The sequence below is a fragment of the Anabrus simplex genome, chromosome 10 (genome assembly GCF_040414725.1).
Source record: "Anabrus simplex isolate iqAnaSimp1 chromosome 10, ASM4041472v1, whole genome shotgun sequence".
NCBI lineage: Eukaryota > Metazoa > Arthropoda > Insecta > Orthoptera > Tettigoniidae > Anabrus > Anabrus simplex.
In genome coordinates this window covers 42,466,528-42,610,706 of record NC_090274.1, presented here as the reverse complement: position 1 = coordinate 42,610,706, position 144,179 = coordinate 42,466,528, and the positions used below count along the sequence as shown (strand labels likewise).

At 39.4% G+C, this 144,179-nt stretch overlaps 1 protein-coding gene, 2 long non-coding RNA genes and 1 other non-coding gene across 4 annotated transcripts; 3 read left to right on the top strand and 1 right to left on the bottom strand.

Moving 5' to 3' along the window:
* The first annotated feature begins 23,959 nt into the window (after nucleotides 1-23,959).
* LOC136882500 (U5 spliceosomal RNA) lies at nucleotides 23,960-24,077 on the top strand. The gene has a single exon (XR_010861202.1). It is a non-coding gene; the product is annotated as a U5 spliceosomal RNA (small nuclear RNA).
* Nucleotides 24,078-46,214: 22,137 nt separating this feature from the next.
* Nucleotides 46,215-92,412, top strand: LOC136881969 (uncharacterized). The gene is made up of 4 exons (XR_010861059.2): nucleotides 46,215-46,250; nucleotides 55,491-55,563; nucleotides 67,248-67,320; nucleotides 92,237-92,412. It is a non-coding gene; the product is annotated as an uncharacterized lncRNA (long non-coding RNA).
* A 1,175-nt stretch (nucleotides 92,413-93,587) lies between these two features.
* On the bottom strand, nucleotides 93,588-142,325 carry LOC137502436 (uncharacterized). Its single transcript, XR_011018801.1, has 3 exons — nucleotides 142,231-142,325; nucleotides 113,043-113,244; nucleotides 93,588-93,861 (listed from the first exon to the last, which is right to left on the bottom strand). It is a non-coding gene; the product is annotated as an uncharacterized lncRNA (long non-coding RNA).
* Nucleotides 142,326-142,554: 229 nt separating this feature from the next.
* Nucleotides 142,555-143,909, top strand: Pfdn1 (prefoldin 1). Its single transcript, XM_067155047.2, has one exon. It carries the CDS (start codon nucleotides 142,876-142,878, stop codon nucleotides 143,248-143,250), a length of 375 nt encoding a protein of 124 aa, XP_067011148.1. The 5' UTR covers nucleotides 142,555-142,875; the 3' UTR covers nucleotides 143,251-143,909.
* Nucleotides 143,910-144,179: the final 270 nt, after the last annotated feature.

Below are 144,179 nucleotides of genomic sequence, written 5' to 3'. Positions count from 1 at the left end.
GACAAATAATTATTCTACGATTAACAGTGAATCCAACATCAACGAACAAGTTTCTTTCGCGTGATATCATGAGGAAAGTGCTAATAAATTAAATCCAATTTTACCCAGATATCTCTCCGGCTCATATTGATGATGTACATATTTTATATGTTGTATGTGTTTATATGTTCAACCATTTACTAATTATCTTATATACACAAACTATATTTTGATGTGTAAGTGCCCGCCAGTATGTAATGTCCTGTACAATTCCTATGTATGAGCCTGCAGGCTCGTTGGAATTAATTGAAATAAATGAATGAATGAATGAATGATTACCCAACAGAAGACCGAAGGTTCACTGCCATTGTCCTGATTCTGCTGAATCAACTGTAGGCCTTACTGTACGTCAAGCTCTGCCGTCGCCTGCATGTGTATTATTAAAATTCAGTCTTCCCCGGATACATAAATTATAGCATCTTGATCAGCAACGACCAGATGTCTTCAGGGAGACTTGAAAGAAGGCGTTTGTTTTCCTCATAAGGTTAAGGGTCCTACCCACACTGTAGATTTACTGAAGGAAAGGCAGAGAAGGATCATACAACATAATTCCTCTAATAAAACATCTTTGTTCCGAATTAACACATATAATGTCCAACTCGTTGGCTGAATGTTCAGCGTACTGGCCTTCGGTTCAGAAGGTCCTGGGTGGTTAATTCCAATGGCTCGGGGGCCGGGTATTTGTGCTGTCCCCAACATCACTGCAACTCACACACCACACATAACACTATCCTCCAATACAACAACACGCAGTTACTTACACATGGCAGATGCCGCCCACCCTCATCGGAGGGTCTTCCTTACAAGCGCTGCACTCGGCTAGAACACGAAATTAATTAACACATATACTTAAAAATCATTCAACCTCTAATTTCATGAATGAAGTGGGGTAACTGTGAGGTAGAATTATCCTCGTTAGGCCTACTTTGTTCTTTAGAGGCGGTAACTGCCGCTTTAGCGCCGGCGGGATGTGAGTGGGGGGGGGGTTAAGGATTGCTAGGAGTATTTATCAGCCCTATTTTGTCCAACACTACGAATCAACAGTGGCGTATTTGCGCATGGGTTCTAGGTTGACATACTCATGCCAAAAGTTTTGATATATAATTTAGCTTTTAAATACGTACGTCTTAAGTTATTATAATTATGCCACCAAACTTCAAATAGCCAAGCTACATCCGTTCTCCTTTAGAGGGGAATAATAAACAGCTGGTTCTTGTTTTAAGCAACGTGACAATAATATTAGTTGTGTATCGTAGTCTAAAGGCTTGAGTTTAGAATACGACTCCAACAATATGACACGTTTTCAGTATTTCTGGAGCAAGATGATCCAACAAAGATTGTATTGCAGGTACCGTAAATTTAATCTGTAAGAGACACCAACGCTTTCTAGAATAATTGGATTCCGGAGGGAGACTTCCAATATTCAGTTAAATTAGATACTTATATTAGTGACATAGATGTGGGGGAGTTCGGGAGAGAACCCAAACAATTGTAATCTGAATGTAACCGCACGTAACGACAACCGAATATGTAAAACAATGATATACAATTATATATTTTTATTGGTTTATGATATATTTTATCATTAAGTAGGTAGTTCTTAAGCTTTACGTCGCACCGACGCAGATAGGTCTCATGGCGACGATGGGATAGGAAAGGGAGGGAAGAGGCCGTAGCTTTAATTAAGGTACCGTACGGTACATCCCGATCGTTTACCTGGTGTAAAAATGGGAAAGCACGGGAAACAGTCTTCAGGGCTGGCAACAGTGGAGTTCGAACCCACTTTTCCCGACTGCAATCTCACAACTGCGCGACTCTAACCCCGTGGTCAACTCAGGGGCGTAGCCAGGGGGGGGTTACTGGGGGTTAGAACCCCCCCCCCATTGAACTTTCACAAAAAGAAAATAAATAGAAACTGACAGTAAACAATAAACTTCTTTTATGTGATCAAGATAAACTCCCTGCAATCTACTGCTTGTTGAGAGTGTTTGCCACCCTACCTGTCACCACTGCAGCCAGTGAGATCATTTTCAACATTAAGACGCCTTAAAACCTACCTCAGAAATACCACAAGTGAAAGTCGACTCAACGGGTTGGCTCCCTTGAACATTCACAGAGACATAGTTGTAAAACCAACAGATGTGTTAAATTTATTTTCTAGGAAGCCTCGAAAATTAGATTTTAGATTGTAAACTGAACTTTCATTATGTTATATCTTAATTCTGTAACTGTAACCCCCCCCCATTGGCCGATCCTGGCTACGCTACTGGGTCAACTCGCTCTGTAAACAAGTAATACATATCGGTAGTGAACTTGGCATTTTCCCAAGCAACCACTACATGTTGCCCTGATGTTATGTTTCTTGTGCGGTTTCTTACCGGTGCCGTTTTAGTCTGAAAGAAATGTGACACTTCCCGTTTTCAGCCCTCTTCCGTGGGCCTATCCCAGCCGGTGGGAGTCAAGGTTGGGTAGGAGTTTATAAAGTCAACTACGATGTCACAGTCAAGTAAAATGAATCGTGGTTAAGTCATTCGTAATAAGGCTTGCAATACAATTGCAAATGTAAGAACAGTGTGAAGAAGAGGTTAGATTAAAACAGATTAATGTTTAGGACCAGTTGTGCAATTGACCAAAATAACATATTTTGCTCTGGAGAGAATAACAACGTTCGAATTTAAAATATTCCATGTCAACATTTTAGTTAGCCTACTTTTAGGTTAGGAGCTCCCCTCCCTCCAACAGACACACACAAAATATGTGAGATCTAGCTACGTTGTTGGAGTCATATTGTAAACTACAGTACACAACTAATCTATTGTCAAATTGCTTAAAACAAGAACCGACCGTTTATCATTTCCCTCTAAAAGAGAACGGGTGTAGCGTACATTCGATAAACCTTAAAAGTTCGCGAAGTAGGCCTACCGGTATCATACTTTATCATGCAGATAGTAATTCAGTGAAATAGGCCTATTGACCTCGGAGTGTTCAGGGCAAATATTTAAACGACAGCAATGAGAAGTGACATAGTTACAGTCACAAGGAATAACTAATTCCAATTATTATTATTATTATTATTATTATTATTATTATTATTATTATTATTATTATTATTATTATTATTATTATTATTATTAATTTCTTCCTGAAGTAAAATTGAATTAAAGCCACGGTCACTTTCCTCGCTTCCTATCCCATCGGCGCCATAAGACGTTTGCGACGAAGAACCCATAGCAAAAATAATTTTCTCACTTTATGACAGCTGTCCTGTAGTTTTTTTTTTTTTTTTTAATATAAAAATGATGTATGGTAGACACAGTTAGTGTATAGCAGTCTGTAGCTAACTGAGTTTCACTTCAGTTGCAGTGTTTACAATTGCAATAACAGAATTGTTTGTTTGCTGTATCTAAGACATTTGATTCCTTCTGCCAGGTCCATGTAGGTTACTGTATTTACTGGCTTCTTCTTGTATTTTAATTTTCATGTTTAATTTTCCATGAGCAGTTTATCTTAGAGTGAGGTCAAGTAGACCTCTTAGCAGCTATTATCCTGTTAGTGATGACAGAGGAATTTAAATATTTTATAACATTGATTTTCGGTTATAGATTGTAGTTGGAATTTATAATATGGTTCTGTATCTGCAGTTAGTTTCCCTCTGTGGGTGGGGTCGGTAGAATAACATTCACGGTATCCCCTGCCTGTCGTAAGAGGCGAATAAAAGTGGCCCTGAGGGCTCTTAACTTGGGATCTGGGTTGGGACCACGGGGCCCTTAGTTGAGTTTTGGCATTGCTTCCACTTACTTGTACCGGACTCCTCCTTTCATATCCTATCCGACATCCCTTGGTCAACTCTTGCTCTTTTCCGACCCCGAAGGTAGTATCTGAGGTCTAGGGAGTCTTTCATTTCCATGCCCTTCGAGACCCTTGTCTTTCTTTGGCCGATACCTTCAGTTTCACCCTGTAGGACCTCTTCCATTTTTTACCCTCTGATTAGTCTTAGCGGGGAATGGTTGCCCAAATGTACTTCCTCATGAAATAATAATCACCACCAGCACCACCGTCTGTAGTCTGTAATTAGTCCACACTGCTTTCATAGTTCTTGGCACAGCATCTAAGCTATACTGCCATGTCCTTGCGCAATACATACTAATAGTCCTGTATTGGGTATGTGGTCAATAGTTGAAGTTTTACTGTGGCACTTTCGAAATGTATTATTATTATTATTATTATTATTATTATTATTATTATTATTATTATTATTATTATTATTACTCAAATAATCACGTTATCATGTTCTACTAAAATGCGATTTAACTTTTTAAAATGCTATTTGTTCGGGGCGTCGACCTTCTTGCACCATGTGATATGAACTTGCGTGTAATTGGAATGGAGGAAGTGTAGAATGTTGAATGTGAGGAAAGGAACGGAGGAAAGGAACGTTAAGGACGACACAAACACCCAGTCCCCAGGCCGGATATTAATCATTTACAATCAAAAAACCCCGACCCAGCCGAGAATCGAACCCGGGACCGCCTGTCACCTGGTGGCCCCGACTTCGATTCCCGACCGGGTCAGGGGTTTTTAATTTAATGATTAATATCCTTGGCCTGGGGACTGGGTTTTTGTGTCGTCCTTAACGTTCCTTTCCTCACAGACAACGTTCCACACTTCCGCCATTCCAGTAACACGCAAGTTCATACAATATGGTGCCAGTAGAGGCAAAAGATCCACAAGGGTCGACGCCCCGAACAAATACCGGTATTTAAAAGGGGGGGGGGGGGGGGAGACGAGACGCTCGACTGTGTGGTCTGTTTCGAGCTGTCAGTGGAGAGTAGGAGGCGAATAAACTTGAGCAGAAATTTTAAAAGCAGGAAAGATCACAATGTGAAGATAAAGTTGGAATTCAGGAGGACAAATTAGGGCTAATATTCATTTATAAGACAAGGAATAAGGGATTGGAATAAATTATCAAGGAAAATGTTTGATAAATATCCAAGTTCATTGAAAATATTTAAGAAATAGCTAGGTAAACAATGAATAGGGAATCTGCCACTTCGGCGACAGCCCTAAATGCAGATCATTGATTGACTGATTGACTGATTTTTTCACAAGTTGCTTTATGTCGCACTGACACAGATAGGTCTTATGGCGACGATGGGATTGGAAAGGTCTAGGAATGGGAGGGAAGCAGCCGTGGTCTTAATAAAGGCACAGCCTCAGCATTTGCCTGGTGTAAAAATGGGAAACCACGGAAAACCATCTTCAGGCCTGCTGACAGTAGGGTTCGAACCCACTATCTCCCGATTGATTGATTGTTTGATGAGAATAATGCGAATTAATCTAAAATTCTGACGTATTTACTCAGGGAGTATTGTTCCTGTTTGATATGCATCATATTGTTTCAAAATTAAAACTTTGAGGGACTGATGATCTCATTGTTGTGTTGTTTCTGCTTTTCTGCGCTTTCATTCAGCATATTATAAGTTCTATCCTTCCGTCGGCAGACCTGAAAATAGTTTTCCTTTCCCCATGATTTTCATTGATAGAGGGATCGCTCACGAGTCTCTTCTCAAAATGAGTCTCTGTGGCTCTAGCCCAGCGACCATAGATAAGCTAGAGAAAGTTGAGTCACGACAAGTTTCGGTGTTGCGTCACATAAGCGCATGCTCGCCGTCATTTAGAGGTCAATGGAAAGAGAATGACGGAGAGAAGGCAGCAGCTGATAAAACGCTATCGGAGAGGTTTATTACGAAATTAATCACAACAATAAATAACCATACGTGAGTGTTTGACTGTTGCCACGTCCATTACATCGTAATGATAACATTCCACATAATCACATCGATCGCTAACCCTGGATCAATGTTCGAGTACCATCCTCTGGATTCCGATACCATAGGTTCAAACTCGGTAGAGGTAGTCAGATATTTTATATTCTTCAATGGAATAACCATATTACTCACGTTTAATAAACGTTCCCTCCACCGCTTCCGTGCCTTACGTATCCTAACTGGTCGTACGTGGAGTCTCAGACCTCTCCGAGTCCTCCAAGTTTATAAATCCTTCATCCTCCCGAACGTCACCTACGGTTCATTGACCTGGCTCCCAGCTGACAGCCGACTGTACATGCAGTTACGTAAACTGGACAGACATGCTACCACCTCCCGCTCGATACACCGTCTGCTAATTTCCTTCCTCTCTATTCTTTTCCTAGTATTTTAACCCACCTTAAAACGGGTCACACAATCCATAATTCCACTGTGCTAGAAGCTCTTGCCCTCTCCCCTCTCGCTACTAAAATTTTAAATAATAATCGCATTCATGGAACCTATCACCTCTTTTCCCCTCCCATTATGTAGCTTCCCCTTCTGTCACCAAGGCTCCCATCTCCTATTGTGTCACTTTTCATTCATTTAATGCTTATGATGTTCCTGGCTGTACCGGGCGAGTTGGCCATGCTGTTAGGGCCGCGCGGCTGTGAGCTTGCATCTGGGAGATAGTGGGTTCGAGCCCCACTGTCGGCAGCCCTGAAGATGGTTTTCCGTGGTTTCCCATTATCACACCAGGCAAATGCTGGGGCTGTACCTTAATTAAGGCCACGTCCGCTTCCTTCTCCCTCATAGATCTTTCCTATCCATCGTCGCCATAAGACCTATCCGTATTCGATGCGACGTAAAAAAAAATGTTCCTGGCTGCAGTGGTGCACTGCCTTCAGCTGTTAACTTAGTTTCTAAGGCACTAGCGTGCATCTCTTTCACATTCCTATTCAATTTCCATTGCGTCATCCATCGTCATTTTGTGCATTACTGGTAGCGGTAACACATTTTTCATCTCACTCAGATGTTTTCCGTTCTTTCATCTTATTCATATTATAATTATGTCCGACTCGTTGACTGAACGATCAGCGTACTGGCCTTCGGTGCAGAGGGTCCCGAGTTCGATTCCCGGCTGGGCCGGGGATTTTAATCTTAATTGGTTAATTCCTATGGCACGGGGGCTGGGTGTATGTGTTATCTTCATCATCATTTCATCCTCATCACGACGCGCAGGTCGCCTACGGGAGTCAAATAGAAAGACTTGCACCTGGAGAGCCGACCCCGTCCTGAGATATCTCGGCACTAAAAAACCATACGACATTTAATTTTCATTAGTATTATGTTATCCTACGTAATCTTCTTATTCTTATTGTTCTTCATTTCATCACTATTTTGATCTTACTATTATTATTATTATTATTATTATTATTATTATTATTATTATTATTATTATTATTATTTCTTCGTTATGCCCGTTTACAGAGCGCGTTGGAACTTGTTAGCTTGATGATGGTTTTCCTTTCTTCTTCTCCTCCTCCCAAAATATCTTCATGAACTCGCTATGCTGTTTCTTACGTTCTTCCGTCCATTGTTTCCCTGTGGTTCTTTTAGCGTTTTCCTTGAACGTGTGCTTTGCAACCAGATTCCCAAAAGCCTTGCGATCCCTGATTATATCTTCTGTGATGTTCATTTCTTTTAAGTCCTGCTTTATTTCCTCAAACCAGCTTATTTTGACCTTCTTTGAATTAATTATACCAAGCAGTTTGGTTTTTTTTTCATATCTAGTGTCGTCCATTCTACAGATGTGGCCATAGAATTCCAATCGTCTCCTGCGTACGGTATTGGTGAACTTGTCGATAGCTTTGTACAAATCTACAGTTTTCCTTTTGATCCATATACCATTTATATGAACGGCGCCATATATTTTCCTCAGAATTTTTCGTTCTTGTTTTTCAATTTCATCAATTTTAGAGTGGCCTCCTAGAGATGTGGTTTTTGAGGCATACAAGGCTTCCGGAAGAACAACAGTCTTGTAATGCCGAAGTTTTGCGTTTCGTGACATCACTCTTTTATTGTAGTGGTTCCATGTTATTCGGTATGTTTTCAGGAGTTTGGTGGCTCTTTCTAAATTAGCTTTCCTGTCCAATCCGGATGGTACAATGATTTCTCCTAGATATTTGAAGGAAGGGACCTGTGTGATTATTCCATCATTTGTATGTAGTGGGGATCTTTGGATATTCTGGTGTCCATTAGCCATGATATGAGTCTTCTCATACGATATTTGGAGGCCTGTCTTTGATGCTATCTCATGCAACTTCTCTATGGCATACCTGGTTTCTTCAATAGTCTTGGTAAAGATAGCTAGATCATCAGCAAAAGTAAGGCACTTCACGTTAATTCTTTGTCCCCGAGTACCAATGTTTATACCTTCGAATTATTTTCCCCATTCCCTGATGACTTTGTCTAACACTGAGTTAAAAAGGAATGGGGAGAGGCCATCTCATTATTATTATTATTATTATTATTATTATTATTATTATTATTATTATTATTATTATTATTATTATTATTATTATTATTATTATTATTAATCTGTTTACTCTCCAGGGTCGGTTTTTCCCTCGGACTCAGCGAGGGATCCCACCTCTACCGCCTCAAGGGCAGTGTCCTGGAGCTTCAGACTCTGGGTCGGTGATACAACTGGGGAGGATGACCAGTACCTCGCCCAATCTGCATCACATGCTATGCGGAACAGTGGCCTTGTGGGGGGGGGGATGGGAAGTTTGGAAGGGATAGACAAGGAAGAGGGAAGGAAGCGGCCGTGGCCTTAAGTTATGTACCATCCCGGCATTTGCCTGGAGGAGAAGTGAGAAAGCACACCGAAAACCACTTCCAGGATGGCTGAGGAGGGAATCGAACCCCCCTCTACTCAGTTGACCTCCCGAGGCTGAGTGGACCACTCTTCAAATATCGTGACAGAGCCGGGAATCGAACCCGGGCTAATCACGCTAACCACTACACCACAGAGGCGGACATTATTATTTTATGCACTTCACTACGTATGTATCTTAGTTAAGGATGTTATTTACTATATTTTGCAACCCAGTATAATTCTGTTGCGTTAACACAGTGCCCAAGGACTTGGCACGAGAACATTTTTCGTTGCTTACCCGCCAGCTCGTGTGCGTGTACCTATCGTTTGTATTTCTAGTGCCTATTCAATACTCTAACTGTTACACTCCCTTAAGCAAATTGGACTATTCACGTCAAGAATATAATCATGTCTTTTACTGTTTGTAATTTCCTGTACTCCTGTATATATATATTTGCTCAATAAATTGGGGATAGCGGGGGTTGATAACGGCGGGTGTGATGCGGCCATGCTCCGGGGCCCGTCTTGGGTGGTCTCGGTTCCCTCTGCACCAACCCCACTCCTCTCTTACTCCTGCATGTACGTACGACACATACAGTGGCTCAAAAAAGTATTGGTCTGTCAAGATATGCTACATTGAGGACGAGGAATTGAATGGAATGATGATAAAAAATGACATATACTAGAATCCTTACTTATTTATCATCTTGCGTAACATGTGCGTTGTAAAAAACATACTTTTTCCATGTCCATAAAACTGAAAAACCATAACTTAAAACAATCATTTTCACTTACCACCAAAAAAGTATTGGTCTGAATTAACATAACGCAGTTTCTTGATCCTTCGTGAACGTTCCACTACTTGGTAGGTCTACCTTTTCTCTTTATAATCTCATCTAAACTATTTGGTATGTTATGTTTTCTTTGGTATGTTATTCCATTCGGTGTGTAAGGCTTCTTTCAGGCCAGCTTTGTTTGATATTGCATGCTTTCTCACGTTCTGCTCCAAATAGTGCCACAATTCTCGATGGGGTTGATGTTGGGAGATTGTGGTGGATTTTCCATCCAACGCGGAGTATTATATAACAGCCATAGCTTCGTGTTCAGGGCTGCGTGTTTCGGGTCGTTTCTTGCGTAAACGTATACTTTGCTGAGAGTCCCATTTCTTGTACACTTTATAGAAGATGTGTCTTGAGATTGTTCATGTATGTGATCCATAGTCCCTTCAATAATGGCTAATTCACCTTCACCATTCGCACTCATGCAACCCCACACCATCAGGGAGCCACCTCCATGTTTCACCGTAGCTGTCAGATTCTTTTATTCAAGTTCAGAATTCGTTTTCCTCCACACAGTCACTCGTCTGTCTGACCTGAAGAGGGTAAATATACTCTCATCGGTAAAAACGACCGTCTACCAATCCTCATAGCTGTAATTCCTGTGCTCTTTAGCGTACGCAAATCTCTTCTTCCTGTTAGCCTTACTGCTGTACGGTTTTCTATGGGCTGTTCGGCCCACATATCCTTTTTCGCGTAGCACATTTCGGGTGGTTTCAGATGACGCTTGCACTTCTACGTCTTCTTGTAACGCAGTTGCTATCTTCAGCGCACTTATTTGAAGATTTTAGTCCATTTCACGCACAATTTGCCGTTAGTCTTGCACTGATAACTTCGAGGGGCGGCCACTTCTTGGTCTATTTTCTATTCTCTTTGTTCTTTTGTATTTTTACACAATATTTTTAACAGTTGTAACAACTCTTCCAATAATTTCACTAATGAAAGATATGCCTTTTTTTTTAAATTAGTTGCACTACAATCCTCTTTTCTTCCACGCTTGTTGCTTTCATTTTCTTTCACATTGCTAACAGAACGCGGAAACAATGTTGAATATTACCTTCCAACGTGTCAGTACAGACATAATGAGCCCGAGTTGCGGCAGACAGCACGATGCCACGATGATATTGTTTAGGAGACCAATACTTCTTTGGCGTGTAATGACGCACGCCGTTGTATTCCTGGTCCATTTGTAAACGGCGTGAATCTCCTTGACTCCATCCGACTCGTTGGCTGAACGGTCAGCGTACTGGCCTTCGGTTCAGAGGGTCCCGGGTTCGATTCCCGGCCGGGTCGGGGATTTTAACCTTAATTGGTTAACTCCAACGGCACGGGGGCTGGGTGTATGTGTTATCTTCATCATCATTTCATCCTCATCACGACGCGCAGGTCGCCTACGGGAGTCAAATAGAAAGACCTGCACCTGGCGAGCCGAACCCGTCCTGGGATATCCCGGCACTAAAAGCCATACGACATTTCATTTTTCCTTGACTCCATATTCAGCCTACTGATGTACTTGACTGTCCTACATATCTAAATACGTGTAATTCCATTATATGTATCATTATTTGTACTATATTGTTCCGTTCATACCACGACTATGGACAGACCAATACTTTTTTGAGCCACTGTACATCAAACAAAACAGTTCCGCAACATTAAACTCAATTCTCTAGGCCTAAGAGCTACTAGTTTAGCTGTGGCCCACCCACCTCATTAGCAGGTGGGAATGAAATAACTCCTTGATTAATTGATTCGGATATTTTAAGGGCAGAATAAAGTCCATTCTGCACTCTATGTCGTTCGACGTCGGCATGTTAAAGAATGTTGGTGACATATTTAGTGTTTACAGCAGTGGCGCCGACTATTGGGGGGGGGGGGGGGGAGGAGGCAAGGCGTTCTCTGCCCCCCCCCCCAAAGACGATCTTAGGGGCCAGAATGCCATTTTTCTCCCCCCCCCCCCAAAAAAAAAAATTCTCCTCCTAGATGTTAAGTCCCCTTGAAACGTGAAGTTTGGTAATCTTCCGAGGCTGCTTAGGCGTTAAATCTGGAGAAGGTGGTAGATGGTTTTATATCAAGAATAACGCGGGCAATCCTTCAGAGAACAACATTTCCCCATGGAAACTGTTCAGGCGGTTCATCTGGTGGTTAGAGCTTTTCACATTTCGTATCATGAAATGCATACCATACAGTAATAAGACATTTATTAAGAAAATATATTTGTGAAGCAAGTTCTAATTTGTTTACTTGTGATTACATCTTATAGCTTCATACAGAAAACATTCCTTCAAAATATTTACTGTATTTATGAATCAAGTTCTATTTTTCTGTTTACTTGTGAATATTATTGAAAACTCTGTACATAAGGCACGTTCAAATATGTTTTTGAGAAACAAATTCTATTACTTTTTTTTTTGTTTGTTTGTTTGTGAATATTGTTATTATATAGGAATGTTTATATCACCGCAAGAGATTGACTCGGCGCGCCTGGTTTACAGTGAGCTCAACAATCAGAAGTAACTCTTGTACTATGTCCTACCATCATATCTATCGAAGAAAAAACAATCATTTCACTTCCATGTTTGTAGTAATGTATTCAAAATGTAAATGTAACTCTTGTAATATGTTCTACCATACAGGGGTAATTCTTCCGATTGCCAGATATCTGTAATGATTTGAGTGAGTTCCTTGAGGGAGTTAGGTCCAAGATTTTTCAGAAGTTCCGCAATGATGCCATAGTCTCCGGAGGTCCTATTGTTTTTAAGTTTGATGGTGTGGCCGTGGATTTCCTCCTCTGTCGGTGGTTGCGAGTCTGGAAAGTATGCCTTGGGGGTTCTTGGGGGAATCTTGTCAGGGGCTCTGGGCAGTTGAGGAGATCAGCGAAGTAAAGTGCTAGTTCCTGACAATTTTCCTGATTACTGAGTGCAAGTTTTCCATCTGATCTTTTGAAAGTCAGGTTTTGAGGAACATACCCACGGACTTGTCCTCCGAATTCCCTGTAGAAATCTCGTACGTTGTAATTACGAAAGTTATCTTCAATCGAGTCCAGTTGTTGCTTCAAGTGTTTTCTCTTGACCTGCCTGATGATTTTGGCTACTCGTTTTCTAGTTTCATTGAAATATGTTTGGTTTTCTGATGATTTCTTGCTGTTGTATTTCTAGAATGCTTCTTTTCGTTCCTTCAATGCACGTTCACATTCAGAATTCCACCAAGGGTGTTTTAGTATTCTTTTTCAGGGGAATTTGCTCTCGAGCTTTCTGGATGATTTTGTTGCGGAATTCCTCCCAGGTGCCTGCATGTTACCTTTCCCACACTTCTTGCAGATTAGTGTTTCCAATCTGTGTCGTGTCAAACTTCGGCCTCTTGTGGTGAATTTTCTTCGGGGTGAATTTTACCTTTATTCTCACTAGGTAGTGATCGGAATCGACGTTTGCTCCTCGGCGTACCTGTACATCGTGTACTTCTCTCTGCATGGGATGAGAGATCGCAATGTGATCGATTTGAAATTCACCGATCCCTGGAATGGGAGACATCCAGGTCTTCTGTTTCCGTGGTGATTTTCTCAGAGAAGTTGACATGATTTTAACAATTTTGTTGACACAGTTCAATCACCCTCAGCCCGTTTTTGTTAGTGAATTTGTGAGCAGGGAATGTGCCAACAGTTTTCTGGTGTTCTTTTTCTTTATCAATTTGTGCGTTAAAGTCGTCCAGAAAAATTTTTGTATCCTCTTTTGGAATCTTCGTCATGATTTTCTCAAGTTTAGCCCAGAATGCATCAGTTTTTTGCGGTTCTTTTTTATTGTCCGCATTAGTGCGTCCATGTACATTCACTATTGTATATTTCTTGTTAGCGCATTGGATTCGCATTGTCATGAGCCGGTTGCTTATGGGAGTGACTTCTTTTATTGAGTCTACTATACTTTTATGTACCATGAAAGCCATTCCTAGTAAGGGAGTTCCCTTACCAACTCTCCGGTCCATTTTACTCTTGAAGATCCGGTAGTTTCCATAATCAGTTGTGTCCTCATCAGTGAATTTCGTTTCCTGTAGGGCAAGTATCTAGATTTTCTGCTGATCTAGTTCTGTTACAAGATTGTGCAGTTTACCAGGCTGGATTAAGGTATTTACCTGTATGGCTATTTGGCTGCAATAAATATATTATTATTAAGGTATTTACATTGAGCATGCCAATGTATGTGAAGGTTTTGGATGTTAGTTTGCCAGAGAACTCCGACTTTCTCTGTGTTCGTGATTGCCTGGGTTCCCCAGAATCCGAATACCCAGTCGCCGTCTCATGACGGGTGGATTGGTTACCATCTGGGGTAATGCTGATTTTACTCTCACGAATCATCATAGCTTGTAATCAAAGATTGGTCCACTGTTTCCACTGGGAAATTATGACTAGGGATTGCTAGTTCCTGGAACGTAACTATACAGCCGCACCTACTAGGTAAACCGACGTTGACCACTTTGCCGCTCGATCCGAGTCAGACGCGAAGTGGATTTTATTTTTGGTTCTTTCGCCCTCTCAGCCATTGAGACATATGTCCTCTTCTGCCATCGAAGCCGTTGACCACATTTCTAGTTTCTTCAGTTGATCCGCGAGTGCTCATTTGACTACGTCTTATTCACACTTGTCCTGTATATCTACAGGCAACTTCCCATATTAGCGCCGTGTCGGGGTTGAGGGCCCCATCTCTGTGTCTCACGCAGGGTTATGCTTAGTTCGTACTCAGTTCGGAACTAAACCCCCACATGAGCTGACCAGGTAATAATATATTATGCTGTCCAATACATATGCGTCACATTGTCAGTCTTTTAAAGATGGCTGACAATAGTGGCCGGCAGTGTGACCTTGGCAACGCTGATAGTAAAAAGAACATTGCATATCTTATTCGTGGTTTCTATGGAATTGATGGAAAATAAACAAAATGAGTGCATTTACGTCAAAAGATGTTAATTAGATATATGAAGTGACCTCTAGATTAGTATGGAGTAATTGTAGTATTTACCAAGATGGCGGACATTCACGACATGAAATTCATATTAAATATTAATCAAAAACCATGTTATACAACAACAAAATCACAAGATAACACTAAATCACTTTTGACACCACAAGTAGAACCACTATTATTCCTCGGAAGCCACAAAAGTTCAGTTCTTCTGTATAAGCCGACATATGACGCAGCACCATTACCGTTGCCTACGACCATTACACATGATCTTACCCACTGGGCACGGTATTCTTATTCTCATTCTTCTTCTTCTTCTTCTTCTTCTTCTTCTTCTTCTTCTTCTTATTATTATTATTATTATTATTATTATTATTATTATTATTATTATTAGGGGCGCCAGGTTTTGAAAATTAGTGGGGGTGCTCTAACTCACAGTCCAAAAACGGGGAGTGAGGAACAGCTCGGAAAATGTCAAAATTTAACTCTCATGAAGATGCGGTCTTAGATGTTTTTGAATGAGCAATACTTGTTGGAAAACATAGACTGTTGTTTCATTAGGAGCTTTTCAATTACAATAATGAATGCGTACAAACAAAAATCCACATAAATTAACATAAAAAAGGTGAGTTTTAATAATGAAAAAGTAAGATATTTTGCATATTAGATATACGGTATATATGAATTAAAAGGTTGGAAGATAAATAAATACAATTTGTGTCTCTAAAATTTTAAAGTAAAACAGTTAAGTTTTCTGTTAGAATGATATCAAAATGAGTTAAAAGTAAATTGCCTCAAATTTGGCGCTGAAGGTTAGTATAATAATAAAAAAGAGACTGAAAGTCTATAGTCTTTAGTTCAACATTTAACATCTTTGCGGAATTTCTACACAGTTTCAGGTTCAAGTTATTTTGTACTAGTAAATATACCCGTGCTTAGCTACGGTATTCTAGCGTGTATACGGAGTTCTACGTAAATTACTTTACACGCAGACCGGGCGAGTTGGCCGTGCGGTTAGAGGCGCAGGTTAGAGCTTAAATCCGGGAGATAGTGGGTTCGAATCCTACCGTCGGCAGCCCTGAAGATGGTTTTCCGTGGTTTCCCATTTTCACACGAGGCAAATGCTGGGGCTGTATCTTAATTAAGTCCACAACCGCTTCCTTCCAACTCCTAGGCCTTTCCTATCCCATCGTCGCCATAAGACCTATCTGTGTTGGTGCGACGTAAAGCCACTTGTTTTACACGCAGTGAGTAAGGTTATATAATTGCATGTCTCTCAGTGCTGTCAGAGAAACAAAACGGGGAGGACCGCATATGTTGTTTCCGAAATAAGGTGCATGTTGGAGAAATTTTGATGATATTGGCAGGCTCACATGCCAATTGCCATTCACAATAGAGATGGATAGTTTTCATTATAATGACAGCCCCCCTTTCCTAATGCCACTCAAGATCGAGTTAGAGATACTTGATTATAATCAAGAAATGCAGCACTATCTAATGTATAAAAGAATTGAGATACGACAATAAGTCATAGGATCAAAGTCGAAGATCTCACCAAATTGAGCAGCGATTGTGTAATCTGCTTTGTGAAACGACTGACCGTTTAGAATGCAGTTACCACGAAACGAAGGTCTGCACCCCTTTCCTAATGCCACTCAAGATCGAGTTAGAGAAATTTGATTATAATCAAGAAATGCAGCGCTATCTAATGTATAAAAGAATTGAGATACGACAATAAGTCATAGGATCAAAGTCGAAGATCTCACCAAATTGAGCAGCGATTGTGTAATCTGCTTTGTGAAACGACTGACCGTTTAGAATGCAGTTACCACGAAACGAAGGTCTGCACCGTCATTGAAATTGCCTCCATATTTCGATATTTTCCGGGGCCTGAAAGTAATACATTTCAACTGCTTGGAATTTTTCTTCAAAGGAAAGAATATCCAGAAAATCAATAGTTTTCGGGAAAATGGAAGAAAACTGTTGTGGTTTCCCTATAAAACACCAGTCTATTAAGTGATTTTTATATCGTATGCGTACCTAAACCTTCCCCTGGATGAGTATACTCTGTATGTGAAGACTGGTCGAGATCGATCCAGCCGTTTCGCCGTAATGGTGGAGCAGACGGACAGACAGACACGAAAGCTAAAAACCACTGATACGGGCTTTAGTTGACCTAAATCGGGTAAATATCTGAAAAATTGGCAAACAAACGAAATTACAGACAGCGGACCACCTACAACATTATTTTATATAGATTTCTTGATTATGGACTTGCATGATTGCGTTGTCGTTCGACTTTCCATGCGTCGTGGTACTGCCCAGGTAGTGTTTAATCTTTTCAGGACGAAAAAAAAAGAGAACGTTGTGATATACATGTAAAAACGGGGTTAGTTAAAGAGATCTTTAGAAACTTAACTACCTCTGGAATCATTTAAACTTAATGAAGTTGTGGATGAATGAGATCTAATTAATAAAATATACATATACCTCACTTGTGATTGAGAATAAAATAAACAAAAATGTATTTGTGGGCTCATCAGCCCCGCCGTTGATAATACACGAGACAAAAATATTAAAAGAACTACAACGAAAAATTAAGATTCCCTCTTTTCTTCCTTTCTTTCACTTTTGTTATTATATTATTTTCATCTTTCTTCTCCCTGCTTGTGGAGGGTGGGCGGAGGGTGTGCTGAACACCCCACAACAATTTAGGACGGTGCCCGAGCACCATGGCACCCCAGAAGTCGGCGCTTTTATTATTATTATTATTATTATTATTATTATTATTATTATTATTATTATTATTATTATTATTATTATTATTATTATTATTACTTCACTGTGCCTGGTATTCAAACTCATACTCTGGCCCCAGCTGTTCATTAGCCACCACTGTGAATCATTCAGCTAAATTTGAATCCCACTACGATAAGAGACTACAATCCTTTACTCATGCTGAACATTCTTCTGTTATCTCGTCCAGTACATACTTCTGTAGTGGGTGCAGTGCACACATTCATTCACAGCGATAGCATTCCGAAAGTGAAGAAAAGGCTCACTGTACTGCAAAGAACGCATGCAGTATCTATAGCAGACTGGGAGAAGGAAAACACAGACGCTGATTCATATTTTCTACTCTGGACCATGACCTCTAACACCACAGCTGCTATCTCATTTCCTCTTTGGTAAGACATAGGAATGTCAACGCAAATATTCTAATGGACAGTTTTATAGTTCAGTAATTCTCTCTATCTACAGTACATATCCTTTTTAGGTAAGGGCAATCCGTGGAATGTCAGCGCAAATATTCTAACGGGCAGTTTCATAGTTCGGTGCTTATTTCCACTTTCAATCAATCAATCAATCAATCAATCAATCAATCAATCAATCAATCAATCAATCAATCAATGTGCATTTAGGGCAGTCGTCCAGGCGTAAGATTCCCTACCTGTTGTTTTCCTAGCCTTTTCTTAAATGATTGCAAAGACGTTGGAAATGCATTGAAGTAAGTTATACCAATCCCTAACTCTCCTTCCTATAAACGAATATTTGCCCCAATTTGTCCTCTTGAATTCCAGCTTTACCTTCATATTGTGAGCTTTCCTAAAGACACCACTCAAACGTATTCGTATACTGATGTCATTCCACGCCATCTCTCCACTAACAGAACGGAACATACCACTTAATCGAGCAGCTCGTCTCCTTTCTCCCAAGTCTTCCCAGCTCACACTTTGCAACATTTTTGTAACGCTACTCTTTTTTCATAAATCGACCAAAACAAGTCGAGCTGCTTTTCTTTGGATTTTTTCCAGTTCCTGAATAACGTATTCCTGGTGAGGGTCCCATACTGTAGTTGGTGTCTTACCAGAGTCTTATATGCCCTCTCCTTTACATTCTTGCTACAACCCCTAAAATACCCTTAAAACCATGTGCACAGATCTGTACCCTTTATTTACAACCTATATTTATGTGCTGAACTCAATGAAGATATTTCCTTATATTAACACCTAGGTATTCATCCAGCGGGAATAAGAATTATTTATAGCCTAGACTGTAGCACCTTATTCCCAGACTTTACATACTGATTTTCATTAAATTCTGTTCACCCAATTTCTCATTGTTCGGCGTTGATATGGCCTTAGCAACACAAATGGAAATTCACGAATATCTCCCTTATCATAGCCGATAAGGTAAAATGTATAAGACAGAAATGATCGTAAATTTAATTCTATACAACTTTAGTTATGTAGTGTCCGGCTCCATGGCTAAATGGTTAACGTGCTGGCCTTTAGGTCACAGGGGACCCGGGTTCATTTCCCGGCAGGGTCGGGAATTTTAACCATCATTGGTTAATTTCGCTGGCTGGAGGGCTGGGTGTATGTGTCGTTTTCATCATCATTTCATCCTCATCACGATGCGCAGGTCGCCTGCGGGAGTCAAATCACAAGACCTACACCTGGCGAACCGAACGTGTCCTCGGACACTTCCAGCACTAAAAGCCATACACCATTTCATTTCAGTTATGCAGTATTTATCGATAGGACCATTAATGACATAAATATTTTAGAATTAAATTTTAGGCCTTCCGCTAAACTACCACTTCACTCGGTGTGAATAAAATTATTTATAGCCTAGATTGTAGTGCATCATTGACCGACTTTACATACCGATTTTCATTCAATTCTCTTCAATCATTTTGCCGTGATGGCCGTACATACAAACATACAGACAGGAATGACGGAAAATTAAAAAATGTCCTTATTGCTGTGGACACGGCCAATACAGAAATATCATTATTTTTAAATTCTGCGCAATCTACAGACAAAACTCTTACTTTATGGTCTGTTTGTTTGTTTGTCCAACCCTTGTCGGGGTCAGGTATGAGGTGAGATGAATCTGTCGTGGCGGGTTTTAATGGCCGGATGCCCTTCCTTACTTCAACCTCATCAGAGGAATTATGAGATGAAATGAATGACGTGATATATGATAGTAGGGAGAGGGTGAAACCCGGTGCCGGCACATAGCCTACTCCTGTCGATAGGAGCGCGCAGCTGTGAGCTCGCATCCGGGAGATAGTGGGTTCGAACCCCACTGTCGGCAGCCCTCAAGATGGTTTTCCGTGGTTTCCCCATTTTCACACCAGGCAAATGCTGGGGCTGTACATTAATTAAGGTCACGGCCGCTTCCTTCCCATTCCTAGGCCTTTCCTGTCCCATCGTCGCCATAAGACAAATAGCAAAAAGAAAACAACTCCTGTCGAATAGCACCAAGGGGTCTGCTCAAGGATTAACGACCCCATCCGACGGACGAATCACCATCAACAGCGTCATATGCGATCACTCCATATGAGCACTGTGGAGAGGTTTGGAATTTAATCTGGGCTTTTGGCACGCAATCTAGTGATTAGAAATTGTATACCACCACCTCCCCTGTCATGCCGGCCAACATTGTGATGGAGAATATTTTTCAACCAACGGGACTCGAACCGGCTAACCACGGTGTCAGACCGTTTATACTTCTGCGCCTTAACGATCACGGCCACTGGGAATATTATATAAATTATCCGCTTGGTTGTGCGATTTCAGCCTTTGTCATAGAGAACAAAAATTCTGTTATGAGACTTGGACTGGAAGACGGAGATACATCCCCTCAGGAACTATCAACGAGGATCTGTCTGTTAGGTCATCAGCCCGGAGGTTGTTTGGATCGCCAAATAGCGCCATCAAAGGTAATGCTGTTATAGGCAGAGGCGTAACTGATGGGGGTCCAACTACACGAAACAAATTTTTGACATTTTTATTTCAGTAGCATATAAAATGCATGTTATGCATTCGGGAGATAGTGAGTTCGAACCCCACTGTCAGCAGCTCTGAAGGTGTTTTTTCCGTGGTTTCCAAATTCAACACCAGGCAAATGCTGGGGATATACCTTAATCAAGGCCATGGTCTCTTCCTTCCTATTTTTAGTCATTTCCTTCCCCATCGTAGCCATAAGACCTACCTGTATCGGTGTGACGTAAAGCAAAATTGTAAAAAAAAAAAAAAAAAAAAAAAGAAGTCTTTCTTTGACTGATACCTTCATTTTTCGAAATTCGGACCCCTTGTACTTTTCCCCCAGATTAGTGTTAATAGACGAGGGTTACCCATAAGCATCAAGAAGAAGAAGAACATCTATGAGTACCGGCTTGTAGTCTTCTGTAGTCAATATTTGCTCTTTCAAGCTCTTGAAAGGTTTGTCATGTTGAATGAAAATACAGTACTTAGTTGAGTAATCCAAATTATAAAACTTCACCTAGAATAAACATAAAAAATTAATGGGGGTAGCGCAAACCTGCAACCTTATGGAGAAACCGCCCCTGTATTCTAAACATAAATAAATGACTCTCAACTCGTAGTTAGCTTGGAACTGGAAGTTTTAGAATGATGGTGATTGAAACTGCAACATTGCTGCTTCCCATCATAGAAAATAATTATATCGGTAGAACCGACCACAAGTATAAAATTAGAAGGAATTTTAGCAGAAGCGACTGGGGTAAATTTTCATTCATTGGGAAGGGTGTGAAGGAGTGGAACAGTTTACCAGGGGTAGTGTTTGATCCTTTTCCAAAATCTGTACAGGTATTCAAGAAGAGAATAAACAGCAACAGGGAAAATAAATGAAATGTTAGAGGGCATTCGACCAGTGCAGGCTATTGCAAATAAAAAATGTGTGTTAAAAAAAATAATTCCATCCCCTGGTCCATGGAGTTTGGACAGCCAAAGTAGGGGACTGCCTGTAGGGGTGAAGTACAGTGGGGACTTCGAGGGCCCTGGGACCGCTACGGTAGCTGTGAAGGCCCTTCAGGAACTCTGAAAAGTGGTGGCAAAAGGGGGCTCTGGTTAAGACGCAGCAGGTTGTTATGCTACTTAGGTTCCAAAATGGGTTAAAAAAAAAAAAAAAGTAAATAAATGCAATGTAAATTTTAATCTTATACCAGTTGCATAGTATTATTTGAAGTAATTCCACATACTGTATAGGAGTTGACTATGTTTGTAAGTATAGGAGATATTATAAGTAGAATTTTGTAAACAATATAAATTTATTAAGGATGATCTGTTTGTTTAATAGAAAAAAATTGTTAGCATAAATTGTATATTATTGTATTCTAGAAACATTTTTTTTCTTCTCTTGTTAATTTAACATTTAGTGCTTGACAATAATGTATTTTAGTGTACCATTTGCCACCGAGGTAGACACCTCATTTGCAAATAAAGAGATTTTGATTTGATTTGATTTGATTTTATATCAAAACCCATAAGTTCCGATAATTACAGATTTCTCATTTCATAAATGCGTATTTTTTATAAGTATACTTTGTTTTCTGTACTGCCTTTACAAATAATCCTAGTCCATTATAAAAATGGATTTAGTACTTTTTTCCATAATCTAGTACCTTTTTAGGAGAAAATTCAGTACGAACATTTTTTGCCTGGTGGCAACCCTGCAGGACACATTATTTCACCTGTACAAAACGAATACTGTGGAGCAGTAGGGTCCTGTAGTTAGTGTTTTAAGTCACCTAATATAATGAATGATAAAGTTTCTTTCTCAGGTGATGTTAAGCTGTGTAGAGTAGCAATTAAGTTACAGGAATGTGAGCGAAATTGTCTTGACATTGTTGTGAGATGGACACCAGACAACGGTATGATAGTAACGGGAGGGAAAGTCAGGTCATTTCACCTAAACGAGAAGTCCTCTCAGTTTCAATTACTCTGTTGATGGGGAGAAAGTATTTCACAAGGATCACTGTAAGACCTAGGGGTTAAAAGAAGTAAAAGATCTTCATTGCGGTAATCACAGCAATAAGGTTGTAAATGAAGGCTATGGATCTCTTTATGTGGTTCGAAGGAATTTAGGGGTTGTAGTAAGGATGTAAAGGAGAGAGTGTATAAGTCTGGTAAAAAAAAAAAAAAAAAAATTGCAGTATGGTTCCAGTGTATGGGGTGTATTTGAGACTGTTGGGTCACACGTTTCTTTATTTTTTCCCGTGAATCGTACGCAACTACTGTTTTCGTAAGGGGCTCCCACTTATTCGAGAATACTATACTACAAAAATGTTTTCATTCCTCCCCTGAAGGGGGAGGCAGGCCTCTTAGACGGTGACGCCGTCTTTCAGGCCGGGAGATTTATTACGGTGGAGGAGATGCTCGGAGAAGGTGAGGGGGTTGGCGGCCATGGCCTATAATAGGAACTGTCCTGCATACGCCTTAGTGCAGGAGAATGGAAAACCTCGGTAAACCATTCTCCGGACAGCCGACGGTTGGGGCAAGCCATGACGTCCAGCGCGGTCCTGTCTCCCGAACGCAGAGGCGCAGATCCGTGGCCACCCCTCCTCTGCTCGGTAGGCCGGTTAGATGGTGGTGGTGATTGTTGTTTTAAGAGGAAGTACAAATAGACAACCATCCCTTATATAACATTAATCAGAGAGAAAGAATGGAAGGGAACCGACACTTCGAAAAATGAAGGTATCGACCAAAGAAAGATAAGGGACACGAAGGGCGTGAAAATGAAAGACTGCCTAGGCCTCGAGTGCTCTAATACCGTCGGGGTCGGAAAAGAACAAGAGTTGACCAAGGGTGGTCGGATAGGATAGTTGAAAGTGAGGAGCCTGACACAAGTAAGTGGAAGTAATGCCAGGACCCAGCTGAGGAGCTGAGGGAGCGGTGGTCGCCATCCTACGGACAGAATTTAAGAGCCCATGGGGCCCCTTATAGTTGCCTCTTACGACAGACAGGTGATGCCGTGGGTGTTATTCTATCCGATTCCAACGGAACAGCAATAGCGTCGTAATTATATAACATAATACCTCGCATCCGAATTAATGTAGATGTGACATCTCTAAAAATTATCCTACGAAAATTTCGAAGCGTTCTCACTTCTCAAGTTTAAAACATAAATAAACCAATGATGGCTTAAATATAGACCTCTCTTTCATTGGCAATTTTTCAGTCGTTATTTTGTTTTCTAAAATAAACTGCACATAACTCCAAAGACGAATTCCTACTCAGGCGTTGCCTGACTGAGGCAAGCGCTGAAGCTGAAACAAATATGACAAACAGAAAATGCACACTAGTGTGATAGCAGCCACGTGATAGCGCCAGATGTTTCATTCAGTACGGATAGATAGCAGCACAGAGTTGAAGTGCGACCTCTACTGGGATATATTAAACGACTCGAAAATAGTTCTTCAGGAGAAACATGTTTCTCTTCGAATTAAGAACGGTTTTGTAAAAGAACACAATATTGTGTCAATGTGTTTGGAGACGCGAATTATTTTCTAAGCAGTAGTGTTACCTTTCAAACCGTATACTGAGCAGTTTTTCTTTTAAAGATAATAACACTTCATTCTACTCGCAAATATCCAGCATTTCAGAATATTTAAATAGCTAAGCAACAACTATGTCGGTACTCTGGTCTCCCTTCAAATCGCATAAATCTTTCGCCTTTTACTAAAGATTTCCGTGGAGGGGGACACTTGATGAGTCTATAACCAATTTTTGTGACGGCTTAACCATAGTGTTAAGCCAACAAACCAATGCAAACAAAATTCCAAAACTAAGCCTCTCCTATCTAATTTCGCCTCTAGGTAGCAAATATGTGCATCCAGTATTTGCTTCACTGCTGGTGTCAATGGTGTCCATTCTTGTGATAATTTCTTTCGGTTCGGGGCAAAAGTGCTCTTCACATAAACAACTAGAGTGATGTTTTTAGCTACTCCAACTTGTTTATTGATAACCCATGCAGTTAAATAGAACAAAATAGTGGTGATTATTGTTTTAAGAGGAAGTACAACTGGACATCAAGCCGGCCGTTATTACCACTAATCAGTCCGGCTCCATGGTTAGCGTGCTGGCCCTTGGTCACAGGGGTCCCGGGTTCGATTCCCGGCATGGCAGGGAATTTTAACCATCATTGATTAATTTCGCTGGCATGGGGGCTGGGTGAAGGTGTCGTCCTCATCACGACGCGCAGGTCGCCTACGAACATGTCCCCGGACACTCCTGACACTGAAAGTCATACGCCATTTCATTTACCACCTAGCGACATTGGATGGAAGTTCATCTGCTGGATATATAATTAACAGCTTTAAATTTGAAAATAAAAAACCGCCATTTCTTTCAGTATAGCTGTGAGCTTTGTTATGTACGTAAAAGGTAAGGAGCTTATTGATTTCATTGTGTAAACATTCGTTTCAGGGTGTGTTTGTATTATTGTGCGTTTTTATCAGTTAATGGTATTTTGCCAGATCATGAATTCGGTGCAGTCATTAATGTCTGGGCCGTTTCCGCAACGGACTGCCGAAGAAAAATCCGAGGTGAAATGAGTGGGTAGGCTCAAGCGGCGTTTATTTTCGGAAACAGATACAATACCGGAATTAGGCCACCTCAAAGTGTTTCATTTCAATATGGTAAAAGAGTTCTTAAATGAGAAAAATGTTACTGGGTTGTAGTAATATTCCTGAAAATAGAAATGTAAAATGTCTGTTTTATTTTTAATAATAAAAAGTATTGTTGATGTACCTGAATTTGATAATTAGCCTGTAATCATATTATATTAATGGTAAAAATTGTGCACCACTGAACTTTTAAACCACCAGCCGTCACTGTTAGAATATGGACAGTATGAATATCCTCACGCATTTCTGTTCAAAATTCGCACCACACACGCGCTCGCGTGCGTTCTCTTAATCCTTCGAAAACATTGCCAAAGCGATAAACTGTTTGAAATATGAAGATTTTGGGCAGACGATTGTTTTAGTTTCTACTTTATTAGAAGGAGCCCATTCAACATACAGGATTGGAGTTAGTTTCTCAATTTGGTTTTATTAATAGTCCAGTAAAAGCAGAAAAAAAAAAAACGTTTTGTTGGAGCAGAAGAATGTGGTAAACAAAATTAGTCAGATTTGGAAAGATGTGCCTACAGGATTTTTCATTTCGAAAACAGAATTCCAAAATTTCATAAATTCTTCGTTTTCTTCCAGCGATTCTGCGGACTTGTTATGTTAATAAGGAAGCCATATTCTCCAGTGGCGACTCAGTTAAGTGTCTCGGTCTTCTGTCAAACACACAAGTTCAATAGAAATATTGTTTAATGGTGTGTTTTTTTATGGGTATGTTCTAGTGTAATATTTATATTGAGCTTGTGTGTTCGACAGTTTGAAAAGATTTTTAAGTTTCTGTGGACTTGGCTAACCGCCATTTCTTATCTAACTTCAGAAACACTTCCTGTATTTATATTCAGGAAATACATAGCCAATGGTATTATACTGATGAAAGTGCAATCTCTTTTGCAATTTTCTAGGTTCGGCATGGACAGATTTCTTAAAATGGGATCACGAAAATCCACCATCTCAAAATCTGTTCGCAGAATTCAACATGAAAAGATGGGCACTTGGCTTTGAAACTTCTTATCAATTTCATTATCGTTCTTCTGCTGCACTCTACCGCCGTAAAACGTACTAGATTTCCATTAAAAAAAAAATAACGTACTAAAAATGTAGGCCTACATGTACTTTTTTTTTTTTTGCACGTTGCTTTACGTCGCACCGACACAGATAGGTCTTATGGCAACGATGAGACAGGAAAGGGCTAGGAGTGGGAAGAAAGCGGCCGTGGCCTTAATTAAGGTACACCCCCAGCATTCACCTAGTGTGAAAATGGGAAACCACGGAAAACCATCTCCAGGGCTGCCGACAGTTGGGTTCGAACCCATTATCTCCCGAATACTGGATACTGTCCGCACTTAAGCGACTGCAGCTATCGAGCTCAGTACGTGCCCGGGCACTTTCTAGAATGTTTATTTTTTGGATTTATATTACCTATTGATTTTGTGTCAAGTTAATTTTTGTAGATGTCTTTATTGTGACGTTGACTGATATTTTACGGTCGTTTTAGAGTTATTGATGTGTCTTTAATTTAAAGTTTTAGTTAGAGTAGCGTGACAAAAATGTTGCAAAGTTGTGCTGGGAAGATTTGGGAGAAAGCAGACGAGCTGCTCGACTAAGTGGTATGTTCCGAGCTGTCAGTGGAGAGATGGCGTGGAATTACATCAGTAGACGAATAAGTTTGAGTGTTGTCTTTAAAAGTAGGAAAGATCACAATATGAAGATACAGTTGGAATTCAAGAGGACAAATGGGGCAAATATCAGTGGCGTATACTGAAGGCTACCAAGGCTATCAGTGAAGCCCAAACCTCAAATGCGAGCGATGGAAATCTAAAGCACATTATATTGTAAGCATCTGACACATTGTTCCATTTGCAAAACTTGAAAGCAATGAAAAAACACGTCGCACGTATTTCTGAGAACAAGGCTTCGGAGACTGATATTGCAGCTCAGACTCTCGTCCCTTCCCATCGACTCGCCTCACGCGGCTTGCTGCTGTCTGCCTACAGGCGCGGGGACCGGCGGAGGATAGCTGTGCTAGGCTTCGGTCCGTCAGATCGCCACTGCTATCACCATACGTATTTCTGAGAACAAGGCTTCAGAGACTGATATTGCAGCTCAGACTCTCGTCCCTTCCCATCGACTCGCCTCACGCGGCTTGCTGCTGTCTGCCTACAGGCGCGGGGACCGGCGGAGGATAGCTGTGCTAGGCTTCGGTCCGTCAGGTCGCCACTGCTATCACCATGCATTACTCATCGTTTATACTTCCTTACCTCACCCTTCTGCCTTAAATATATAGATAACGGAGTGCTAGCATTTCACTCCCGTTTACTTCTTCATCCTTGTAGGAAGACACTGCAGGGCTGCTGTTATAGGAGTAATATAGTTTTCTTTTTATTGGTAGATCTGCTAAAATGAAACGCAATCTTTCAGGTTTAGTGTTCTCTTTTGTTGGTTGGAATCGAACCCGTGATCATGGGTCGGACACCACCACTGATCTTCCGAGAAAGATAATTAACCATTGAACGATGGGTACGACCGCTGTAAAATTCAACATTGTTATTTAACGATAATAATAATAATAATAATAATAATAATAATAATAATAATAATAATAATAATAATAATAATAATAATAATAATAATAATAATAATAATAATAATAATGCATGGCATCTACATAGGCTTGGTGGTAACCTAATAAGGACAAAATGAATGGCGAAGACGTCATAAACACCCAGTTCCCAAGTCAGGGGAATTAACACTATGAACCGGGGCCGTCGGATCGAAGACAAGCATTCTATCCATTTAGCCTCAACGCTGGAATTCAATTTGCTAAACCTTAGGCTACCAACTCGATTAATCAGGTGTTGAGTATTGACGGTGGCAGAGGCCAGGGCTGTAGCTTGTGAAGCAGCCTTGACAACACAGCGGGCAACTCCTTTGGCGTTGGCTGCAGCTCAAAATGCTTAAAGCTTGATGTTCCCTAAACCAACTATCGAAAAAGGGTAGCCTAAGTCTAGTGGTAGCCCACGTCTTGATACCAGCATACGCCACTGGCAAATATTCGTTTATAGGAAGGGGAGTGAGGGATTGGAATAACTTACCAAGGGAGATGTTCAATAAATTTCTTTGCAATCATTTAAGAAAATGCTATGAAAACAACAGGTAGGGTATCTGCCACCTGGGCGACTGCCCTAAATCCAGATCAGTATGGATTGATTGATTGATTGATTGATTGATTGATTTTAGATTAGTTTGTTTCGCGTGGAAGTTTTAAGAGGCCACTGCTGAAGTCAAATAAACAAATAAATTAATGTTTGTTTGTCCAACCCTTGTCCCGTTTCTATATGGGGTCGAGTATGAGGTGAGATGAATCTCTTGTGGCGGGTTGTTATGACCGGATGCCCTTCCTGACATCAACCTCATCAGAGGAGTTTAATGAGATGAAATGAATGACGTGATATATGATAGTAGGGAGAGGGTGAAACCCAGTGCCGGCACATAACCTCCTCCTGTCGAATAGCACCCAGGGGTCTGCTCAAGGATTAACGTCGCCATCCGACGGACGAATCACCATCAACAGCGTCATATGCCCTCACTTCAAATGAGCACTGCGGAGTGGTTTGGAATTTAATCCAGTCTTTTTGGCACGCAATCTCGTGATTAGAAATTGTCTACCACCACCTCCCCCACCCTGCCGGCCAACATTCTGATGGTGATAATTTTTTCGACCAACGGGACTCGAACCGGGTAACCATGGTGTCAGACCGTTTAGACTTCAACGCCTGAACGATCATAGCCACCAGGCGGGCTAAATAAATAAATAAATAAATAAATAAATAAATAAATAAATAAATAAATACTGTCTGGGAAGTAGCCAGTCCTTTCAAATATAAATAAAAATAAGTGATAATTGTATGTATAGTTTATACGCGCCGCGCTGTAGATATGAGGTACACGATTCCAGCTGTCAATGAAACTGTCACCAATTAACCTAGCGAACGCGAGAACTGTGGATTCAACACTAATTTCTGTCATTTTGGACATTTTCTTCTTCACCCCTGGTGACTTAAACGGCATCTCTTCACCTCAGCTATCCCGAAAAGTAGGGATTCGACACTAACATTTGTCATTTTCGATGATTTTTTTCATGTCACTCGTTCCCAACCCCCAACCGTAGGTCAAGGTGGCAGCGCACCGGCCTCTCATCGCTCGGTTCCGTGGTTCAAATCCCTGGTATTCCATGTGCTGGACAAAGCGGAGGCCGGACAGGTTTTTCTCCGGGTACTCCGGTTTTCTCTTTCATCTTTCATTCCAGCAACACTCTCCAGTATAATTTCATTTAATTTCATCTGTCAGTCATTAATCATTGTCCTAGAATATTGCCACAGGCTTCGACAGCCGGCACAATTCCTATCCTCGCCGCTAGATGGGGTTTCATTCATTTCATTTCATCCTTGACCCGGTTGAGTGACTGGAAACGGATTGTGGATTTTCGTTTTCAAGGATTTCTAGTGAACTTGGAAAATCTGGACATTTTAATCTGAAAAGAAAACCCGGCCGGACGCTCTTTTTACTAACAAAAAAGAAGGCGTACCCTGCTTACGGTGCACAAAAGACGTACATATTTCTTTTTGTTGTTGTTGTTGAGGGAAGTAAATGAGAGTCCCAGGGCAAAAATTATGCCCTTCTACTCATCTCTTTCTGAGAATAACCGATGAGTCGTAAAAATCTGTTTTACCGCACCAGCGGGGGAGAAATAGATCTGGCTGAGAGGCAGTATTTTGTCTCCCGTCAAAGAAGAAAACCCTTCATCCCTAAATTTAACTGTATAATTTTGAGGTCGGAATGTGTTGAGAAGAGGAAGGGGAGGGAGGGGATAATCTCCTTCTTAACAAACGCCCCCATTTAATTTTGAAATTTGTTAGTGAAAAGAAGTTTCAAAATTTGGAAAAGACCGAAAGAATTCCTATTTAATTCCTATTTAAAACAGATCGTAAGTGAGCCGAGGGCCGCAGTGTTTGAAACGTGTGTTTGTCTTCTTGGTCCTCACAACCAGTTTTAAGATTAAAATGCCAGGGTTGGTTGAGTTTTGGTCATCTTTACTATTTTGTTGATCTGAGATCTAATAAGTGGAGTACGAAGTTCGGTTCCTATGTTTGTATTAGATTTCAGTCTAGTGGTTTTTGTCACCATTCTAAGTGTCTTGTTTTTGAAAAACTTGTCATTTTGAAAGTGGAGTTTTAGGAATATAGCCTCAGGCTTCACAGCCATACAGCAGAATGGGTCTGATATATGCTAGGTAAATATTTTTCTTAATGGTTGTAGTGTTTATTCCCCTGCAGAGGTCTCAGAGCAACCAGCCGTGTTGTGGCTCGTTGTAAGGCCTGTTCTATATTTTGAGACTCGAGGACAAACCACGGTCCATAATTAATTCGAGATAGTTAATTTTGTTAGTCCAAGACAGTGGGACGTTGTTAATAGTAAGATAACCAAATTTAGGCGACGATTGGTGAAAATAATTGCCTGTGTTTTGGTAGGATTTATTTTCACCATAAATATTTCTTCATCATCGCTTGTAGGCTGAATTACAGTATCGTCCTATCCAATCTGGCGCAGTCAATTTTGGTTTACAAAGACTCTCGCCATCCATCTTCTTCGTCTACTTCGTAAACCAACGTAAACATACAAATGGGCTCAGGAAACCAGTGATATGGCTCAACAGGAAGAACTCAATCTCAACAAAGTCTGGATTTCCATTATTTTCAAATTACCCAATGTACTTTTTTTTTTTTTTTTTGCTAGTTGCTTTACGTCGCACCGACACAGATAGGTCTTACGGCGACGATGGGACAGGGAAGGGCTGGGAGTGGGAAGGAAGCGGCCGTGGCCTTAATTAAGGTACAGCCCCAGCATTTGCCTGGTGTGAAAATGGGAAACCACGGAAAACCATCTTCAGGGCTGCCGACAGTGGGGTTCGAACCTACTGTCTCCCGAATACTGGATACTGGCCGCACTTAAGCGACTGCAGCTATCGCGCTCGGTAAATGTACTTTAGTGTGTGTGTCTAGCCCATGTCCCGTTTCTCTACGGGCTCGGGTATGAAGTAACATAAGTCTTCGACCTGTTTCCCTTCCTGACGTTAACATCATCAGAGGATTTAATGAGATTGATAGTAGAAAGGGACTGAATGTCATCCGTTGCCGGTACATAGCCTACACTTGTCGAATAACACCAACGGGTTTACTCAAGGTTTAACGTCACCATCCTACGGATGAATCACCATCAACAATGTCATATGCCTTCACTCCGTTTGAATACTGCGGAGAGCTTTTGGCATGCAATCTGGTGATTAGAAATTGTATACCACCACCTCTCCTACCCTGCCGGCCGGGTCTCTAGGCGGTTAACCACGATGCCGAACCAGAAGCTTGTTTTTAAATTTATTTTTTAGAATTTGCTTTACGTCGCACCGACACAATAGGTCTTATGGCGACGATGGGAGAGGAAAGGGCTAGGAGTGGGAAGGAAGTGGCCGTGGCCTTAATTAAGGTACAGCCCCAGCATTTGCCTGGTGTGAAAATGGGAAACCACGGAAAACCACTTTCAGGGCTGCCGACAGTGCGGTTCGAACCCACTATCTTCAGCATGCAAGGTCACAGCTGCGCGCTCCTAACCGCACGGCCAACTCGCCATGTAAAGGTGCGTTTTCCAAGGTGCGACTGTAGCCGCCACGGCCATGTACGTTGGCGACAGCAACCGCAAGCGACGGGCAAGTGGGGTGTTTTCTTAGATACGATTCCAGCCGCCAGTTGCGCAGTCCATTCCGTCAGAAATGGACGAGAGCACGGGCGATTTCGTTAGTGGCAGGGCTTGCACTCACTCTCAGGTACGGATATTTTAATCTTATTTTAACGGTGTTTAGCTGAGCTAAATAAGTGTTTTTACAGTAAGACATAACGATCAGTGAATCTGTGGTCGTAATAGACTTCAAGATTTTTTATTTATTTATTTATTTTTTATAGTGGCTTTATGTCGCACCGACACAGATAGGTCTTATGGGGACAATGGCATAGAACAGGCCTAGGAGCTAGAAGGAAGCGGCCGTGGCTTCATTAAAGTACAGCCCCAGCATTTGCCTGGTGTAAAAATGGAAAATCACGGAAAACCATCTTCAGGACTGCAGATAGTGGGATTCGATCCCACTATCTCCCGGATGCAAACTCACAGCTGCGCGCCCCTAACAGCACAGTCAACTGGCCCGGTAAACTTCAAGTTTAACAAACCCGCAACTTAATTCAGTGACATAACATTAATTGCACCAATATGTCAATTATTTACATGCCATTCCATCGGTGTAATCTAGGGAATGAAGGAATCAATAAAAACTCATAAAATGATAATGCAGGGTGGGATTTGCATTTTATTTAAAAGTACATATTACACTGTATATTCATTCCTATAAATTATAATCCAGTAATATTGACAAGATATCAAGACTGTTTACATCTGAGCACGGCTGGCTTTTATCGGCCCTTGATTGACAGAGGAGAATGTTTGCGTAGGAGGTGTTGACCTATAGTCACTTCCGTCGCAGCGACTGCGGCCGCCAGCACTGCTCACTGCACCAGTGTGGCGGCTCAAGCCGCGATCGCGGCGAGTCGCAGACCAAATTCAAACTGCGCATGCGCGGAGATGGAGACTGCTGTCGTCGTGCAGCTACAATTTCTACATTTCTCTTATATGATCCTTGGTTGCGGCTACAATCGCACCTTGGAAAACGCACCTAGCTTGTTTAAGAAGCATACGGAATATTTTCACAACTACTTTTCTTTCTACATGTTGAAAAGTCCGTGTAAAATATGGTAGGAAAAACTGTAAGAATAGGTAACGGAACTTTGTCATATTTCATGTTGCCCAGACATTGGCTGTTTTAAAGTAAACATTACTTCTATCTCTTTTTGGACCTTTCCTAATTACCTGGGGTCGGCATTTCGTAGGGATTAAACGAAGTTTTTTTTTTCTTACGACTGGATGGCTTTGCTGGAGATGTATGTCTCTGTATGTCTCTGAGCTAGAGGAATTATGTTATTGTTTTTACGTCCCACTAACTACTTTTGACGGTTTTCGGAAGCTAGAAGAATTAACCAAAGTTAAAATCCCCGACCCGCCCAGGAATCGACCCGAGGTCCTCTGATGCGGAGTACGATGACTATTCAACCAAGGAGTCGCACGAAGTAAACAGTACCGAAATTAAGTTCCCAGTTGGAAACCACCATTTCATTTAACCAATTGACAATATCAGTATGCTAATCAAAACGGTTATATTGCGCAATATAATGGATTTATTACTTTGTACTTCCAAAGCTGTTCCATGAATATTCAGTCATTTAGGATATGAAAGAAATATCAAAATATCCTAATGTCAAAACATCGTAAATATCTGAGTATGATTTTTTCATATATTGTCTCTTGTTTTGTTTTACACAATAGTCATGTACAGTTAAAAGAACTTTTCTTTCATTTTTTGTGTAGGCTAATGAAGGAAGGAAATTTCTCTTTATTCGATGGCAGCAATGGAGATAGGAAAAAAAGAAGAAGATGTCGCCATCTGTTTACACACGTGTGTTATGGTAAATAACGAAGTGTTAATGTCGTTGGTATGATTTTTGAGTAATCAATATGTGTGTGTAGTGTTGTTAATTTGAAATACTCCTGTTTGAGTGACGAGATATGGCTTTGCGCATTCAAGAAATATCATCATCTATGGATTTACACTGAATAATAATTGCTGTTGTATGTACACTATATTAAGGTTAGTCCACACCAAAGTTAATAAACAATGTTAACGAAACAAACAAAGTTAATGAAAACATTTCTCCACATGTTAATGAGCTTTTGTTAACAAACTTCTTCAACATTGTGTCCACGGTTACAATGGATAGGGTCAGGAAGAAGACAAGCTGCAGCTGCGTTGTTCAAGTATAAAAGAACCTTACGCTCACAGACACACAGATTAAGAGAGAGAAATCACCTACACACTCTTATTTCCTCACATACTATATTTAGATACTAGGCCCTACGGTATGATAATGGGTGCCACTATCATTTTCATTCACTGAAAACTACCCATCTCGACCAATGGTGAAATTTAAATGTAGGCCTATATAAAAGCCTGAATGAAATCTAATCCCTTAGGCTCTCCCACAATTACAGCAATATTATGGCCGAGTATGCCAAATCCATATAGCTACCTCAATTGGGAGGCAGTGGTAAAATAATATGCGATCTTCAATATATATATTTAATATATATCTAAGGCCCCTTTCAAGCTTAAAAGTGATTTCATGCCTTTTTTACAAGGGTATAAAAAGTAAAAATAAACATCATTAATGATGCACGCTTAACGCTAATGCATGATTATTAATTATTAAAATACACCACAAAGGTGCATCCACAGCAAGATGTTTTTGTTAACTTTGTTAATAAACACTGTTTATGAACATTTTTGTATGTTAATAAACAATATAGCGGGTTCATTAACTTTTCGAGCAAGTTGATAAACAAAATTTCTTTAAGTTAACCTTTGAGAATGAAACTTTTTATTAACTGTTCGTGTTTTTGTTAACATTTTGGTTCCCACATGCGCAAGGACACAATTGGAGCACGTAGATTTGCAGCGCGGAATACGATGATTTCTTATTTCTCCTAAAAATTGACTATCAAATCGCAAGCGAAAGTTCTAATATACAGTACCGTACCTTTAATTCTGTATGATATTATTTTAGCTGTGTTATAATGTAGTCTCATTTCCAACTTCGCTCCTTGCTGAGTAACCTAACCTCCCATAATCGCTTGTATATCATCAAATAATACTATCCTAAAGAGGTAGGTTAACTGAAGATTTTTCTTTGTTTCGTACCTTTACCAATTCCGTGATATTATTGTATAAAACTTTAAATACCTCAGACACAATAAACGAAATTGCTTGTTTTGATACTCTAGACAAATATGTATATAAGTGAAATGTCACCAGCTGTTAGGAATCTTTAAAGTTACAGCCTATCTATAAATAAAAATGGCCTGTCATTAGTGGAGCCAGCTTTCCGATAATCTGTATCATTACTTGCAATTTCAGACCCAATTACTGTCAACAAGAACGGAAAGTCATGTGGGGGCATTCTCTAGAGAATTTTGAAAGCCTGCTGCATCATGAATTAAAGGTTCTGACATAAGTGTTCTTTCAAAACTTAATTCTACTCGCCTTTCCAGTTATTTTTCTTTTCCACACTTCGCATGTGGGCTTTTCTCTAATTGTATTCACTAATTGTATTCAGTAACCTCCAAACGTCTCAACTTAAGATTTTCGGTCAAAAGGTGGGGGACCCATCTGGAACACACTTTACGGAACTGTAGGTCCTTTGTGATGATTGCTTGACAGCTCCCATAACTGATTCTGACTTGTTCTGCAATTTCTGATACTGTTGCCCATGGATCGTCGTCAATAATGTCTTTGAGTATAGATAAGAAATGTGTTTTTCCACCATTCAATACAAAATTTATTTTAATAGATTAAGCTAGTACCGGTTTCGGCTCTTTAACGGCCATCATCAGCTAGTACATGTTTTGTTTTAGCCATTAGACTATACACAAGTTGTTATTGTATTAGGCATCCGGATGTCTAATGGGGGATGGAATAATAGCATATAATTAAAATATCAGTGGTCAGGTTAAAAAGTTATAAATAGAGCATGAGTATGTAAAACACATTAAAAACACACAGGTCACAATATATAACATTTAAAAAGTTTCAACACATTAAAATTGTACGTATAGGTAGACACTTGTTAAAATTTTCAATTTATGTTATATGGATTCCATTCTTCTGTCTTCTGTGCAGATCCTTCTAAGTAATGTTGATTTTAGTTGCGTAGGGTAATCTTCGAGGACATTTAGAAACTAGTGTACGTCTTATTGATGTGGGCCTTTGTCATGATGAAATTTCGTTATGTTATATATCCCAACTTGTGATATACTATGGCAAGTTTCAATACAGTAAACAGCAGGTCTCGAGCATGTATTTAGAAGTAGTCGGTGGTAACACTTCTCTCGTCTATGTTTGTTTCTTGTAGTCTGTAAAGATAAAGTGATATAAGTATGCCGGTAGTGTGTGCATGAAGGAATGCCTAGTGTGTGTATGGAAAGAGTACTTACTATAGTTGTTGTGGAAGTCTTGTGCTGATGTGTTTGAAGGCTTGTTGTGTTCTACTGCGAGTGAGTCTGGGGCTCATATTAGCTGTAGAGGGGAATGTAGGTGGAGGGGAAGAAGGAGTGGCCGTTGGAGAAGTTATAACATAACCGAAGATTTCTACATTTCTTTAGACCAATACGCCAACCCCAATCATAACATTAATGATATTAATGAAAAAACCAGCATTATTTTTGACAAAGCCATTCCGATATTAAAGAATGATTATCTCAAAATAGTAAACACACGCTCTAACAAACCAACGAATCACAAGCCTGACCCCGCCCCTACTTCTCCAACGGCCACTCCTTCTTCCCCTCCACCTACATTCCCCTCCACAGCTAATATGAGCCCCAGACTCACTCGCAGTAGAACACAACAAGCCTTCAAACACATCAGCACAAGACTTCCACAACAACTATAGTAAGTACTCTTTCCATACACACACTAGGCATTCCTTCATGCACACACTACCGGCATACTTATATCACTTTATCTTTACAGACTACAAGAAACAAACATAGACGAGAGAAGTGTTACCACCGACTACTTCTAAATACATGCTCGAGACCTGCTGTTTACTGTATTGAAACTTGCCATAGTATATCACAAGTTGGGATATATAACATAACGAAATTTCATCATGACAAAGGCCCACATCAATAAGACGTACACTAGTTTCTAAATGTCCTCGAAGATTACCCTACGCAACTAAAATCAACATTACTTAGAAGGATCTGCACAGAAGACAGAAGAATGGAATCCATATAACATAAATTGAAAATTTTAACAAGTGTCTACCTATACGTACAATTTTAATGTGTTGAAACTTTTTAAATGTTATATATTGTGACCTGTGTGTTTTTAATGTGTTTTACATACTCATGCTCTATTTATAACTTTTTAACCTGACCACTGATATTTTAATTATATGCTATTATTCCATCCCCCATTAGACATCCGGATGCCTAATACAATAACAACTTGTGTATAGTCTAATGGCTAAAACAAAACATGTACTAGCTGATGATGGCCGTTAAAGAGCCGAAACCGGTACTAGCTTAATCTATTAAAATAAATTTTGTATTGAATGGTGGAAAAACACATTTCTTATCTATACTTTGAGTCTGTCAATACGGAAAATGAAATTTATAAATAATAATAATAATGTCTTTGACCGCACAAATGTTTTTGCTTGTAATGCTGGTTCGAGGACGGTGATCGTGTTGCTGAATTTCCACACGTTCTCGTCCTTCCTTGAACTTCTTATGCCAGGTGAACACACGCGTCCGTGACAATGTTTGGTCACCGAACTCTGCAGTCAATCTCTGGCAAATTCCACCGCTGTAACACCTTCACGAGCAAGAAATTTTATAATTATGTGCTGCGCAGTGGAGGGGTGCACCTGTTGCTCCGACATCGTGAGCGTTACTGACGAAATGGTGGGAAATGTTTAACAGCATGCTCTCCCCACTCCTAACGGCCTTGGCCCAAGGGGTTCTCAACTTGGGAGTGTGGATTGGCGACCATGGGGCCCTTAGCTGAGTCTTGGCATTGTTTCCACTTACTTGTGCCAGGCTCCTCACTTTCGTCTATCCTGTCCGACCTCCCTTGGTCAACTCTTGTTCTTTCCGACCCCGACGGTATTAGAGCATTCGAGGCTTAGGGAGTCTTTCATTTTCACGCCCTTCGTGGCCCTTGCCTTTCATCGTCTGTCACTTCATTTTTCGAAGTGACGGATCCCTCCTTTCTTCTTCTTTTTTCTCTCTCTCTCTACCCCATGTGGGTGGGGGCCGGAGACGAAAAATACACCCACGGTGTCCCCTCCCTGTCGTGAGGGGCGACTAAAAGGGGTGACCAAGGGATGATTGAATTTGAACCATGGAACTCCTTTTGATTCGTACCATCACACGGGGAACACCATGGGTTGCCTGTACTTGCGAGTAGTACCACTATATTAGGTACGAAATAGGTTTGTGTTTAGTAGCAGCAGATTGGTTCACTGTAGGTTTCCAGTACCCGTGAGTCGTACCCACATGAGCAACACCACATGTCTGGGCGTTGCCTGGGCTTAGTACCCACTATGTGAGGAACACCACGGGATTACCCTCGCCCGTGATTAGTACACCTAAGTGAGGAACCCCATCGGTTTGCATTGCCTATGTGTGGCGCCATTATGTAAGAAACACCATAGGTCTGCGTTATCTGTACGATGTCCAATACTTGTGAGAAGTACCATCATATGTGGAACACCGTGAGTCTACGCTACTTTTGATTAGTACCCCAACATGACAAATACCTTGGTTCTACTTTACTAGCGATAAGTACTATTATGAGGGGCCGTTGACCTGTATTTTGTACCCCTTTATACAACAAGCATCCTTGATTCAGGATTGTGCTTTAGAAGTGGTCTCTTGGTCAGTAATATTAATTTTTATGGTAGTTTTGGGGTAGGATCCACCGATTGTTTTAAATTCATATCCATCCGTTCATTCTTCATGCCATTTTTTTATTTTGGTCAGTGGATGATTATGAACTTTTAATTTGTCATTTCATTTCGTACTGTCAGGGGCCAATGACCTAGATGTTAGGCCCCTAAAAACAACAAGCATCACCACCACCACCTAACGGTCCTGCCTAAGCATTGCAGAAGCACGGGGCCAGTCCTACCAACTGTTGATGTTCAGGAACAAAAATCCCGTTTATATTTGATCGACCTACGTATTTATCGTATCAGAAGCACTAATATATACATACAAACTGTACAACCAAAAGACAAATATATAACAATAACAATCATAACATTAAAGGAAAAAAAAGAGGTCCCAGTATAATATATTTGGACTCTATAGGTGATTTCCTGTTGAGTACGGTGCTTGGAAATGTAGAAGTTGCGTTGGCAGAAGAACAAACTTACATGGGGTTTGAGCCACACCCTCCCTCAAGAGGAAACTGCACGTGAATCACGATCAAGAAGGGCGTATAAATCTGCCCTGAACTGGAAATGTTATTCACCTAATTAGTTCTAGCATAAACTAACACTACTAAGAGTGGAAACCCGAATAAGTGATAAATGAATGTTTATTGAAAAGCAACGTTAATTAAAGAATTAATTGAAAAAGAAAACATAAGATATAATAGGGTGATACATACGTATATGGGTTAACACCAATGACAATTAATCGTGATATCCATATCTCATCAATATGTACATGCACAGTTGCAGAATTACGCAAGGGATCTTAGCATTTTTACTCACGAAGATTTCGCATATAACAATTGCGAGAAGAATAACTAATGAGGGTCAATACATGATTAGAAATCGGGAGTACCTTATTCATTCCACCCCCTACTTCTTATCCGTTCTCTCTTTTTTTTTTCTTTTTTTTTTAAACAATACTATGATCTCCTTTCATTAGGATCCCCCACACACCAAGGAGCGCACACACCCAAAAAAGGGTAGACCAGAAAAGAATAACCCCAGCGGGCAAAGAGAAAAAGATACACAGGATGGATCAATCAGATAAAGACGGGCCATCGTGCGGCCAAGGAACAAAAATAAATCAACATGGCGACGCCCAGGTCGAAAAAGATCAGGGCGCGCACCAAATAAAGAGAAAAATAGAACCCGAGATAAAAGGGGCAAATAACGAAAAGTTAAACATAAATAACTAGGCCGACACTGTTACATCAAAACACTCGACTCATTCATTAATTCATCCATGACAGCCATACGAACAAATCGCCTCGAGGGCGGATAACAGTGACAACTGGTGCGAATGGATCAATCCAGCCAACTCGTAGAGTGCAATATTACCTAACATCAATGAGGCCAAACGTCAATAATAGTTGAACGACAACAGCACATGTCGTGGCTTCAAGGCCACGCGTAGATCTGTCACAAACATCGCTGTGTACGGCCATAATAATACGACGGTCGACACACAGATAATAATTTCAAACGAGAGCAAAGATGTCTCATTGAGAAATTCATTATAATGCACAGAGACTCAGATTATGAATGCACCACTGTTATATCAACAACACACTTTCACACACGCCTTCCACTCTCCGAGTATCAAGACGGGTTACGGTCGGCCAATAAACAAGGGAGAAATACAAATACTAAATGGTAGATCACCCACAATATCAAGCATCAGAACACGTTAATCGTGCAGCGATCTAGCACGGTTTTAAACTTACGATACATCCATTTGAAAAGCGTTAACATAGCTCCTGTGTGTGAGGGTCCCATATTATTATAAGCTACCATCTTCCGAACAGAATATAAACCAAAGAGAAGATAGTTAAAGACTTAGTCAAGGAAAGATCATTAATGTTCTCGACAGAGGGGGCTGTCCTCTATCGATTAAAACTGGAAGCACATATAATAACAGGTCGAAACCAATTCAGTGAAACATAGGTAATAAATTATGGAAACCGTGCTGAAGCAGCATGTTTCAGGTTGCTGACCAATAGTTAGCCACTTTCAGGTACTCAGGTGTTGCTTGCATGAGGTCTTCCATAATACATGAAGCTGGGCACAGTTTGCATTGGAGAAGATGAGGCCTTGTCTGTGGAGAACCACAATTGCATAACGGAGAGTCTACGTGAAAACCCCACTTCAACAGATTAGATTTGCATCTTGTAACACCTGAGTGCCACACCATGAATGGAAATGTTGACATTGCTTCATTGATTGACTTGAATTCTTTTAATTAATTAACTGACTTAACCATTGAAATCTCTTCCCCTCTGAATTGAAGAACAGTATGCTGACCATTCAGTCAGGGAGATGGACAATACTACCAGCATTGTATTAATTATTTAAAGAAATTTTTTCTCTCATGATAGGTGTAGGAGCCTCTGTGGCTCAGGTGGAAGCATGCCGGCCTCTCACCTCTGAGTTCCGTGGTTCAAATCCTCTATACTCCATACTAGATTTGTGCTGGACAAAGCGGATGCAGGGCATGTTTTCTCTGTCATCTTTCATTCCAGTAACACTCTTCAGAATCATTTCATTTCATCTGTCAGTCATTAATCATTGCCCCAGAGGAGTGAGATAGCCTTCGGCACCTGGCACAATTCCTATCCTCGCCGCTAGATGGCGGCTTCATTCATTCAATTGCTGACCCTTTCGAATGACTGGAAACAGGCTGTGGATATTTTCGTGATTGTGCAACGGAAGTGCTATGCGAAATATCGTACTTCATTGTAACTGTCAAAAGTGCTGCAGGTATCCAACCAACAACACTATAGTCATTCAAACAAAAAAAATTGAAGATTATTTTCTATTTCCCCATACCCAAGTATGAAACAAAGTTAAAAGCTAAAAGAAAAAGACCCATAGCGCAACAGCCCCGAAGGGCCAGGGCCTTCCAAGTGACTGCTACTCAGCCTGAAGGCCTGCAGATTATGCGGTGTCATGTGGTCGCACGACAAATCATCTCAGCTTTCGAGATCGGGGTCGTTATCTCACCGTTAGATAGCTCCTCAATTGTAATCACGTAGACTGAGTGGACCTCGAACCAGCCCTCAGATCGCAGTGAAAATTCCTGACCTGGCTGTTAATCGAACCCAGCCGCTGCGCATGCGCAGTAGCACTGATAAGGGACTTAGAAACTCGCTAGCAAGTCTTACACCAGCTAGTAAGACAGGGGGCGTTCGCCTGTTATTAAGAAGAGTATTGTACATATTGATATTAGTGTTAACGGTGATGGTTATCACGCTTTCGAGATGTATAAACCTGAGGAATCTGGCGTATTGATTGGCTGGAATTTAAACTTGGCAGTGTATAATTTGCGAGATCAAGGTGAAGCCTGCATTAATTGTTACATGGCAGTATTCCATGATGCAATACCTCCGATAAAAATTTTGGCAGATGTTGATGAAACTGTTATTGGTTCTAACATTTTGACTGCATTTGCAGCTAAAGAATCATATACAGCAGCAAGTAGTCTTCGGTGGATTTCTAAGGGGAAAGCAAAATTGTGGAGAGGTCATGTATTAGCTGTAACATGTATATAACACATTTTTTGTTATGGTAATTTTACTATTTAACTTTCATTCTTTGCTAGGCTGAAGATGTACCCTAGAGGGATGAAACATGTACCTATAACTTTGCTTTAAGAAGAAAATCTTTTGTGAGTGTTGTAAAGGTGGAACTTTTAATGTTAATATCTTTAAACTGGTCAAAGTTGACAATACGGGCTAAATATGTCATATATTACTTGTAATTTAATTAGTGTTCTGTGAAAAATAAAGTTGGTATTCTAAAATTAAAAGTGTCAACTATTTGTGCGCCACCCTGTAGTCTATCAGTCGTCTGGCTGATTTGGTCGTCTAACAATAGCTCTCTAATTCTCATGGCAGTGGGTCTTCTATTTTAATTGCCCAACATTAAATGAAAGTGTGCCATGGTCTTCTTCTTTTTTCTTTATTTCTGTTATGTCTTGTAGTAAATCTGTGTGTCACAGGACGTGCCCCATCCAGGCGTCTTTCACGAAGTTGTCCAAGCAGTACACTTCCCTCACCAACTCGATTGAGTACCTCAGTCTGTCTAAGGAAACTTAAGCAGATGCCTCCAACACCAAATTTCAAAGACGTGAATACGACTAGTCAAGCTGGTATTCAGCATTCATGTTTCTCTACAGTACAACCCCAGCGACCAAACAGATATCTTAAGAAATCAGTTCTCCATCTCTAGGCTCAAGGCTGCTCTTACTATTCCAAGCCGCACCTTGACAATAGCCATCCTCAGATATTTATTCCAATATTTAAAGGAAGATGCCTGTCCGAGTGCCACACAATGAATTTCTCATCTGGTTGACGAGTTGTCTTTACATTCCTTAATGTCTGTGATTCTATGCTCTCGTACTGTCTAATTAGCACTTAAAATTGAGACAACTCGTCAACCAGATGAGAAAAATTTTATATTCATGACTTACAAGAATTCTCTTGTCACATATTAAGGATAATTAATATAGCATAATAGATGTTTAGGATTTAACCAATATTCTGTTGTAAGTAAATATGTATATGTATGAGTTAAGTATGACAATATTTTGTTTAATATTTAGATCGCCAAGTTTTTTCACATTTTATAAATCAGCTGATGATGGTGACATAATAGAGCACCGAAACATGTACTGTAATAAATAATGTTGTAAATATCATCCGACAACATTGTATTGGTATTGAAAAGGTGGAACCTGATAGACTTTAAATAATTGTGATCTCAGTTCAATACGGTTTCTTCGAAACAGGTTGCTCCATTATTATGTTGTTGTTGTGTGCTTATCCATTTCACTGATAAACACGTCGTCTACCACCAAACGCTTCGTCGCTCTCACCACACGACACCATCCGAGTCAAGCCGAGTTTCGCCGAGGGGAACCGATGCACAGTGCACAGAGCCTATGCACCTCGCTCTGCACGCGTGAGAGTTTCGGCGTTTGAGAGGCCCTGCTCTAAACCAATAACCACGTTATTCTGGAAATGAAATGATGCCCATATACTGTATATCAGCTTCTATTTCCCCTGAGCAAGTGTTTTCCCATTCCGTATTTATGTTACCGGAATGTGCCTGTTTGTATGCTGCGTAGATATATATGCAAGTGGCTATGTCACTGAATAGTTTGTCTCCTCCTAATGTAGGCCTACGTAAAAACAATGCATTTCTCGTAATACTCTTTCAAAATTATGAACAGGTTCAACATCATCCATATAAACATTCGGAGTAACGAAGCGAAATGCTTGTGTTACCTAAAATGCCTGGGCATCGCCATCAGGTCCGAATTCTTGATATCCGTTTTCACTTAAATCACTTTTAAAACTAAAATTATCTTCATTGATATGTTATTCACTCACTAAAAATTCACCTCCACCCGTACTCACGATTCTGTGTCACTTTCTTCGCCTATATTAATTTCAGTATCTATATCTGCAGTATTCAATCCCTCCATGTTTACGAACGAAACAGCTGACCCGTGCTCGCGGAAGTTCAAGACCGTTGCCTAGGCAACGTCAAGACAGATTATTGCTATTCTTTTATATCCTAAGCCATGTAGTGGTGGTGGTGATTATTGTTTTAAGAGGAAGTACAACTAGGCAACCATCCTCTACATAACACTAATCAGAGGGAAAAATGGAAGGGATCTGACACTTCGAAAAATGAAGATATCGGTCAAAGAAAGACAAGGGCCACGAAGGGCATGAAAATGAAAGACTCCCTAGCCCTCGCAAACCTAATAGCGTCGGGGTCGGAAAAAAACAAGAGTTGACCAAGAGAGATCAGACAGGATAGATAAAAGTGAGGAGCCTGGCACAAGTAAGTGGAAGAAATGCCAGGACTCAGCTGAGGGCCCTGTGGTCGCCAACCCACGCTCCAAATAAGCCATGTAGATCGTACTGCGTGTTCATATAAACACTTCAGTGCCAAAAAAAAATTTTAAAAAACTATCGCATACATCCAGGCACTTTCGGGCGCTAAGAACCAGAAGGCAAAGTGAACAGTCGAGCGCTAAGGGCAGGAAAGGTTTAAGAAATTTCAGAGTGGGTGGTAATTTAGATATTGCTAGAAATATGAGAACATATGTCTGATAATAGTGTGAAACTCCTGTGCATTGATTATTTATCATATCTAATAACTAATATTTTTTGGGTTATTACAGGTCAGCCAGTCTTTTCTCAATTGCCAACAGATTGGACTTGGAACCTCCAGATTGATGAAGTTTTAGTTCTGAGGTGAGTACTTGTTCATTGTATGTTATTATACATTAAGAAAGTAGAGGATTGTACTGTAGAGAGTCCTAGAAATAGAAGTACAGTCGAAACCGGTTATAACGACTCTGAGAGGACTGTTAATTAACAGTCGTTATAGCGATAGTTACACAAACTTTTTTTCCCTATTGTTTCTAAAAATGTCATATCTGTAACTTTTAGGGTGCACACCTATGTGGTTAATTAACAGAATAGAGTTAAAACTTCAAAAAACATAACTAAAATAAGTACGGTACTTGTGGAGTGGAACTAATGTTTACACACTAAGTACAGCAACAATATGTCAATATAAAGTAATAAGTGAGGAAGGAAGTAACAACAATGTGAATACATCACTAATGTCGCGCACGGTCTTGGCTAATGAATGAGATGTTCTCTCCGTCCTTCCAGATTGTAGAAATTGTCGAGTGTGATACAATTCCTTTGCTACCCTGACGTTTGTTTCCCATTTTGTAATCACCATATTATTTGTGACTTTTCTTCAGTGAACTTTGCCTTTCTTTTGCAACATTTTCAAAGCGATGCTTGCCTCGAGTGCTTAACAGAAAGACTGATTTGTTATCTACAATCTTCTGAAAACAAGAGTTTGAAAATAAGCTTTACATTGTTGTCAGCATTCCCCTAACGCAAAACATAAAAAAACATTGGACGTTGTAGTTGATACATTTCTGCGAAAATGTCCCAAAAAAATGCCGTTTTATATGATATGTCACAATAGGATATGTCATAGTAAGCAATTCTTTAAAATACAGTTCTTATATAGGATTTGTCCGACTCGTTGGCTGAATGGCCAGCGTACTGGCCTTCGGTTCAAAGGGTCCCGGGTTCGATTCCCAGCCGGGTCGGGGATTTTAACCTTCACTGGTTAATTCCAATGGCTCGGGGGCTGGGTGTTTGTGCTGTCCCCAACATCCCTGCAACTCACACACCACACATAACACTATCCTCCATCACAATAACACGCAGTTATCTAACACATGGCACCCTCATCGGAGGGTCTGCCGTACAAGGGCTGCACTCGGCTAGAAATAGCCACACAAAATTATTATTATTATAGGATTTAGATGGGACCGTTAGATTTTGCCATTATATCCAATACGTTCTTAAAAGCGATGTCAAATAAACGGTTTCGACTCTACTTAATACTGCTGTATAGAGTGAAAAACCCGTATGTGGATTTTTGATCATATCTGAGAGGCCTAACTAATATTTCTTGGGTTATAGGTTAGCAAGTCTTCTCTCGTTTGGAACTTCCAGATTGGTGAAGTTGTAACATTTTGGTGAGTACTTGTTCATTGTATTTTATTAAATTGGCTGTTAATGGCCTATGATTCTGGTAACAGTGTTTGGTTTTCATTGATGTTTGCAGCTGGTCAGGAATTACAGAGAACTAATATGTTGATTATTTATGTCACAAATATATCTTGAAGACAGGTGATGTGTAGAATACTGGCTCATTAATGTAAAGTCATCATCATTAAACCTTCCAGGCTATTTTTGATGCAGAAAATTTTCTCCTAGAACTGGAGAGTTTTCATAAAGATAGCACAGATCCGGTAGAAGTGGAGTATGCATGCTGGTGAAAGAAGAATTTGTAAGCTATGAAAGTTAAGGATGAGAAACATGAAATTCTAGATGTAAGGATCATCTCTAAAATTAATAGGCAACTTGATGCTTTTGGTGTGTACAGACCTGAGAGGGGGAATGCTGACACAGAATTATTTGATAAAATAGTGAGCTATGTGTGGAAAGGCACAGAAAGATACTCGATTGTCACGGGTGATCTCAAATGTTAACTGGGAAGGTAATGCGAATAACGGTAAGCATCACCAACAGATGGTAACTACGTTAATCTGCGAAGGACAGAATGCTGTACATAAAGATAGTTGGATGTAAGGATAATATCCAGGTAGAGGAAGTAGATTTATGATTACAAAGATATTTACAAAAGGATGCAAAAGTTAAAAACTAGAAAAGCAGCTGGAATTGATGAGATTTCTGGAGATATACTACAAGCAGAGGTGCCAACTATTACGGATTGTCCGTAATGATTACGGATTTCACTTCGTGATTACGGCATTAGGGTTGAAGGGGAAATTATTACGGAAAAGAACATTGTTATGATAAAAATGAATTTCTGCGAAAAAAAGGGAAGAAATAAAAAATGTTCAATCACTTAGAGCATTACTGGTCAAACCTCCTCATTTCAATGTTTGTAAGTTGGCAACTAAACATATTTGGCAGTTATTTGGTCGTCACTTCCTTTTGTGTCCCGTGAGCGTTGTGAAATCACGGCCAGTTACATAGATATACGCTGCTCTCTTGGCTAGAAAGACGCATCAAGTCGGCCATGAGGTAGGCTCTACTCCTTGCTCTGCTGCAGTTCTCCAGTGCGCGCATCCGGTGCGTAGAACAAGTGGTATATTTAGCACATTTCAGTTCTAATTATCCTAGTCGTTTATTCGAAAAGAAGTGATTGGTTTTGCAAAATGAAGCGGAGCAATTGTCAAATTGCATCTTCTTCTAAGAAGACAGCAGTGTTACAGAAATATTGAGACGGTTACACTATGGAATGGCCATGCCTATTTGCTTCACGTGTTAGTGAAAACCACGTGTTCTGCAGTGTGTGTTCGTGTGATTTCTCTGTGGTTCACGGTGGACATGATGATTGCAGACGACACATAAAATCCAAGAAACATCACACATACGGTGAATCAAAATTACGAAACCAGTCTGCTGTTTCATCGTTCTTCATGAAAGGTAATGAAACTGCAGTGACGAATGCCGAATTACTGTTCACATCATTTCTTTTGGAGCATAATATTCTGTTATCAGTTTCAGATCACGCTGGAAATTTGTTCAGATCAATGTTCCCCGACTCTAAAATATCTCAGAAATATGGTTGTGCAAGAACTAAAACCTCTGCTTTAGTTCAATACACAGCATCTGAGGCAAAAAAAGGAAATAAGTGAACTTTTGCAAATAACACCTTTTTCTTTGGCTACTGATGGTGGTACGGATTCAAATGCAGTTAAACTTTATCCTATAGTTGTCTCTTTCTTTAATGCTCAGATAGGCCAAATATCAACTCTTCTGTTGTCATTGTTAGAGAGTACTGACAATACAGGTTAGGGAATTTTCTCTGTTATGAATAGTGAATTGTCTTCTTTGGCCATTCCATGGGAAAATTTCATTTCTTTTTCATCTGACAATGCATAGGCCCTACACAATGATAGGGGCAAATAAAGGTGTTGCCAAATTTGTGAAGGACGGGCAATCTTCTGTTTATGTCCCAGGTTGTTCATGTCATCTCATACACATCTGTGCATAAAAAGCAGCAGCCCAATTACCAGTCAATGTGGAGAACTTTTTGGTTCAGTTATATTACTATCTTGATAAGAGTTCTAAACGGCAAAACACGTTGAAGGTTTATCAGGCTGTTTGTGGCACAGAGGGTCACAAAATTTTGAAATATGTTAGTACCTGTTGGCTCTCACTTCTTCAGTCTGCTGATAGAGTTCTTGAACAGTGGGAAGCTTTGACACTCATGTTTTGTAGTGAGACTCACCATAAAAATGAGACCACCAAGCAATTTGAAACTGTGAAATCTTTCATACAAGACGCACACAAAAAACTGATTTGCTACTTTCTTCAGAGTACACTTCCTGTTTTTAACTCAGTGAATATATTTCTGCAACAAGATGCTCCAGCCATACATCTTCTTAGGAGGAAACTTACTGGTCTTTTAACTGACCTATTGGTCAAATTTGTTCAGCCATGTTCTATTCAGTCAGAATCTATCTCCCTTTTGAGTGTTGAATTCAAGAGGAGGAAATACCAGAAAGCCAATGAGGACTTGGTAATTGGAGCAAAAACTAGGGCATACTTGAAAGATAATGACTGTGATGAAGAGATGTTTTATAATTCTGTAAGAGAGTTTTATATGGCAGCTTGCAGTCACATTATCAGGAAATTTCCCCTTGATGATGAATTTCTTCATCATGCTGAAGTTGTAGACATCTCTCTCAGAATGAAGGTTTCCTATTCATCTCTTGAATACTTTGTCTGAAGATTCCCAACTTTGATCAAAGAAAGTGAACATGACAAACTTGAAGAGGAATTTGCAGTTTACCAGTGTGATACTTTCCCGGAATATATTGTACAAGGACCTAACATTGATGTGAATTGGGGCAACATTTCAGAGCTTAAAAATGAAAGTGGACAAATTAAGTATAAAACATTAAGTAATGTTGTATTTGCAGTACTAAGTGTACCTCATAGTAACTCTCCCACAGAAAGAGTTTTCAATGTTGTTAGGAAAAATCAGACAGAATTCAGGCCTACATTAAGTACATCCACACTGGAATCACTTATGGTTCTGAAGACAAAAATGTCATCTCAGGGGGAAGTATGTTTCAAGAAAACCTACACTAAAAAGCAGCTGCTGGGTGCGAAACAAGCTAAAAAGAATTTTTTTATCGCAGAACTAACAGGTAACGAGCAAATTTTATTGTGTAATATGATATACTTTAGAATAGATTGCTGTAGGAAAGGGGAAATGGGGTGCTTTGGATTTGACTCATAAACGTTTTCAACGGGCGGGGGGATGAGTTAAAAATGGGATTACTGATAGCCCCCTTCAAAGGTTGGCACGTCTGTAAAAGCAAGGGCTGCCTTATTGGACAAAGTGTAATATCTGCATGTATAATATAAATGAAACATCGAAGTTTAAAAGTACATCCACAAATCTGTCCTTTTAACAAACATAGAGCTGCAGAAAGTTTCACAAAGTTGCCCAAGCAGTGCTCTTCCTTCACCAACTCGATTGAGTACCTCTGCATTTGTGACTTGATTTGCCAAAGAAATCTTAAGCAGGCGTCTCCAGTACCACATTTGAAACGCCTGAATACGACTAGTCAAGCTGGTGTTCACGTTTCTCCACAGTATAACCCAGTGACCAAACAGATATCATAACAAATCTGTTCCTCATCTCTAGGCTCAAGGCACTGTGCAGAATGCTGCTCTTGTCATTCCAAGCCGCACCTTGACATCTTGGTGACAGTAGCCATCCTCAGATATTATTTTCCGAAGTATTTAAAGGAAGATACCTGTTTTTGAGTGTCACAGCATAAATGGAACTGTCAATATCTTTCGGTTGATTTACTTGAATTAGTTTAATTAATTAACTGACTTAACCAGTTAAAATCTCTGGCAGGGAATCAAACCCATAGCCCTTTGAATTGAAGGCCAGTACGTGATCATCAGCCAGGGAGCTGGACGGTGCTACCGGCATTGTATTAATTCATCATCATCATCATCATCATCAATGTCCCACTCCAGTCGCCCGAATGTGGTTAACAAGCCTCCTCCACTCCTTTCTGTCCTTCCACTTTTCCTGCTCCATTACTTCTGCCACATCCAATCCAGCTTCTCGAATGTCCTTTCAAATCTGATCCATCCACCTTCTTCTTGGTCTTCCAACCGGTCTCTTTTCCTTACCTTCTCTTTCCAGTTCCTTTCTTGCTACCCGTTCCTTTCCCATTCTTTTTACATGTCCGAACCATCTGTCTTGCTTTCTGTATGTTCTGTATTAACGGCCCTATATTTAACTCTTCTGATTTTAATATTTTGAATTCTATCTCTTCTTGTCTTTTTAACCGATGTTCTTTAAAATTTCATTTCTACTGCTTGGATCTTACTATCTTGTCTCTTATTAGTTACCAGCTTTTCTAGTCCGTATGTTACAATTGGTATAAAATACTGTGTATTGTCCCCTTTTCCGGGGTCACTCAGTCGGCGGAGCGAGAGTCCCAACGGGTGGAACATTCGCAGAGCCGTCTTTACTATTTTGGGACAGACCTTTATAAATTTATATTTGCAAGGCTGTAGGTGATTGGATAGGTGACATAGCATAATGAAAATCAGAACGAAACAACAATGACATTTATTAAAATTACAGTCTGGACATGCAAATAATAAAAAAAAAGGAAATTAATAATATTAAATTTCAACATAAAATGAATGCTTCTGGATTCGTTAACATGAACTTATTTACATTGCATGCTTTTGCTTTCCGTTCATTACAATCCAGTGTTCCTTGAACTCCTTGTTTGTAATAATGCATCTGGTCTAAACCGTTGATAACAAACTGTAACATTTAACAGACTACAAGATTAGCGAAAGTATCGTTACAATCAATATTACTACATTTGATTATTCAATATTTCTTTAACGAATAAATTCTTTACAAATTATTTCAAATTCTTTACAAATTCTTGGCGAATTCTTACAAATTAATTCACACAAATTCTTTACAAAATTCTTTGGTAAATTCTTTGGCAGGTTTCCCCTCCTTCTCAGATTATGTCCGACTCTATTCCTATATTTTATTTTCAAATAATAATCAATTTCCTAAGTTACTTATTAGCTGAATAGTAGAGCATCCCATAAATAGGGACCTGAAAAATTAGCATCTATTTTTCCAAAATTAGCATCTATTTACAAAGTTAAAATAATCGCATCGTATTATTAATTTTAACGATTCCAAGTTAATGAAGTGCAATTATTGCCCCTGGTTCACACACAATACAAAGTCATTGTTCAAACGAAAGCATTGTCAGTACTTCGGCACTGCTTTTTTTCAAATTGCACCGTCTGTCTGTAATCACTGTGTTGTAATGAGACAACACGGGCTCGCTATCTACATTGTTCGTTGGGGTCCACAACAACTCAAGACAGTATGTAGCAAATATGCTGAACTCTGTCCGAACTGCAGTTAATGCATGCATGACATCACATTTTTCACTTTCTTTAATCTGGGTTTGAATTGCGTGTTTCAGAGAACAGTAACCGGACCAGATATCGTTTCGTGAGAGGTCTGTTACTCCAAACGATTTCTCAAGCTCATCTGATTTATCAGTGTTATTCAAAATTATATTTTTTGGATACAGAGATTGAGAAATTGATACAAAATGCTTATGGTTGGGGTCTTTAGCTTTCAGTGTGGCTAGCTTGCATTGTGAAGAATCAGCAGCTTTGACAAATGTGTCTCTACATGCAGCCTGCTCTAGAGGAGTGAACTTAATCAAAGCATCATTAGTTGCCGCAGAAAAATTCCCCTCACAAATGAAGGTGAAACTGGCATCAAGGTTATGCAGTTTGGGTTAAGGGAGATGAGAGGTAGGATACATAGACCCTTCAAGTTCAGTAAGGAGGTCAACCAATCCACCTGCATGATCTGTGACAAAAACCATTTGGGAGTGAAGCCTATTCACTTCTCGGTCACTCAGATCAGTCAGGTACTTAATGCCACAGTTGTTTATGTCTTTCATGTCAGACATCTTGAAAACTGTAACAACATCAGTAAACTAAGCACTCAAATAGAATCTCAAAATTACTCAAATGACTATTTTTGTTCAGGTTATTTTCAATGATGGGAATTAACTTGGAAATTTGGATGCTGGGGAACATGTTTATAATATCAAAAGAGTGGAGTGAATAATCTGGTTGCATGCTCAACTTATTTAGTTTGTCTGTTCATTCATATGTGTTTTTAATGGACTTCTTAGATAAGAATTGGTAGTTATTCCTTAAGAACCTTTGGATAAATTGCGATGTATTGTACAATGGACTCGGTCTATAATTAATGATTGGTTGAATGGGAACATCGCACCTCACACCACAGCAAGAATACATTATACTATAAGAATGTTGCGTGGTTTTATCTACATCTAATTTCTGTATCAGAAATATTGGACCTCAAGCAAGACAGACACCCTCTGTGCCAATGTTCAACTTTCAGTTCTCTACCTGAAGATGCACTTGGAATTTTAGAACTCAATAGAAGCATCTGGACTTTGCATTCAACCGGCATGTTAGGCTACACTTTTAAAGTGTAATTTTAGAGTATTCACTAACAAGGGCATATTTTAATCATCATTGTAAAAATTGAGTGATGCTATTCTTACAGCTTAATTGTAATTGACGTAAATCCTAAAAATTTTATTTGTCATTGATCAGTACAACATTATTTTATCTATAACATTTCATCAATCCACCATTTTATATGTACATTATTGCATCACATACACAGTTCATTCTTTTAAATTTTATATATTTCCACAATGTAATTCTGTCTTAGGACTTTGGCAAATCCATAAGTGTATCTTAGTTAGACTGATGATGACCCATATAGGGTCGAAACTAGTCCCTCGATAACATATTGTAATGTATTTATAGACATTGCGATTATTGTACAGTATTGAGTAGGTAGAATAAACTTTGTAAATTAATGAAACCTCTATAAATCCTATAAAATACCATTTGGACGGGTACAGTATATAATGTTAATTTAGTTCTCTTGGGTACTTTGTCATCCCATAAAAGCTCTCTGACTTGATGATAAAATGATGTTGTACCTTTACTTAGTCTGTTATTAATTTCAGGGTTGATTTAATTACTTCCATTAATAATGCTACCCAGATATGTAAACTGTTCTACGTTCTCTAACCGTTCTCCGTCTATGTTCACTTGGCTTCTCTTTTTCTCTTTTCCACAGTGCATGACTACAGTTTTATTTTTACTAAGTACCATTCCAAACGTTCAGTCTCTATCTTGTTTATTCATGATTGGTATATTCCTTTTCAGTAGGCATTCCCGTACATGTTTTCTCTTAATGGTATCATAAGCTTTTTCCAAATCCAAAAATACTAAGATGATTTCCTTGTTCCTTTCCAGATGTTTTTCCATTATCGTTCGCACTGTAAATATCAAGTCTATTGTTGATCTATTCGGTCTAAAGTCATATTGTTTTTCTCAGTCTCCCTCAGTCTTTTGTCTGTGACTTTCTCCATTATTTTTAGCCCATGTGATAATAGGGTTATACCTCTATAATTTTCACATTTCTTCATATTTCCTATTTTGAACAATGGTACAATGCTTCCTTCTTGCCAAACTTCAGGTATCCTTTCATCCTTTCATATGGCATTGAGGGCTCTGTATAGCCACTGTAGTCTAATGCTTCCTGCTGTCTTAATCATATCAGCATTGAATTTGTCTTTTCCACTTGGTCATTGCTTTCTCTGCCCTTTCAAGTTCTAATCATGTTATCGGGTTCTCTTCTTTTACTCCATTTATTATTTCCATTTTCTTATCTCATTCTTCCTCTGAGCAGTCATCCTCATTATAAAGTTTTTCAAAATACTTTGCCATCACCTACTGAAGACCCTTTTTGTCATGTACTATGGATCCATCTTCTCTCTCTAATGCCTTGATTTTTTCTTGATTTATTCTTTTCGATTTTATAACTCTGTATAATAGTTTCTGATTTCTTCAACTATCTTTCTCAATTTTGTTGGTAAACTCTCCTCAACATTTCTCCTTTTCTTCCTTGATACTCCTCTTTACTTGTAGTTTCAATCTTTTGTATCTGTCTTATTCTCATCCCTCTGATGATACATTTTTTGTTTTTCCTTATCCATTTCTTTCTTCACCTTGCTCCTTTATTTTATTTCTTTTTTTATTTTGTTTGTCCAACACTGTGTCTCATTTCCCTTAACCTTTGCTTTTGTTTTCCTGCATACCTCAATTGCTGCTTCCACAAATGTCTGTCTTAAATTGTCCCACTCTTCGTCTCCACTTCGTATTTCCGTGTTAGGCAACTTCCTTTTTATACAATCTTGGAATGCCATTCTTTCATCGTCCTTCTCGAATTCCCAAATCCTGATCTTTGGTTTCTTCTTCAATACAATTTTAGGGATTTTTAATTGTTTTAATTCCACAATTAATAATGTTTTCCGGCCAAGCCTACTTGTCATTCTTAGTACAACAAAGCTAGGACAATAACAGATCAATAAAGAAAATCATGTAAGAGGTGCCATTATGCAAGACAAACACTACAACTAGATTCTCACTGGGGATTATCTTGGTATTCATGACGTATGTTCCCCATTCTCAGTGTGTATTAATTATTTAAAGAAATTGTTTCTTTCGTGATAGGTGCGACGGAAGAGCTGTGCAAATTATCGTGTCTAGCACCTACACAAATGTAAACGTAGAAAGTGCTGCAGGTATCCTACCAACAACACTGTAGATATTCAAACCAAAAAATGGAATATTATTTCCTCAAACGAAAGCTTTAGTTATAGTTGTCATAATCCTTTCCACAGGTTATTTTGTTGGTATTCTTATGAAGCAGTGTCTTGTTGAATTGATATTCCCTACAATTGGTGAAATGAAATTAAGGTTCCCTAATGAATTTTGATTGAGAATCTAGTTGTAGTGTTTTTCTGTCTTGCATAATGCACCTCTTACATGATTTTCTTTATTGATCTGTTATTGTCCTAGCTTTGTTGTTCTAAGAATGACAAGTAGGCTGGGCCGGAAAACATTAAGAAATTTCAGAGTGGGTGGTTCTTTAGACATTCCTGGTATAAAGCAACATATGCCTGATAATAGTTTCAAACTCTTGTGCATTGATTGTTTATCATATCTAATAACTAACATTTTTTGGGTTATTACAGGTCAGCCAGTCTTCTCTCAGTTGCTAGCAGATTGGACTTAGAACCTCCAGATTGATGAAATTTCGATTCTTAAGTGAGTACTTGTAAATTGTGTTTTATTAAATATTAAGAAAAGATAGGATGGTATTTTAGACATTCCTAGAAATAGAAGTACAGTCGAAACCGGTTATGACGACTTGTAATCTGAAGGGACTGTCAGTCGTTATAAGCGATAGTCGCGCAAACTTTTTTTTGTTGCTAAAAATGTTATATCTGTAAGTTTAAGGCTGCATACTTAAATGGTTAATTAACAGAATAAAGTTAACCCTTTGCAATCCAATTTTCTGTCACATGTTCCAACAGTCTGGTCCAAGTTAATTTTGCAAATTTTTACCTAGTCCGAATAAACTCAGAGCTTTTATTAGTAACTATAATTATATTATTACTAGATGATGTACCCGTACTTCGCTACGGGATTCTCAGAAAGACTGTCTTTGTGGTTTTCCTAACTACAGTTAACATAGGCCATTACAAAAACGTCAGTAGGAATATAGGGATTAAAAGCAATGTTATCATATAAAATACCCGCTCAAATGAAAAACTGCACATTTTCTCACTTTAATCAAACAGTACTACGATGCCGATCTAACAGTCCAAAGTTCCAGTGCTGGAATGATCAGGCCGCAGACAGCCGTGAAAACTCCTCTGCCATTGTTCCGTTAAATATACACACTGCTCATTCCAATCAGTGCCTCAAGGCAGGGATTGAATAGCTCGAATGCTATGATGAACAAGTTTGTTACGTACCAGTAGTATCAGAAAATTTATGAACCAGAGGAATGGCATGCTTAAGAAGAAAGTTATCTCACTCCATAGCAACTTCCCGCCAATATTCAGGCAGGCTGTTAAACTAGGTACGACCGGGTGAGTTGGCTGTGTGGTTAGGGGCACGCAGCTGTGAGTTTGCATCCGGGAGGTAGTGGGTTCGAAAATCTCTCTCGACAGCCCTGAAGATGATTTTATGTGGTCTTCCATTTTCACACCAGACAAATGCTGAGGGTGTACCGTAATTAATGCCAGGGCCGCTTCCTTTCCACTCCTAGCCCTTTCCTATACCATCGTCGGCATAATACCTATCTGTGTTGGTGCTACGTAAAGTAAATTAAAACAAAATACTCGGTATACAGCAGCAGTCCCATCTATCAGACATGACTGGCAACAGAAGACACAACAAACAATGGTCAATGTAATGTTATTGTTGTTCAGTGTTATGAGCTTTCAGTATTGTAGGCCTTCGCGTTTAGTTTTCATTCGACTCTGTGATATTAGGGCGTCTTACGAAATTATTTATAGCGTAGACCTTAGTTCCTTTTTCCCCAACTTTACATAATGATTTTCATTAAATTATGTTTACCCATTTTGTCGTGACTTGGCGCTGATGTGGACTTAGCAACAAAAATCCAAATTCATGAATATCTCTGTTATCATAGCTGGTACGGTAAAAATGTATAATACATAAATGATCGGAAATTTAATAACATATAACTTGGGTAATGTAGTATTTGTTGATAGGACCACTAATAACACAAATATTTGAGAATTAAATTTTAGGCCTTCCCCTAAACTACCATTTCTTTCAGCGTGAATAAGATTTTTATGGCCTAGATTGTAGTGACTTTCTTCCCGACTTTGAATACCGATTTTCATTAAAATAGGACCAATTATAACATAAATATTTAAGAATTAAATCTTAAGGCCTTCCCCTAAACTACCATTTCTCTCAGCGTGAATAAGATTATTTATGGCCTAGATTGTAGCGACTTATTCCTGGACACTACATACCGATTTTCATTAAATTCTTTTCAGCCGTTTTCTCGTGATGCGTGTACATACATACAGACAGAAATTACGGAAAATTAAAAAGTACATTTCATTGCTACTATGAACACGACCAATACAGAAATGCCATCCTTTTTTAAATTCTGAGCAATGTACAGACAAAACTTTTGTATATATAGATTATGATTATTACCATATATTCTATTGCATAGGAATGAGTTTCCATAATAATTTTCGTCATCGGTGCAGGGGTGAAAAATTACATAAAAAACTGAAGTGGAGTGATGCAGCTAGGAGGAACCTGTAGCCTCTAAAGACTGTCCTTTGCATTCCCATGTGTATGTGCGGAAGTATTTTCAGCATCACCGTTACTCAAATTATCAACACCGACCTGAGAAGCGTTATCGTTGCCATGTGCCGTACCCCGTCCTCCATCCCGGCCCATTACCTTCACGCGTCTTCTTGCTTTTGTAGCAGTCACTGGAACTTCCTCTTCTGAATCTTCAGAAACAGCATATGATGGTCTGGGATCATTCCATGCTTTTTTTATGCACTGGTCCAGTCGCTGAACTTTCTCTTGCAATGCTGGAGTTCACTACTCCTTCATCTTCACTTGACAGTTCTCTAAACTCTTCATCTAATTCAAATAAATAATCATCACTGCTGTCTAAATAAACGTGTGTACGTTTTTCATCTTCATTCATATTTGCCGCTTTTATATTGCAAATTGAATGGAGACTATTTGCATTCACAGATAAACGCGCATAGTACAATACGCGTGCAGCACTACTCAATGTAAATACAGCTGACAGGCTGCGGGTAACCATGACGATACACGGCTACATATATCTTGTATTATTTCCATGGAGATAACAGAGCGGTTTCCTTTGTACATAAATATTTTCTCTAGAAACTCCAGGGATATTGATCGACCTCAATCAGTCAAAGAACTTCAATAAATAACTTCTCAAGTAGAACGACGTTGGATCAGTTACAATAAACCATGATGTTGAGGTCACCTCGACGTTGGACCGGAAAAAGTTAAACATAAAAAAACATAACTAAAATAAGTCCTGTATTTGCACTACGGTATTTGTGGAGTGGGACTGAGAGGAATTTTTCTTCTGATGCTTACACGGTACGTACAATAGTAATATGTCAGCTAAATATAAAATAATAGCAACAAAATAAATTAATCAATAATGTCGCACACAGGCTTGACTAGTCAATGAGATGCTCTCTCTGTCCTTCCAGATTGTAGAAATCGTTGAATGTGGTACACACAATTCCCTCGCAATGTTGACTTTCATTATTTACTTACCATAAACATTTACAGTATCTTTGGGAGGCCAGGGGAAAAGGTCAGGCCCCCTACACGTATTGCCCCCTGACTTTTTGAAATAATCACCTAAATCTCCAACTAAAACAGTCATATACACTGTTTAAGGTAAAGTAACAAAGTATAATGTATACATATTTCTCATTTACACATCCTTCCACTATCTGGTTCATTCTTCCAACTATTCACATACATTTTATCACCACACGTGCTTCCTAACACAACATTTAACTGTATTTACTAGAGCTGTTAGTTTATTTGATTAATTGAACCAATTAATCTACAAATCCAATTAATTGATCAATGTACTTTAGCTGATTGATCGAACCGATTTGCTATTTGGTGAGCTAGCTTCAGCTATTGTATGATTGACTGGTCATTAAAGTAAGCTGATCTCTTTCTTTCAGAACGGTAAAAGCAGTAATACCTTGTTAATTGCTTTCTTGTAAGACCAGGCTTATGATCATTGCTTTTACAAACTATTGGAAAGAAAATACCGGTCAGGTTATTGTAGTATATTTATGTACGTATACAAAGGAGTCAGGGGGGATAATGGGTAGATGTGGGGAAAGTACTTGAAAAGACTTTCAATGAGGTATTTTCAGATAATGCATGAATGGACAGATACCAATTGCTAGAAAGACGCAGTAGAAAATGTGACAACTTAAACCCCAGTTCGTGTTTGGTTGTTATTCAGAAGACGGTATTATATTTGCATTCATTGTTTGTAAACTTCAGTTACAAGTATGACTTGTGAACTGATGCAAGGAAAACTTTGTGAAATTTCCACACCTAAACTAAACGACTGTTGTAAGGTGACAGACAGAAAAACAGTGTTTTGTAAGAACAACTGGAAAATGACTTTGATAATGTTGTAAGATGGACAGAAGGCAATGGTATGATGATAAACGGTGTTAAAAGTCAGGTTGTGAGTTTCACAAATAGGAAAAGTCCTCTCAGTTTTAAATACTGTGTTAATGGGTGGAAGTTCCTTATGGGGATCATTTAAGTACCTAGGTTTTAATATAAGGAAAGATTTCGTTTGTGTAATCATATAAATGGGATTGTGAATAAAGGGTACAGATCTCTGCTCATGGTGTAGTAAGAATGTAAAGAAGACCCCAACTAGAGTATGGTTCCAATGTATGAGACCCTCACCAGGGATCTGGAAAAAGTCTAAAGAAAAGCAGGTCGATTTGTTCTGGTTGATTTCCGACAAAAGAGTAGTGTTACAAAAATTTTGAGTGGTTTGGGCTGGGAAGACTTGGGGGAAAGGAGACGAGCTGCTCGACTAAGTAGTATGTTGTGAGCTGTCAGTATGGCTTTTAGTGCCGGGAGTGTCCGAGGACAAGTTCGGCTTGCCAGGTGCTGGTCTTTTGAGTTGACTCCCGTAGGCGACTTGCGTGTCGTGATGGGGATGAAATGATGATGAAGACGACACATACACCCAGCCCCGTGCCAGCAAAATTAACCACTGATGGTTAATACCCGACCCTGCCGGGAATCGAACCCGGGACCCCTGTGACCAAAGGCCAGCACGCTAACCATTTAGCCATGGAGTGGAGAGATGGCGTGGAATGACATTAGCAGACGAATAAGTTTGAGTGGTGTTTTTAAAAGTAGGAAAGATCACAGTGTGAAGTAGGAATTCAAGAGGACAAATTGGGGCAAATATTTGTTTATAGGAAGAGGAGTTAGCAATTGGAATAACTTACCAACAGAGATGTTCAATAAATTTCCAATTCCTTTGCAATAATTTAAGAAAAGGCTAGGAAAACAAGAGATAGGGAATCTGCCACCTGGGCGACTGTCCTAAATGCAGATCAGTAGTGATTGATTGTGAAATGCGGAGTTATGCTGAAAGTTCAAGCAGTCTTGAATATCATCCTGACCATATTCACCCCTTCCAAAGTGTATCTGCATCTATCAATGTCTCTTCTTCATCATCTTCTCAGTCAACTTTGGAGCACCTAATAGTGAAGTCTATGTCTTCTACATATGAATAAACTAGTAAAGTAGATCATGCAGGATAGTAGGATGGTCATCATTGTTTCTGATCTTGGTATTGAAGAGGTTTTACGGGAAGCTCTCATTTCTCACTACCATCTTCCCTCTAGAGGGATGATTATTAAAAAAAAAAAAAAAAATAGACAAGTTGTGATGTGGAAAGATCAAAATTATTAGATGAAATGAAAAAAGCAGAATTTGTTAATTTCATGGGAGATTTTTGGTCTTCCTCATATAACTGTAGCTACTTGGGGGTTGACTAGCACAAGCAATGAGGAGCTTTCTTAAGAAAATAAATTTGCTCACTTCAAACATTGATATAGGAATTAGGAAGATGTTTCTGAAGACTTTCATCTGGAGCGTGGCATTGTGTGGAAGTGAAACATGGACGATAACTAGCTCAGAAAGAAAGAGTATAGAAGCTTTTGAAATGTGTTGTTACATAAGAATGCTGAAGGTGAGATGAATAGATCGATCCACAAATAAGGAGATACTGAATCAAATTGGTGAGAGGAGATATATTTGGCTAAATTCGACAAGAAGAAGAGATTGAAAGATAGGACACATCTTAAGACACTCAGGACTTGTTCAGTTGGTTTTTGAAGGAAGTGTAGGCAGTAAGAACAATAGGGGTAGACCAAGGTATGAATATGACAAGCAGATTAGAGCAGATGGAGGATGCGGTAGTTAAGTAGAAAGGAAAAGGTTAGCACAGGATAGGGTGGCATGGAGAGCTGCATCAAACCAGTCTAAGGACTGATAAATCAAAAAACAACAACAACTCGGGGGTTACAGCTCACCAGATTGATTCACATGCAGAATATTTTGATTCATCGTTACAAGTTGAACACGTTACAGAAAACCACAGAGCCGCACAGGGGGTTTGAAAATGTAGTTCGTGAATCGGGTTTGGAAGACAAAATTGTCGTCGTTTTCACTGAGAATGCAAGAAATATTGTTCTAGGAGTTGAGAGAGCAAAGTACGACAATTTTCGGTGTGCAGCCCACACTCTACAATTAAGTATAAAGCTATCAAAGGTATTGTATGAAACCGATTAAAATTCGATTAATCGACTGATTAATCAATGAAAGTCATTCGGTTAACCACATTTTAAATCCATCGACAGCTGTAATATTTACATTTTTACCTTTAATGTCTGCACTGAACGAGCAAAGAAACCTAGTTTGTAAGACTCAGTTCGGGCAAATGGGAGTACAGTAGACGTCCGCTATAGCGAGTACGGCATATAACGAGAACTCCGTTATAGCGACGATATTTTTCTGTCCCTTCAAAATTCCTATATTGAACTGTGTATCATCCTTCGGTTACAACGAGAACCCTATCACTGGCGCATCCGTTATTACGAGCGATTAAGCGCGCGCGATTTTTTTCGTTACTGATATTTATGCACCCCAGCGATGATATTGTATGCAATCGATTACCTTCGGCATCGTTTCCTTGCTATGTGTACTAGCGATTTCTCTCGTCGACATTCGAAGGCAATGTCGGAGTCGATTAGTAATATCCATCGACAGCTGTTCCGTAAAGAAAATTCGAAATGCAAGAGAACATATTTTCGTAATAAATGCGTAAATAACGTGTCTGATAACACTTGTTAACTCGTTAAAAATTAAGGCTGACTAAACGACCGCTTAATTTTGAGGCTAAATACTGCAATTAAATAAGATTGGGATACACCTCGAGATATGGCAGAGTGCTTAATTGATTTCAGAAGTTAGTTTATATTTTGTCACGTTCTCTTCGGTATTATGATGCCAATGTTAAGTTAATGGTCCTTAAACCCGGGGAAATTAAGAATAATTGTGCAGCCGCAAAAAAAAAAAAAAAAAAAAAAAAAAAAAAAAAAAAAAAAAATACGGTGTGACGAAAGTCAATGTTCGGCGTCTAAAAATGCGTAGGCCTACTGTACAACAAGGCATTCATATGATTTTACACTGACTGACAGAGCAAATGCAACACCAAGAAGGAGTGGTCAGAACTTTATGCCAATTGCAGGGTAGACTGACGTCACTGAGGTATGCTCATGATGTGAAATGCGCCTCTGTGCTGCGCACGTAGCGAACGATAAATGGGACACGGCGTTGGCGAATGGCCCACTTCGTACCGTGATTTCTCAGCTGACAGTCATTGTAGAACGTGTTGTCGTGTGCCACAGGACACGTGTATAGCTAAGAATGCCAGGCCGCCGTCAACGGAGGCATTTCCAGCAGACAGACGACTTTACGAGGGGTATGGTGATCGGGCTGAGAAGGGCAGGTTGGTCGCTTTGTCAAATCGCAGCCGATACCCATAGGGATGTGTCCACGGTGTAGCGCCTGTGGCGAAGATGGTTGGCGCAGGGACATGTGGCACGTGCGAGGGGTCCAGGCGCAGCCCGAGTGACGTCAGCACGCGAGGATCGGCGCATCCGCCGCCAAGCGGTGGCAGCCCCGCACGCCACGTCAACCGCCATTCTTCAGCATGTGCAAGACACCCTGGCTGTTCCAATATCGACCAGAACAATTTCCCGTCGATTGATTGAAGGAGGCCTGCACTCCCGGCGTCCGCTCAGAAGACTACCATTGACTCCACAGCATAGACGTGCACGCCTGGCATGATGCCGGGCTAGAGCGACTTGGATGAGGGAATGGCGGAACGTCGTGTTTTCCGATGAGTCACGCTTCTGTTCTGTCAGTGATAGTCACCGCAGACGAGTGTGGCGTCGGCGTGGAGAAAGGTCAAATCCGGCAGTAACTGTGGAGCGCCCTACCGCTAGACAGCGCGGCATCATGGTTTGGGGCGCTATTGCGTATGATTCCACGTCACCTCTAGTGCGTATTCAAGGCACGTTAAATGCCCACCGCTACGTGCAGCATGTGCTGCGGCCGGTGGCACTCCCGTACCTTCAGGGGCTGCCCAATGCTCTGTTTCAGCAGGACAATGGCCGCCCACACACTGCTCGCATCTCCCAACAGGCTCTACGAGGTGTACAGATGCTTCCGTGGCCAGCGTACTCTCCGGATCTCTCACCAATCGAACACGTGTGGGATCTCATTGGACGCCGTTTGCAAACTCTGCCCCAGTGGTGGTGGTGGTGATTATTGTTTTAAGAGGAAGTACAACTAGGCAACCATCCTCTATATAACACTAATCAGAGGGAAAAATGGAAGGGATCCAACACTTTGAAGAATGAAGATATCGGCCAAAGGAAGACAAGGGCCACGAAGGGCGTGAAAATGAAAGACTCCCTAGCCCTCGCAAACCTAATAGCGTCGGGGTCAGAAAATAACAAGAGTTGACCAAGAGAGGTCGGATAGGATAGATGAAAGTGAGGAGCCTGGCACAAGTAAGTGGAAGCAATGCTAGGACTCAGCTAAGGGCCCCGTGGTCGCCAACCCACGCTCCAAAGTTCAGAGCCCCTGGGGCCCCTTTTAGTCGCCTCTTACGACAGGCAGGGGATACCGTGGGTGTTATTCTACCGCCCCCACCCACAGGGGGAACTCTGCCCCAGCCTCGTACGGACGACCAACTGTGGCAAATGGTTGACAGAGAATGGAGAACCATCCCTCAGGACACCATCCGCACTCTTATTGACTCTGTACCTCGACGTGTTTCTGCGTGCATCGCCGCTCGCGGTGGTCCTACATCCTACTGAGTCGATGCCGTGCGCATTGTGTAACCTGCATATCGGTTTGAAATAAACATCAATTATTCGTCCGTGCCGTCTCTGTTTTTTCCCCAACTTTCATCCCTTTCGAACCACTCCTTCTTGGTGTTGCATTTGCTCTGTCAGTCAGTGTACAAACTTCTTTTTGAGCCTGTTTTAAATTTTTTGAAGGAAAAAGTGGGGTTCATCTTGAATTCGGAGATATACGGTACTATATTTTGTTCAGAATGAAATTAAACATACACTGTCCTGTAGTATCGGATTACAAAAAATAACAAACAAGTAAGCCGTAGTGTGGATATCATCTGCGGAAACGCAAGTTTTAAACAAACTGATTGCCGTTTCATACCGATTTTAAAGTGCATGAAAGGTTTTCCGACTTTCATACAAAAATCGGATATAACGACAATCCGTTATAGCAGTAAAATTTTCGCTGTTATGAATTCTCGCTATAACTGACTTCTACTGTATAAGACACTTGAGAGACTTGTGTAAGAAGGTAATGTCGCTTTGTTTGCACAAGGAGGCGATTGACGGGAGCTGTTCTTGTTAATTAGTCGTTCAGCACGGCGTTGGATTCCTTCTAATTTGTGAAGGTTAGGTGTAATGGTAGGGTACCAGCAGGTAAACCATAGGTTAGTGTCAGGTATGGCATTCAGCTTGCACCCACGGAGACTGGCACCCTGGCAGCTTTGCATCTCACTTCCTTAATGTTAAATATACATTTTATTGTGTTACAAGACCTACTTAACCGAATGGATTTACATTTGCCAGCATTAATATTGAGACCATTGAGGTGTCCAAATCCGACTGTAATTTCAGACAATCGTCTACACATTGTATATCTCTATACATTAATGTGTCATCAGCATACTGGGCCATTGTTTACATCACAAGTTGTGGTAAATCAGAGACGAATGCATTAAATAATGAAGGTCCCAAAACGGTGCCTTGACGTAATCCTAAGGTTACTTTAACAGTTTTGGATCGAACTCCACCAAACACAACACGCTGAGTTCGACCCTCGAGAAATGGCCACAACCATGCCGGTACACTTCCCCCCCGATATTCATCTGTCTCACTTTTAACAAAAGTCGTTCACAATTAAAATCTTTAAGGTTCCACCTTGTTCAATACAAATACTCTGTTGTTAGATGACTTTTTATAACATATATTTTATTGCAGTACTAGTTTCGGCGCTCTATTAAGGCACCATCATCAGCTGCGCAATAAGTAGAGAAAACTTGAAGATATAACAATACAAAACAACATACTAATATACTTAACTCCTTAATTTCTATCTAATGGTAAGTTTAAAACTCTAAGTTACAAGCAAGATAACCCTTGTGAGTCGAAATAGTAAAATCTCATGAGTTGTCCTTAAAATTCTCTGATTGCTATAATTTTTTACATTCGTAAAATCAAGTTCAACAACATTCCTGAAATCGTGAAATTAAAGCTGAATCAAGTCCTAAAATGTTAAAATGTTCATTTCACAAATGCATTAGTTGCCATGTGTTGGATAAAAACTCGTCGTATTCATTAAATTGCCAGACCGTGCCATCTTCCGATGTTTGTTCATATGTGGAAGCTTAGTTCTTATGTCGTGTTTCTAGTGGTTGGAACTGATTATTTGCCCTCATGTTATTAAGCGGGCATAGCCTCTCAGTTCAATAACCCTCAACGGTTATGTACTTTGCGCGGCATCTGCAGCACGACGAGTATATTAGTATGTTGTTTTGTATAGTATCAGTCAGCTGATGATGGTGCCTTAATAGAGCGCCGAAACTAGTACTGCAATAAAATATATGTTGTAAAAAGTCATCTAACAACAGTGTATTTGTATTGAACAAGGTGGAACCTTAAAGATTTTAATTTTAATTGTGATCTCAGTTCAATACGGGCAAATAAGATGAAGTTCCTCACGTTTAATAAAAGTCGTTCATGCGGGATTTGGTCAAAAGCCAAGAAGTCTACCTGAACAATTATAGATTTCTCCAGGGAGAACTGCCACTCATCAATAACCTTTGTTGATAAAGTGTTACAGGATCAGAAGTATTCTCAGTCGTTCCATACATTTACATTATGTGGGATGTGAGAGACACTTGAAAATCGGAACTATATCACCACTCTTCGAATCTCGAGACAGTGATCCATAGTGAAGTTCGCAGAGAGATAGTGCCACTGACTCAGCACAGTCACAGAGTAAACAGGTAGGTATTTCGTCAGGGCCGCTCGCCACATGGGGTCGAATCCTCTTCAAACTTCCTAGTACCTTAAGTTCCGAGAAGTAGAGGCTGGAAAGGAGGAGGGCGTTATATACATGTCCCCAGCTGATTGCAACTGAGAGAAACTTTGTTAACATTTTTCACTGAAGGCTGCGGGCGTGGAGATGGATTTCCCGTTAGTTTGAAGAGAGCTTGGTGCAGCGCTGCCACAGTTCCTTTTGAGTAGTTTGTTTCCTCATTTTGTAATCACAGTATTATTTGTGTCTTTTCTTTTGCGACATTTTTGAAGCGATGCTTGCCTTGAGTGTTTAACAGACAGACTGATTTGTTATTTACAATTTACTGTAAACAAGAGTTTGAAAATAAGCTTTACATTGTTGTCAGCAATCTCCTAATGCTAAACATAGAAAAACATTGGACTTTGTAGTCGATACATTTCTGTGTGGATGTCAAAAAAATATGCTGTTTTGTAAGATATGTCACAATAGGATATGTCATAGTAAGTGATTCTTTAAAATACAGTGCTTATGGATATGGATGGGACCATTAGATTTCGCCGTTATATCCAATACGTCCTTAGAAACGATGTCGCGATAATCGGTTTCGACTACTTAAAACTGCAGTATAGAGTGAAAAAACCCTTACATGGATTTTTTATCATATCTGAGAGGCCTAACTAATATTTCTTGGGTTATAGGTTAGCAAGTCTTCTCTCGTTTGCCAGCAGAACGGACTTGGAACCTCCAGATTGGTGAAGTTGTAACATTTTGGTGAGTACTTGTTCATTGTATTTTATTAAATTGACTGTTAATGGCCTGTGATTCTGGTAACAGTGTTTGGTTGTTATTGATGTTTGAAACTGGTCAGGAATTACGGAGAGCTAATATGTTGACTATTTATGTCACAAATATATCTTGAAGACAGGTGATGTGTAGAAAGCTGGCTCATTAATGTAAAGTCATCATTATTAAACCTTCCAGGCTATTTTTGATGCAGAAAATTTTCTCCCAGAACTGGAGAGTTTATCATAAAGATAGCAGAGATTCAGTAGGAGGGGGAGTATGCATGCTGGTGAAAGAAGAATTTGTAAGCTACGAACAAGTTAAGGGCAAGAGATATGAAATTGGATGCTTTTGAGGTGTACGGACCTGAGAGGGGTAATGCTGACACAGAATTATTTGATAAGATAATCAGCCATGTGGCGAATGACACAGAAAGGAACTCGATTGTCTCGGATGATCTCAAATGTTAACTGGGAAGATAATGAGAATTACGGAAAGCGTGACCAACGAATGGTAACTTCGTTAATTTGCAAAGGACAGAAAGCGTATGTAAAGATAGTTGGATGTAAGGATAATATCCAGGTAGTGGAAGTACTGTTGGGAGATCAGAAGAATGCACATGCCTGGTGAGGCACGGGGCGAAGGGGTTTTCACCAGCAGAGCCAGTGACGCTGTTGTAAACAAGGTTGGGGTTTACAAAAACACAACTTCTTTATTTGCTTTACATGTAAAATTACAATATTTACACTAACAAAACTGAAAGTTATCGCGAAGCAAAATGAACTATGAATTTGGAGAAAGAGTCTGTCTTTGTACACTATATACACGTTGGAGTATTCACGTTCACTACTATTTCGGAAAGATAGTCCTTGTGACATGAAAAGTTCTTGATAGTCGAAAACTATCAGAAGCACTAACTTAAATATCTCAGAGAGTCCTTCCTTGTTGAAGTGTCTGAGTTCATTAACGTAAGTTCAATGACTGAAGAGTTCCTACTTAGCAAAACTAAGTTGATAATGGGAGCTTGCATTAGCTAGGGAATGATAGTGGCATATAATGGTAAGACTGGACATGGACAGTGGAACAGGCAAGAGGAGCGGTGCCCCGAGGTGAGACCTCTTACTGCCAGAAATTCAGTCCACCTGGCCGAAGCACATTTTCAAGAGGAGTAGCCTCCGTGCTCGACGTAGGGCGTATTCTGGAGCTGGACACCGGGGTCAGTGTGTGTCTGGACAGGCTAGGAGCTCCTTTTTATAGCACACACAACGTTCCAGGCACGCGCACTGAGGGCTGCGCGTCGAGGCTCGAAGAATAACACACTGGCACGCGTGTAGCTGGCTGGCGGATCGAGAAGGGAGCGACGGACATACAACAGACGCAATAGTTACCATAGCAACTCCGCTACTACCCAGGCGACTTTATATTATCTTCTGCTGGCAACTCTTCGCTCTTGTCAGTTGTGATCCAGCGAACTGCAAAGTGTGAATCAATGTTTTCGTGTAGCAGATACGAGCAAATAAGAGCCGACCTGTCTGGGCAGAACAGGAAGTTCGTGCTTGCTGGTCACATTCCTCATTCTTGTATTCTTCTCATCTCTACACAGTAGATATAACTATGATAACAAATAATTGTAAAAAAAAAAAACTAGAAAAACAGCTGGAATTTGATAGGATTTCTGGGGATATACTAAAAGCAAGGGCTGCCACATTGGACAAAGTGTAATATCTGCATATATAAAATAAAATGAAATGAAACATCGCAGTTTAAAAGTACATTAAAAAATCTGTCCTTTTAAGAAACATAGCCAAAAGTGCAGAAAGTGTGGCATTTATATCCGGTAGTGGACATATCGCCTCTTGTCGCTTGCATTGGAAAAGACGGATGTTAGCATAGGTGGTACCCGAGTATTGCAATGTATCCTTAAGGGCTGCAAGGGCTACTTTCTTCATAATTCAGGGTCTCTCTTATAAACCTAGACGTAGCACACAGTGTTTGTACTCTGCGCTACAGCAGCTGCCTCAGCCCAACTTACGTCATGCGTGGCCGCCCTGCTTTTAGTGTGTATAAAATCGTATATGAAATAGTATTTTATAAAAGATGCTGGAGGTGTTATCCTTCATAATGAAGGACTTTATAAAGACCATTAGGATTTTCTCCACTGGGCGAGTTGGCCGTGCGTGTAGAGGCGCGCGGCTGTGAGCTTGCATCCGGGAGATAGTAGGTTCGAATCCCACTATCGGCAGTCCTGAAAATGGTTTTCCGTGGTTTCCCATTTTCACACCAGGCAAATGCTGGGGCTGTACCTTAATTAAGGCCACGGCCGCTTCCTTCCAACTCCTAGGCCTTTCCTATCCCATCGTCACCATAAGACCTATCTGTGTCGGTGCGACGTAAAGCCCCTAGCAAAAAAAAAAAAGGATTTTCTCCGCACCAATAGCAGACATGCCAACTTTCAAAAGTAAAAAAATCAAGAGAAATTTGGCAGTGAATCGCGACGTATGACGATACATCACTGACGGCAGGACATGTACTAATTTGTTATAATTCAATACATTAACAACTCTATTTGTTCTACATATATATATTTTCATTATTTATATGTGAATACTAAATACTGGATATACCTGAAACGTAGGAATGTGTGACTTCTCATCTTTCAACATGCTGAACACATTACGATTAATTGTTAATGAAAAATCTAAGGCTAGAAAATGATGCCTTACCCGTAGCTGACTTAGCCCTCTTCAGAAACTCGGAACTAAATTTTGCTCAAAGCACTTGCCTTGCTGAACCGAATTTAGGGTTAAAAATTTCTCCAAAGTTTATTCAGACAGCAAGGATCTGAACTGTGTTTTTGTCTTTGTGACTCTGCTAAAATTCCTTTCACATTCTTCATTGCTATGTGGAAATGATAAAATAGCAAGCATCACCTTAGAGAATCTGTCATATATTTAAGTACACCATCAGCTGATTTCATCTGACCTACCACTGCCCACTGAACGTCAATTCTTCCTTTTGCCAGGTCTGTTTCTTTGAGCTGAAAGTTACAGAACTGGAAGTGCAGAATATCAGTTTCTTTATCTAAATTTTTCCATTTCTCTAGTCGGAATGTTTGGAAACTTGTTAATGAAAAATCTAAGGCTAGAAAATGATGCCTTACTTATAGCAGAAATATTGTCCGACTCGTTGGCTGAATGGTCAGCGTACTGGCCTTCGGTTTAGAGGTTCCCGGGTTCGATTCCCGGCAGGGTCGGGGATTTTAACCTTCATTGGTTAATTCCAGTGGCCCAGGGGCTGGGTGTTTGTACTGTCCCCAACATCCCTCCCTGCAACTCACACACCACATGTAACACTATCCTCCACCACAATAACACGCAGTTACCTACACATGGCAGATGTCGCCCACTCTCATCGGAGGGTCTGCCTTTCAAGGGCTGCACTCGGCTAGAAATAGCCACACGAAATTATTAGCAGAAATATTTGCAACTTCTGCATTAACAGAGAGATATTAGCTACATATTTTGAGAAATTGTTGAACTGTGAAAAACCTAAAAATAAATGGCCAAAAGAGGATCCAAAGCAACGGAATGAAATCTCAATACCCCCTGATGAAAAAGAACTCCGTGAAATAATTACAGACTTAAAAGAACAACGAAGTTGCGGGGGGAAGGCTCTGTCACAGCAGAGATGCTGAAAGGTGGTGGAGAAATCGCAATCACAATTTTAAGGTGAGAAATGGAAAAGATCTGGGAAATGGAGGTAATCCCTGAAGACTGGAAAAATGCTATCGTTCATCCTCTACACAAAAAAGGTGATAGAGCAGATTCTAACAAACTACCGAAGCATTTTCATCACACCTCTAACATATAAGACACTGTCTAAAGTACTACAGAAGAGACTGTGGAACAAGTGGATCAACAACTAGGCGAGTATCAAGCGGGATTTAGGAAGGGAAGATCATGCGTTGATCAAATCTGGAGTCTGAAATATGTACTAGAGAATCATCTCTCAAAGGATCTGGCAATAGTTTTCGTAGACTTCAAGAAGACGTATGATTCAGTCCACATGGAAGTGTTATTCAATATATTGGTGGAATTTGGAATCGACGCCAAAACAACAGCAATTTTAAAAAAAAATTTTTTTTTGCTATTTTGTTTTATGTCGCACCGACACAGGTATGTCTTATGGCGACGATGGGAGAGGAAAGGCCTAGGAAGTGGAAGGAAGCAGCCGTGGCCTTAATTAAAGTACAGCCCCGGCATTTGCCTGGTGTGAAAATGGGAAACCACGGAAAACCATATTCAGGGCTGCTGACAGTGGGACTCAAATCTACTATCTCCTGATTACTGGATACTGGCCGCACTTAAGCGACTGCAGCTATCGAGCTCGGTCACAGCAATTATTAAGCAGACTTTAACTGGGACACATTCGAAAGTTAAGTTCAAGGGAGAGATCTCCAAGCAGTTCAAAATTAAAACGGGAGTCAGACAGGGTGATGGACTGTCACCAATTCTTTTCAGCTGTGCGTTGGAAAAGATTATCCGGGAATGGGAAAAAGAACTGGACAGAAAAGGATTACTTAACCAAGTATACATTGGAGGATCAAAAAGTGGTGTCATGATTTAATTACCTTGCCTTTGCTGATGACCTTGTGCTGCTATCTGGGAATACTGACACAGCAATAGAACAGCTGAATGTCTTCTTCTTCTCCTTTTCTTCATGGGGCCTCTAAATATTAGTTCCTAATTAGCGTCGACGTCTAAGATCTTTTGCTACCATGTTTTTCCTTCATTCCCACCTAGATATACCTGCTTCCTTCACAAAGCTGCAGGTTGTTCTTATTGGGTGTTCTTGGATTTTTTCTCTCTCTTCACCTGGTAGGCCTAGAGGGGAGAGTCTCCCTGGCGCCTCACATTCGAAAAGTATGTGTTCAGCTGATTCCTCTGCTTTATTGCATTTCCTATGTATGTTGTCTGTTATTACTCCAATTCTATGTACAGTAGGTGTTTTTTCAGATGGCAGTGTCCTGTCAACAGTTCTACTACGCATCTTATATTTTCTCTGCTCAGTTTCAGCAGATCATTAGTATACTTCTTGTGTGGTCCTTTTATCAGTTCCTTTGCAAGCCTGTATTCTGGAGTATTTTTTCAGTTTTCCATTTGGTTTTTGGTACCCATTTTCCTGTGTAGTGTCGGGCTTGTCCGTAGGAAATCCTGCATACAAGTTCTGGGCCTACCCTGCCTTTTCATTTCCTTATATACCTGCATGCCCTGGTACCCATATTATTTTGACGATGTTGTACTTTGAGAGCTTCGGGAGAAGTGAGTGGCAATACCAGACAATTCTGGATATTATCCGGACTGCCTCTAGTACCTTAATGGCTGCTTGGCTGTCCGTAAAAATGAAAATGTTCTTATTCATATAGTTCATTTTCAGATTTTCTTCAAGACATCTTGTGATAGCTATCAGTTCAGCTTGAAATACTGTAGTGTGTCTGCCCAGGCTCATCTGGATTGATCTCTCAGCTCTTCCCCCATTGATCCCTCCTCCTGTGCCATCCACATTCTTTGAACCATCAGTCCACCACACTATATCTTCTTTTTCAGTATTCCATTTGTTGATATCCCAGTCTTCTTTTTTATTATCTGGGTCTCCAATGATTTTTCAAAGCTGTACTTTGGTATCATATTATCAGAAGGCATGTGTAAAACTTCCTCTGTTATTACTCTGCTAATTTTACAGTGTCCTAGATTGGGTCTTTGTGTATTCCAGCACTCTGATTGTGCCAGTCTGTATGAACTCATTCTAGCCTGTCCTTTAATGAAATTGCATAGTGATGGGAGGTCTAGTAAAGTATTCAAGGCTTCTGTCGGCGTAGTTCTCATGGCCCCAGTTATGGCTATGCATGCCATTCTCTGTAGGCTATTCAATCTACTGCCGACTTTTCCTTGACTTACTTTCTGCCGCCAGATGATTGCAGCATAAGCCATCAACGGTCTAATGATCATTGTATGTATCCACATTACCATTGATGGTCTTAGGATCCATGTCTTCCCAACAGCTCTTTTACATGCATACAGCAAGTTCTTGGCCTGGGTTATGTTCCTTTCTATATGTGGATTCCAGATTAGATTTTTGTCTAACACTACACCTAGGTGCAATGCCTGTTCTTCCATATATATATACTAGCAAGATACCCGTGCTTCGCTACGGTATTGTACTGAAATTTATAATTGAATGCTTAACGTTTCAAATATAATCCGCCGAAATTCGCGATCTGACTCGTTTTCTGAGAGAATCCGCCAAAATTCGCGATCTGACTCGTTTTCTAAGAGATTACGGCAAAGTTCCTCCCATTTTTCAATCTTTCTTTCCAGCAATCGATTTCGTACTTCCCGGGTTAGGTCCAGGTATTCTGCCCGGTCAGTTGGGTCCCTAAATCTTTGCCATCTCTTCCTATAAGCATTTTTGATATGGATCCAATCCTTGAGGAGATCCGGCATGGTGTCGTCTTGGGTGCCTTGGCGATACTGAACCTGCGGCTGGACTGCATTCGTAGTCATTACCCGGCCAGGACCCGTTTCCACCGTGGTCCGCACATTTTGACGACAGTCCAGAACATTATTATTATTATTATTATTATTATTATTATTATTATTATTATTATTATTATTCAGGACCCCACAGCAAGATGCAAGACCGCTACTCGGCGGTAAATGACATCTGTTGCCATTGTCATTGTGACTATGTGACCAGCGCCATTGTCGTGTGTAGGCAAGTGCGCGGAATTTCTGGCGATACGAATGATATACTTCCTTGCATTATTGACCTTATTATAGATGTGAACAATTGCACTGTCAATATCATTCCTATCGTTTATTTCAAATGTGTTCAAATTTTTATTTATATGCCAGGAGAATCTACTGTAGACTACTAAGGACGTTCTGCAAAGGAAAAGATGGCTCTTGAAAACGAACCCAGGAAAGATTAAAATGATCGGTTTATGATCAGAATAAATACATTGAAAATCCACAGCCTGTTTCCAGTTATTCGACCGGGTCAGGAATGGAATGAACAAAGCCCCATCTAGCGGCGAGGATAGGAATTGTGCCGGCTGCCGTAGCCTGTCGCACTCCTGGGGAAATAATTACTGAATGACAAATGAAATTAAATCATATTGGAGAGTGTTGCTGGAATGAATGTTGACAGGGAAAACCGGAGTACCCGGAGAAAAACCTGTCCCGCCTCCGCTTTGTCCAGCACAAATCTCACATGGAGAGACCGGGATTTGAACCACGGAACCCAGTTGTGAGAGGATGGTGCGCTGCCGCCTGAGCCACCTAGGCTCCTAATAAGTACATTATGAATAGTAAAATAAATTGGTTCCAACTCCTTTTTCACCTCACCGCCGTTAAGTGCATTTACCCCCACCCCAAGAAAAAGAAGGTGTGTTCCTTTTTTGTTTAAAGGAGATTCCAAATACCAATGTTCCGGTCTGTTACCTTTAGTTTTGAGATGTAAGTATCCCCATAAAAGTAATTAACTTTTTCACAATCTCCCCCAACCCCTAAGTGAATTTTCTGGCAAAAATACTTGTTTCCTTAAGAGTAAAGGATTTTCTAAATACCAGTTATCACGACTCTATCATCTTCTGTTTTTGAGATATGTGTCCTCATAAAAGGAATTCAACTCCTTTTCACTCCCACCACCCAAGATGATTCCCCCCATCCAAAAAAACGTGTTTTTGTTTGTTTTTAAAGGCGATCCAAATACCATTTTTCACGTCTGTAACAACTTTAGTTTTTCTTAGATGTAAGTACCCTCATACAATTAATTAAATTATTTTTCAATTCTTTCACCCCCCCCCCCTCCTCCATCATTGGATTTTCCGAGAATACGTGTTTCTTTTCTTTTAAAGCAGATTCCAAATACCCAATTTCACATCTGTAACATCCTCAGTTTTTGAGATATCAGTATCATAATGAAAAGAATTCAACCCCATGTTCAGTCACTTTACTTCCCCCCACCCACCCACCCAAGTGGTTTTACCGAAAACAAAAATACACGTTTCTTTATTTTTAATAGGCATAAAAAATACCATTTTTACACTTCTGTAACATGTTATGTTTTTGAGATATACTGTAGAAAATCTCATGTTAAAATTCCACCCCATTTTTAGTTCCCCTTAAGATATCTATCTATCTGTCTATCTATCTAGGTGTTCTGCCTTATGGCAGGTCTTGCCATGGGATGAACCTCTTCCACTGTTGCCTGTCCTGCGCCAAGTTTTTCATGTCCGAATATTTATTTCCTTGGATATTGTCCAACATTTGATATTTTTTCCTTCCTCTTCCTCGTTTGCCTTTCACCATTCCTTCTATTCCTTCTTTCAGTAAACAGTCCCTCCTCAAACAATGTCCAATCCAGTTCATTTTTCTCGTAATCTGCAGGCCTTCGGGCTGAGCAGCGGTCGCTTTGTAGGCCAAGGCCCTTCAAGGGCTGTAGTGCCATGGGGTTTGGTTTTTTTTTTTTTTTTAATGTCTTCAGTTTCTGAGATATAAGTATCCTCATTAAAGCCATTCAACCCCTTTTTCATCTCTCCTATTGGGATTTTCTGAAAACGAAAAAATATGTGTTTCTTTATTTTTAAAGGAGATTCTAAATACCAGTTTTTACATCTGCATATTTTTAATGTTTTGAGATATAGATACACTCATTTTAAAAATTCACCCAACTTTTCACCCTCCCATTAATTGGATTTTCCAAATAAAAAAAATGTATGTTTCTTTATTTTTAAAGATCCCAGACACCGATTTTCAGGTCTGTAATATTTTCAGTTTCTGAGATATAAGTATCCTCATTAAAGGCATTCAACCCATTTTTCACCCTTTTTCACCCCCTCCTATTGGGAATTTCCAAAAACAAAAAAAAATACGTTTTTCCTTATTTTTAAAGGAGATTCTAAATACCAATTTTTACATCTGTAAACTTTTAAAGTTTTGAGATATAGGTACACTCACTTTAAAATTTCACCCCTCTTTTCACCCCCTTAGAGACGGAATATCCATAAATCCTCCCTTAGCGAGCACCTACATTGTACTATAAATGTATCCTCCAAATTTCATTTCATTATGTCCAGTAGTTTTGGCTCGGCGATGATGAATCAGTCAGTCAGGACAAGTTCTTTTATATATATAGATATATCTTGCCCAAAGAGCTACAGTGATTTCTTTCCCTCTAATTTTTGCTTGTAAAAGGGACCAGAATTATCTTGTTCGGGTTGACTGATAGTTGTTCTTCCTGACACCAGTTTCTCCACAAAGTTGGGTGATCTTTGCATGAGGTCCTGGATAACAATCATCACCTTACCTTGTACCACAATCACTAGGTCATCTGCGTTTCCTTGTGTACTGAAACCCTGTTCGTTGAGCATAGCTATGATTTTGTACACCACCAGGTTCCACAGCAGAGGCGAAAGAACTCCTCCCTGAGCACAGCCTCGGGTGGCACTAACCGTCTTCAAACTGGGTTGCTTTTATCTTCCTTCCGTGTAACATGGATATAATCCATTTGACGATGGTTTTACTCATCTTGCTCATTTCCAGTGCTTTGATCATAGAGTCATACATTGTAGTGCTGAAAGCTCCTTCTGTACCTAGAAATGCCGCCAGTGCAATTTCTTCATATTCTAGGCTTTCCTCTAGTTTACAAACCAACTGGTGGAGTGCTATTTCAGTGGACCTGCCAGGTCTATATGCAAACTGATTTTCATGTAACGTTGAGTTCAGTTGCACCGTTATTCTGATATATTTTTCCAGAATTTTCTCCATTGCTTTCAGCGTGAAGGAGGTTAAACATAATGGCATTGTGGCTGAAGACTCGTGAAACCAATCATTGATGATAATCTCTCTTATTATCTGTTCTATCAAAAGAGTAAAATGGCTCTTTAGTTAAACCATTTCCCAACTTGAAGTGACATGACAGCCTGTAAAACAGTCCATTAATGATAACTCCCTTTTTATCCTCTTATCGAAAAATTGCTCATGAGAAAGAACTTTTTAGAAATTGATTTCCATGAAGGCTGGTAGTTTTTCATTAAGGTTGGTCATGTATATTTTGTGGGAGGGTAAAAATCACTGTTTCGACTTTGTATAAACCCCCAAACCAATCCAGGATTTAGAAATAATAATATTGATCCTAATAGCTACCCAAGGACAGATATAAAGTTTGGTAGAAATATACAGAGTAGCTTTCCAGTTATAAGAACTCAACAAATGGACAGACAGACAAATCAACAAAAAAGCTTTTAAAAAAAGTCTGCTCGAAGTTAGACTGAGAAACGGTCTGTTAGTAATATCTCCCTTATTAATCCTCGTATTGAAATGATGCAAATGATAAAAAAGTTTTTAAAAATTGATTTCCATTAAGGTATTTGGTTGTGTATATGTTGTGGGAGTGCAAAATCATTGCTTTGGTTTTGTATAAAGCCCCAGTCATTTCAGGGATTTAGAAACTGTATTGGTCTTAAAACTTACAAGAGGACAGATGGATTCTAACTACAGTGGAACCTCGATTCTCCGTTTTTGGAGGGACCACAGGAAAAAAGCATACAACACGGGAAAACAGAAAATCTGGGAACAAATGAACTATCAACAATTTGGCTAAACATCACAAAAATGAAAAATGTACGGTATTCTTATAATCTTACAAAAACTCCTAAACCAAACCAAACTACAGCCCCAAAGGGCCTTCGCCTACCAAGCGACCGCTGCTCTGTCCGAAGGCCTGCAAATTACGAGGTGACGCATGGTCAGTGCGACGAATCCTCTCGGCCGTTATTCCTGGCTCTCTAGACCCGGGTCGCCATCTCACCATTAAATAGCTCCTCAATTAAAGGTAATCGTAGAAAAAGTGAACCTGGAACCAGCCCTCATATCCAGGTAAGAATGCCTGACCTGAACGGGAATCGAACCCGGGCCCTCCGGGTGAGAGGCAGGCAAGTTAGTCTGCGGGGCCGGTTTCAAACCTTGTTTACCGTTACGCGACTTAAAAATCTCGAACGTTTACATTCAGTTTCACCGGGAAAACTTTGTCAATTTTCTCTGAAAACTTCTTTCAGTTCAGCAACTTCGATCAGCCAGACTCTTGGACTTATTTATTTTCATCTTGTACTCCTTATCCAAGACTGTCCATACCATTCAGCAATTTCTCCAGATCTTCTGCAGTTTCAGATAAAATAGTAATATCTTCAGCAAATCTCAGGGTTTCCTTTCCTCTCCTTGGATTGTAATTTCCTTCCCAAATTCTTCTTTGATTTCCTTTACTGCCCGTTCTATATAAACATTGAAAAGTAGGAGGGGCAAACTGCACCCTTGCCTCTTTCCTTTCTAGATTTCAGCTTCTTTTTCAAAGCCCTCGATTCTTATCACTGCAGACTGATTTTTATACAGATTGTATGATTTTTATACAGATTGTAGATAATTCTACGTTCTCGGTATTTGATCCCGATCCCCTTCAGTATCTCAAATAGCTTGGTCCAATTCAGGGATTTAGAAACAATGTCCGCCCTAAAACCTACCCAAGGACACGTGGATTCTAAATATGAAGTTTGGTAGAAATATATCCAGTAGTTTTCAAGTTAAGAACTCAGACAGACAGTCTGAAATGGGTAGCTGAATGAAAATTTCGCCAAAATAGTTCATGTACAGACACATGGTCATTACGATTTTATTTTAATAGATATATATAATAACATGTTCTGACTCTCTGACTCATCCATTACTGGACATTATAAATCCTCCAGCCAACCCACTCGTGGCTGCCTGTGCTTCACCCCCGTGTGCTAGCTACCTCTGTGGATCAGCGGTAGAGTGTCGGCCTCTGGATCCCAAGATAGCGGGTTCAAACGTGGCAGAGGTATCGGATTTTTGAAGGGCGGAAAAAGGTCCATTCGACACTCCATGTCGTACGATGCCGGCATGTAAAAGATCTCTGGTGACACATTTGGTGAATCCCGACAAAATTCATTCAATCTCAGCCATAGACGCCCAAGAGAGTTTCAGTTTACTCGGTTTGCCATCTAGTGGGGGCCTAGAGTAAAACGGAATGTCAAAATTGACGAGCAGACAGCCAGATGGCGTCAAATTGAAATGTCTGCACATGGTAGCTGAGGCCATACGATTATTATTATTATTATTATTATTATTACCGGGCGAGTTGGCCGTGCGCGTAGAGGCGCGCGGCTGTGAGCTTGCATCCGGGAGATAGTAGGTTCGAATCCCACTATCGGCAGCCCTGAAAATGGTTTTCCGTGGTTTCCCATTTTCACACCAGGCAAATGCTGGGGCTGTACCTTAATTAAGGCCACGGCCGCTTCCTTCCAACTCCTAGGCCTTTCCTATCCCATCGTCGCCATAAGACCTATCTGTGTCGGTGCGACGTAAAGCCACCTAGCAAAAAAAAAATTATTATTATTATTACCCCCGTGTGCTAAGTTGGGTTGAATTCTTTTATGGGGTTACTTTTATCCCAAAAACTGAAGATGTTACAGATGTTAAAATTGGTATTTGGAATCTCCTTTAAAAATAAAGAGACCTACCTTTTTTTGTTTCCGGAAAATCCAGTTAAGGGGTGAAAAGAATTGAAAAAGCGGGTGCATTAAAAAAAAAAGTACATCTAGAGTATATCTGAAAAAGTAACATATGAAATTGCTGTTTGGAATGTCCTTCAAAAATACAGGAGCATGTACTTTTTTCGTTTTCAGAAAAGCCACTTAACAGGGGAAAAAGAAGTGAAAAAGGAGTTGAAATCTTTTTATGAGGATACTTACATCTCAAAAACTGAACATGTTACAGACATGAACTATTGTGTTTGCATCTCCTTCAGAAATTAAGAAATGTGTATTTTTTTATTTAGGAAAATCCACTTAGGGAGTGCGGATGGAAGGACTGATAAAGGGGTTGAATTCTTTTCGTGAGGATATTTATATCTCGAAAACTGAAGATGTTATAGACGTGGAAATAAGCATTTGGAATCTCCTTTAAAAATGAAGAAACACTTTTCTTTCTCTTACTTGAGAGAGGACTGTTTCTCACATATACAGTCGCATATTCTAGAGTTAGCTCTGCCAGTTCCCTGTCACTCTTAGCCCCAAAAGGCAATACCACAAACGTGGTCTACAAAGAGTTTCTGGGGTAAATGAAACTCAATTTTTTGGTGAGTTTTTATATTCTAGGGATTTTGAGATAATAAATAATGGCATATGACCTCCATAGAGGCCTGGTAGGGGTCTTTTTCTTGTAGACGGCCTATTAGGCGACCTGCATGTCTGTGAAGATGAGGGCCCTACCTAGGGTGATTTGTAATGCTCAATACGCCACACACACCCAGCCCCCGAGCCATTGGAATTAACCAGTTAAGGTTAAAAATCCCCGACCTGGCCGGGAATCAAACCCGGGACTCTCTGAACCAAAGGCCAGCACGCTAACCAGTTAGCCATAGGGCCGGGCATTTTGAGATATCTTAGTGCAATACCGAGGAACGATTACGTTCATCAAATTATGATATCCACACGAGCAAAACTGCGGGTAACTGCTAGTTTTCTTATATTTATTCATTCAAAGAAAACTGACACGTTCTAACTTTTTTGTTACGATCTACAAGGGTACAGAGTTTAAACGTACAAGGTACGATTTACAATTCCTTGTCTGGACATGACAGTATTTCCATTAAAAAAAAATTTTAATTCCTGTTATTCATTAAGCCAAAAATAATATAATTACATAATTCAACAAGTTTACTGCTTGATTTTTGCACAGTGTTGTAGTATTGTGTGACTTTTCCTGTTCACTGAATTTCTGAAAATACGAGGCATGTTTTTTAAGTAAGTACTATTTTGAAATAAATGAAAAACAAACAGAGATTTTTTAACAATTTTATTTTTATATGAAAGCCTGTACATTACTCTACTTTTCAACATAATTCCCACCAATATTGAGGCGCTTGTCATATCGTACAACAAGCGTTTGCATACCATCCTCATAGAAGTTGGCCGCCTGATTTGTCAGCCACTGCAACACGCCAGATAATGACGTAATCGTAAAGCGTCTGTTTTCTCTCACTGCTCGGTCAATTGCCTGCACCAAATCTTCACTAATGACTGGGTCGCCCACTCCGTTCTTCATCATGCACATCTTTGTGGCCACCTTTAAATGTTTGAACCCATTTTGTAACCATTCCATCGCTCATAATGTTTGGTCCGTAAACTGCACAGATCTCACGATGAATATCGATAGCTTTCAAAATTTTTGCACTCAGAAAACGAATAACAGGCCGGATTTCACAGTCGGAGGGACTCTCGATCGGCGAGGCCACTTCAAATGTATGCCAAGAAACGTAAACAAGAGCGACTATTGCCGTAATGGCTTTTTGGCCTTGCCAATAGATGCAGGTACACAGCGCGCATGCACGGAATGCCGACTGCAGCGCTGCATCGGCGGAATATCAAAATGGTACTTACTTAAAAAACAAACTACGTAGTCCAGTAATTAAAATTTAACAGGCGTCCCATGATAATAGCTAGCCTCTAAATGGCAAGAGGGAGTTTCTTCACAAGTGAGGACGTACATTTTGTTTTTTACAAGTTGCTTTACGTCGCACTGACACAGATAGCTCTTATGGTGACGACGGAGGAGGAAGAGGCTAGGAGTGGAAAGGAAGCGGCCGTGACCCTAATTAAGGTACAGCCCCAGCATTTGCCTGATGTGAAAATGGGAAACCACGGAAGACCATCTTCAGGGCTGCCGACAGTGGGGCTCGAACCCACTATCTCCAGATTACTGGATACTGGCTGCACTTAAGCGACTACAGCTCGGTAGTGAGGACATAGATATTTACTATCCAAGATAGAAGTACAGTAACAGTGTAAATGTATCTACCAAATACGGTAGATATACAGCATGCCTTAAAATAAGTAACCTCATTGATGTAAGCATGATTGGATTGTTGGTAAGTTTATTAGATGATTTAAACACAAAAAACCACAAGCCATAGCTTATCCACCTTAACTCCTTATTATATTAGAACCGTTTCTAAAGCACCTCTTAAATTATAATCGTGAAAATTGTAATTCATTATGTACATTATAAAAATATTTGAGTTGTAGGCCTAACTTTATTGAATATGGTCAAAATACATATACTGCAATGAACATACATACATACATACATTATCATTATAGACTGTTATGCCTTTCAGTGTTCAGTCTGCAAGCCTCTGTGAATTTACTAAACGTCGCCACAATCCTCGATTTGCAACTAGTGTTGTGTCCTCATTTAGTTCTATACCTCTTATCTTTAAATCGTTAGAAACTGAGCCTAACCATCGTTGTCTTGGTCTACCTCTACTTCTCTTACCCTCCATAACAGAGTCCATTATTCTCCTAGGTAACCTATCCTCCTCCATTCGCCTCACATGACCCCACCACCGAAGCCGGTTTATGCGTACAGCTTCATCCATCGAATTCATTCCTAAATTAGCCTTTATCTCCTCATTCCGAGTACCCTCCTGCCATTGTTCCCACCTGTTTGCACCAGCAATCATTCTTGCTACTTTCATGTCTGTTACTTCTAACTTATGAATAAGATATCTTGAGTCCACCCAGCTTTCACTCCCGTAAAGCAAAGTTGGTCTGAAAACAGACCCATGTAAAGATAGTTTCGTCTGGGAGCTGATTTCCTTCTTACAGAATACTGTTGATCGCAACTGCGAGCTCACTACATTAGCTTTACGACACCTTGATTCAATCTCACTTACTATATTACCATTCTGGGAGAACACACTACCTAAATACTTGAAATTATCGACCTGTTCTAGCTTTGTATCATCAATCTGACATTCAATTCTGTTGAATTTCTTACCTACTGACATCAATTTAGTCTTCGAGGGGCTAATTTCCCTACCATACTCATTGCACCTATTTTCAAGTTCCAAGATATTACACTGCAGGCTTTCGGCACAATCTGCCGTTAAGACCAAGTTGTCAGCATAGGCCAGACTGCTTACTACATTTCCACCTAACTGAATCCCTCCCTGCCATTTTATACCTTTCAGCAGATGATCCATGTAAACTACGAACAGCAAAGGTGAAAGATTACAGCCTTGTCTAACCCCTGTAAGTACCCTGAACCAAGAACTCAATCTACCATCAATTCTTCCTGAAGCCCAATTGTCAACATAAATGCCTTTGATTGATTTTAATAATCTACCTTTAATTCCATAGTCCCCCAATATAGCGAACATCTTTTCCCTCGGTACCCTGTCATATTCTTTCTCTAGATCTACGAAACATAAACACAACTGCCTATTCCTCTCGTAGCATTTTTCAAGTACGTGGCGCATACTGAAAATCTGATCCTGACAGCCTCTCTGTGGTCTGAAACCACACTGGTTTTCATCCAACTTCCTCTCAACGACTGATTGAACCCTACCTTCCAAGATGCCAGTGAATACTTTGCCTGGTATACTAATCAATGAGATACCTCGATAGTAGTGTCAATCCTTCCTGTTCCCTTGCTTATAGATAGGTGCAATTACTGCTTTTGTCCAATCTGAAGGTACCTTACCAACACTCCATGCTAATCTTACTACTCTATGAAGCCATTTCATTCCTTCCTTCCTACTATACTTCACCATTTCAGGTCTAATTTTATCTATTCCTGTTGCTTTATGACAATGGAGTTTATTTACCATCCTTTCCACTTCCTCAAGCATAATTTCACCATCATTTTCCTCTTCCCCATGAGCTTGGCTGTTTGCAACACCACCAGGATGATTTCCTTTTACATTGAGAAGATGTTCAAAATTTTCCCTCCACCTCTCCAGTAATTCCCTGGGATCTATTATGAGTTCACCTGAATTACTCAAAACACAGTTCATTTCCTTTTTCCCTCCCTTCCTAAGATTCTTTATTACAGTCCAGAAAGGTTTCCCTGCTGCTTGACCTAGCCTTTCCAGGTTATTATCAAAATCTTCCCATGACTTCATTTTGGATTCAACAACTATTTGTTTCGCTCTGTTTCTTTCATCTACGTACAAATCCCTGTCCGCCTCGGCCCTTGTTTGGAACCATTTCTGATAGGCCTTCTTTTTACATTTACAAGTTGCTCTCACTTCATCATTCAACCAAGATGTTTGCCTTTTCCCATCTTTACACACAGTTGTTCCTAGGCACTCCCTTGCTGTTTCTACTACGGCATCCCTGTATGCCACCCATTCACTTTATATCCTGAACCTGCTTACTGTCTTCTGTTCGAAACTTCTCACTAATCATATCCATGTACTGCTCTCTAATTTCCTCGTCCAGGAGATTTTCTACCCTTATTCATTTGCAGACAGATTTCACTTTCTCTACCCTAGGCCTAGAGATACTTAGTTCACTACAGATCAGATAGTGGTATGTATCATCGAAAAATTCCCGGAAAACTCGTACATTCCTAACAGATTTCCTGACTTCGAAGTCGGTTAAGATATATTTTATTATGGATCTACTACTCCTAGCCTCCCATGTGTAGCGGTGAATAGCCTTATGCTCGAAGAATGTATTCGTAACTGCTAAACCCACACTAGCACAGAAGTCCAGCAAACGCTTCCCATTCTCATTAGCTTCCATATCTTCCCCACATTTACCAATCACCCTTTTGTATCCTTCATTTCTATTCCCAACTCTTGCATTGAAATCGCCCATTAGCACTATTCTATCCTTGCTGTTGACCTTGACCACGATGTCACTCAATGCTTCATAAAACTTGTCAACTTCATCCTCATCTGCACCCTCACACGGTGAATACACAGAGACAATTCTAGTCCTGATTGCTCCAACTGACAAATCTACCCACATCATTCGCTCATTTACGTGCCTAACAGAAACTATGTTGCGTGCAATGGTATTCCTGATAAAGAGCCCTACCCCAGACTCTGCCCTTTCCTTTCTAACACCCGTCAAGTACACTTTATAATCTCCTCTCTCTTCCTCGTTATCTCCCCTTACCCGAATATCACTTACTCCTAGCACATCCAGATGCATCCTCTTTGTTGACTCAGCCAGTTCTACTTTTTTCTTCCCTAAGCCCCATTAATATCGATAGCTCCCCATTCCATTTAGTTCGCCAAGTTGTTTCCAAGGAGTCCCTCGCCTGTCAAATGGGAGTGGGACTCCATTACTCCCATAGGTCCGAGGCTTGCTTAAAATGTTCTGAGCTCGGTAAATTCATGAAGCAGGATGCTACCCTACTTGCTCATAGTCCAAGTGAGGATCTCTCCTCTAACGGGTTGTGGACCACCGGTGAATTGTATAGTCCTAGCTGCCTGAACACAAGGAGGGCCATGACTCAGAATATGTCCGAGATGCTCACTCCCATTCCATAGCAACTGGTATCCCGACTCTCAGGACCACTTACTAGGCCACTCAGACGTTGCCCATGGTTCATGAACTAGGACGTGACTACAGTAACCCACACCATGAACCGTAAGTAACTTATTTGTTACAACGTCAATTGAAAATGACATGGATTTCTGCGCTCTTTCTTTCATTATTTTCTGCCTCCATTTCAAACTCGGGTATCGCCTCAATGATGGAGAGTGAGTGGGATGACTTCGCCCACTCTTCATGCCCTGTGACGTAGCCGCCACAACGTCACTGTGGTTGAATAGCATTCACTGTGCTCATTGCCTACCAGCCCGCCCACTTACAGTGCTGGGCGCCCGTAGTACGAAATGCCCAGCGTGAGCACGTCTGACCTAGACTGTTGTCGACGTATAAAATGTGCCGAGGCACGTGAGATTTGTGTGTTGGGTTGCTACTAGTTGATTGTATGAGGCTTCTGCGTGTAGCTGTAGTCTTCTATTTTAGCCCAAATTAACGCTGAACGAGGAAAATTTCAGTCATAAAGGGATATCGTAGTTGTTGAGTGCTGACATAAAGTCACATCGATCAATTTGCTGAATGATGTGGGTGATGGGATATCTAAAGAATGACCAAAATGAACGTGAACTTCGAAAAGCTGATAGAAAGATGGATTCAAAAAAAGAAAAAACGAGTGATGATTTCAAGTAACAAAAATTGTTCGATGTTTTATCTGAAGATATAAGTGGCAAATAGCTTTCTGTAGGAATATTTTGAAGTGATTGGTTTCAACACCGGTTCTGGGAAGCCAAATGATGATCCTTTTCTCATACAATGATGCATTGTAATTTGATGGGATGAGTCCCACGTTAAACAATCTTATTATCATAATTTGATCGCTTATCAAATAATAATTAAAGCACTGTTTTTGGATATCACAGGTCTTTGCAAGTGATAAAAATCATTGTTGTCCGTAATGAAGATACTGAATGTAGGATGCTAAATGGTTAATTTTGTCACCTATTTGAATACATATTGAATAGGTGACAAAATAAACCATTTAGCATCCTACATATCACAGGTCTGTCCAAATCATAATTTGAAATGAGAGACTAGTTTAATTCCTTATAGTAAAGAAGAAACTCATTTACAGGTAATGTTTAAAGCATTGATATTTTTCATTTCCCCCTCTCTTTTGTTGGTAGCCTTGCCATATAATTAAGAAATTAAACTTTAAGAAAATTTGATTTGGAAACAGAATCATTTTGAATTGAGTTTCTGTAGTTAAAACCTGGTTGGAAGAATAACTTAAGAAAATCTCTTTCTGTGCTTTATGCTGATTGGTTTCAGGCTTTCTTTCAGTTTTTCTTCCTTCCAGCCTTTCAAGTTCTCTCGATGTATTTATTTGTTATAATCGTGTGTCTAACATTTCCTCATGTTGTAACAAAGGTATTCAAGAGAATTTTTATCATTTTATAGCAAGTATGGACAACCTTCTTTAAGCACTGTGTGGATGTAAAATTTTAACCATGTTCTTCTGTGGACTGCTTTGGTACAAAAATGTATTTATTATATTTGATCCCCAAGGAAGTACGAACAAAGTCTTTGGCTAATTTATTTATTTTCTCTCTCATTCAGCTCTTTGGTTAGAATTGATATTGTTTCACAGATGACATTGCCTGAATCTTATCTCAAGGATTGAGGTTTATCATTAAAAGAACCTTTAGCAGAGCTTTAATGAAAGTAGGAAAGATAACAATATGAAGATAAAGTTTCAATTCAAGAGGACAAATATTCATTTATAGGATGAGGAGTAAGGGATTGGATTAATTGTTTGCTAAATTTCTAAGTTCTTTGAAAATGCTTAAGAAAAGGGAATCTGCCACGTGCGCGACAGCCCTAAATGCAATCATCGAGTGATTGATTTCTTTGTGGTTTTTGAAGTAGTCAATATAATTCAGTTTACTCGAAGGTGTAAACTTATCGTGGCCAACAATGTTGCTCGTTTTGATCTGTAGGTGTAAATTGTTGCGCTGTAGTTCACCTTGTGCCCATATTATATGAGTATCTCGGAAATGTAGATACGTTTTTTTAAAAATTGCAAAATTATCAAAGGGACTGGGTGATGTTGAATCCAATCATGACAGTCTACAGAATATATCATGAGAAAGGAAATGTAGTTTGTGCTTCTGTGTTGAAAAGTGTTGCCAACATTCAATTAGATTTTACCAAGCGTTTCAGTAAATGCTTGCAAAAATTAAACAGGAAATAGGGGATGCTCTGCTGAACATTTTCAGAACCTAAGGTCTGAGCAGAAAGGGGTTAAAATGTCTATCACTATTTCCTGGATTATGTACAGCGACATTTTATATGTATTTATTTAAATTCAGCTGTATATTATTTCCAATGGTCAGAAAATTGGGTGTTCACAAAAACAGTAATAATAACATTAAATAAAATGCTTGTCATTGGCCTAACTGCGCTGTTGGGTTGTAAAGGTATCACGTTTTAGAACTGAATCTGTCGAGTTTGTGATTGCATTGACTGATCAAAATAAATAAGTAAATAAATATGAAAACTCAATTGACAGACACGATTAGGGCCTTTACTCTGCTTCTTTTGAAGTTGGTACATGCACAGTGACCGAGCGAGTTGGCCGTCTGGTTATGGTTGCTCAGTTGTGAGCTTGCATTTGGGAGATAGTGGGTTTGAACCCCATCGATGGTTTTTCATGGTTTCCCACTTTGACACCAGGCAAATGCTGGGGTGTACCTTAATTAGGGTCCTTTCCTATCCCATCGCCGCCATAAGACGTATCTGTGTCGGTGCAACGTAAGGCAACTTGAAAAAGAAAAAGACGTGGAATTCGTTAGCAGGATCGTAGTCGCCTGCATGCAATTTGAAAGGATGCGCAGGTATCTCATATGTCAGTATCATGCTTTGCATTCAAGTTGGTAGCAGTCATTTTGTTGTGAGGTGCAAAATTATAGCTTAACTCAGGTTTGTCAAAACTAGATGTAAATATAATAACTGTAATAAACATGTTTAAGCTAGTTCCTCAGATACTACGTTCCCTATCTCAAAATGTTTAGTAGAGCATTTCCGTTTAATTTTTGCACGCTTGTACTGAAAAAAAAAATAGTGTATTTTATATTGAGTATGGTAGCAAAGTGACTGCCTACTAACGCACGTGTAGCCAGTGCATGTAGGATCATGTAAAGCCAGGATTGTCAGATACATGAAATCGAAATAGGGACAGATGTGCGATAGAGTAAATCAACGGGTTTGTTTTCTACAAGTTTGTTTCAAAATGATACGCTTATCATTATGTTGACATCATAGTGCAGTTTATGAATGCATGTCTTAACATTTATACACAAACTGAAACTTGCAGTCCGGAGCAAGTTGGCTGCGCGGTTTGGGTAATGTAGCTATGAGCTTGTATTCGGGAGACGATGGGTTTGAACCCTCCTTGTTGACAGCCCTAAAGATGGTTTTCCGTGATTTCCCAGGCAAATGCTGGGGCTATAGCCTGTCTTAGGGCCACGGTTGATTCCAATCCTAGCCCTTTTCTATCCCATCGTCACCGTAAGACCCGCGTCAGTGCGACGTAAAACAAATAGGAAGAAACTTAGTTTATTTACTACCGGGCGAGTTGGCAGTGCGCGTAGAGGCGCATTTTCACACCAGGCAAATGCTGGGGCTGTACCTTAATTAAGGCCACGGCCACTTCCTTCCAACTCCTAGGCGTTCCCTATCCCATCGTCGCCATAAGACCTATCTGTGTCGGTGCGACGTATAGCCCCTAGCAAGCAAAAAAAAAAAAAAGTTTATTTACTTATTCATACAAGTTCTTTCATTTTCAATAAATTTTCATTTCTGTAAGTGCTGTTAACAGTGTTTTGTCATTCTTAGCAATTTCATAAAAATCTCTGCATGACATTCAAGAAAAATGTACAGAAATGAACAGCTCAGACCTAATCAAGTCAACAGAACATAATATTTCTCACAGCTGACAATTCCACACGAACATTTAGTGGACTCTAAACTACCTCAGGTAGCTGTCCGTTATTACACATTTTATTTGTGAGGATGGACAACTCGAGAACTGCAAACAATAAAATAAAAACCTATTTTAAAAATCTACGTACTCACACCAGATAAAGAAACCAAGGAGCGAAGGAATCTATCCTCTGTGGAAGAAAGCTCTTGGTACTTATCAGAGATGGAAACACTGGCGTATTTCTCTCAAGGTTCAAAATACAGGACAATTTCTGTCCCGGATAGGAACTAATAATAATAATAATAATGTTATTTGCTTTACGTCCCACTAACTACGTTTACGGTCTTCAGAGACGCCGAGGTGCCGGTATTTAGTCCCGCAGGAGTTCTTTTACGTGCCAGTAAATCTACCGACACAAGGCTGTCGTATTTGAGCACCTTCAAATACCACCAGACTGAGCCAGGATCGAACATGCGAAGTTGGCGTTAGAAAGCCAGCGCCTTAATCGTCTGAGCCACTCAGACCGGCGGATAGGAACTGTCCAGGATGCGGGACATTTAACATGAATACGCTACTGTCCTGTAAAAATCAAGACCTCTGGCAACTCTGTGTAAAACTTACAGATTTCGTGATTAGCAACAGTTTATTTGTAGATTCCCTTGGGGATCATGTTTCAATTTTACCAGTTTCTATTTTTTTTAAAAAGAAAAAAAGAGCTATTTATTGTTGAACTTTCACCTTGGTTATTTGGTCTCTTAGGGTAAAGAGGGACGTTGGGGATTGGAATATGTTCAATAACATTTCAGATTCTTTGCATTTTTAAAAAGAAAAGTCTAGGTAAACAACAGATAGGGAAACTGCCACTTGGGTGACAGCCCTAATTGCTGATTTAAATATTATATAAGGCGTTACCAATTTGTTACTCAAGTAAATGATCAGAAAGTTGTCCATACTTGTCAGGAATGATTTGTGATTTTTTTAATCTAGTAGTATTGCCAACTCTTGGAAGTGTTATTGAAAATAGTACAGATAACCTGAACCGAAAGTTAATGAGCGTAAGAACTTACCAGTTTTGGAGAAATGAACATGTATGTCCAACCCTTGCCCCGTTTCTTTACGGGGTCGGGTATGAAGACAGTTTTCACTGATGTCAGCCTCATCAGAGGAGCCAATGAGATGAAATGAATTATGTGATAGTAGGAAGGGAGAGGGGTGAAACGTGGTGCTGGTACATAGCCTACTTCTGCCAAATAGCACTGCTCAAGGCTCAACTCTCAATCCGACGGGTGAATCACCATCAACACTGACATACGCCTTCACTCCATATGAGCACTGTGGAGAGGTTTAGAATTTAATCCAGGCTTTTGGCATGTAATCTAGTGATTAGAAATTGTATACCATCATCTCTCCTACCAATGTTCTGATGGTGAATGTATTTTCTAACGATTTGTTTCTGGCCACCAGGTGGGCTATGTGGAGAAATTATCATAAAATCTTTACATTTAATAATACATAGAAAGACAATTGCTAGTATTTGGACCTCCTTGGAAGCTTGACTGAATAGTGCAATCTTTCAGTATTTAAGAGTACAAGAGACCAGCTCTAATCGAGCGACTTGGCCGTGTGCTTAGGACTTTGTAGCTGTGAGCTTGCATTTGGGAGATTGGTGTTCAGGGTAGCCCTGAAGATGGTTTTCTCTCATTTCCTATTTTCACACCAGGCAAGTGCTGGGGCTGTACCTACCCAAGCCTAGCTCTTTCCCATCTTTGCGTCGCCGAAGGCCTGCAGATTATTAGGTGTTGTGTGGTCAGCACGGCGAATCCTCTCAGCCGTTATTCTTGGCTTTTTGACCAGGGCCGCCATTTCACCGTCAGATAGCTCCTCAATTATAATCACGTAGGCTGAGTGGACCTCGAACCAGCCCTCAGATCCGGGTAAAAATCCCTGACCTGGCCGGGAATTGAACCCAGGGCCTCCGGATAATCGGCAGGCACACTACCCCTACTGTAAGGAGAAAATAAGTCTCTCATTTGTCAGTCAATACTCATTGCCCCAGAGGCTTCCGCAGCCAGCACAGTTCCTACCCTTGCTGTTAAGATGAGGGCGTCATTCACTGCATTCCTGACTGTCAAATGACTGGAAACAGGCTGCGTATTTTTATAGTAAGCAGTTATATTTACATACACACTTCCAATTGTTGGCACTACTGCTGCGTTTCATGTTTTAATAACGAAAACAGCTTATGTTTCCACCTGCGGAAACGTCTGTGTGAAACTTTTCCACTCGAAATATCAAAACCCTAACGGTTAAATGCCGAGCGTTGCCTGAAAGAATTCTCAGACATCACGCAGTGGTTTTTTGCAGGTGCTTAGATATATGTATAGAGTACTGCTATTGCACAAGTGGGGGAGTAAAAGTGCTCTCTTCTTGTGTAATAGCAGTACTGTATTGGAGGTACTTAGTAATATTAATTTTTCCAATTTTTTTTTTTTCTTGAACAGGAAAGTCCGTGATTCATAAAAGTTTCGACGCTGAACCTGGACACTGGAAATGAGGTGTTGGACTTAGGGTATATTTTTAAGCTGTTTTTCTGCTCGAAATGCATATTTTTTTAGTAAATGTTACATATTTTTTGTATTTTTTCCATATATTTATGGAAAAATTATAAGTTTAAAAAGTATTTATTAATTATAATTTTATTTTTTGATTTCATTGTGAAAAATAAATAAGAAAAAAAAAAGGGAAAAAAAAAACTAAGTCCAAACTTTTAGAAGGAAAAACCTGGAATGTTAAAATCCTTTTATTTTTTTCCATTTCAATATAGGCACACAATCCAAAGCTGTTCTTGGTGCAATACAGTTCAATTACAACTTGCTTTGTGAAAAGGAAAATATAAGGAGCATTAAATATAAACAAGTCCTTTGTTCTTTCTATCCTTTATTACATAATTTTCTGAATGTTACAATAAGTAATACAATTTATGATCAAGGCTGAGGAAAGACACAAACTCTCTGGTTCTATCATATGTTAAGTATCCTTAACATTCAATTTACTTCTTGTGAAACTTTCCAGACAAATTGTACTTTAAACAGGAAAACTGACAGTTCCAATAACAAATGCATAAAAGAAACAGTTGCCAGCTTTCCATTACAAACAGGTCACAATAACTGAACACCTTAACAGAATAGCAAAACCACAAACAAATGCCCTATTTGCAACTCTGGCATTATGAACTACACTTTTGAAGACAAACTCCCACAAACAGTATAATGTACTGGGATGCTAAAAAATGTTATACAGAGTTATTCACCTAAGTTATCCACCTTAACTCTTGAACCATGCAAGATATAAACATTCTCTTTCCAATTTCAATAATGATACTGACCTAGTTGTCAAAGGAAACTACAAATATTACAAACTCAGTACCATGATTTTGAAAACCAGACAAGTAGTTCACAAAAATACAATAGGAAAACATGTTTGAATACATCATTTTTTCAAAGCAATTTTCTTATTTTCAAAATAATCACAATACTGAATTTATAATGTTTGTAGGTTTAAGGTTTAAAACAGCATATTTCCATGAAAAAAAGTTTGTACCACTATCTCAAAATATTGACACCACAAAGGAGTACTGTAAGTCTGATGAGCCCCTTGGAAGTTAAACAGCTTATTCCACAATTTCCTCCACCCTTGTCTAGAAAAATAACTAAAAAGGTTCAGCCATTTGAAATTTTTTTGAAGAGACATTATCTTCCTCATCAATTTAAAATATAATACATTACAATCAATCCAGCAATAAAAACTGCAGCATTACTCTTATTTTGCATTTAATTTTCAAAATAATAAACTATAAACTTTACTTCAAGTAATAAGTCATCAAAAAGTCTACTTTGGGCCAAACAAGACCACTATTATCCCAATGTTAACAAAATGCATTGTTATATCATATGGCAATAAGAATAAATTAAATGTGTCCATAAACTTTCTTGCAACACTGCACTTAGCTTTTCATGAATGCAAATTAAGCCACTATTTTCTTGTCTTGGTTGCTGAACAATTTTCTAACTGCCATAGCAAATCTCCATGTCATCCATGCAGTAGAGGAAAATATAGCTCTCAGCAACTGCAAACAAAGAAAATATATTTGAAAATTAATCCCTTAAAATTGAACAGTACTTTGTATATTATAATAAAAATAATAATTCAGTGTAAATCCAAACAATCACACCAATGAGAAATCTGTCAAGGTTCATTTAGCCAAGTGGCACATCATGGGATCCATCAACAGAATTTTCATTCAAAAATATTTATTGCTGTAAAAGGATGTGCCACAGAAGACCTACTAGAATAAATTACTACAATCCCCTAATTCCTGAAACTGGGGAAGTACTGTTGTCCAAATTGTTTAATACACACATGGTTTTCCTAAACCTGAAGAAAGCTACACCCACATATAGACAGTGCACAAGAACTTCAGTTTTTTTTTTTAAATTTTCCAGTTCACTCAAGTGCCAATTCAATCTCTAGCATGTTCTGCCATTTGTTGGGCATTATGTAGACATTTGTGGAGCTCATCTGTGATGTAAACAAGCATGGCAGAATAACAAGCTAATTGTTCTCACAGCAATGTTATTTCAGATCAAAGAATCTTTCAGTTACTAACCACAGCAGAAAGTGATGACAAAGATGATTTTAATGAATTAGTAAGAGACTGATACAGAGTGTGCTGAAAATATTGTAAATGAGAAAGAAACAAACCCTCCTAAACCAAGAAGCTATTTCATCACTATTTTCACAGCAGACAGATGACTTCTACACCATACTTTCAAGTAACAGACTCTGGGAGCTAAATACTGTTTGATGACAACCCCAAAATCATTGATTTTTTAAAACAGGGAAGGGAACAAGAGAAGCTCTTCTAGTATTAAGAACTATTCTAGAAAGAAGACTAAGTGTTAACAGGAAAACATACATTGCATTTGTGGATATAGAGAAAGCCTTTGACAAAGTAAACTGGAAACAACTCTTTAGGAACATGAAGAATATAGGACTGGACTGGAGGGACAGAAGACTCATTTTACTCCTGTACAAAAAGCAAAGCACAACAATAGAAATCAATGGTAATGTTAAGACAGCATCCATTAGAAGGGGAGTAAGACAAGGTTGTGCACTATCTCCATTTTTGTTCAACATGTCATTGAGGAGGCCATATCAAAACTTAAGCAGAAAACCAAATGAATCAAAATTAACAGACAAATCCACTGTATAAGGTTTGCTGATGACATTGCATTAATTGCAGATTCAGAGAGGGAACTAAGTAAAATGTTACAAGTTTTAAAATCAACACTACAAGAATCAAAATTGAAACTGAACACCTCAAAAACAAAAGTATTAGTTGTCAAGAAATCAACTGAGGAAATACCAATAAACATAGGCAAATGAAGTACAAGAAGTCAATTTTGCTACTTGGGAAGCATTATCACTCAGGATAACAGGTGAACCACAGAAACCAGGATTGCTCTAGCTAAACAAGCCTTCAGCAACAAGGAACAGCTTTTGACAAACATTAACATTAAAATTAGGAAAGAATTTGCCAAAATGTTTGTGTGGAGTGTTTTGTTGTATGGATTCGAAACATGGGTCTTAACAAAACAGGATATATAACACCTGGAAGCAATGGAAATGTGGATATGGAGGAGGATGCTGAAAATTAGTTGGACAGAGAAAAAGTCAAACAATAGGGTCCTTAAGGAAATAAACAAAACAAGGGAATTGATCAACACTGTAGAAAAGAGGAAAACCAAATTCCTTGGCCACACACTTCAACATAACACATTCCTCACAACTCTGATGGAAGGAAAAGTTCTGGGTAAGAAGGGAAGAGGAAGACCAAGGAAGAAGTATCTTGATTCCATGGACAGGCTGAATTTGAAAAAATATGTTGATCTGAAACACTCAGCAGATGAGGCAAATGTGGTTGCAGCAACAAGGCCTTGCCTTTAGGATATGAAATGAATGAATTCTGCCAGTGGAGTTGGTTGTTGAAGAAACAAAGCAGTATCACAAAGAGCTGGTGGAAAACCTTGAGCTGTCACCAGATTCCAGGTTTAGAAATTATTTTAAAGTACCAACTTACATATCTGTAAGGGGGTTACATGTATTAGTTGCCACCTACAGATTTTAAGAAATTTTATTTTGGGCTCTTTACTTTGTATAAAGATGCTGTACACATGGGCACAAAAAGTATAATTTTATTTTCTCTCTAAATAATATTGAACATTAAGTATAGGATTTCCCCATTTTCATGTAGATTTATAAGGAACAAACATTTATAAACATTTTAAGCTAATCATCCCACTGACAAGTTAAAAATTGAGGCTTCTACAAATTATTTTTACATACAAATAATGATGCTTGTTTAAAGGGGCCTAATATCTAGGTCATCAGCCCCTAATGGAACAAAATGAGGCAAAATGTAATGAAAATTTTAAAGTACAAAATCATCCAGACCAGAATTCAAAACATGAATGCATGGATGAATATGAATTTAAGACAATGAGTGGATCCAACCTACAATGCCCACCTTCCTAGAAACTATCTGAAAACAACAGTATTACTGACCAAGGTACAGCTTCTAAAGCACATTCTGAAAACAATGTCTAAAGGGGTCCAAAATCCAGGTCAACAGCCCCTCATAATGCTACTTATCACTAGTAAAGTAGAACCATGGTATTTGTAATATTGCAGTACTAATCAAAAGCAGTATAGACTGTGTTCCACACATTATGGTACTACTCACAAGTATCATGCATCACACAGGTAACAGACCTATGGTGTTTCTCACATAATGGCACCACATACCCACGGTGTTCCTCACGTAAGTGTACTGATCACATGCACCAATATTCCCATGCTGTTCCTTACATAGTGGGTACCAATCACAGGCAACACAGACCCAGTGAAGCCACTCTCTGCTGCTACTAATCACAAACCTGTTTTGTACCTAACAGTGGTACTACTCACAAGTAAACAACCTATGGTGTTCCCCATGTTATGGGACTAATCACAAGTAGTTTCATGGTTCTAATACCATCATCCTTTAATCACCCTTTTTAGTCACCTCTTAAAACAGGCAAGGGATACCATGGGCATGTTCATCATCCCCCACCCATAAGGGGTATACATAGAAATGAAAAAACTCAGCACTTAAAAGGCTAACAGTATATTACTACATTAAACCTTATCATTAAGCCTAATAAATGTTTGCACCCATTCTCAAAATTGTCAGTTTATTTTTCCTACATGTTAAACAGTGTTATATAATTTGAGGAAACATGTATCCTGTCCATTAGATGAACAGGAAACATCAAAGTGACCACTAACACTAAAGGTGGCAAAACAGTAAGCAGCCCATGCTGGTTTAATTAACAACTGTGGTGTTGACACAGATTTAGTTGTCTGTATAATACCAGGTGACCACAATTAAACTGTATACAGCACAACACAGTCTGTAATGACCATAGGGACCTGGCAAGTTGGGCATGCAGTTAGGGGCACAGCAGTGAGCTTGCATCCAGGAGATAATAGGTTCAAACCCCACTGTAGGAAACCCTGAAAATGGTTTTCCATGGTTTCCCATTTTCACACCAGACAAATGTTGGGGTTGTACCTTAAGGCCACAGCCACTTCCTTCCCACTCCTAGACTTTTCCTATCCCATCGTCATAATAAGACCTGTGCAGGTGCAACGTAAAGCAACTAGCAAAAAATGGTCATAGGAATCTGAAATTTCATAGATATGCTAAGCAATGCACTCACAAATTACACCACAAAAATTTGTAGTTCCCAGTCTTGCACCAGGCAAAAATATGGCACTGCAAGCAGTCAGAAAGTGCAATTTTTCATAACTCGTGACATTAGAATGTTCTTCTGGTGGAATTCCAATGTCAGTTCCTTGGTTGTAGGAACAACCATTGCATCCAGCTTGCATGATTGGTGTAGTTTTACAAGCTCATTCCTCTTTGAGATGACAACCCCTCATGGGCTTGTTAGGTGCACCTTACAGAGACTTTTGTGCAACACAGGATTCCAGCTTTGCAAGAATGCAAGTGTGACCATACCACTATTTTCATGCAAGGTGGGGCAACACCACATGTCACTTACCAGGTGAAAGATTTGCTGCAAGAAACTCAGGAGACTGCATCATCTCCAGCCATATTCCAGACAGTCTTCAATATCCCCCAACCTAAATTCATGTGACTTCTGGTTGTGGGGATATCAGGGACACATTCAGTCTCCGCCAGATCTGAAGTCTAGGCATACAAAGACATGTGTCTGATTTCTCCAGATGTGCTGCAGGCAACTGTCAACCATGACATCTTACAGATCCAGCATGTTGCTGACTTGGGAGGCCATACCAAACAGTGTAACCATAAATCCTAAACATGCCAGAATCACCATTTTCACAAGTGATTTTTTTCCCTTTTTGTGCAACCCTACCACTCATTACAGCACCATATTTTGCACCTGGTTCAAGACATGGAACAAAATTTTTCTGGCATAATTCATGTGCACATTGCTTAGTTACCATATCTACAAAATTTCAGACTCCTACAATCATTACAGCCCATGCTGTGCTGCACTGAACAGTCAGTTTAATAATAATAATGTTATTTGCTTTACATCCCACTAACTTTTCTTTTACAGTTTTTGGAGACACCATGAGCCCAGAATTTAGTCCTACAGGATTTCTTTTACATGCCAGTAAATCAATAGACACAAGGCTGACATACAGACAAAAATGAAATTCTTAGATTTAAATATTTAAGCACCTTCAAATACCACCAGACTGAGCCAGGATCAAACTAGCCAAGTTGGGGTCAGAAGGCTAGCACATTAGGGTCAGAAGGCTAGCACCTCAACAGTCAGCCACTCAGCCCAGCTACCATCAGTTTAATTGTTTCTCAAACTTTTTGGGTCAAATTGAAACAGGTAATAAGAGGGTCCACAACCAATTATATTGAGATAGGAAACCAAATGATCAGAAATTCATATTTATTGTGTTATGGACATACACACCATGCACCACATAACAGTAGGTTATAGTAACTGTTTAAAGTGACAACCACCAGTTTCAATGCGTGCACAGCAACAGCACATGAAGTTCTGCCGTACTCTCTCAAAGATCCCTGGTGTCTATTGTACCAGGAGACAGCTTGGACCTGTTTATAAAGGGGTTTCATACAGACTTGACATAGCCCAGAGGAAAAAGTCCAGAAGTGTGAGATGCAGCCATCATCATGGCCATGGGACATTAACATCAAAGTGGGCTGATGCACTGTCATGTTCAAACCACATCCTTTCATAGACAAGGGGTAGTCTCCAGGAGCTGTGGCAGCACATCTTGCAGGAACACCAGGTAACATGGGCCAGTCAACATGGAGGCAGAAAATGAGGCCTTATTAGGTGATCTAGGACAGCACCCACCCATACATGGACAGAATCATTGCTGCTGGCCACCAATGTGGGTAGTGTGGCGATTGTCCTCACTCCAGACATGCCTGTTGAGACTGTTGAAAACACGATCATAGGTGAAGGAGGCCTCATCCACAAACAATACAAACTGTACCAAGTTCAGCACTACAGCACCGCAGTGGATAATCCATTGGTAGAAGTGAATGCAGGGCTCAAAATCCATTGGTCCCATGCTTGCACACATTCATTATAGCAGTGTAATACCTGTACTGCCAGTACTCTTCAAAGTGTGCATTTCACAGGAAAGTTAACAGGTGCTTATTGCTGGGTAGTCTGCCACATGATCCAGTACCATCTCAAAAGTCTGGTGCTCAGACATGTCTTCGATCCCATGTCTCGTAAGTTGGCATCGACAGAGAAACTTTGTCCAATTAGGATGACACCTGTTAGGAAAGCATTCTCTGTACATTCGCGCTGGTTTATCGGCACTGCATCCTGCCGCACCGAACAAATGCACGTCTGCCAACTCTCGTGACGAGTAACGTTCCATCTTTGACTGCACGTTGTGCACTGTACACAGTAACACCTCACCATGGACACATCACAAGCAGTCTGATGCAACGAACAACCAACACTAGGGATGGTGGTGTGCATGCAGCACAGGTTTAATGCACCAATGCAGTAGTCACATGACAAGCTATGAGCTAAGCTGTGTAAAGTACAGCACGTCTGGTGTACGCTGGTTTCACTCACTGCCTGTTCCCGACATGTGGGATCTTAGAGAGTGCAGAACTGCTTGCACCATTGGAATACATGCATCAAGACTGGCAGTAGTCACTTTAAACAATTACTATGACATGATATGTGGTGTACGCTGTGTATGTTCGTAACACAAATATGCATTTCCAACCACGTATCAGTTGTGGACCCACTATCACCCGTTTCTATTTGACCCAAAAGGCTTGAGACACCCTGTATGGTAACAAATTTACAGAGGCAATATGGAACATTCTCATCATACTATACAATAGTTTGTGTCGAACGGCCATTAATTCAGAATTTTAAAATGATCTTGCATTACTTTGAGTTCCCATGCAAGGAGTACAAAAAAGATAAAATCAAATTAACTTGATTATCATGAAATCACATCAGAAATACTGAATTCATACGTAACTGATCCCTTAAGATTGATGGTGGTGTAATTCTTAAAGCAGACAATATCAAGTTCCTAGGCCCAGTTTATTAAAACACTAAATGCATATAATCCAATAATTTGTTTTGTACAGATACCACCCTTTAAGTAAATAAGTATGAATTCATTCCTGCAAAAAGTACTAAGGGTAGTTATGACTGAATTTTAAAACTACTTCATTTGATTTTTTTTTTACCAAGTTAAGGTACCAAACAAATGTACATCTGGAGTGAAAAATGAAGAGATATAAAATCTCACAAATAACACTAGGGAGAAAAGCAAAGGTGTTGACATTGTCTGATAGATGCAACAACACAAATTAATCTCTTGGAAGATACAGCCAACCAAACAGGTTTGAGAATCTCTGTAGAGGCTGGTCTCCACTGATTAACATTAAACAACAACATGTTAACACTAGAAAAGCCTATTTTCTTTTTCTGTATGGTTATAAATCTGTTTGGTAATGCCAGGTAAGTAAGTAAAATTGTGTCATGTTCAAATAATGCATTTAATAATGTAGTTAATGTTCAGTGACAAAGACAGCATTTTATTAATACAGTCTTAATTGTGTGCATTTCATTAGTACAGAATTCAATTAGGATGTACAAGAAGCAAGAAAAATCTGCAAGAAGTCAAAAAAGGAAAAAAGCAATGTTAGCTCCATTAAAGAATTCAGTTGAAATGGAAGGACATTTCATGATCAACCTAACCTTGTCACAATTTTGGTACAATTTGCAGACTTGGTCTGTGTGTACTCTTACTAGCATGTGTACATGCCCTCTGTGTCCCAGAACACAGTCTCCATTCACTTGCCAATTGAAGGCACTGTTGAACATTTCTTTGGCAGTGGACTGCCCCTACGCTTCCATTACATAGATTGACTCATTTGTAGCTTATGACAATTGAGCCATGTCTCATCAGTCACAAGCCTAGCCATGAAGTCAGCTGGATCTTGATCATGGCATTGCAAAGTTCTCTGCACACATCCACACACCTTTGGTTTTCGTCTGCAGACAAGATTCTAGGCACCTACGTGGATGACACCTTCCCAAACTGGAAGTGGCCGTGCACGATCCGCCGCAGGGTGTTACGGCTAATTCCCGTGGCTGCCTCCATTTCCGTAAATGTGATGCATTTGTTTCCTTGGATGGCCTGTTCGATGGAGGCAATGTTGGTTGGTGTTGACACTGTCCCATTCCTTCCAGAACTGGCTCCCTTGTCCACCAATGTGCACCCTGTTTCCCCAACCTTCCACCCAGTTGTAAACTATTTTCCAAGACAGCACATTCTCCAGACTGCCACCAAGCGCAGATGAATTTCTGCAGTTGTCACACCTTTCCATAGGAACCAAGTCGCATAGCGCTGTCCCTAACTGTTGCTTTTCATGTTGTGTGCTCCTACGCTGACAGTGTTATGAAATGGCTATGACAAGTCCATTCGTTGGCCCCTGTGCATATGCTGTTACCAAACAGTGGAAGAAGACTAGTTACACATCACCCACCACAGTCTACATGGCAGTGATGTCACCACCTTCAAAAGTGAAATGTGAACCATACCCAAATGTACAAAAAATAAAGTGTAAAAGAATATAATACACCCCTTGTAATATATTTGTTTGTGTGTATTACAGAGTGTTTTCACGTAAATCCAACAACAAATTTCAAGAAGGGAACTGAATTATTCACACAAGGAAAACAGAAGAATACGGCTATAGTAATGTGTATATCAAAATAAAGGCAGAAATATATAACATTAAATTTAGTGGAAGGTGAGAAAGTTTATTTTCCTAATTCCTCATTGAGCTTGAAAACAGACTTCATTATGAATATCTTGATCATTTATTGGGTAAAGGAACCTCCATTATTGGTACTTACATTGAGGTTAGTTTGTAGGTTATGTCTCATGATTTCAATATGAAACTAGTCAAGTTGGCAGCAGTGATGAGCCATTAAAAATAATAAAAGGATAGGACAGTGATATTTGCATTTTAGTGCATAGTCTTACATGCACAGTACATATGGAAGAGAATGAACATCTCACAGAACAAAAATGATAAAACAGACACCAGCAGGATCTGAAGCCATAAGGTCCTGATTTCCTATCAGTTGCTCTCTATTCATCTCTTCTAACGTACCATACATTGAAAGTTTAATGTATTACAGCCCTTATGGGTCTCCATGGCAACCTTGTGGACTGCACTGGAGGCAAATCCAGTATCACTGAAACTGCCTTCTTACAACCCTATGATTTTCCCATCTTGATGACAATTGTTTAAAGGGGTCTAATGGCTAGGTCATCAGCCCCTAATGGTTCCAGGTGCAACAAAATGACACTGTAAGTAAAGCTTCAAAATATATCCACTGACTAGAATCTAAAATGAATGATAAACTGACCATGAATCCTAAACAATCAGTGGATCCAATTCACTAATCACAGGTAACACAGACCCATGGTGTTTTGCACGTAAGGGTACTACTCACAAGCAACGTAGGCCCATTCTGAACGCACGGAAACCAACGATGACCATTATCACAAAGCCCAGACCCACAGTGTTCCTCACGTGATAGTACTAATCACAAGTAGTCTCATGGTTCTAATGTCACCATGCCTTTAACACCTCTTACAACAGAGCCGAGGATACCGTGGGTGTATTCTTCCACGTCCCCCTCCCCAGCGGGTAGCAACTCAGTGTAACATTAAACAAAGTGGCATTACAAGTGTTCAGGAAAATTGAGAACTGACAGATCCTTCTGTATGCAAAGGTTTCCATGGGTATGAAGATAAAAAGGGAAGCACTTCCTTCCAATAATCGGAGATGTTGCCAATATTTTTCACTCTCAGGCCAATAAAAATGACATTGTATTTATTTAATAAAGAAAGTCAGAGCACTGAGGTTTCTGTTTTGTGTTTACAGAACATGCAGATTATTTTTTTAAACTATATATTGTGTCAAGCTACTCAAAAATTTATTTCTTGGCCAAGTCTACTATCAGTTTCTGCTCTGCCATCACATGCTGTAGTCTGCCTGCTACAAAACTGACTTCCTGTTACAGAGCTTTCCTCCATTTCCTGTAGCTGCTTGCCAGACCAAGATCTACCACCGTTAGTCTGTTACCAAGGATGTATTCAATGATACTGGCTTTATGGTTTTCGAAGACACCAAGGTGCCAGAATTTAGTCCTGCAGGGGTTTTTACATGCCAGTAAATTTACCAACAGAAGCCTGACTTATCTGAGCACCTTCAAAAACCACCAGACTGAGCCAGGATCGAACCTGCCAAGTTCAGAGTCAGAAGGCCAGCACCTCAACAGTCAGCCACTCAGCCCAGCACTGATATTGTCTTTGAAACCACAGTTAAAAGATTTACCAAAGTGAAAGCATACCTGCAGTTGTTTCCTGATCCATATTTTAGTCCCTTTCATATTCCTAGTATTTTTCAATGTGCCTTTAGAAGACTTTTCTGAAAATCCACTTAAGTGTTAAAGGGGGAAAATATTTAAAAATATTTAAACTTAACTTAATTGGCATTTTTAATCTCCTTTAAAAATAAGAGCAACACGTATTTGTTTTTGGAAAAAAAAAAATTCAGTGTGGGGGACGAGAGGGAGGGAGGCAGGAGTGTAAAAAGGACTAAAAAGGGACTGAATTCTTTTTGTGTGAATACTTAGATCTCAAAAACTGAAGATGTTACAGTCATGAAAAGTTATTTGCAATCTCCTTTACAAATGAACCCTTTTGGTTAGAGACAAACTTTGTATTCTTAATCTCTTAAAAATAAAGTAACGCATACTTCGTTTTCAGAAAAATAACTTGGGGGGGGGGTTAAAAGGACTAAAAGAGGGGTTGAATTATTTTTATTAGGATATTTGTATTTGAAATCTTTAAAAATAAAGAAACATGTATTCTTTTGTTTTCTGAAAATCCAATGAAAGGTGCATAAATGAATTGAAAAATAGGCAATTCTTTTTTCTATTTGCTTTACGTCGCACCGACACGTCTTATGGCGACGATGAAATAGGAAATGCCTAGGAAGTGGAAGGAAGTGACCATGGCCTTAAGGTACAGCCCCGGTATTTGCCTGGTGTGAAAATGGAAAACCATCTTCAGGGCTACCGACAGTGGGGCTCGAACCCACTATCTCCTGATTACTGGACACTGGCTGCACTTAAGCGATTGTAGCTATCAAGCTCAGTTTAATCCTTTGTATGAGGATACTTATATCACAAAACTGAAGGATGTTACGGACATGAAACTAGGCATTTAGAATCTCCTTTAAAAATGAAGGCTCATTTTTGTTGGTGGGGGGTGGAAGAAATAAACTCCTGTTACACTCCCCTAAGTTCATTTCTTTTTATGAGGATACAAAAAAGTGGACTTAAAACAATACCACTAATGGGTTTTGACTGGAGGATGAGGAATGACAAAAAGAAGGTTGATATGAAACCTTTCGAATTACGAAGTTAAAATATCAAATTATATCATAGGTGTTAAATAACAGAAGGTTTGAAACAAATTTAACCCCTCAGAGAGTTAAATGGGTGTTAAGATCCGAAAACAAATATATTAATTCCTTCCTCGGAAACAGTTTAACATACAAACAAAATTCCAAATAGCGGTATATATTTTAAATAATAGGTGTGAAATAGGAAGTATTTTAAACGTTCCATCGCTAAAGTGTCAAATGAGGTTAGCTCCATAAACTATTCATCCCTTCAAAACCGTTTGGAGTACGTTGTAATTTTACGAGAAGGGTCTTTTATGTCCTATAGTACTAAGTCTAAAATACCGTATACTTCAAAACATTTCTCCCCTAAGAGGTTTAGATGGTAGCTGAAATCAAAAACAATACCCGTTCTTCCAGAACTGTTTGAGGCACAAACAAATTTTTTTAGAAAGGGTTGTGTTCTATACCCTAGATGGTAATAAATATTTCAAAACATTCACCCCTTAAACTATTCATTCCTCCATTACTGTTCGACGTACAAAATCAAAATCTCATAGGTTGGTCGCTTTTACGACCTAGATGTTGAATCAGATATGGAAGCAAAGGAAACTATGTACAAGATGTATTTACGTACCCATAATAACTTACAGAGCAGAAACTTGGACAATGATAAAGGTAGAGAGTCTAATACAAGCAGTTGAAATGAGAAAATAAGGAATGAGGAAATCCAGGAAGAAATTGGAGTGGAAAATGAATGATAGAATAGTGGAGCCGATTAAGGTGGTCTGTGCACATAAAGTGAATAGGTGATGAAAGAATGCCAAAAAAAGGAGATTGAAATGCAAATGCAAGGAAGGGGAGGCCACGGATAACCATGATTGAGATGGAAGAACACAATCCAATGCAGTATTAGAAAAAGAAACCTGGACTGGGACACTGTTGGACGAGGAGTGGTGGAAAGATCAAAGAAAGTGCAGAGGAACCATATTTGCCCCTACTGGGATACAGCTGGATAATGGGAAATGATGAAACTGCCACTAGTTCCAGAACCTTATAATCCAAGTCTTCACCTTGAGATAATATTTCTGCTTCACTCGTATGGAGGCTGCCAACAAGACAAAGCTTACATAAAAAGTTGGCTGACAACTACAGGGGTTGTGTAAAATATGTCTAAATGATTGGTATACCATATTATAGTTTACCTATTACTAATAAAAATCTTATCAATTTTGAAACCCATGAGGACCTCGTTATAGGACAAAGATATAGGTAGCTAAGAGTATAAATGATTTTTGACTATTGTTAATGAGCCTTTCAGGGCTGCTAACCCAATGTCCTAAATAAATTGGTTATCCAAATTAAGTTTCTTACAAAAGTTGTGAAATACGTGGGTAATTGTGCCTCTTGCTCCCATCATCAATGCTAAAAATTCTATGGAGTCCAGATGATATTTCTCAGCACAATATGGAATTGTAGGTTCATATATATCACATTTCCCATTGTGTACATATGGTTGAGTACATGATGCCTCTGTTGTAATTGTGAGGTCTATTACAAACCATTACTTGAGCCCAGTGATATGGCTATCATGTCAGTTGGTGGTTTGACCCAGTCTGAGAATCGTGTACCAGTACCAACTCAAGACTATATATTGCTTTCCTCTTAGGGTTTCAGCCATCGTAGATCCTATACAATGTGAATTCCATAGCATGTCATTAAATGGATATGTTCCTGCCATCTTTCTGCCTGATCTTTCCCTAGGAGTGGTTTTCCATCTGAGCTCTTAATATTCATACATTAAGTTTTCCTTTCTCAAAAGGTTTCCTCGATTTTCCTGTATCCAGCATCTATGTACCTTTCCTAGGACCATACAACCTTCAACATCCTTTCACTTCTCTTTCAGCCTTTCTTCCTTAGCTGTCCTGCCCTCATTTCTTACATTCTTGTACTTTCGTCGTTCATCAATCAAGTCTAGTAGCTCCTCAGTTATCCCCTGATTCTTAGTTTACTTTCCTTTCTTCAGCAGCTTTAATGATACTATTCTTTACGACTGTCCATTTTCCCTCTATCGTGTTTTCTTCAGCCTTTTCATTTAGTCATTGTGCAACAATGTGAAACAATCCCTCACACTTTGCTTTCAACTCGTCTAGGTCCGATCTACTTGCATGCCTTTGTTTTTTTAAGTTCCTCAAATCCAGATGTCATTTCATGACGAAGTTTTGGTCTGAGCCCATGTTTGCTCCCGGGAACGTCTTTCAATACAACACCTGGTTTCTGAATCTCTGCCTAATCATAATGAAGTCTTATTTGATACATTCGAGTGCCTCCAGATTTCATCCACATATAAAGCCATCATCAGTGGTGTTTGAACCAAGTAATAGCAAGGGCTAAATTATGATTGGTGCAGAATTGAACCAGCCGGCTTCCTCCTTTCATTCCTTAGTCCCAGTCCAAATTCTCCGACTGCATTATCTTCTCTGCCTTGGCCTACCACTTAATTCCAGTCTGCCATCACAATTAGATTCTAGTCACCTTTTACATATTGTATTAAATCTGCTATCTCTTCATATATTCTCAATTTCTTCATTTGCTGAACTAGTAGGCATATAGACCTGCACTATTGTGGTGGGCATTGGTATGGTGTCTATCTTGACAATCCTTTCATTATGCTGGTCGTAGTAGCTTACCTGCTGCCTTATTTTCTTATATTAAACCCACTCCTGCATTTCCCCCATTTCATTGTCTTAATTCTCTAGTCGCCTGACCAAAAATTCTGTTCTTCCTGCCAACGTACTTATACCAGCTATATCTAACTTTAGTTTATCCATCTCCCTTTTCAGATTCTCTAACCTATCAACAATTCAAACTTCTATCATTCCACATCGACTCTCAGAATCTCATTTATCTATCTGTATATATGAAAATTTTATTTCACATAAAAATAAATATTTTTGAAAATTGTTTATGTAAATAAATATTTTAAACAAAAAGAAATTGTTGACTGTTCTAATTTTTAAATTAAACAACTTTTATTTCATATATTTTTCGTATTAATGGAAGCTAAATCCGAATGGTTTTTGTAAACTTGTTACACGAGTGACTAACCTTGACAGCACGTGGTGGCTTCCTTTGTTAAATAACTTTGTAGAATAACAAAATTCTGCTAGTATGACCACAATTACAATGAAAATAAATTGCTTTTCAAAAAAATATTACGTTTAAAGCTCCATTTTCCTACTAGAGACTCAAATATTTTTTGGGGGGCAATGCTTTTAACTTTCAATTCGAACTACTACATACATTATCATTATAGACTTATGCCTTTCAGCGTTCAGTCTGCAAGCCACTGAGAATTTACTAAACATCACCACAATCCTCTATTTGCAACTAGTGTTGTAGCCTCATTTAGTTCTATATCTCTTATCTTTAAATCGTTAGAAACCGAGTCTAACCATCGTCGTCTTGGTCTCCCTCTGCTTCTCTTACCCTCCATAACAGAGTCCATTATTCTCCTAGGTAACCTATCCTCCTATAATAAAATATTTTCCTATTTAAAAAAATAAAAGCTTGTTGCAATCTTATTACAAAGGAATTACATAGCCAACGGTGGAGAAACTAAGGACTTCTGCATTGCTGGTTACCTAGCAAGTGAGGAAAGGTCATTCTCATGTCTATCTAGCACATCTGTATTGGTACCCAAAATTTTGTTATACAATAGTAGCTGTAATTGTAGTTATACTTGTGAATATTCCACTATAAAAAAAGCAGCTCGATTTGTTCTGGACAATTTCAGACAAAAGAGTAGCGTTGCAAAAATGTTGCGAAGTATGTGCTGGGAAGACTTGGAGAAAGGAGACAAGATGCTCGACTAAGTGGTATGTTATAGATGATTCCCATAGGGAATCTGAAATATTTGTCCTGAATGAGTAAATTTATAATGTCCAATAACGGACCATTTATATTGGTATTATAAGTGGTATGTTGCGAGCTGTCAGTGGAGAGATGGCGTGGGAGGACATCAGTAGACGAATAAGTTTGAGTGGTATCTTTAAAAGTTGGAATTCAAGGACAAATTCGTTTATAGGAAGGGGAGTTAGGGATTGGAATAACTTACCAAGGAAGATGTTCAATAAATTTCCAATTTCTTTACAATCATTTAAGAAAAGGCTAGGAAAACAACAGATAGGGATTCTGCCACCTGGGCGACTGCCCTAAATGCAGATCAGTAGTGACAGACTATGCCTTGTACAACAAGCAGGAGATATTGTGGATTTTAATTTCCCACCCCCACTCAGAGGGAGTACTTTCCTAAGAAAGAGAAACCCAATCGTACATATCAGGATGCAACCTCGAACAAATTCTGTTATTCCAAACGCACGTTCCTTGGATGCAATTGTAGCTGGAACACAGAAGTGGGAAGTGTATTTTCGCGAGTCAGATGCATGCAAGCTCGTGATCCTCGTTCCGCTCTACTGGAGCCTCAGTGGTAGAAAATTATTTTAAACTCTTAGATGCTGTGATTGACCTTGTGTTGATGAGTAAATCTGTTTAAAGTAAGAAACTGTCAACAATAACATATCAAACTCATTACCTGCAAAGAGGTATGTTTTCTTTGTCAAAACTTATGCCTAGGGTCCAGATGTTTATGCCTTCATATTTTTTCTTTATATTATTTCCATGGAAAATAAAAGTTAAGCATAATTTTATCTACGGTGACTATAATTATGTTCCTTGAAAATTGCATAATTTTTAAGTAATATTTTGGCTTTTAATGTTTGTCATTTTCTGGTAATTTTTTATATTACAGTCCTATTTCTCTGAATGTTCGTATTTGTGATATTTTTGTCTTTCCATTCCATTTTCACATACCTCCTGGCAATTGTCTCAAAGACTGATTTGTCACACCACCTAATTTGTCTAATTTCTTACAATTATCTTTGTCAGAAATATATATTTATGTGAATTAGGAGGGTAACCTGTATAAAAGATACGTAGAAAGCAACAGAAAGGTGAGCCTCAATTGAACTCTTGATGATTTGACATATTTCAAATATGCCCCAATAACATCCTGCAATATTGAGCGGTCTTTTCCCCGTTACAAGTTAACATTGGTTGAAAATAGAAGATTGTACCTATTTAAAAACTTATGTAATTCTTTCTGATCACCCATCAAAATGACTTATTTCATTTTGTGTCGAAAGGAAATCCCTCGTAAGGTCTGATGCAATGTGATGCACGCGACGCAGTATTCTTCAGTCACTGTCTTTGGCAAGTTTGAACGTTTATTTAGTACGGGTAGTCTGTATTAAGTGAAGTGTAAAGTGGTTGTGATTGATGATATAACAGTAAAGTATATATTCTGAGTCATGGCCCTCCTTGTGCTCAGGCAGCTAGGACCACCAGTGGTCCATAACCCGTAAGAGAGAGAGATCCTCACTTGGACTATGTTTAAGTAGGATAGCATCCTGCTTCTATGCCTTTGCTGGCGAGATGTAGTGTTTACAGTGCACTATGTCTTCTGGTATGGGCTATATCAAATTTGTTACTTTTCATTGACCTGTCTCAGTCTCATCCTTGGCTTTGACAATATGAAAGTGACAGGTATGAGTCATGCTAGCAATACCATTGCTTATGCAGCCAGTCCCTGTTATGAATGGTTGAAAATATCACTCAAAGGGGCTGTTGGTGCACAAATTTCAGTGGGCTTGGCAGACTTATGTAATAACAACGGCTGGCTCAGTGAGGAAAGCAACGGGAAACTACCTCACTCATTTCCCTAGTACGCCTCTTCAGTGACGCCTTGGCTATTTATGACAGCTTTCGGCAGAGCTGCAGAGGATCAAACCAGCCTTAGAGATGAATACCCAACATACATACATGCTTTTCCATATTGGATTTAAGGCTATGTTAAATGGCTGATGACCCAACTGTCTGGTCGAAACAGTAGTTTCGAAAATAAATTGGTATTCATTAGGTGGGACCAAAACCTTTGCTATAGATGCTGCTCATCCAAGACAAAGCACAACACCTGTACCAAAAGATTTCAACAGACAACCAATCTCAAATACATGTAGAGGGTGGAGCGACATTTGCATTAACGGAGTCACTTTCCCAAACAGTTCCTGTTGGAGAGGCTGATTTTTTCTGAAAGCGCCAATAAGAATTGATTTGTTCAGAGCCAAAAATCCAGATCTTGCACTTCTGCCTAGATCCATTGTTACCCATTGGGGGAAGGGGGTTAGAAGCAGTATACAAACAATTTCGAAAATTTTAAATCAGTGATAGATCTATAATACTAACAATGACACTTCAGTCAAAACCCCCTGTGGGTGGGGAGAGACACACTAATATACCCATGATGTCCCCTACCTGTCTTAAGAGGCAACTAAAAGGAGCAACCAAGAGATGATGGAATTAGAACCATGAGACTACTTTTGACTAGTACCATTATAGGAGGAACACAATGAGTCAACATTACTTGTGATTAGTACCATCGTGTGCATTCCACTGAGGTGGGAAAGTGGATGCTCTGCTGCAGAGACTAGCATATAGTGGGAATAGGTGCCGAGCATGCCGCTTGAATGGGTTGGTTCCACTGTGTTCAAAATGGGTCTAATGCCAGTGAGCAGTATCACCATGTGAGGAACACCATGGGTCTGAGTTGCTTGCGAGCACTACTCTTAGGTGAGGAACACGAGTTTTTTTTTGCTAGGGGCTTTAAATCGCACCGACACAGATAGGTCTTATGGCAACGATGGGATAGGATAGGCCTAGGAGTTGGAAGAAATTGGCCGTGGCCTTAATTAAGGTACAGCCCTAGCATTTGCCTGGTGTGAAAATGGGAAACCACGGAAAACCATCTTTAGGGCTGCCGACAGTGGGAAACACCATGAGTGTACGTTACCTGTGATTAGTACTATGAGGGTTTGATGACCTGGATTTTGGACCCCTTTGGATAACAAGCATCATGCCAAAATAAGGCATTGTGAATTGGATCCACTGTTGGATTCATGGTCTTTCTGATCATTTTAGATTCTAGTCAGTGGATACATTTTGAAGTTTTCGTTATAGTTACATTTCGTTGCACTTTGTAGCATTAGGGACTGATGACCTAGCTGGTAGGCCCATTTAAACAATCCTCATCAACATCCATTGAAATTCCATTGGACTTAAAGACAGTACATTACAAAATTAATGATATATCTTCAAATTTGAGTTTTTTGTCTTCTTGCATAAAAAAATTAAACATCAACCAACTTGTTAACCTACACAATGAGATGTATGACACTGAGGAAAAATTCACTTAGAGGTCCTTAAGTGGAAGTTCTTGAACAGAAATTTAGTGTGTCTGAAAATAATTATGGATTCCACTGTGTGTAAGATAGCTGAAATTTTTGAAAGGCAAGAAGACACTGGTGAAACTGAAATACTGAGCGTCTGTGACATTTCTTTGATGAAATATGCAAGACTGTCCTTGTGATGTTGAAAGGTCTTTTACTCAGCATCACGCATTGTTATGAGACAACCGACATCAGTTTGTGATGGAAAACATGTTCATACTTCATTGCAATAGTGAGCTCTTTTAATCCACCACTACCTCACTGATTTGGTGAGTGATTTGTTTAAATTAAGTGTTTCACAAATTTGCAATACAGAAATAAAATGAAGAGTGACAAAATGAACATACTCCAGTTTTGGTCAAAAATGAGTGTGTACTGCCATCTTGTAGCTTAATTCAGACAATCCATACAGGGTTCTAGATAAGATACTGTATAGGCTTTTCGGCTGATGCCTTGTCAAGAAAATAAGGTGAAATTCTTTACATTTCGAAATCTCGACTGTCCACGAGAAAGGCTTCTTAATGACTTTTTGAAATTTAGACGTCATAACAGAAGTGGAAATGGTACGTTTGTCACCAGATGGCTCCACATCCGGGGTGTTACGATATTTTAACATATTAATTTTCTTTTTATGTTTTGAAAGTGAAAGTTCTCTAATATAATTTTTTCCACAGATATTTCCTTTAAATTAATTCTTGCTTCAGGGCATAGTTTTTGTGCCAACAATGTCTGCTTCAATGGGTTAAAACAAGAACAAACTCATTTATGTACCATATATTAAAAACAAATTGGAAGAATATCCGTGGCATTAAAACTAAAAGAGCAACTTGTAAAAGTCAAAACAGTAACACAAACCTGTTTCTCTACAGAGGAATCATTTCCCATCACAACTTGTAGGTAACATGTCAACAGCATAGAAAACTTGAGACTACGGTGACAGCCTGTTGAGTACGGATGAAAAGCTTGTCGACACCAGGGCCTCTTCCAGTCTTCTCCGAGCTGCTTGTTCTACCAGAAATGGACAGAGCTGAATGTTCCCCGTCAATGTCCAGCATACCTAGAAAATACAAGAAACAACCAGTCAGACACGCTTATATAGCTGACTCAAGAATACATGGCATGCAATAAGAAACTCTTCTCCCCCTCAAAAAAATTATCCAACTTCTAACAAAGTATGAGAAAAGTTATTCCGAAGAAAGACTATGAAACCATAATCTTCAGACCAGTATAGTACTACCTAAATAGTGCAGTCTGCATTTCATTCTACAAAATCAGGAACTCAGGGCAACAAACCCACCTAGCAAGATCAAATTCTTGATCTTCACTATTCTCTCAACTAGAAATTCCCCACGGGTGCACTTTCTGTTTATTTCATTTATCTGATAATGGAGCTATGCTCTATTCAGTGCCAGAGAAACTTACCTCTAACAAGGGAAAGGATCGAACCGGGGAATCGTGGATGTTATGTAAATTTTGCATACGTTAAATGAGCCAAGAATAACAATGGCCAAAACATTTCTTTAGGAAATTAACTCTTGCAACCTACAGAAAGCGTCAAAGTTCGCACCTATGAATTGGCGCACTTGCCTTTGCAAGACTTGTGAGAGCGCTGGCATCACTCGTCGAGGGACCGAGCCACTGATCCTTTCTATTCCATTAGTAATTGTGTAGCACGTCATGAAAATGATGTAGCGCTATTAAGAGAAGTAATTTTTTTTACAACAGGCTTTACTTCGCACTGACAGATCAGCCGTGGCCTTAAGGTACAGCCTGGTGTGAAAATGGGAAAACACGGAAAATGATCTTCAGGGCTGCCAACAGTGGGGCTCGAACCCACTAACTCCTGGATGCAAGCATATAGCTGCGCGCCTCTAACCGCATGGCCAGCTTGCCTGGTGAGAAGTAATTTAAGTCAGTTTGACATGCATTGCATGTAAGCTTCAGGAAAGCAATCTTTCTGATTATATTAGACAGGATTACAAAATTAATAACTAGTTCGATGAAAGTCAGTTCGGGTTTAGGAGAGGTTATTCCACTGAAGCTCAACTTGTAGGATTCCAGCAAGATACAGTAGATATCTGATTCAGGAGGTCAAATGGACTGTATCGTGATTGACCTATTTAAGGCATTTCATAGGGTATATCATGGGAGACCATTGACAAAAATGAGTGACTGGACTAGACAAAAGACTGAATGGGAGGCTACATATCTACAAAAGAAATTCCTCAAGGCAGTATTATTGGATCTTTATATTTTCTTATGAGTAAAGTGGAATCAGGGATAATATACTGACGAGAGTAATAAATTAGAACATTGTGAGCAACTGCAAAATGACTTCAATGTTGTAAGATGGACAGTAAGCAATGGTATGATGATAAACAGAGTTAAAAGTCAGATTGTCAGTTTCACAAATAGGAAAAGTTCTTAGTTCTAATTACTGCATTGATGGGGTGAAAGTTCCTTTTGGGGATCTCTTGATGGGGTGAAAGTTCCTTTTGGGGATCACTAAGTACCTAGGTGTTAATATAAGGAAAGATCTTCATTGGGGTATGGGTATCACAATGGGATTATAAATAAAGCACATGGTTATGAGGGTATATAAGGGTTGTAAGGATGTAAAGAAAAGATGTCTTTTTGGGAACTGGGATGTAAAGAGGAAAATTCCTATGTATTATTGAGGAATCAGCTGAACAGTTTTCGAATGTGAGGCGCTGGGTAGAATCAGACTCCACACTAGGACTACCAGGTGAAGAGAGAAAAATCCAAGAAGACCCAATAAGAACAACCTGCAGCTTTGTGAAGCGAGCAGGTATATCTAGATGGGAATGAAGGAAAAACATGGTAGCAAAAGATCTTAGAGGTAGACGTTAATTAGGAACTAATATTTAGAGTACCCATGAAGAAAAGATAATATGTGTAATCATTACATCTAAAAAATTCAGAGAACCCTTGTCCTCGTCAGTAAATTTTATGTTGGGGTCAATTTTGCTTAAAGTCTCTAGGATCTGACTACTGTTGGTGGCATTTTTGTCAATGATTACAGAAGTGTCATCCACATATCTCAACCAGACATATACCTTTAATTTGTGTTTTTATTTTTGTGTGCTCAATTGAGTCCATGTACTGTAGATATCTGCTAGGATGCCAGATATTGGGTCACCCATCGCTAAACCTCTTTGCTAGTAGGTCTTCCCTTTTAAAGAAGTAAATATCTTCAAAAATTTATAAATTTCCAGCTTACGGAGGCCACTATTTGAGATATTGTCACGGATGATACTGACAGTTTCTTTGGTCGGTATATTTGAATACATATTAACGACATCAAAGGAGCACATTACCTGGTTCAGTTGTAGACTGAACTTACTTAAAATGTCACAAAAATAGAGTTCTTTAGAGGTTGTTTATTAAAGACTTTTTAAGAAGCCATTGATGTATTTTTGGAAAGTTTGTAGGTCGGGCTGTTACGACAATTGATTATCGGACATATCGGAATGTCTTTTGTGGACCTTAGATAAGGCTCTTGCCACTGGGATGCTGGGATTCATTAAGTCTTTGTTGGTCCTATTCAGTGAAAAATGCTGAATTCTTAACTATTGTTCTTAAATTTTGTTGTACTCTTATTCTTGGGTCTTTGTTGATTACTGTGTAGCTCTTATCACTGAAAAAATCCTGTTTTTTTATATACAAGCCCTTTTCTATTGACCCTCGTTTATCGGCTTTTGTAACCAAAATGTTATTGTCTTCTATTTTTGTTCTCATATTCTGTATTTTTGTTTGTTGATCGAGATCAATATTTGTGTTGAGTGCCTCAGCTAACCTAGGTAATTTCTTCTTTCAGTTCTAATGTCACTTTGTGCTTCATATGGGAGTTGAAAAATATTTGCCTCTACCTCAGCCACAGTAGTGAAAATTTCTAAGTTTCGTTTTTTAGGCCAATTATATTTCAGACCTTTATTAAGGATCTCCATCTTCTCTGAAAACTGTATATTTGTTAAATTCACTACTGCAGGAGTGTTAGTATCTGTTTGACTTTTTTCTTTTTTTCAACATTTTGTTTAAAAGACTTTGGGACTAATAGTAGTGTTAGTTGCAAATTTCATTGGGTTTTCTTTTTATATAGAGTTAATTTTGTTTCTTAGCCATATTTCACTCGCTGCGTTGAACTCTGTTCAGACTAAAATTACTTAAATTTTTCCTTCGAGTCTGTCTCAAATTTTGGGATAAATTTCAGTTTCAGACCTTGTTTCAGAAATGCTATGTCCTTAGTTAATTTACATATTTTGACTTAAAGACTGAGAAACTTAACTGAGACTTTGCCTGGTTGGCTGCTACATTACAAATTATTCTCTATCAAGAATATTCCTGTAATATTCTTGATATAAAGTCACCAACACGGAACAATGACAATAACTTGTAAGGGGTATGTTCCGAGCTGTCAGTGGAGAGATGGCGGGGAATGACATTACTAGACGAACAAGTTGTAATGATGTTTTTAAAAGTAGGAAAGATCACAATATGAAGATAAAGTTGGAATTCAAAAGGACAAATTGGGACAAATATTCATTTATAGGAAGGGGAATTAGGGATTGAAATCATTTACCAAGGGAGATGTTCAATCGATTTCCAATTTCTTTGAAATTATTCAAGGGTAGGAAAATGACAGATAAGGAATCTACCACCTGGGCAACTGTCCTAAATGCAGATCAGTAGTGATTGATGGATTAATTCCTGCACTGATTGTGGGTCAATAAAGGCAATAGTTAAGGCTGTTATAGTGAAAATAAAGGTTAATCAGTATAACAAGTAACAATACACATGGAAGTAAGTTACTCCTTGTAGGTTTTTACAACAATGATATGCGTGGCAAAAATGTTGAAAGCAAACAGCACTTCGGCACCAACCTCACCGAATGAAGCAAAGATAGAGGCTTAATATCACATGTTAAATATTTTTGTTCCAATGCTAAAATAACTTTGCCTATGTTGATTGCCATTATACAAACAACCTTTAGTATGTCAGGGTGGCCTCAAATCACGTGCTGGACAATGCGAGTTGGAATTGTGGCCTTAAGGTTCAGCCACAGCATTTGCCTGGTGTGAAAATGGGAAACCATGGAAAAACATCTTCAGGCCTGTCGACAGTGGGGTTGGAACCCACTATCTCCCGGATGCGAGCTCACAGCTGCATGCTCCTAACCGCACGGCCAACTCACCCGGTGTTTGGTATAGAGTAGAGGCCTGCGTAGACAGCGCTCTAATTCAAATACAAACTAACGCTTTCTGTAGGTTGGATGAGTTAATTTCTGAAAGTAGCATTTTTGGCCATTGTGTTATTCTTGACTCATTTAATGTGTGCAAAATTTATATCAGATTGGCAATTCCCCAGTACACACCCTTCATTTGTAAGAATTCATAATTCATGTTCCTTACCTAAAAGACTTTTCAGAGACTATCACCACCAGTAAACATCCTCGGTATGTTAAGTCTGGGAAGAAGAAAATATTCCGACAATTGGATCTTTTACCGTTTTGGAATTGGAAAAAGTATTTAGGATGTGTAAGAATGTTCTGGACTATATATGAGTTGAACAATTGAAGAACTTTGGCCGTATAACAATTAGACGTTTAACCGAGTTAATTAACAATTGTGTTCAGTCCTGTAAACTCCTAAAAAAATCTGGAGGAAAACCTAGTCTTTGTTGTTCATAAACCTGCAAAGATCAGGACGACTAAAAGTTACTGACCTATATCCTTGTTATGCCATCTCTAAGGTGCTAGAGAGACATACTTCACATCACAAGTCCTGAAACTGATACAACATACTGAAGACAGTTTCGAGAGACTACAAATCACAGAGGCAGTATTCGACTTGTCAGCGGCTTATGACACAGTCAGCCACAGACTTCTCCTGGAATAACTATCACCAAAGATTATGAACTCACCTGTGTTGTAAGGAACCTCCTTCAAAACAGAGGATTTGTTGAATTTCAGAGGGAACAGGAGTAGGTGGAGATCCCAGAAGAATGGGTTACTCCAAGGAAGTGTCCTTGCACCATCCCCATTTACACCAATGACCTGCCTCTACCAGAAGGAACAAAGTTTCATCTACGCAGACAATCGTGCTATTACAGCACAAGCTAGCCAGTTTGAGACAGTTGAGCAAAAGCTTTGATGCTCTGGAAGAACTCCCCACCTATTACAGGAAGAATCAGTTGAAACCAAATCCCAACAAGACGCAAGTCTGCGCTTTTCATCTACAACAGAAGCTTCTAGGCCACACCATATCTCCTGGGAAGGATTCTATCTATCACTGTGCAAACCCAAAGAATTTTAGAGTGAGCTTAGATAGTGTTCTCACTTTTAACCGCTCAGCGTGCTATGCCGTGTACTGCACATCATGACCTTGCCGCTCTGTCGCGGAGTGCCGTTACCTGCACGCACTTTGTTCTTCCACCTCGTGCCTGGATTCATAACTATTACCATTCTGTTGGGTTATATTGATGGAGAAAGCTTCGGTCTTTTGTCTCTGGTATAAAAATATTGATTTCGCTTTGATTACATGTGAAATCGGATTTCAAAGAGTTTTTGTTTTGTTGTGTTTACATAATGGTGGCTAAACACGTGTTTGTAATCGCGGATTCCAATATTAGTGAAGTTTTAGTGAATGATGAGGTGGAAATCTTGGTTTCTCTGAATGATGATTCAGATGTAGAGTCAAAGTGAAAGTAGCGACAGTGAGAGTGAATGTGGTGAAGTAAATACACCACAAAACACGGGTAATTGTGTTGCTGGTCAGGAGTTTGGGAAGACATGGGGAATTATATTGGCAAAAGAAGTTTTTACGGGAAATTACAGGTCACAAGAAGCTGCGAGGAATTGTTTAGATCCCATGACAATATTTCAATTATTTTCTACATGTGAATTCGTGAGTATGATAGTGGAACAGACAAATATCTATGCAAAACAGCACATAGCTCATGGTATGTTTTTTCCTTTTAGGTCAAGTGTAAATGAATAGGTTCCAGTTACTGTGGGGGAGATGTTCATAGTCTGCATTATATATGCCAGGGATGGCGAGCCTATGCCACGCGTGTCTATTGGTGACACGCGAACACGATTTTGGTGGCACACCACATGCACATATTGACGTTTTTATGTACGTCGTGTACTACAGACAATACACATCTCGTGCATCGTATAGTCATAGTGTTTCAGTTTTAAGAAATAAATACTGAAAATCTGAATTCTAGTTCCATTCGGAAGTGCATTATGGCAACATTGCTACACTGATAAGTCCGGAAGCCAAGTAAAGTAAATGTCAGATGCGCCCGGCGAGCCATTCGCTCACCCACATCAGTCAATTAGTGAAGTTTGTCTTGTGTGTGGTTGCCAACAGCGCTTAATTATTCTTAGTATGTAACTTTTTTTCTTTGTAAAACAAATAGTTGCCAGAGATTATCCAAATTTCCAGATTTGGAGAAAATATCTCACTTTATTTCAATACCTCATATTGGACAATTGAGTGATATTAAGGTGGTTTTGAGTGGTTAAAAATTGACAGCTTACAAATGGAGTTGACTGAATTTCAAGAAAGCAGTGTATGGGTAAACAAATTCGTACATTCGTGAAAATTGAATGAGCTGTTGATGGTGAGTACTCTCGACAAGCCAGAGAACTTCATATTTTCAGTGGAACAGCCTTCCACAAATGTTTTTGGCCATGAAGAAACGTACTACGACGCTACTTTGTTCTGGTCATCCTACGCCTGCGAGCAGCTATTTCCTACAATGAACATTGTGAAGTCAACAGTTAGAAACGGTCTTGGTTCAGACCTAAGTGCTTCTTGTGTGCTATTGAAGACAAGTTGTGAACCGAACAAACGACATGGATACTAAGATTCAGCAACAAGTTTCACACTAAAGTTGAGAATGGTATTTCACTTAATGTCCCTTGGCAATAATAGTATTTTTGATTTCTATGTCTGATAATACTTAATGACGAAGTGTGTTACAATGGTCGCTTATTATATATCATTTTTACAAATGTTAGGTATTCTTAAAACTTACATATTTAAAAATTATTTTTGTGGTATTGGCAAAATACCACCACGGAACATGCAATCAAATGTATTATTTTACAATATATATATATATATATATATATATATATATATATATATGTGTGTAAGAACATATTATGAAACATAATATGGAATTAGGGACAGAATTCGTGGTGGTGGGAGGGAGAAGGATATAGCCATTCCAAAGAAAATAACAAGTGGCACAGTAGACAGTTGAGAATAATAACCCAGACTTAGAGGCACACTAGTTGGAAAAGGTTCACCATCCCTGATATATGCTGAGGGGCATTGTTAAAAACCCACACTGAGGTCCTATTTCTTAAAAAGCCTTTTACTAGCTACTCCCATATTTAATTCAGTCATCTCACTTGATAGATTTGAAAGCATAAGATTTCATTTCACTGACAATATCACCAAACCCCATTTTCAGGGTCCCATGAAACTTCAAAAAAATTGCACCTGTTCTAGACTATCTCAAATTGAAGTCCATGTACCTCCTGGATCAAAACATTGCAATAGATGAATCCCTCACATTGTGGAAAGGCAGACACTCATTCAAACAGTACATTCCCCTGAAGACCTCGCAGTTTGGCATAAAAACATGAACTCTGAATCCCAAACTTGTCATTAATGATTTACACAGAAGACAATTTTTAGTTATTTCTTCTAATACACCCAAGTTCACTGCAATTGTTAGGCACCTCATAGAACCTCTACTTCATCGCGGCCACACATTATGGATGGACAACTTGCCTAACAGCCCAAATAAATGGTGACATTTAGTTTCAGACTGTTCCTGTTTTCATTGTTTAAGAATACTTTTTGGGACAGGTAGGTTGGTCCCTGCTAAGTATCAAGGAAGGATCTCACCTGTCTGCTATTTCAGGTCTCTTTAAAACATTTTTCTAAGATTCCAACGTACGAACCAAATATAACGCCACCGGATAAAAATATGCACATTGTCAGGCTCTTGTTAATACTGTCGACTCAACAACAATGCATTATCATCGGTTTGCCCTTCCAGCGAGCCAGGTAGGGTGTTTGAAAATGAGCGTTTTCCAAAGTTGCCTATTCAAAAAGTTTTTGTTGTCCAAGACAGATTCCCAATTCCGTCCTCTTCTCTCCATGTCTTCCCTCAGTTGGTCCATCCATCTCCTTGGTCTTTCAGCTGGTCTTCTACCTGTTATTCTCTTTTCCAAATAAGCACATGGTAATCTTGTGCTATTCATTTAACATGCCCAAACCATTTAAGTCCAGATGATCTAAGTCTTTCCTCCATCAATTAATTTAGAACTAGGTTAGATCGATCTCATTTTTCACGTGATCAAGTCGTGTTTTTTGAAAGGCAGTTCAAAGAAATTTCATTTCACAGGCTTGAATCCTACTACAATCCTTTGATGTTAGTGTGGAGGTTTCCAGAGAATATGTAAGAATGGGAATGAAATATGACTTGAACAGGGTCATTTTTGTTCTTTACGGAACCTTCTCATCCCATAGTAGGTGTCTAACGATACTGTAAAAGAGCCTTTGGTTACTCTTATGGCCATTACGCTTCCTAAATTACTGAATTGATGTACTACTTCAACTTGGTGGTCCTGTATTTTTATGTTGCATTCTGTATTATGTCTGCTGATTTTCAATGCTTCTGTTTTTGATGGGTTCAATTTCATTCCATAATCAAACTTCTTATACCCTGCATTCAGATTATTTTGCACTCCCTTCTGTTTCATCCCATTGTAAACTGGCAAACTGAATTTTTACATATTCATCTCTTTGCACTGATGTACCGATTTTAATATCAAAATACAATATTACAAGTTGTTTTATACAAAACCATAAAAACTTCAATTATGCATTTATATATGCACTACAAAACTTAGCCAATCTATTTTAAACAGTATGAATAGCCTTTTCACAGTTTACACAACAAGTAAATTTAATACCACCTATTACTCCTTGTGTAAACTTTGCGATTAGCTATTTTCAGCACGGAATAATGACGAGAATAATGGTTTGTAATGAATAGTCTTGACTTCTTTTGGGCATATTGTATCTTGAAACAAACCAAAACTTGCAAATATGCCACCAGTATGGTAGTTGGTCCATTATTGCACATACATTTTCCAGCTAACTCATTCCTGGTTGCCAGAGTTTTGCCCCAGTGTAGTAAGTTGGGCTCATCAGTAGGTATGTAGCACATCTACCAAGATGCATGGCTAGTGCATACCATGCAGGTCGCTGTGTAGGCTACTTGGAGCCACCGGCAGTGCCAATGCACTATGAAAGACTCATTATGAAAAATTGATGCCTGCCTGGCCATCAGATGATATAGATCAGGGGTATCCAAATACAGACCCGCGAAGCCATATAATGCAGCCCGTGAGAGCATTTTAATAAATAATGTGAATAGTTAGAAAATAATATTTTATAGGTCGTTCAAAAATTTATTAATTTTTATATTCGTTATAGACCCAAGTTCAAACTACATTCATTTTTTAAAAATCACTTGATCTGAATGGATTATTTTTCATTTTTAAAAATTTAAAAATCCAAATTTCAGATAATAACGATTAGTTTTTAAGTCCCACTAACTACTTTTGATGTTTTTCGGAGACGCCGAGGTGCCGGAATTTTGTTGCGCACGAGTTCTTTTACGTGCCAGTAAATCAGTCGAAACGAGGCTGACGTATTTGAACACCTTCGGAATTATCCAACATCGAGCCTGCCAAGCTGGCTTCAGAAGGCCAGCACCTCAACCATCTGAGCCGCTCAGCCCGGCTCCAGATTTCACTTTTATGCAATTGTAAAATAATGTTTTACCTAAGTAATTAAAATTTTCAATTGAATTATGCATATCTTTTTTCATAATGGTATTTCTGTAGGCCTACTATATGCAGAATTTTGCAAAAATTGGCCTATTATTTAAGTGCGGCCCGCGAACATGACTAAGGTTTCCAATATGGCCCTCGAAACCCTTACAAATTGGAAACCCCTGATATAGACGATTCCCATAGGGAACCTGAAATATTTGTCCCAAACAAGTAAATTTATTTATAAATATGTAAAAATTTGCCCTCTAGTAATGAGATTAGCATGGAATGTTAGCAAGGTACCTTCTGATTGGATGAAAGCAGTAACCGCACCTGTCTATGAACAAGGAAACCGGAAGTATTACAACTATCGAGGTATTTCATTGATCGGTATACCCGCTACCGAGGTCGACAGCTACAGACGCTAAAGTATGGCCAGTATCCAGGAGATAGTTCGATCCCCACTGTTGGCAGTCCTGAAGATCTTTTCCATGGTTTCCCATTTTCACACCAGGCAAATTCTGGGGCTGTCCCTTAATTAAGGTGAGTCTGGAGATAAAAAATAATTTGGTCATTTTGGCAAAAACAAATTTATGGCTGAAATTTAAAGGATTGAGTTTCCTATTTCTCGTCACGGAGATATTTTGTTGAATTCTAACAGTTTATCACTTTAATAATGCTTTGCCAGTCTGCAACAGCAAAATGGGCTGCTCTGCTTTCATTTTCCCTCGAATTATAATTTTACATATTATTCCCACTTTTCTCTCATAATATTATGCCAAATGTAAATCTGTTTGTTATATGTACCACAGCTATATTAGGAAACGTGTGAATGGAATTTTTGTTGCAGAATTTTTTCAAATAGTAGGGGTCTTCAAATACAAAATAGAACAATTTTTTTTTTTGCTATTGGCTTTACGTCACACCGACACAGATAGGTCTTAGGAAATGGCTGTGACCTTAAGGTACACCCCAGCATTTGCCTGGTGTGAAAATGGGAAACCATGGAAAACCATGGAAAACCATCTTCAGAGCTGCCGACAGTGAGGTTCGAACCCACTATCTCCCAAATACTGGATACTGGCCGCATTTAAGCGACTACAGCTATCGAGCTCGGTAACATAAAAAATTACACAAATTTTAGTACTATATATCTCCTTACATAAATTAGACACCAAAAAATCAATACACAGTGCTTTTTAAAGAAGTGCATAATTCCGAATCTTCATTATCATCTCAAATTTCATGAAAATAATTATAAACACTTCAAAAATATTTTCATTCTCTTTTTCGTAAAAGCTATTTAAACACATTCCCTGCTGCAGTGAATTTTGTTGATTTTACGTTGTGTTCTTGTAAATTTGATCTAAGGAAGACAAATAGGCTGATAACTACTCCAATAAATAAAAATCTTAGAACTTATATTCGCTTACCTAGAGCAATGTAAAATGGAACAGGTTATACGATATATTAAAAGGGTGGTACTCTTTATATTACACAACAATCTGCCATCTGAGGGCAGCAACACTGTAGGCTTCATTCACCATAATCATGCTCAAAAGATAAGTTAAACAATATGAACACAGGATAACCTGAAGTGATATTAAAAAACTACCTTCGGGTCACCAGTGGGCCAATCTGAACTAGCATCATGCCTCAATGCTTTACTTGAACAGGAAGACAATGTTGCCATTACTTATCAGAAATATGCAACCAGGATGTAGTTACTGTGTTTACTTAGCAATTTTGGGAAATTCATGCTAACGGTAGAGCAACATGCTTCGGGACGCAGTGACCCAGACTGCAAGGGGCGTGTTAGTTGGATATGAAATGTTCGTGATATCCCTACTTTTCTTTAGGTAACATTCCCATAAAGTTACGTGAAAATCCATGTATTAGGTAAGAATCTGTATCTCCAGACTGTCCCTTCAAGGTTACGACCACTTCCCACTCCTAGCCCTGTCCTGTCCCATCATCGCCATAAAACCTATCTGCGTCGCCGAGATGTAAAGCAACTTGCAAAAAAAAAAAAATGCCAGGCAAGGTTTCCAATGGCATTTTTTACTTTTTCCTGGAAAGGGGTTCAGAAAGTAAGCTGGATGAAAACCAGTGTAGTTTTAGATCACAGATGAGCCATATGCAGCAGGTAGCTATAACATGATCTGACAGAAATAGACAGTTGTGTTTAAGTTTCATAGATCTATAGAGCGCTACATCAGGCGTTAGCCATACCGAGGTTTGTAGGTCATCCAGAAATTAAGCTTCCCTATTCCTTTTCTTGTAAACTTGTTTAGCCAGGAAATATGAGCATACGCAACAGATCTATGATGCAATCGTATACCACCCATACAAGTCCCACCTGTTATCAGCTGCGCAATAGCAGCGGCGTGATGGCTTAAAGACTGGGGATGGCACAGGAGGAGGGATAAATGGGGGGGGAAGACCTCAGATATCAATCCAGATGAGCCTGGGCAAACACACTACAGTCTTTCAAGCTGAAGTGATAGCTATCACAACATGTCTAAGAAAATCTGAAAATGAACTATAGGAATAAGAACATTCACGGACAGCCAAGTGGTCATTACGGCACTAGCAGTCCGTATAATATCCTGAATTGTCTGGTATTGCCATTCACTTCTCCTGAAGCTCTCAAAGTACAACATTGTCAACATATGGGTACCAGGGTATAGAAAGAAATGAAAAGGCAGATAAACTGGCCAGGAAAGGGGCAGAAACACATTTTGTAGGCCCAGAACCTGTATGCGGATTTCCTATGGACAAGCCCGACACTCATAGGAAAATGGGTAAAAAAGAAAAATGGAAAACTGGAAAAATACTCCAGGATGCAGGCTTGCAAAGGAACTTATAAAAGGACCAAACAAGAAGCATACTAAAGAACTGCTGAAACTCAGCAGAGAAAATATAAGATGGGTAGGACTGTTGACAGGACACTGCCATCTGAAAAAAACACCTGGAGTAGTAAGACAATATATATAGGAAAGGCAATGAAGCAGAGGAATCAGCTGAACACTTTTCAAATGTGAGGCACTGGGTAGAATCAGACTCTCCACTCTAGGACTACCAGGCGAAGAGAAAAAATTCAAGACCCAATAAGAACAACCTGCAGCTTTGTGAAGGGAGCATGTATATAGGTGGGAATGAAGGAAAAACATGGTAGCAAAAGATCTTAAGAGGTCGATGCTAATTAGGAACTAATATTTAGAGGCCCCACGAAGAAAATAAGCAGTTGTGACAAATGGTGGCTTGTATTATCCCTCCCACCACCTGCGAGGTTTGTGGTAAAGTTTCTATGGAAATTGCATCTCAAGAAATTAGTGTCCTGTCCACATTTACACACTGACAAAGAGCCGAAGATGATTGTGACACATTGGTTCCATTCCCAGGCCACAGACTTCTAAGACACAGGAATACAAAAGTTGACCCCACAATATGACAAGAGTCTCAATTCTGGTGGAGATTATGTCTAAAAATGGCTCCAACATTGCTGTATCTGGTGCCAATGAAGTTTTTCATGTAACTATGTTGTCTTTTTTTAAAATAGGTAAACCTAATTTCTGGATGGCCCTCGTTATGGGATTACGAGTAAATTATTACATGTAATCAAAGAAATTTATGCTGACGATCAGGCTGCAGCAAGAACTGGTGGTAGAAAGAGTTCTTGGTTCAAGGTACTTACAAGGGTAGACTATGTTTAAAAGGGGCCTAACTGCCAGGTCATCAGCCCGTAATGGTAAGAGGTGCAATAAATGAAATGATAATTAGAACTTCAAAATGTTATCCATTGACAAATCTAAAACAAATGAAAAAATGACCATGAATCCAAAACAATCAGTGGATCCAATTCACAAAGCCTCATTCTGGTGGGATATTTGTTGTCCAAAGGGATTCAAAATCCAGGTCACCGACACCTCGATAGTTCTAATCACTCATAAAGCAGAACCATGTTGCTCCTTGCATAGTGGAACTAATCACAGGCCACGTATACGCTTTGTGTCTCATCTGGGGGTACTAATGTAAACTCACGGTGCACCACACATCATACCACCCACAGGCAACACAGACGCATGGTGTTTGTTCCTCACATAATGGGACTAATCACACGTAGTCTCATGGTTCTAATTTCATCATCCTTTGGTCGCCCCCTTTAGACTTCTTATGACAGGGGATACCATGGGTGTATTCTTCGTCTGCATCCCCCACCCATATGGGGTTGTGCGTTTGGTTCGCGAGAGCCATTTTATTTCGCTGAAGTCCACCGGCAAGCTGATTAGGACCCTCCCCCAACTGTCACATGGGAGTATTACCTCTCCCCTTGCTACGACGACATTCGTGGACAGGGGTTAGATAAGGCTGTAATCTTTCACCTTTGTTTATAGTTTACATGGATCATCTGCTGAAATACAAAGTTACAGAAAATTATTCATTTAAGTGGAAATTTAGAAAGCTGTCTGGCTTATACCAACAACTTTATCTTCACTGAAAGCTGGAATCTAACATCTTTGATTTTGATACAATCAGGTGGGAACATGCAGGAGGGTAGTCATTTCCTTCTCGCTGTATGTTTGCCTTCCGGCCAGCACTCTCAGCCCCTCCCAATCTGCTGACAATGCCTGGCCCACAGCTCCACAAAGAGCGGCAAATCCAGCAAAAAACATTGCCTATCGTGTGAAAATCTTTGACTTCTACCAAAACTTTTCTGGAGAGGTTTCCGTGCTTGCACAGATAGCCCAACTCTTTAGAACGTTCAGTACTATGTACCTGTTGACAACTATTATACAGAATGGAATTATGTAAGTCAGATCTGTTCTTCCATGTCAAACTACCTAAGACTAACAAGCGCGCACAAACTACTGGAAAAAAAGTAAAAAACGATGACATCTCTAAACCTGCACCGAATACAAATACAAAGTATTTTAATAGACTATGCTTGCTTAAAGGGGCCTACCATCTAGGTCATCTGACCCTAATTGTATGAAATAAGACAATGTGTAGACAATTTAAAATACGAACATTCATTCACTGACTTGAATTCAAAACTTTATTATAAAGAACAATGATCATGAATTCAAAACAATTACTGGATCTGACCCACACTACCCCACCTTCCCCTAATTTTTTTTTTTTTTTTTTTTTTTTTTTTTTACAAAAATTGTACTACTGACCAGGGGGCTGTTTCCAAAGCACAAAAGCACAATCCTGAATCAACTGTGCTTGTTGTCTAAAGGAATCCAAAATCCAGGTCAATGGCCCCTCAATAGTACTTATCGCTAGTAAACTAGAACCATGGTAGTTCACATGTAGCGGTACTAATCACCAGTAACAGAACAGACTCGCATTGTTCCCTACATCATGATCCTACTCTCTGAAAATTTACAATGCACAGCGTAACGCAGACCTATGGTCTTGCGCACATTATGATGCCACTCATAGGCAACGCACACCCATGGCATTCCTTAGACAGTGGGTACTTCACAGGCAACAGACCCACAGTGTCTCTCATACTGGTACTAATCACAAGCAATACAGACCCACGGTGTTATATAGTGGTACTAATCACAGGCAATGCGCAGACCCGTGCTGTTCCTCAGAACGCAGACCCAAGATGTCCACAACCAGATGATTAAACATACCAGTGAGTAGGCTTTTTTTGTCCTTGGGGTGTTCCAACCGAAGCTGGACAGGGGAGCCTGTCATAGTGGCAGATACAGGGATACTGTAAACCCAAAGTGATCTACCCACAGACCCATGGTATTCTGTATATAGTGTACTAATTTCAAGAAGAGTCAACTTATAGTGTTCGTCATGTGATGGTACTAATCACAAGTAATCTCATGGTTCAAAATTCAGCATCCTTTGGTTGCCCCTTTTGGTCGCCACTTATGATAGGCAGGGGATACTGTAGGTGTACTCGTCTCCGTCCTCCACCCACAGGGCGTATATGTGTGGTCTGCAGGAGCTGTTTTATTTTGCCCAAGTCCGCCGGCAAGCCGGTGAGAAACCCAACACCTATCTTCCAACTAGAACACACTACGTGGGTGTTATTGCCTCTTCTCCTGCTATGACATCACAGTATGTTCATGGAGTGCTGTTTTGAGTTATTTAAGACTAGCTGATGTACCCGTCTTTCGCTATGGGATTCTCAGAAAGACTGACTTGGTGGTTTTCCTATCTGAATTCAACATAGGTCATTACAAAAACGTCAGTAGAAATGTAGCGATTGAAAGCAATGTTATCATAAAATACTCTATCAAATGAAAAACCGCACACTTTCTCACTTTCAACGAACAGTACAACGGTGCCGATCTAAGAGTCCAAAGTTCTAGAACTGGAATAACCAGGTCGCAGACTGCCGTGAACACTCCTGTCATTATTCCGTTAAATATGCACACTACTCATTCCAATCAGTGCCTCAGAGTAGGGATTGAATAGCTCGAATACTATGATGAACCAGCGTGTTACGTACCAGATGTGTCAGAAAATGTATGAACCAGAGGAATGGCATGCTAAAGAAGTTATCTTACTCCCCAGCTACTTCCCGCCAATATACAGGCAGGCTGTTACAGTCTGTACGACCAGGCGAGTTGCCCGTGTGGTTAGGGGCGAGCAGCTGTGAGCTTGCATCTGGGAGATAATGGATTCGAACCCCACTGCCGGCAACCCTGAAGATGTTATTCCGTGGTTTCCCACTTTCACACCAGTCACACCAGGCTGTACCTTAAAGCCAAGGCCGCTTCCTTCACACCACTATTCATTTCCTATCCCATCGTCGACATAAGACCTACCTGTGTCGGTGCGACGTCAAGCAAATTAAAAAAACCTTGGTATGCTGCAGTAATCCTATCTATTGGGGATGAGAGGAAACAGAAGACAAAAAGCACATCACAACAAACAATGGTCAATGTAATGTTATTGTTGATAAAGTTTATGAGCTCTCTATATTGCAGGCCTTCACATTAGTTTTCTTTCGACTCTATGATATTAGGGTGTCCTACAAAATTATTTATATTGTAGACTCGAGTTCCTTATTCTCAGACTTTACATACCGACTTTCACTAAATTCTGTTTACCCATTTTGTCGTGACTCGGGACTTAGTAACAAAAATCCAAATTCTTGAATATCTGATTATATGCGGTAAGGTAACAATGTATAAGACTTAAATGATCGGAAATTTGATAACTTCTTGCATAACTACCACTAACTTAAGACATAACTAAAGTTATGTTAGTTATGTAGTATTTATCGATACGACTACTATGAACATAAATAATTTATTTGAGAATTACATTTCAGGCCTTCTCCTAAACTACCATTTCACTCAACATGAATAAAATAATTTGTAGCCTAGATTGCAGTGGTTCATCACCCGACATTACATACCAATTTTCCTTAAATTCTCTTCAACCGTTTTCTATTGATGCGTGTACAGACAGACAAATTACGGAAAAGTAAAAAAATGCATTTCCTTGTTACTTGTGGACATGACAGATACAGAAATATCATTCATTTCAAATTCTGAGCAATGCACAGGCAAAACACTTATTTTATATATATAGATTTTGGGCTGTAACAGATCCATCAAACTACGCGTCATGGAAGTAGCCTGCTGGACAGTTTTCAGCGACTAACAGTACTGCTCAAAGTGTCAAGAGGCTGGTGGGGCAATTTTACACAGCAAGAGAAATATTACTACAGACAAATGGGACACATCATTCCTCTTGCTCAGAACCTGCTGACAAATCAACTTACATTGGTCAGTACTTTAAGATAAACCAAAATGGAAATTCTGCCCCGTCATAGTGCTGTGATTTTTTTCTTCACGCTGATAAGTGCGTCGCACAAAATAAACATATCATATGGAGAGTTTTTTCAGGTTTACATGATGAAATTCCTTCTGTCGGTGGGTCATGCAAAACTTTTGTGACTGGACTTTTAGTCTCATGAAGAGGAAGTACTGTATGACATACCGCCTGTCATAACTTAAAGCTCTCATCATCAGAAAAGAAACTGGAGAGCTGTTGAAGGGACCCAGAATGCCCTATCTCTGCAAAGATAAATTTGATGTACCTATTCTTAAAAACTATGACAGACATATGAAACTTGTGTGTTTTAGAATATGTACCTTGACTAGCTACTGAAACATATACAATTAAAATTGTGCCTCAGATGTAATAAATATAATCCTTTTTAAAAGTGTCAAAAATGTACACTTTACAGAACATAATTTTCATTGAAGTGACTAGAAATTTGAAATTAAGCCATTAGAGATCCTCGATAAATGTTTCGTGCTCCTACATGTAGAACCTGAGAAAAGGTACATTAAGTTATGTTTATTGCAGCCAGTGACCATTTAGTGTGAAGTACATGAATTTACAAATTTTATTTACAGGTCTTATTCACTACAGAATTTCACCAGCAAATCTGTTCTCATCTTGCAGTTTAACACGCGATATCTCACACTGGTCACCGCACCTTGGGCATGTACAGTTCGTGCCGGCCTCGTGAAACTCTGGATGTTGCACAGCTTGTAGTAAAATCCATGCACTCAGATTCTTGTCACTGTGTGGCGGAGTTCGTATCCTCCCTGCATCCATACATGGCTTGCCATAGTCTCAGTAACGTATTATTCCTCCCATATCTTATGTTTCTTCTCATGCAGTTCCCTCAGTAAGTCCTGGTAGGCTAACATCGCTGGTAGTAAGAGCTTCAGTTGTAGCTGTTCTATAAAGAAGGGCTCTCTGATCAATTCATACAAGCCAAGAGGATGTGTATTTGGAGAAACAGAGCACCCTTTTCAAGTATGTTGCCTTCAGTTTCTCTATCGTTTCCAGGTTTGTCTTCAGATGTGTAATAAAAAAGTTAACTTATGGAAAAACAGTCTCCACAGTCAATGTCAAAATAAGCTTGCCCCATAACTTTGCTCATGCTCCTCTTCAAACTGGTCTATAAGTTTTCTTTTTACAGCACTATGTCGGTTTCTGGCTTCCTAGGTTAAATTCTGGAATTTTCAGAGTGTTTGTCGCATCTTAGCATGGCCTCAGTTCGACACTAGACACCCAAAACCAACTTTTCCAAAATCTTGCATCTTGTTACATTTCCTTCCTTGAACATGTCACTGCATCAACGAGGTGTAAGGTACAAATACCTACAAACACAGTCTTGGGAATCTGACTCCAGATAACATTGTTTACACTATCGTTTGGATTTTCTGTCAGTCTGTGCAGATATTCCTTTAATAGACCAGGGTGTGCAAAGTCCCAAAAATCAAGCCTTATTATTTCCATCACAGCAAGAGGCAGACTGCGTGGATGGTTATAGGTTTCTCAGTTATCAAACCACCCACCTCATTATGGAAGTACTACATTTGAAATACTCTCATTGAAACCTTAGAGATAACTTCGGCCATGATGGCTACCAACCGACTACTTTTCATGCACGAGCTATTTAATATTAAAACAAACTTCCACTTACCACACAAAAGTGATTTCTGTATCGTTTTAAAGCTGAAATTCCAAAGTTAATTTTAGATTAAAAATAAGAAAATTTATTTTCTGGCCCTGTGAATATCCATTCCGGGTGTCCTTAATAAATATGTACCGGGCGAGTTGGCCGTGCGGTTGTGAGCTTACATCTGGGAGATAGTGGGTTTGAATTCCACTGTCGGCAGCCCCAAAGATGGTTTTCCGTGGTTTCCCATTTTCACACCAGGCAAATGCTGGGGGGCTGTACCTTAATTAAGGCCACAGCCACTTCCAATTCAGAGGCCTTTCCTATCCCATCGTCACCATAAGACCTATTTGTGTCAGTGCGACGTAAAGCCACTATCAAAAAAGAAAAAAAAGTGTAACTGGCAACATGGTTGGACGAGTTCCTTAGATCACATCTTTTAGCCATTTTACCATGAAAAAGAATATACCCAGGGTTATTTCTTGTCAACAAAGATTGGACTATCGAACTGTAATTGCAAATATTTGCAAGGCAGTTAATCTTCCTCTCATCTCGCATTCGAGCTCACCAGGGAGCCTTTCTTCATTAAGGAACTACGACTACAGCTACTTTTGCCAGCAACTCCTTCATGTAAAGGCCTCATGGAAGTGCTTTGGAAAAAGAAAAATGAAATATGGTCAGAGTTCTACGCTACAGACGCTATGATCTACAGTGATTGGCAACAAGGGAACTATGAGCTGAGACATTTAGTGACATGCTACACCGTTCATGGCTTCCACTTCAAGGTGTGCATGACTAGCAAATATCACAATCCAGACGTCACCTGTGTTTGTGCTTTGTGCAACAGAAGCTGTGATCGATATCACGCAATGATATACAGTGAAAGGAAGTGCTCATTGAAAATGCTTTGCAGTGAGGGACTATCCTAATAACTATTGTTAACTATTTGTTTTTTCCTGCACATTGTGAGCTTTTCCTCTTTATTATTATTATTATTATTATTATTATTATTATTATTATTATTATTATTATTATTAATCTTCCTCCAAACCTACCTAAAAAGTTGGAAGTAAAGAACATTCGAGAATGCTGAACAGTGGAAACTGGATTTGTTGTGCCAATGGCCAGGCGACATTAATGCGTTGATTCCAAATGGGTAGACACCGTGGTTAGCAAATTCGAGTCCCATTGGTTGGAAAGCAAGTAGCAAGACTGTGTTCGCGAAAGGCACACCCATACATAATTAAGAATATTCCAGAAAAGTAAGCAACAAATCAGTTTTGTTATTACAGGATACAAGATATGATATAACGTGGATTTCATGTTTTACGGCTGGATGCCCTTCCTGACACCAACCCCCTATACAAAGAGTAATTACTATTGCATGTTACAGCGGTGGTTGGTGGTGTGGTGTATTGCCTGAATATGAAGAGGAAAGTGTTGACACACAGTTCAAGCTAGAAGAATTAATCAGACGCGATTAAAATTGTCGGCCCGGCCGGAAATCCAACCCAGGAGACTGAACCGAAGGCCTCAACGCTGGCCATTCAGCCATGGAGTCTGACATTAGCGATATAAAAATTATTCAGTAATTGGATATAGACTGTGTGTAGTTTGAGTGATCTTTTAAAATATCCACCACTATTAACATTACTACTCTAATCATATTTTGCACATCTTAAGACAAAACTTCATCGTATACAAGTGCCACCCAAGACAAACTTCTTTTTCACTTTTTTCAAATTTTGAACATGTTTACATATTTAATACGCAAAGAATAAAGCTCCTACGTATTTATGAAAGTTAGTTTAATATGCAAAGCTTATATTCCTTGATGATGTGAATGAGTTTCTTAAATCACTAATCTGAGTACTAACTTACACCCCATTTTCCATAGATTTTCTCGAAATTCAATAAATTCTGTCTTTAGAACTTTAAAGTTACATAAAGTGATCAGTTTTTAAGCTAGAGGCATCTGATTTTCACGAAAATTATCGCAAATTTATCTTAATCTGCTTACCCTCCAGGGTTGGTTTTTCCCTCAGACTCAGCGAGGGATCCCACCTGTACTGCCTCAAGGGCAGTGCCCTGGAGCGAGAGACATTGGGTCGGGGGATACAACTGAGGAGAATGACCAATACCTCGCCCAGGCGCCTCACCTGATATGCTGAACAGGGACCTTGCGGGGGGATGGGAAGATTGGATGGGATAGACAAGGAAGAGGGAAGAAAGTGGCCGTGGCCTTAAGTGAGGTACCATCCCAGCATTTGCCTGGAGGAGAAGTGGGAAACCACGGAAAACCACTTCCAGGATGGCTGAGGTGGGAATCGAACCCACCTCTACTCAGTTGACCTCCCGAGTCTACCACTTTTCAAATTTTGTGGCAGAGCCGGGAATCGAACCCAGGCCTCCAGGGGAAATTTATCTACTAGTCAAAATCTATGTATGTATATATATAAAATAGGAGTTGTCTGTACATGGCTCACAATTTAAAAAGAATGGTATTTCTGCAATGGTCATGTCCACAGGAACAAGGAAAGTCACTTTTTACTTTCCCATAATTTCTGTCTGCATGTATATATGTACGTATGTGCATTGAGAAAACAGCTGAAGAGAAATTTAATGAAAATTGGTATGTCAAGTCGGGAAATGAGCCACTAGAATCTAGGCTATAGATCATTTTATTCACATTGAGTGAAATGGTAGTTTAGGGGAAGGCCTAAAATTTAATTTTCATATATTTATGTTATTAGTGGTCCTATCGATAAATACCACATAACTAAAGTTATATAGAATTAAATTTCCAATCATTTATGTCATACATTTTTACTGTACCAGCTATAACATATTAACGAATTTGGATTTTTGTTACTAAGTCCATATCAACGCCAAGCCAGGAGAAAATGGGTAAACAGAATTTAACGAATATGGTATAGAGCCAGGGAATGAGAAACTACAGTCTAAGGTATAAACAATTTAATTCTTCCTGGATGAAATGGTAGTTTAGGGGAAGGTGCCTAAAATTTAATTTTTAAATATCTATGTTATTGGTCCGAACGAAAAGTACTACATAACAAAAGTTATAGAGAATACAATTTCCGATCATTTATGGTTTATTCAGTTTCACCGTACCGACTATGACGAATGGTATTTCAGAGTCGGAAGAAATCTAAATGTGAAGGGCTACAATATTGAAAGCTCAAAATTAATCAACAATAACATTACATTGAGCATTGTGATATTTGTCTCTTATGCTGCCACTCATCTTCGATAGATGGAGTTACTGCTGCGTACCGAGCGCAACAGCTTGCCGGAATATTTGTGGGAAATACCTGAGGAGTTAGACAACTTTCTTCTTTAGCATGCCATTCCTCTGGTTCATACATTTTCTGATAATGCTGGTACGTAACACACTGGTTCATAGTATACCAGCTATTTGATCCCTACTCTGATGCGCTGATTGGAATAATCAGTGTATACATTCAATAGAATAATGGCACAGACTCTTGACCTGGTCTAGAATTACAATTTCGGCCTATTCCAAATTCTAGTACCATAATTTGGTAAGCAACTCAAAATTTAACCCTAAAAAGAACCATTTCTTAAGAAAAGCTTCCTCCTCTTCACTTTTATTAAATTCTACATTCATTGTATTCCAAATTAGCAGTGAAGAGGGGGTTTCTCCTCTGGCTTGAGGGAAAAATTTGCCTTATTAACATTAAAAGCAATGGTATTTCTCGATTGTTTTTTTCCCCACCAGTAGAATTGAGATCATCTGACACATTATCAAAAGGGCATAGATTTCCCCTGGGACTCTACATTATTAGCCCACCCCCCAAATTGAAGTGTGTTCACTGCTGTCTGCGAGCTCTGAAACTCTGCACTGTTAGATCAGCAGCGTTGTACTGTTCGTTAAGTGAGAAAATCTGTGGTTTTTCATTCGATCAAGTATTTCATATGATAGCATTGTTTTTAAACATTCCTACTAGCGTCATTGTAATAACCTATTTTAATTTCAGTTGGGAAAACCATTAAGGCTAAGGATGTAAAAACGCAGGTGGAGGGAGTGCCTGCCATTATAATGAAAACTCCCCAATTTGATTATGACTGATTGTACGTAAGAGGGCCTACCTTTAAAATGAAAATTCCCTAACCCAATCTTCACATAAGAAAAGGCGTTTGGCGACTTCCTCGTCACGTTTCTAGGGTAACCTTAAGAGCTATGTGGTTTAATACAATCTTACTCGCATCGTGTACACTTCCTAACCCAGAATTCTGAATACAATGTAGAATTCAGTAGCGAAGCACGGGTACATCAGCTATAAGCTCATTCCACGTAAAGAAAACAGTATGAATATTAGTGCTGTGAAGAGGAGGCGGTCCTCCTGTTTATTGAATCGGATAATACGATTACAGCGCTCCTCCGGTGATCTCCGGTACTACCGGCGGAGGCAAAGCAGTCAGGAGCTCCGGAGGTTAACCGGAGGGCCACTTCCTATTCGTAGCAGTAGCTCCGAGTGTAAGGACGTAGTGCGCTGTAATTTCAAACTTACGTCCATGGATGTAGGCGCCCTATAAAAATAGTTACCTACATACACAAAAATTGATCTCTATCACCAATATTCCATACAATACCCCTTAACAAAGACCGTATAGTCATTCAGAATAATTAATGCATCCTCTCATTTGTAATTATATCGACATAAAATACATATCCCATATACCTGTAGGTATAAACCCTGTAGATACAAACAATATATCTAAATAGGTTTAGTTGTTTCTCAGAAAAGTGCAGGCCCTACCTGTGCAGAACTTACACAGTACACTTTGTTTATTATTATCATATTTGGAAATATTCCCATTATATTGGCGATTTAATACAGTAGTTTCAGGTTAAATTTGAATTCGCTTTTAATTTCTGGACATATGTAAAAAACGCGAAAGACGTGCAGAAGTATGGGATGGTTATTTACGAGCGGACGGAGGAGTTCAAGCGGTTCAAGTCTAAGTGCTGCGCTGTAAAACATGGCACAAATTATTCGTAACCTCCGGCCTCGCGGTGTAGGTGGCAACGCGTCCGCCTGTCACCTGACGGCCCCGGGTTCGATTCCCGGCCGGGTCAGGGCTATTTTATTGTAAATTATTCATATCCCTGGCCTGGAGACTGGGCGTTTGTGTCATCCTTAATGTTCTTTTCTCACATTCAACACACTACACTTCCGCTATTTACATAATAGACACAGGTTTCCTCACATATGGTGCAATTAGGGGCAAAAGATCTTCATAGTTCGACGCCCCGAACAAATAGCATTTAAAAAAGAGGAGCGTAGTTTCGCGCAATAATAGCGACAAGTTATAAATTCCTGTGAAAATGCTCGTTCATTTCTCCCGTACCAAGTTCAAACTACGCGCTTGTAATTCAATCGGAGGTTCTCCGGAGGCACCGATTGAATGCGCCCGGAGCCTCCGCTCCGTTAACAGCGCTAATTAATATTGCTCTTACGGCCCTACAAGGAGTGAACACACCCCTCTTATTATAGACATTCATAATACCTCGTGCTTAAAGAATAGTATAATTTACTTTATATTGTATTATGAAAGAATATGGATAGGGCATGTTTTTGCCCGTGAAATAACTATTGAAGCTTTTCTCTTTCAGAAATACAAACGGAGGGAAGAATCACACTGACGGGAACAGCCATCGCTTTGTTGCCTTTCATCACTTTCTTCTGAGTTCTGGTACATTCAATCCGTAATCCGTGGCGCTGTGAATCTCCATCAGGTTATCACTGTCGAAGCATATTCTCTTTTGTGTCGAAGAGAAGTCCTCTATTTGTGTGTGTTCTAATATTCGTGTACTATACAGCAGTTGTTACTCAAGATTTTGATGCTGCGGTGTGCAGAGATTCATCACGGCATGGCTTCTACTGATACAGAAATTCGCTATGATTTTTATCTGTGCTTGGTTTTGTTATTTAGCTTTTGTTTCTGAAGCGCATTTTAGATTGCCACATTTTTACAACTTTTTCATAAGTGCATTTAATTGTTACCAATCTTTTCGTGGGGCGATATGACGGCACAGTAGTACCCGACGTTGCCCGGCCAAATGTATTAAATGCAATTAATTGCATCCCCTATCCTGAACCTATACAAATATTTTTTTCTATTTTCTCCCAGTTTGCATTAAACTTCAGTACTGAGGTTTTGTATGTGCAATAGTTTACCCATTTTGTGTAAAAATAAATAAATCTCCCCCATCCCCTTCTATAACTCCTGTACGATAGATTCTAAGTACATTGCAGCTTAGTTTCTTCCTTTTATTTTGAACTTAAGTACAGAGTTTCACCGATATGCAGGGTTATTCACCTAACATGTTACACGGAAATAACTTCTAAACCATTAAAGATATCAGCATTCTGTTTTCATATTCGTAAATGGTACGCAGGGTCTTGTAAAATAACGTGCTACTTAGTCTCATGGGGTGATTAATAACCGAGATATTGATAATAACTTCATATTTTTAAATGGAACGGCACAAATTCATACACCTGATTTAAACGTTCATCTGCGTACAAGTTCAAATATGTAAGTATTTTCAAAATCGGACAATTACTTTGAGATATAAGAACAGCATGCGCTGTTTTGCATGCCGCGTTAAACGGTGTAAAGTCGGGCAAGGACATTTTATTTATTTATTTATTTATTTATTGGTGACAAAAGGTCCCATGAGCCTCTGGCTCGTGATAGGGACAATACAGTACATACTTTTTTAAGGCAACACAATAATTACATTTCATATACAATGGCTTTTCTGTAAAGTGACAAGTATTTTTTTTTTTTTTTTACATGTTAGGATCATAATTTTTCAGAAGTATATTCAGATATTGCATGGCTGTAATATACTAAATATGGACAATATATATATATTATTGTATTAATTAAAGCAAGTTATATAGAGATTATATTGAGGCACAAGCAGTTTCCTGGGAGTGAGTTCAGCCACAGAATGGATACCAGGCATGTAAGCACCTCGTACACATGTGATGGGTTTGCAAAGTGTGTATGACAGGCGAACACATGACAGGACAGAAAGGGCTGATGTGTTTAACAGGAATAAAATACGTACTTTACCTTGAAAGGAACATAACGAAAGCTATAATTGTCACAAGTAAGAACTGTACACTAAAACTACTGTATGAGTTGAGAAATAAACATAACACAAAATACCGGAAGAGCTCCTTCTAGAAAAGGAAATGTTCAGAACTGATCGTGGTGAGATGACAGCAACACTATTATTTGTTTTATTTTACAGGCATTAATCTCCGCAGAGCTCCAGCGCGACTGTAGTACCGTGCATTCGGGAGAGCGTAGGTTCGAGTCCTGCCCCGCCCAACCTGACAGTGATTTTCAGGGTGTCCCATGTTCAACACCAGGCAAATACCGGATAGGTACCTTTGTGATAGGCCACGGTCGACTTCCTTTCCAAATCCTTTCCATTCCCATCCGTGAGAAAAAACGTTAAACTGAGCGCAATCTATTACATGTCAAAACAAAACTTTAATCTCCCTTCCCCGTTGTGTGTTCGCCAGTCATACAATACCATTGCACACCCAGGGTATGTTACGGTACATCACATTATGTTTACAGTACATGCCTGGTATCCGTTCTGTGGCTGGAATCAAGGCCAGGAAGCAGCTTGCGCCTCAGTATGTCCTTGCCCGACTTCACGCCGTCTGATGCGGCATGCAAAACCGCGCATGGTGTTATTTACATCTCAAAAAGTAATTGTCCGATTTAAAAAAATACTTACATATTTGAACTTGTACGCAGTTGAACTTCTAGTTCAGCTGTATGAATTTGTGCCGTTAGTATCAATATCTCGGTTATTAATCACCCCATGAGACTAAGTAGCAAGTTATTTTATAAGACCCTGGGTACCACTTACGAATATGAAAACAGAATGCCGATATCTAATTGTTTAGAAGTTATTTCTGTGTAACATGTTAGGTGAATAACCCTGTATATGCCGCGGTTTTTTCGTGATTCTGTTGAGCAGAGCCGTTTGATATGGCAACCCTGTTGTCATAAAGGCCGGTCTACACTGTTTAACATTTAACACCAACATGTTGAATTTCACATGTTACAGTTGACATGTATATTGTGATTGTGTCTTCCAATTGACTTTGCATGTTTACTCAGAATGTTGAGTTAACACTTAACATGTTGGCGTGTTTTCCGCTCCAAGTGGAAAACATGTCAAGTCAATTCGTTGTTCGTGCGTTGACGGCACAGCTTCGGCAACTTCCATGATGATTCCATGCCAACACATAACCTAAACGACGCAAACGACGTGCTCCTCATGAAGTAGGATTATAATTACAACACTCCGCAACAATCCTCTTTGTTATAAGCTACAAATACAGTACACGCACGTGTGTCGTTCTCTCTGCACTATACTAAAATGTATAGTCAGGAATGGAGTAGAGCAAGAAGATTAATCTGGACTTAATGATATAATAGAAAGGCCTTATTTGTGGGATGTCTCAGAGGAATACAGATATAAAGCGAAGAAAGCAGACAGTTTCCAGGAACTCGAAAATATCTATAATTGTTCCCGCGAGTAAATGAAAAAAAAAAAAAAAAAAACTAGCGTCCCTCCGCTCCCAGTACAGTCGAGAATTGCAGAAAGTTCAGAAAATTCGGTAGTCGGGAGCTGACGAAGTTTATACTTCAAAGTGGTTTGCTTTTGAAGCAATGAGCAGAGTGAGGGGAGGAAATGTGCCTAATAAAATTGCTTTTCTAAATTGCAACAGTGGCAATAACAAAGGCCAATTCCTCTTCATCTGAGTCCATTGTCCTTATTTAAAAATACTAGACACCATCTAAATGTATTACCATAAATTGATATGATGAACTACCTGTATATAAATAAAAGATGTTAAGTTTAACATGTTTATTAAGTGTGGACACAATGTTAAATGAAACAGTTTTTGACATTTAACATTTAACATGCTGATGGTGTCACCAGTTAACATTTAACACTTTTAACATTTAACATGTTGTTGCTAAATGTTAATCAGTGGAGACCGGCCTTAAGAGCAATACTGTTTTCTTAACATGGAACGACCGGTAGAGTGATAATGAAGTTTACTGTCCTACACTATGACGCTGTTAAATCTTAATACGGAGCAGCGAATCAAATTGTAAAGAGATTTATGAGAATGGAAAGTAGGCCTAACTGAAGTGTGGTAGTTAAACATTTAACTTATACTCTAACGTGCCCCTTCGCAATTTTCCACAAGGGAACGCATGGTACTTTAAGTCCTTAAGTTTGAATGGGGGAAGAAAAAGAATAAAAATGGATATAATTACCGAACGCAAATACGCGTAGTACTTTACCACACTAGATATAATTTGTCAATATAACAACACTGCCTGCTTCACAGCTATGGGAATATTTTAAGTTCCAATTGGACCAATTTGACAGAAACCTAGGCCCATTCCAGGTTTCAATTTCATCACAGCGATAAGTATATAACTTATAACTAAACAATATTTTAGCTCAACTGCAAATCTAAGATTAACGTGGAGCGAAAGTTTACAGCCTTCAACAACTAACATTAGATTATTTTCAATAAATTATCTGAAGACTTAAAATATTGTTAATCTGAGCACATGTATAGCCTTACCTGTCAACTTCTTGTTACGAATACAGATACGCTTGCAACCGACTTCTAGCACTTGCCGAGCTTGACTGCGAAGCTGCAAGCTGCAAACCAAGGACTGGCAAAGAGGCTGGGACGTGACGTTACTCCCAATGCCGCTCCTTGCGCTAGGCTCCAATCCGTCCAATCCAATGAGGAATGAGGACGTGACGCGATGTGACACCTTCCTTAGCAAAGAAAATTTATTATTCTATCGTTTACTCCTATCACCTGTAAGACCAAGGAGGATAGAAGACTTTTCTTCTCTGACTGACATTTCTCTTTGGGTACACCTCTTTAACCTCTTCGTCCACATTCTTAGCTAACATACTGTGCACACATTCTCTTTGATCCTGTGGAAATATAATCGTTCTTTGAAACATGTTGCATTATATTACTGACGTTAGATTCTAGTATATTTCATAACGTCTAGGTTTGTTAGTGAAATATATTTTGTGAATTTCTAAAAGTAATGCAGTACTCCTGATTTCACAGCATACAAAGGGAAGAGATTTTTCGTTTGTGGAACGCAGTTACCTCACACTACACTTTTTGAGGTTAGATTGTGCTCAATCATAAAATCTTCAGAAGAAGGGCTTATCACTTGAAAGAATACGTTAAGTTTTAGAAATGGCTAAAACCGTTGATCTTGAACTGAAGAGGGCCTTCGCTGAGTTGCAGCAGAAAATGTTGGAAACTACTCAAAAGCTAAAACTCGCAGATGTCCAGATTGACTCTCTCAAACGTTCAATGCAACATGCAATGTTAACTGCTAAAGAAATCGCTGCTTTACCACCCGAAACTAAGACGTATGAAAGTGTTGGGCGAATGTTTTTGTTGACGGACATTGCAGAGGTCGGTCAGAATTTGCAGAAAAAATCTGCAATTAGCTCCGATCGAATTAAGACTCTTGAGAACAACAAGCAGTATTTGGAGCGGAGTTTGAAAGACAGCGAGAATAATCTACGTGAAATGGTGCAACAGAAGAAACAGTTTGCTACGTAATTTGTTGTGATTTAGATAATACTCAAATGCGTTTTTATACTAATAACCCACTTTGTGTAATTTATTAAAAATCTATGCAATAGTCCCAGTTTCAATTTTGATACACTTCATTAACCTTTGTCATTTTTTTTGGGTGCAAAACGTCTGTTGCTGTTACTCAGATTAGTACTACTTTTCAATCGGACGTGTTTGAGTCAAGCTAGGAATGAACTGAAAGGTGAAATGACATCAAGAAACACAGGACTTTTTGCACTTTATTGCTTGTGGATAGTGTTTAGGAAATTAGCCTATCATCAAGACCATAATGCAGTGAATTTATTAAGTCAAAAAAAAGTGGTAGACTAAAATTTTATTTCCTAAACTGCTTTGTATTTTAACAGTCTACTTGTAAAAACTTTATTCCTCAATCTGTATTTTATTTTTGTGTATCAGTGATGATACCTTTTGATATCCAGACAAAAAGAGGGATTATAATTGTTACTAATGCAACTGCTATTTCTAAAATCAAAAAACTTGTTAAAGACTTTAGTTCTATTCCAGGATAAGACATTATATTCCTTCCATTTCTTTTAACCTGTGCCTTTTATAATCAAATAACATTGTGATAATTTCTTGCAAAGAAGAGAAAACACATAGTAAATTGTAACTCCACAACTAGAGATTGGTATTAATTATTTCCTTCTCTGGTGTTATTTTACCTAGTGTACAATACTGTACACGAAGTGTGGCTATAGCAAGTAGTATTACTGAACAAATTGTGGTTGATTTCATCGTAAAAAATTTACTAACTAGTTCACAAAAGAGAGGTTACGAGTGCAACATTGCGCAGTTAACATGTTGTTGCAGTGTGTTATGCAAGGTTGCCAGTTTTGAAACTTAGGTCAGGCTAGTGACAAGATCATTGGTCTTAATTGGTTAGATCTGCATAA

Coding starts and splice junctions, on each gene's coding strand:
- Pfdn1 (XM_067155047.2), top strand. CDS start 142,876: ATGGCTAAAACCGTTGATCTTGAACTGAAGAGGGCCTTCGCTGAGTTG.